At 46.2% G+C, this 121896-nt stretch overlaps 5 protein-coding genes, 1 long non-coding RNA gene, 1 other non-coding gene and 2 pseudogenes across 16 annotated transcripts in view; 4 read left to right on the top strand and 5 right to left on the bottom strand.

The window, feature by feature from the left end:
- Positions 1-1389: 1389 nt before the first annotated feature.
- On the bottom strand, positions 1390-2005 carry LOC144577352 (uncharacterized). The gene is made up of 3 exons (XR_013521037.1): positions 1919-2005; positions 1635-1689; positions 1390-1526 (listed from the first exon to the last, which is right to left on the bottom strand). It is a non-coding gene; the product is annotated as an uncharacterized LOC144577352 (long non-coding RNA).
- Positions 2006-2080: 75 nt separating this feature from the next.
- Positions 2081-46038, top strand: RAD51 (RAD51 recombinase). Of its 8 annotated transcripts, none has more exons than XM_078334347.1 (10): positions 2081-2335; positions 5542-5630; positions 8759-8893; positions 13642-13759; positions 16891-16982; positions 26561-26655; positions 43324-43437; positions 43802-43931; positions 44616-44737; positions 45495-46038. In XM_078334347.1, exons 2-10 carry the CDS (start codon positions 5544-5546, stop codon positions 45616-45618), a joined length of 1017 nt encoding a protein of 338 aa, XP_078190473.1. In that variant the 5' UTR covers positions 2081-2335; positions 5542-5543; the 3' UTR covers positions 45619-46038. The 8 variants fall into 8 exon arrangements, with proteins under 8 accessions (XP_078190473.1, XP_035115702.1, XP_078190476.1 ...); XM_035259811.3 differs by having other exon boundaries at positions 8756-8893; XM_078334350.1 differs by having other exon boundaries at positions 8756-8893; positions 45491-46038.
- LOC118145252 (U6 spliceosomal RNA) lies at positions 6094-6200 on the top strand. Its single transcript, XR_004730380.1, has one exon. It is a non-coding gene; the product is annotated as a U6 spliceosomal RNA (small nuclear RNA).
- LOC118145381 (5S ribosomal RNA) lies at positions 16002-16119 on the bottom strand (annotated as a pseudogene).
- Positions 34946-36039, bottom strand: LOC144577351 (14-3-3 protein zeta/delta pseudogene; annotated as a pseudogene).
- Positions 46039-50468: 4430 nt separating the features above from the next.
- Positions 50469-72194, bottom strand: RMDN3 (regulator of microtubule dynamics 3). Of its 2 annotated transcripts, XM_035259807.3 has the most exons (13): positions 72139-72194; positions 71530-71723; positions 68836-69028; positions 68279-68422; positions 60708-60993; positions 59780-59882; positions 54992-55052; positions 53052-53127; positions 52507-52584; positions 52179-52277; positions 51872-51925; positions 51681-51761; positions 50469-51175 (listed from the first exon to the last, which is right to left on the bottom strand). In XM_035259807.3, the coding sequence occupies exons 2-13, from the start codon at positions 71714-71716 to the stop codon at positions 51122-51124; spliced, it is 1416 nt and encodes a 471-aa protein (XP_035115698.1). In that variant the 5' UTR covers positions 71717-71723; positions 72139-72194; the 3' UTR covers positions 50469-51121. The 2 variants fall into 2 exon arrangements, with proteins under 2 accessions (XP_035115698.1, XP_035115700.1); XM_035259809.3 differs by lacking the exon at positions 71530-71723.
- Positions 72195-86210: 14016 nt separating this feature from the next.
- Positions 86211-94488, top strand: GCHFR (GTP cyclohydrolase I feedback regulator). The gene is made up of 3 exons (XM_002753536.6): positions 86211-86370; positions 87974-88068; positions 89262-94488. The coding sequence occupies exons 1-3, from the start codon at positions 86335-86337 to the stop codon at positions 89383-89385; spliced, it is 255 nt and encodes an 84-aa protein (XP_002753582.1). The 5' UTR covers positions 86211-86334; the 3' UTR covers positions 89386-94488.
- The window catches only part of DNAJC17 (DnaJ heat shock protein family (Hsp40) member C17), a 50200-nt gene continuing 18180 nt past the window's right edge, over positions 89877-121896 (bottom strand). The window contains exons 2-11 of one of the 2 annotated variants that reach the window (XM_002753533.5): positions 104071-104140; positions 103684-103742; positions 103348-103435; positions 98878-98963; positions 98528-98624; positions 97885-97928; positions 97365-97442; positions 96700-96780; positions 96104-96214; positions 89877-90075 (exon numbers count right to left, since the gene is read on the bottom strand). In XM_002753533.5, the coding sequence (XP_002753579.1) occupies positions 89953-90075; positions 96104-96214; positions 96700-96780; positions 97365-97442; positions 97885-97928; positions 98528-98624; positions 98878-98963; positions 103348-103435; positions 103684-103742; positions 104071-104140 (837 nt within the window). In that variant the 3' untranslated portion in view covers positions 89877-89952. Of the gene's footprint in view, positions 90076-92067; positions 92326-96103; positions 96215-96699; positions 96781-97364; positions 97443-97884; positions 97929-98527; positions 98625-98877; positions 98964-103347; positions 103436-103683; positions 103743-104070; positions 104141-121896 lie in introns of those variants that run through there. The other variant, XM_078334346.1, reaches the window with a different exon arrangement.
- Positions 92045-94488, top strand: C8H15orf62 (chromosome 8 C15orf62 homolog). Its single transcript, XM_009005541.5, has one exon. The coding sequence runs from the start codon at positions 92562-92564 to the stop codon at positions 93087-93089; it is 528 nt and encodes a 175-aa protein (XP_009003789.3). The 5' UTR covers positions 92045-92561; the 3' UTR covers positions 93090-94488.

Genomic DNA, 121896 nt, shown 5'->3' with positions numbered 1-121896 from the left:
CAACGCCCAGGCCACACGCCTCTGGCCTGTTAGGAACTGGGCTGCATAGCAGGAGGTGAGCCGCGGGCAAGCAAACATTACTACCTGAGCTCTGCCTCCTGTTAGATCAGGATGGCATTAAATTCTCACAGGAGCTCAAACCCTATTTTGAACTGCACCTGTGAGGAATCTAGATTGCATGCTCCTTATGGAATCTAACTGATGATTTTGCAGTGCAGCAGTTTCATCCCGTTACCATCCTCTGCCCCATAGCCATCCCCCGAACCCTGTGGAAAATTTTCCTTCACAAAACCAGTCCCTGGTGCCAAAAGGTAGAATTGGAATCTAATTCAAATCTCTTGCCTGAAATATTGCAAGAGCTTCCTTTTCGCTGTCTTCACTTTCACTCTTCTGAAATCTATCCTTCGATGCCACAAGGTAATAGTGTGAGGATTAACTAAAAACTTTGTCAACTTTAAAGTGTGACATGGTAAAAGCCCCATAAAACTGCATACCTCAACCATACCTCGGCTTTCTGTTGAAACTGCTCTCTATAACCCAAATGTGAATAAGCAATTAAGGACTGTAATTTCCACCCTACCCAAATAATGTGTAAACAAATGCTAATCTTGACTTTTGTGAACCACTTATGTAACAATCAGAATGTCAAAAAAGTCCCCTGGCGCTCGGCAGTCCAGAGCCCCTCACCCTCATCTTCGCCCAGGAATCCACTGGAATGTCTGGAGCCCCTCACCCACATCTCCGCCCAGGAGGTGATTTACAGAATCCACTGGCCCTCAGAACGTCTGAAGCCCCTCACCCCCACCCCTGCCCCTCACCCTCACTCCCGAGGTGGTTTTACGGGTATAAAAGGTCTTGGCACCCTCCTTTCGGGGCCACGGGTTGGAGAGTGAGTCCTCGGTGGCCGCAGGCAATAAAGACCCTGCAATTTAGCATACTTTTGTCTTAGTGTTGACTTTCTATGCTCAGGCCAGTACAACAAAAGCACTCCACAAATAGGAAGTAGTAATAAGGCCGTTGCAATGGCTCACACCTGTAATCGCAACACTTTGGGAGGCTCAGGTGGGAGGATCACTTGAGGCCAGGAGTTCAAGGTCAATTTGGACAACAGGGAGAGATGCTGCCTCATTAAAAAAAAAAAAAAAAAAAAAAAACAATAAATAAGACCAGGTGAGGTGGCTCCTAAAGTACTGGGATTACTGGCATGAGCCTCCGCGCCCGGCCCTACTTCAGCTTTTAAAACCGGAATCAAGAGTCAAAACTTTTTGGTAAACCACGATACTGTGTAGGTTATCAAATTCATGTCTTCTTCCTCTGAAGTCCTGCAAATCTCCAGTAAAGTACCACAAATTGACGAATATTCCAGCCATTTCTCTCTCCCGTCCGTTAGCTCCATTTCCCAATTATATCCATCTTCTCGAGCTTCTCAGCTCCTTCACCTTCATGAGGCCTGGAAAGCACCCGGCTCCAGAATGTGAGTCGGAGGCTCAGAGCGACCCTAAGTGCCAAAAGCCGACGTTCAGACACTGCCGAAAACCAACCACAAAAGAGGTAAGGCTCCGGGACGAAGGTAGGTAGCCGCGGGCCCGCCGGAGGTGCATGCCGGGAGATGCAGTCCCGAGCCGACGCATTACCTCTTGGGAGTTGTAGTCTTTGATCTGGTAAACATAAAACGGTTTCTGTAGACACCTGAGAGAGGAAAAAAAAAGTGAAAAGATAAAACGGCAACTCGGATAAGTCTTCCTCCCCCACTCCCCCAACCCCCGCCCCACCCGTGAGGGACTGGGGTGGGAGTAGGGGCGTTGCTGTGGCTGGCCTCGAACTCCTAGGCTCACTGTGGTTCTCTCGCCCCCACGTCCCGAGCAGCTGGGACTACAGGAGTGAGCCACAGCGCCCGGCATAAACTTTGAATTAGTACTCGTGCAAAAAGGGACGAGGTCGGTCCGTAACCTCGCAGGCTCATGTTCTCGCGCTCCCACCTTGCCCTGGGGCGCAGGGCGGAAGCGGTGAGAAGGCGGATCCAGGAGGCTGGAAGACGTTACGCCGACGCGGGCGTGACCCCAGGCCTAGAAGCTTTGGCGGGAATTCTGAAAGCTGCCGGCGGAGGGCAGACAGCGGCCAGAGACCGATCCCTAATGAGAGCGCAGCGCTTGCAGAGGCGCGAAGCTGGGAGCTGAAACTCGCCTGGATTGTGCGCACAAGGCTGGGGCAAGCGAACAGAGAAGTGGAGCGCAACCCAGGGGCGTTGGGGTCCGCTCAGGTCGCGCGCGTGCTAGGCCCACGGGCTGAAGTTGGAGCGCGCGGCCCGCTGGAGCGAGCAGCGCTGCGGGACGAGGTGAGTGCGTGAGGCGCAGGCCGTCCACAGCCGCGGCTCGTGCTCGCCTACCTGGGTGCGAGCCGGCTCGTTGCCCAGCGGCGGCTGGTGGGGCCTTCGCGCGCAGTGTGAAACCTGGACGTGGCAGGGCGGGTTGGCGCCCGACCGACCCTCAGCTGCTGGGGCGAAAACACAGTGGACCCCAGGCTTTAGAGCTAGGGGAGAAACAGTAGAACCGTCATTGCCAACACCCATTTTATGGGCTTGATCGAGGAGTCCGAGAGGACTGTTTAATATCACCGCCAGGGCTTCCGGATTCCTGGTCTTTCCATTACAGCAAGGTGTAATGGAAAGTTGGAGGTTGCCTTAGAAAGTACCCAAACTCCAATTGCCAAAAAAAAAAAGAAAGAAAAAATGTCGTCATTTGATGCAGAAAACCATTTACGTGACGTCTAGAGAATGTTCTGAAGTGAGGTTTGGGTTTTTGTTTTGTTTTTGTTTGTGTTTTTTGTTTTTTTTGAGATGGTGTCTCCCTCTGTCGTCCAGGCTGGGAGTGCAGTGGCCCGATCACGGCTCACTGCAACCTCCGCCTCCACGGTTCAAGCGCTTCTTCTGCCTCAGCCTCCCGAGGAGCTGGGATTGCAGGCGTGCGCCACCACGCCCGGCTAATTTTTTGTAGAGACGGGGGTTCTGTTGACCATGTTGGTCAAGTTGGTCTCGAACTGCTGACCTCAACTTACCCTTCCGCCTCAGCCTCCCAAAGTGCTGGGATTACACTGTGAGGCACTGCATACGGGTTTCTAATGCGATTATGTCGCTTGTTTTTGAATTTTATATACAAATATATCAGGAGTGTTACTTCACATGGTTGCCAATACGATATTTTTCAGTCTTATTAAATTTTAACTCTTTTGCTGGGTACACAGTAATGTCTCATGATTTTGATTTTCCTGATTACTGATTAGGTTGGGCATTTCTTCATGTGTTTTTGGCCATTTGGATATCTTCTGTGATGTGCTTGTTAAAATCTCTTGCCTCATTTTCTGTTGAACTGTCTTTTACTGATTTGAAGTTCTTTATATTCTGATTATCAGGCCTCAGTTATGTTAGTGCTAAGTGTTTTCTCTGCTGTAGTTTGACTTATTCTCTTAGTAGTGTCCTTTGATGAATAGAAGTGCTGAATGTAGTTCAGGCCAGGCGCCATGGCTCATGCCTGTAATCCCAGCACTTTTGGAGGCTGAGGGTGATAGATGATCAGGTCAGGAATTCAAGACCAAGAACCTCAGAGGTGGAGGTTGCAGTGAGCCGAGATGGAGCCACTGCACTCCAGCGTGGGCAATAGAGCCAGACTCTGTCTCAAATAAATAAATAAATAAAAAATAAATGTTCAGTTTTCAACATTTCCTCTTTGGCTAGTGAATTATATATCCAACTTCATGAACTCTTTTTCTGTCCCAAGGTTGTGAAAATATTATCTTATATTCTGAAAAGTTTAATTTATCTCTTACATTTAGATTGGGTGGAATCTATTAATAAATTGGAAATTGATTTTTGTTTGTGGTATGAGAGAGGGACAAAGTTCATTTTTCTCTCTAAGGCTATTCAATCAACCCAGCACTGCTTATTGAACAAAACCATCCTTTCCCCATTATTCTGCAGTACTGTATTCATAAATTATGAAGGGAAATATTTAAGTTGCACTGACGTGATTCTTGGCTGGGTGTAGTAGTGGCTCATGCCTGCAATACCAGCACTTTGGGAGGCCGAGGTGAGTGGGTCATCTGAGGTCAGGAGTTCGAGACCAGCCTAGCCAACATAGTGAAACCCCATCTGTATTAAAAGTACAAAAATTAGCCAGGTGTGGTGGCATGCGCCTGTAATCCTAGCTACTTGGGAGGCTGAAGCAGGAGAATAGCTTGAACCCAGGAGGTGGAGGTTGCAGTGAGCCAAGATAGCGCCATTGTACTCCAGCCTGGGTAATAAGTGGGAAATTCAATCTCTAAATAAATAAATGAGTAAGTAGCATTGAAGTGATTCTTTCTTTTTCTTTTCTTTCTTTCTTTTTTTTTTTTTTTTGAGTCAAAGTCTTGCTCTGTTGCCCAGGTTGGAGTGCAGCGGCATGATCTCAGCTTACTGCAGCCTCCACCTCTTGTGCTCAAGCAATTCTCCTGCCTCAGCCTCCCAAGTAGCTGGGACTACAGGTGTGTGCCACCAAGCTCGGCTAATTTTTTAAATTTTTAGTGGAAATCCGCCTACCTCAGCCTCCCAAAATGCTGGGATTATAGGTGTGAGCCACAGCACCAGCCAAGGTGATATTTCAGTACATACGTACATTGTATAATGAATGATCAAATCAATTCAGTTCAAACATTTGTCATTTCTCTTTGTGGTGAGAACATTCAAAATACTCTTTCTGGCTATTTTGAAGTATACATTACATTAGTGTGCATTGTAGTCACCCAACTGTGAAATAGAACACTAGAAATTATTCCTCTTGTCTAACTGAAACTTTGTGCCTGTTGACCAACCTCTCTCCTTCCCACTGCCCCTCTAACAGCTGTGTTCGCCTTAGTCTCTGGTTACCAGTCTTCTATTTGCTCCTTGTATGTGACCAACTTTTTTTTTTTTTTTTTGACACAGTCTTGCTCTGTTGCCAGGCTGGAGTGCAGTGGCACGATCTCAGCTCACTGCAATCTCCGCCTCCCAGGTTCATTCTCCTGCCTCAGCCTCCTGAGTAGCTGGGATTACAGGCTCACACCACCACACCCAGCTAATTTTTGTATTTTTAGTAGAGACAGGGTTTCACCATGTTGACTAGGATGGTCTCGATTTCCTGACCTTGTGATCTGCCCGCCTCGGCCTCCCAAAGTGCTGGGATTACAGGCATGAGCCACCGTGCCCTGCCAAGATCAACTTTTTTAGATTGTGCATATGAGTGAGATTATGCAGTATTTGTCTGCAAACAAATTTATAATGTATAATGGGGAATACAAAAATAAAAAAGACTTGGCCTCCACTCTCTTTTTTTCTTCACTATTTCCAGTAATGGCCATAAGCAAGGCCTCCATTCTCGAGGACTATAAAGCAGGAGAACAGGGAGGCATAATAAGAGAATGGCCTTGGTTCTTCCTGAAGTGTTTCTGATACAACTAGCTAGATAGAAGATGGAGAGATAGATGCACCTTATTTCTCTAGTGTTTATACTGGTAAGCATTTGTATTTTTCAGTAATGGCAATGCAGATGCAGCTTGAAGCAAATGCAGATACTTCAGTGGAAGAAGAAAGCTTTGGCCCACAACCTGTTTCACGGTTAGAGGTATGTGCTTAGTTGCTAATTTTGGAATTATATACTAGATTCTTCTACCTAGAGGAAAGTATTACAATCTTTACATAAACCATAGGTTGACTACCAAGATCAAGACCCAGATTAGACTTTTCAGAAATGTTGTCAAGAATCTTGTGGAAAAGCTGAAGATTGTTGCTAAATATGTCGGAAAAGGCGTCTTCCTTTGTTAACAATTCTCTTCCTGCTTTGTCATTTTTATTTTTGAGAGCCGGACTGTCAGCAACTAAGGCCTGGAATCCCATGGTGGAATCTCTGTGCTGTTTTTTGGTTTGTTTTTAAGAAGTGGGTCTTACTATGTTGGCCAGGTTGGTCTTGAACTCCTGGCCTCAAGCAGTCTGCCTGCTTCAGCCTCCCAAAGTGCTAGGATTACAGGCATGAGCCATCATGCCTGGCCAAAGTGTCCTGTGCTATTTGTACTAAGTATGAAAGTGCTGTGCTCACTTTGGCAGCACATATACTAACATTGGAACCATACAGAGAAGATTAGCATGGTCCCTGCGCAAGGATGACATGCAAATTCATGAAACGTTCAGTATTAAAAAAAAAAAAAAAGAAAAGAAAAGTGCTGTTCTGGGAATTACAGTGGCCTGGACCAATTGTGCATGGAAGAGAGGGGAGCACCTTCTCTCCATTGATCTAGATTGTGCTGTGAGCTGTCATTGGCAGGGAGAAGGGTATGGGGTTGTTGTAGTATAAGAGACAAGCTCCAATTCAGGATTCTGCACAAGAACATTAAGCACCAGAGCTGAGGCCTTACACCGTTTCTGCCCATTGTATAGAGAGTGCCCTGTGAGTGCAGCTGATTCGGGCTGAGATAAGTAGCGGGGAAGGCACAGAAAGACTTGATTCTTCTCTTTATGCATATTTCCCATCGCCAACTAATCTTCAAGACTCTAGAAGTTAGGAGTGCAAAAGGCTTATTTAAAAAAAAATTCAAGAAGTTCCTTAAATGGATTTGTGATAAACATTTGAAAGTTCAGAGTCATAACTTCTGGTGCCATGAACTTATATAACACATGCATATTGCTTATTGCCTAAATATTTGTAGCAGATATGGCTTCTGTTGGCAAACTTTCCTCTTGTAAATTCTCCCAAACCCCAAATACATCCACATTTCCCTACTAACTCATGTTCTCTTAGAAGTCATGCTTTTGGTGACTAATGAAACCAAAGCTGACTTGAATATAGGAAGAAAGAGGTATCTTTGGGTGGTTTGTTTTGAGAAGTGGTATAAAAGTCTCTGACAAAAAGTATTTTCCTCACTCTTAATGTCAGTTGTTAGAGCAGAGCTTTCAGTCATTGTTCAAGAAAAAGGGTATTTATTGATAGGCCAAGATAGTGCTCCTTTCAGTTCTGATTAGCCTTATCTGTTTACCTTACCATAGTGTAAAAATACCGTTTTCTATGTGTGTGTGATGTGGAAAGTGTTGGGCAACAGTGTCTTAAAATGGTCTTTTAGGGCCCAAGGTCTCAGGGTTCATTTAGGGTCACAAAAAATGGTTGGGAGTAACCAGGCATGGTGACTCATGTGTGTAATCCCAGCCTTGGCCAACATGGTGAAACCCCATCTCTACCAAAAAAAAATATATATATATATTTTTTTGAGACGGAGTTTTGCTGTTGTTACCCAGACTTGAGTGCAATGGCACGATCTCGGCTCACTGCAACCTCCGCCTTTTGGGTTCAAGCAGTTCTCCTGCCTCAGCCTCCCAAGTAGCTGGGACTACAGGCGCGCACCACCATGCCCAGCTAATTTTTGTATTTTTAGTAGAGACGGGGTTTCACCAACCGACCAGGATGGTCTCGATCTCTTGACCTCATGATCCACCCGCCTTGGCCTCCCAAAGTGCTGGGATTATAGGCATGAGCCACCATGCCCGGCCTACAAAAAATCTTTTTAAAAAATTAGCCGGATACGGTGGTCATACCCAGCTAATTAACATTTATTTTATGCCAGACAACATGACATAAAATCAACTCAGATTCAGTAGTAACCTAGAAGGTAACAACTCTGGACGTATCGCTGGACACACTGACCAATATGGACACACTGATCATCCCAAACAGTGATTGTCCCCAACAAGCCAACCTGGGATAGAAAGGCTTGCTTTACCCCCAGTACCCTGGGAGCTCCTTATTCACCCTACCCATTTTTTGCACCTGTAATCCAGCTACTCGGGAAGCTGAGGCAGGAAAATTGCTCAAACCCGGGAGGCAGAGGTTACGGTGAGCCAAGATCATGCCACTGCACTTTAGCCTGGGTGATGGAGTGAGAGACTGCCTCAAAAAAAGAAGAAAAAATGTTGGGAGTTACTTTTAAATTCCAGTTGCTAATAATAATTTTTTTTTTTTTTGAGATGGAGTCTTGCTCTGTTGCCAGGCTGGAGTGCAGTAGTACAATCCCTGCTCACTGCAATCTCCGCCTCCTGGGTTCAAGCGATTCTTCTGCCTCAGCCTCACGAGTAGCTGGGACCACAGGCACGTGCCACCACGCCTGGCTAATTTTTGTATTTTTAGTAGAGATGGGGTTTCACCGTATTGGCCAGGGTGGTCTCAAACTCTTGACCTCACGATCCACCCACCTCGGCCTCCCAAAGTGCTGGGATTATAGGCGTGAGCCACTGCACCTGGCCAAGAATTCTTTTTAATATACATGCCATAGTGCTAGTTTAAAATTATTGATTTTGATGATGAAAAGGTTGTTACTTTGTTATTTAGTACCTCATACATAGGGCTCATTTTTCAACTTTTGCATATAATACAGTAGGCTCTCTATATTCCTGGATTCTGCATCAGGAAATTCAACAAACTACATATCAAAAATTCAATCAACTGCATATCAAAAAACATCCAGGAGGATGTCCACAGGTTATATGCAGATAATATGCCATTTTATATAAGGTATTTGAGCATTCTTGGATTTTATTATTTGCTGGGGGTTCTGGAAGCAACTTCCCATCTCCCCACCCCAGGATTTTGGGACAGTTGTATTATAAGACTTCAAGCACCTCTGTGAAGTATGTAGGACACATATCATCTGTGTTAGATTAGAGAACTAAAGCTTAAATTTATTTATGGTTTTCTTCATTTTGCAGCAGTGTGGCATAAATGCCAATGATGTGAAAAAATTGGAAGAAGCTGGATTCCATACTGTGGAGGCTGTTGCCTATGCACCAAAGAAGGAGCTAATAAATATTAAGGGAATTAGTGAAGCCAAAGCTGATAAAATTCTGGTAAGTATTGCTCATTTGACCTAGGGAGGTATTAGTGGGAATAATATAAAAGGGAATGTAGTGAACGACTTCTTCCTTCCATCTCTCATTCTTCTGTTATCTTACAGGGGTGACTGTTACCTCTGTTTCTTTTTTTGTTGTGGAGACATGTTCTCGCTCTGTCATCCCGGTTGGAGTGCAGTGGTGCCATCTCAGCTCACTGCAGCCTTCGCCTCCCAAGCTCAAGAGATCCTTTCACCTCAGCCTCCCAAGTACCTGGGACTACAGGCACATGCCATCATGCTGGGCTAGTCTTGAACTCCCGAGCTCAGGCGATTCACCTGTCTCAGCCTCCCAAAGTGCTGTGATTACAGGTGTGAGCCACTGTGCCTGGCTGATTTATTTTTGTAGCGTCATGTAGTTCTTTAATATCCATAATTCCCCATGGTTACATTTTGTTTTAAGAACTTATTCCTTCAGTATTTATATAGTTATACAGTTTTACTACCTTTGCCCTTGAAGTTTTGTATAATATAAAGCAAATATTTATTTATATAATTGTATTTTTAAATATTGATTACTATTATCATTAGAGAAATTTATTGGATTACTGAAATAAATGAGTATTTGTTGAAGTGGTTGGTTAATTGAAAATAAGAGTTCTGAGTTCCTAACATAGTACTTTTGTTAAACGATTGTGATATTGATGGCTGCGTGTGGTGGCTCATGTCTGTAATCCTAGTACTTTGGAAGGCCGAGGCGGCTGGATCACAAGGTCAGGAGTTCAAGACCAGCCTAGCCAAGATGATGAAACCCCCGTCTCTACTAAAAATACCAGAGGGATAAAAAAAAAAAGATTGTGATATTGATTAGTAGGGGTCCCTAAAGTCTTTCTGTTGTCACTTTTTGGGCATCAGTTTTTGTTAATGAACAAATGCTGACAGGATCTTTACTTTTGCCTTGTGAGATCTTGGGTTCAGACATCAAGTCAGCCTTGTTGAACAAGGCTTCTATGAACACAAAAATACAAACCTAGAATATGTGGTTTGAGATGCCAAATATATAGACATGTGTCTTTACTTTTAGATATTTTATGTTCTTAGTTTCTGGTCAGTAAAGATTATGATTATATTGTTTTTTTTCCTTTTTTAAAAAATTTATTTTTTTGAGACAGAGTTTCACTCTTGTTGCCTAGGCTGGAGTGCAATGATGTGATCTCACCTCACTGCAACCTCCTCTTCCAGGTTCAAGTAATTCTCCTGCCTCAGCCTCCCAAGTAGCTGGGATTACAGGCACGCACCACCACACCCGGCTAATTTTTTTATTTCAGTAGAGATGGGATTTCTCCAGGTTGGTCAGGCTGGTCTCACTCCTGACCTCAGGTAATCTGCCTGCCTCAGCCTCCCAGAGTGCTGGGATTACAGGAGTGAGCCACTGCACCTGGCTTTTTTTTTTGGATGCAGAGTCTCGCTCTGTCACCTAGGCTGGAGTGCAATGGTGCCATCTCTGCTCAGCTCACTGCAACCTCTGACTCCCGGGTTCAGGTGATTGTCCTGCCTCAGTCTCCCAAGTAGCTGGGATTACAGGTGCCCACCACCACACCTGGCTAATTTTTGTACTTTTATTAGAGACAGGGTTTCACCATGTTCCCCATACTGGTCTCAAACTCCCGGCCTCAAGCAGTCCACCCTCCTCAGCCTCCCAAAGTGTTGAGATTACGGGTGCCAACCACTGCGCCCACCTTTAAAAAAAAAAATGTGAGAGAGACAGAGTCTGACCCTTTGCCCAGGCTAGAGTGCAATGGCATGATCATAGCTCATTGCAGCTTCAAACTGTGAAGCTCAAGGAATCCTCCTCAGCCTCTTAAGTAGTTTGGACGACAGACACACACCACTAGCCTGACCATTTCCACCACTTTTGTCTTTGCTGCTACATTGTCCTTCTGTTTTTCGCCAAAAGAAGTAGTCTATATTCCCTGAGCTCCCATGCCTATTTTGTTAATACTTATATTACCTATCACATCTACTTGTACTATAGTTATTTTGTATAGTTTATCTTCCTGATTAAAGTGTCAGCTCTGTGGAGGTAAGAATCAGCTCATCTTTTTTTCCATATCCTTCAGAGTCCCTAGGACTATGATTCATGCACAGTAAGTATCTAGTACATGTTTTTTGCATTGAATTGACAGTGAGTATATGAATCGACCAGGCTGGTCTCAAAACCCTGGCCTCAGGTAGTCCGCCCACCTCGGCCTCCCAAAGTGCTGGAATTACAGGCATTAGTCACTGCACCTGGCACTGCAATGAGTTTTTAAATGAAATATTAAGTATATAGAAAAGTTTAGAGAATAAATTTGCATTGATTTTTCAGCTGTTTGTTGATTTTTTTTCTTCATGGAAAATTTTAAAATCATAAAAGTTTAATCTTTTTTTTTTTTTTGAAACAGAGTATTGCTCTTGTTACCCAGGCTGGAGTGCAATGGCACGATCTCGGCTCACCGCAACCTCCGCCTCCTGGGTTCAAGCAATTCTCCTGCCTCAGCCTCCCGAGTAGCTGGGACTACAGGCGCGCGCCACCATGCCCAGCTAATTTTTGTATTTTTAGTAGAGACGGGGTTTCACCTTGTTGACCAGGATGGTCTCGATCTCTTGACCTTGTGATCCACCCACCTCGGCCTCCCAAAGTGCTGGGATTACAGGTGTGAGCCACCGTGCCCGGCGCCCAGCTAAAAGTTTAATCTTTTTACTTTCTATGAGTCTATTTAGATTTTCTTCTTGAGTGAGTTTTGGTAGTTTTACTTTCTATGAATTTGCTTATTTCATCTAAGTTATCTAACTTGTTGAGATCAAAGGGTTTCCTTGTACTACTTTTTATTTCCATAAGGTAGTAGTAGTGTCCCCTCTTTCATTCTTTATTTTAGTAATTTGAGTCTTCTCTTTTTTCTTGGTTAGTGCAGCTGAAAGCTTGTCAATTTTGTTGATATTTTCAAAGAACCAGCTTTTGGGTTCATTGATTTTTTGTTTGTTTGTTTTGGAGATAGAGTCTTGCTCTTTTGCCAGGCGCCAGGCTGGAGTGCAGTGGTGCAATCTTGGCTCACTGCAACCACCACCTCCCAGGTTCAAGCAATTCTCCTGCCTCAGTCTCTTGAGTAGCTGGGACTACAGGTGCACGCCACCATGCCCAGCTAATTTTTGTATTTTAGCAGAGACAGAGTTTGACCATGTTGGCCAGGATGGTCTCGATCTCTTGACCTCATGATCTGCTGGCCTTGGGCTCCCAGAGTGCTGAGCTTACAAGCGTGAGCCACCATGCCTGTCTGGGTTCATTGATTTTTCTGTATTATTCTCTCCTCTACTCAGTAGTTTCTACCCTAACCTGTATTATTTCTATTCTTCTGCTTGCTTTGTTTTGTTTGTTCTTCTTTGGAAGGTTAGGTTATGATTTATCTTTTTTGTTTTTAGAGACAGAGTTTTGTTCTGTCATCTACTTTGGGGTGCAGTGGTGTGATCATAGCTCACCACAGCCTCCCAACTCCTGGTTCAAACAAACCTTCCACTAGCCTCTCAAGTAGCTAGGACCACAGACACCCAGCACTATGCCCTTCTAATTTTAAAACATTTTTTTAGAGTCAGGGTTCTTCTTTGTTGCTCAGGCTGTCTCAAACTCGTGGCTTCCAGCAATCCAGCCACATTGACCTCCCAAAATGCTGGGATTACAGGCGTGAGCCACCACACCCAGCTTTCTTCTCTAATATAGCTATGAATTTCTCTTAAAGCACTGCTTTTGTTGGATCCCGTAAGTTTCAATATATCTTCATTTTCATTCATTGCAAAAGTATTTTCTGATTTTCCCTGTCATTTCTTAGACTTGTTAGTTATTTAGGAGTGTGTGGCTTTATTTTTGCATATTTGTGAGTGCATTTATTTTTCAACTTTAGAATCAACCTATAGTGCTATTATAGAACATTTATCTATAATTACAAAATAGGAAGTTAATGTTTTCAACCAGACAATATGAAAAAAAGGTACAGCTGATTGACGTGGGGAAGTAGTCATGGAGAGATAAAAGGGCAAATGTCCTCATTTTACAAAGTAGGAAGTTAAGAGATAGAGTCTGTTTGATGGAGCAGGAAATGAATGTGTACTGCATTGTTATTTTTGTTATAAATTGAACTAAACACATATATATGGATCTATAATGGTTTTTTAAACTATATTAATATATTACCTTGAATTGGCAATTAAAAAATTGATCTTCATGGAGTCTGTGAATTAGATTATCCTTTTTTATGACATTCTAACTTTCTTTTTTTTTTGAGACAGAATCTCACTCTGTTGCCCAGGCTGGACTGCAGTGGTGCTATCTTGGCTCACTGCAATCTCTGCCTCTTGTGGGAGGTTCAAGTGATTCTCCTGCCTCAGCCTCCCAAGTAGCTGGGACTATAGGCGTGTGCCACCATGCCCGGCTAATTTTTTGTATTTTAAGTAGAGACAGGGTTTCACCATCTTGGTCAGGCTGGTCTTGAACTCCAGACCTCGTGATTCACCCACCTTAGCCTCCCAAAGAGCTGGGATTACAGGCCTGAGCTACTGCGCCCAGCCATTTTTTATGATTTTCTAAAGAGAACTCGGCCTGGTATTTTTATTAGATGTTTTCTCTTCCCATTGTATACCTTATTCTTGTTTTACTAATATATATACATATTGCCCTTGAGATCACTCTGGTAAGGAATATTGTTTTGTTGATTTAACATTTCTTATTTTTCCCAGGCTGAAGCAGCCAAATTAGTTCCAATGGGTTTCACCACTGCAACTGAATTCCACCAAAGGCGGTCAGAGATCATACAGATTACTACTGGCTCTAAAGAGCTTGACAAACTACTTCAAGGTATAGTAATCCCTTATCCTATGTTGTGAACCCTAGTTAGGAAAGCTTCCAGGTTATAGACAAAAACTGAAATATTTGGGTAGCATTTACTTGTTAGGTATAATAAAGAGATAAAGGAAGGCTGGGCGAGGTGGCTCATGCCTATAATCCCAGCACTTTGGGAAGCTGACATGGGCAGATCACCTGAGGTCAGGAGTTTGAGACCAGCCTGACCAACATGGAGAAACCCGACCTCTACTAAAAAAATGAGCCAGGTGTGGTGGCACATGCCTATTATGTAATCCCAGCTACTTGGGAGGCTAAGGCAGGAGAATCACTTGAACCCGGAAGGTGGAGGTTTTGGTGAACCAAGATCATGTGGTTGCACTCCAGTATGGGCAATAAGAGTAAAAACTCTGTCTCAAAAAAAAAAGATAAAGGAAGTGTCCACATTGAAGAAGCAAGACTGCTGCAAGTTGGGACCTTATTTATGAAGTACTAAAATTATCTGCAAATTAAATAATTTAGTCTCCATTTAATGTTGCATTAAGAGAGTAAGCGCCCTTTGCTTAAGGAAGTGACTATAATTTTAACCTCTACCACAAGGTTGAAAACCTTATCAATGGTTAAAGCATTACATGTTTGAATACTACTCATTGTGTAGTACACACTAATCTTCAGGACTTTAAGGAAAACTATAAAGCTTTTGATCTCATTCTAAAAAAAATTTATTATTTATTTATTCGTTTGTTTGTTTGTTTGTTCATTTATTTATTTATTTTTGAGACAGGGTTTTACTCTGACACCCAGGCTGGAATGCAGTGGCATGGTCTCAGCTCACAGCAACCTCTGCTTCCTGGACTCAAGGGATCCTCTAGCCTCAGTCTCCTCAGGGCTAGGACTGTACTCATTTTCTACCTGGCTAATTTTCTTTTTCTTTTTTTTTTTTTTTTTTTTTTTTTTTTTTTTTTTTTTTTGAGATAGGGCTTTGCTGTGTTGCCCAGGCTGGTCTCAGAATCCTGAGCTCGAGCCATCTCCCTGCCTCAGCCTCCCAAAGTGCTGGGATTACAGGCTTGAGCCACCTCACCCAGCCCAATGTCAGTTTTCTTTTCTTTTTTTTTGTTTTTGAGATGGAGTCTTGCTTGGTCACCAGGCTGAAGTGCAGTGGCGTGATCTTGGCTCACTGCAACATCTGACTCCCTTGTTCAAGCGATTATCCTGCCTCAGCCTCCCAAGTAGCAGGAATTACAAGCGTGCACCACCAAGCCCAGCCAATTTTTGTATTTTTAGTAGAGATGGGGTTTTACCATGTTGGCCAGGATGGTCTTGATCTCCTGACCTTGTGATCTGTCTGCCTCAGCCTCCCAAAGTGCTGGGATTACAGGTGTGAACCACTGTGCTCTTCCTTCCTCCCTCCCTCCCTCCCTTTCTTTTTCTTTTTCTTTCTTCTTCCCTCCCCTTCCCTCCCCTCTCCTCTCCTCCCCTCCCCTCTATTCTCTTCTCTATTCCTCACTGTTACCAAGGCTGGAGTGCAGTGGCATGATCTCAGTACATTGCAACCTCTGCTTCTTGGGTTCAAGTGATTATTCTGCCCCAGTCTCCCAAGTAGCTGGGACTATAGGCGCATGCTACCACGCCTGGCTAATTTTTGTATTTTTAGTAGGGATGAGGTTTTACAATGTTGGCTAGGTTGATCTTGAACTCCCTCCTGACCTCAGATGATCCGCCCGCCTCAGTCTCCCAAAGTGTTGGGATTACAGGCATGAGCCACTGCACCCGGCCCCCAGTGTCAGTTTTCTAATATCAGTACTGTACCGTCATTATGCAAAATGTTAACATTGGCGAAGGCTAGGTGCATAGAACCTCCCTGTGTTACTTTTTTAATTTTTTTAACTTTTATTTTGTTGAGAAGGAGTCTCACTCTGTCACCCAGGCTGGAGTGCAGTGGCACCATCTTGGCTCACTGCAACCCCTACCTCCCAGGTTCAAGCGATTCTCCTGCCTCAGACTCCTGAGTAGTTGAGATTACAGGCGCCTATCACCACACCCAGCTAAGTTTTATATTTTTAGTAGAGACGAGGTTTCACCATGTTGTCCAGCTGGTCTCGAACTCCTAACCTCAGGTGATCTGTCTGCCTTCGCCTCCCAAAGTGCTGCTATTACAGATGTGAACCACTATCCCCGGACTTGTTTGCAACTTTCTGTAAATCTATAATAATAGTAATTATTATTTTTTAAATTTTTTAAAAATTCATTTTAAAAAAGCTTACGGCACCAGGTATTCCCAGGCAGTCTCCCATTTAAGTACTAACCAGGCCTGACCCTGCTTTGCTTCCGAGATCGACGAGATCAGGCATGTTCAGGGTGGTATGGTCGTAGACTATTATTTTTTTTGAGACAGAGTTTTACTCTTGTGTCCCAGGCTGGAGTGCAATGGTGTGATCTCAGCTCACTGCAACCTCCACTTCCTGGGAACTCAATTCTCCTGCCTCAGCCTCCCGAGTAGCTGGGATTACAGGCATGTGCCACCATGCCCAGCTAATTGTGTATTTTTAGTAGAGATGGGATTTCTCCACGTTGGTCAGGTTGGTCTCAAACTCCTGACCTCAGATGATCTGCCCGTCTTGGCCTCCCAAAGTACTGAAATTACAGGCGTGAGCCCCCATGCACAGCCAATCTATAATTATTTTAAAATACTTTTTGTTTGTTTATCTGTTTTTAGACAGCATCTCACTCTGTCACCCAGGCTGGAGTGTAATGGCACGATCTCAGCTCACTGCAGCTTCCACCTCCCAGGCTCAAGTCATCCTCCCACCTTAGCCTCCTAAGTAGCTGGTACTACAGGTACCCACCACCATGCCTGGTGAATTTTTATATTTTTGGTAGAGACAGGGCTTCACCGTGTTGCCCAGGCTTGTTTCAAACTCCTGAATTAAGGCACTCCACCCACTTCAGCTTCCTAAAGTGCTGGGATTACAGGCATGAACCACTATGGCTAGCCTCAAAATACATTTTTGAAAAATTACTGTTTGTTGGAAATTAAATTTTTAATTTATGCAAACATCTTTCTGATGAGCTCCAAGAACATTTCTGTGACTACCATTTCTAAACGTTTGTATTATGCTAAGAGGTATTTCTTATTGCTCTTTTAGGTGGAATTGAGACTGGCTCTATCACAGAAATGTTTGGAGAATTCCGAACTGGGAAGACCCAGATCTGTCATACACTGGCTGTCACCTGCCAGGTGAGCTGTTGGGGCTATAGCTAATCAAATAAGTCATCAATACTTTATTCCTGCTATTTGCAAGCATTACTTAGGATGGCCATAAAAGGTACTTTCTCTGTCCTCAAGAATCTTATAGCTGTTATTAGTTATAAGATAGACTCCTACTGCAAAATTCTTGCATGTCAAAACTCTTCCAGATTATTGATCTTCTTTTAGAGACATTGATTTCAAATACTTTTCTACTACTAGGCCTTTCCTGTCTTACTTGCTACCTTCTTTATTGTTGTTGTTTTGAGGCAGAGTCTGACTCTGTCACCCAGGCTGGAGTGCAGTGGCATGATCTTGGCTCATTCCAACCTGCACCTCCCTGGTTCAAGTGATTTTCCTTCATCAGCCTCCCGAGTAGCTGGGATTACAGGTGCCCACCACCATGCCCGGCTAATTTTTGTATTTTTAGTAGAGATGGAGTTTCATCATGTTAGGTAGTCTGGTTTCAAACTCCTGGCCTCAATTGATCTGCCTGCCTTAGCCTCTCAAAGTGCTGGGATTACAGGCATGAGCCACAGCCTCCATCTTCTTTATTAGTCTAGATTTTATGATTCATCAGTAAAGTAATTCTCTTGCAGATAGCCTCGGTTTACATACCCACTTGAGATCCCAATCTTAGATGAAATTCATCTGTCTTCTTAGTGTCTGTACTCAAACAGCTGATTTTTCTGGAGAAAAATGATACCATAAAGCTGACTGACTTCACTTTAAATTCAAGATGACAGGCTGGGTGTGGTGGCTTATGCCTGTGATCCCAGCACTTTGGTAGGCTGAGGTGGGTGGATTACCTGAGGTCAGGAGTTTGAGACCAGCCTGGCCAACATGGTAAAACCCTGACGGCACTAAAAATAAAAATAATTAGCCAGGTGTGCTGGCACATGTCTGTAATCCCAGCTACTTGGAAGGCTGAGGCAAGAGAAATGCTTAAACCTGGGAGGTGGAGGTTGCAGTGAGCCGAGATAGAGCTATTGCACTCCAGCCTGGGCAAAGAGGCAGCACTCTGTTTAAAAAAAAAAAATTCAAGACGACAAACTTTAGATTAACATTCAAGACTTCTTGACAAGTCTACTTTCTCCATTTAAGTGTAGTTTCCCCACTTAGGTATTTCATACTTTGTCTTCTCTTATCAGAACTTTATGCTCCTCTTCAACTCTCATTCTTAGCTAATAGCCTAACCTCCTCTTGGCATCAAATCTAAATCCACTTACATTTGTGTCCATCTTTTCTTATCTTAGGTTACAATGGAGAAAGTGACCCTTTTCTTCTTAAAGGCTCATTCTATCAATATAATTTGGTTACCATCTGCTGCCACCTTCTCAAGGACTCGACTCTTTCCATTTTCTGTTGTGCCTGTCTATGAAATTATCCTCATCAGTATACAAATATGCCTAGTGTCTCCTCCATTAGGAAAAAACTTTCCCTGGACACCCCTTCAGTTTCATTTTCCTTTATGCTCCCATTCATGGGTGGATTTGGAAACAGACACAGTGGGTTAAATATTTGCCCAATACATTGTATTTAATTAGTAAATAGTGGAATCACACCAGACTTTAGAGATGGTGCTCTTAAAACTTCATAAGAGACCAGGCATGGTAGTTCATGCCTGTAATCCCAGCACTTTGGGAAGCCAAAGTGGGAGGATCGCTTGAGGCCAGGAGTTTGACACCAGCCTGGGCAACATAGTGAGACCCCGTTTCAATATTTTTAAAAATTTGAAAATATTAACCTAGCGTGATGGTGTGCACCTGTGGTCCTAGCTACTCAAGACACTGAGGGGGGAAAATCTCTTGAACCCAGGAGGTCAGGCATCCCAGTGACTGGGGTCATGCCACTGCATGTTTTCTGTTGTATTGCTAGTGCTTAAGACAGTGCTAGGCACTCAGTAAACAATAAAATGCTTGAATGAGTGGAGATAATAGATGTTCGGAAACATGCCTGATATATAAATAAATGGTATAGAGGAAATGGGTTAGCTGTTTAAGGAAGAAAAGGGTAACTTCACCGTAGAGTTACCATGAAATACTTTATGGAGAAAAGATATTGGACCAGACTTCCAAAGAATGCTAAATTTTGGAAGGAAGGAAATTAAAAGCATTTAACTGTACAGAATGGGATGGACAGAGGATGGGAAGGCATAAGTTATAAGGAAAAGACAATAAATAAGCAAGCTCATTTACATGGTTCAGGGTATGTGTAGAAAAGTTTAGGAGATGACCTTTAAAAAGATGCATCAAGCTGGATATGATAGCTCATAACTGTAATCCCAGCACTTTGGGAGGCCAAGGTGGGGGGATTGTTTGAGTTCATGAGTTCAAGACCAGCCTGGGCAACATGGTAAAACTCCTTCTCTACAAATAATATAAAAATTAGCCAGTTGTGGTGGCCTGTGCCTATAGTGCCAGCTACTTGGGAGGTAGAGGTGGGAGGATTGCTTGAGCTCAGGAGGCCAAGGTTGCCGTAAGCCAAGATTGCACCACCATTCTCCAGCCTGGGCAACAGAGCGAGACTCAGTCTCTGTCTCAAAAAAAAAAAAAAATTATCAAGACCCTATTTCAGAAAGTTTTGAGTATGGCAAGAAGTGTAAGCTTGATTTTGTGGAGAGTAAGTATTAACTGGTCAAGACTAAACTAGGATAGTGAAACTAAAGAGATGTAAGGAAAAGATATTGTAAAGGACAGCACTTAATGACTGACAATAAAAAATACAACTCAGCCCAAGAATATGTTACAATAATTTAGTAAACCTAAAAAGTGTTTGGCAGAAGAAAACAGTTTTGTTGGAAACATGAGTTCAGGTTTAGAGACGGCAGGTTTGAGGTGACAAACTCCAAGCAAAAATTTTTAGCAGGATTGAGAAATGTGGAACTAAGTCACACAGAGAAGTAACAATGGAATCTGGAAATGAAAGATACATGAAAAAAGGAGGGAGTAGGGTATAGAAAAGAAAGCTAACAAATTTTCATCTTGTCTGCAACTTCAGAGATAGGGGGAGCCCTTTTTCCTTGTCTAAGTAGGTCCTAATATTTTCTGGCTTTAAGGATGTGCTGCATGAGTCGCCAATTCACAAAGTACCCTGGAACCTGGCCTATGCCTGTGGACCAACTCTTCTGTTATAATCTTTTGAAGCTTTATTATAAATTGAGTTATTTTGAAGAACATGGCATTTTTTTTTTTTATTGCATTTTAGGTTTTGGGGCACATGTGCAGAACATGCAAGAGAGTTGCATCGGTACACATATGGCAGTGTGTTTTGCTTGCTTTCTCCCCTTCACCCACATTTGGCATTTCTCCCCAGGCTATCCTTCCCCACCTCCTCCTCCCACTGGCCCTCCCCTTTTCCCCCCAATAGACCCCAGTGTTTAGTACTCCACTTTCTGTGTCCATGTGTTCTCATTTTTCATCACCCGCCTATGAGTGAGAATATGCGGTGTTTCATTTTCTGTTCTTGTGTCAGTTTGCTGAGAATGATGTTCTCCAGATTCATCCAACATGGCATTATTTTAATCTAAATAGATTAGACCCACTTCTACCATGAACACAACTTACTGTTGGAGTTCAAGAACGGGGAAACAAAAACTGACTTATATTAGTATTATAGAAGAGGCTTCCTAGTGTTTTTCTATCCTCAGGACTTTCTTGAGTATTTTTGTTTGTTTGTTTGTTTTTGAGACGGAATCTCACTCTGTCATCCAGTCTGGAGTGCAATGGTGTGATCTCAGCTCACTGCAACCTCCGCCTCCCAGGTTCAAGCAATTCTTTTGCCTCAGCCTCCCAAATACCTAGGATTATAGGCACCTGCCACCATGCCTAACAAATTTTTGTATTTTTAGTAGACATGGGGTTTTGTCATGTTGACCAGGCTGGTCTCAAACTCCTGACCTCAGGTGATCCACCGGCCCCAGCCTCCCAAAGTCCTGGGATTACAGGCTGAAGCTATCATGCCTGGCCCGAGTACTTATCCTCTCAGAAAAATAGCAGTAGTTTTTGAAACTCAGTTATAGATTTAGAAGTTCAATATAAATTATTTTCTTTTGTGTTTTTTCTTATAAATCAAGTTAAGAACTATCCTTCATAATTTACTCTGAATTTTTTTTCTACTATTTTGATCGAGTTATAATACTCTGAATTTATTTATTTATTGAGATGGAACCTCACTCTGCAACTCCACCTCCTTGGTTCAAGCAATTCTCCTGCCTTAGCCTCCTAAATAGCTGGGATTATAGGCGCCTGCCACCACATAAGGCTAATTTTCTTTGTATTTTTAGTGGAGGCGGGGTTTCACCATGTTTTCCAGGCTGGTTTCCAACTCCTCACCTCAACTGATCTGCCTGCCTTGGCCTCCCAAAGTGCTAGGATTACAGGCGTGAACCACTTTGCCTGGCCAGTTTACTCTGAATTTAAATTATACTTTATTAAAAATGTTTATTATATTGATGTAATGCTGTGTTATAGTTAAAGATGGTGTCATTAAAAACATGGATTTTGAAGGCCATGTATAGTGGCTCAAGTTTATAATCCGAGTACTTTGGGAGGCCAGGGTGGCTCAAGTTTATAATCCGAGTACTTTGGGAGGCCAGGGCGGTCAGATCGCTTGAGCCCAGGAGTTTGAGACCAGCCTGAGCAACACAGCAAACCTAATCTCTATAAATAATTTTTTAAAAATTAGCCAGGTGTGGTGGCTTGAGCCTGGGAGGTTCAGGCTGCAGTGAGCTGATTATGCCATTACACTCCAGCCTAGGCAACAGAGCCAGACCCTATTCTAAAAAAAAAAAGGAAAAAGTTGCAGATTTTATTGGGGCCCTGTGTCCTGCATGGTAAACCATATGCAAGAAATGAGAAAATCAGCCTTATCATATTAGTCTCTGCAGAGACTAATTTTTTTTTTTTTTTTTTAAGTTGGAGTTTCGATTTGTTGTACAGGCTGGAGTGCAGTGGTGTGATCTAGGCTCACTTGCAGCCTCCGCCTCCTGGGTTCAAGCAGTTCTCATGTCTCAGCCTCCTGAGTAGCTGGGACTACAGGTGCACACCACTACACCTAGCTAATTTTTGTATTTTTAGTAGAGAGGGATTTCACCATATTGATCAGGCTGGTCTCAACCTGATGACCTTAGGTCATCCACCCACCTTGGCCTCCCAAAGTGCTAGGATTACAGGAGTCAGTCACTGTGCCTGACTTTTTGATGTCATTTTAATTGTTTCTTTCTTTGATAGCTTCACTAATATTTTCTTCGCAGACCAAAATGTTACCAAATGTTTTATGAGACAGCCAAGTTAGTATTTCAGTATTCAGCAGACCTAATCCATTGTTAACTTTCCTCAGAAATAAATTCTTGTTTTGAGATGAGGTCTCACTATGTTGACCACGCTGTTCTAGAACTCCTGAGCACAGGCAGTCCTCCCACCCAGTTTCTCACTTAGCTGGGATTACAGGCACATGCCTCTGCACCCATCTCCTTATAATAATTAGAAAGAGTTTGTGTGGAGGGATGTGGGAGGGTGCTTAGGAGACCTTTTATGATAATAAGGGAGGGACATTGGGAAGAGGAAGAGGAAGTTATAGAAGCTATAGCTATTGCCTGAGCTCCATTAGAAATTTGATAGCCGGGCGCAGTGGCTCAAGCCTGTAATCCCAGCACTTTGGGAGGCCGAGGTGGGTGGATCACGAGGTCAAGAGATCGAGACCATCCTGGTCAACATGGTGAAACCCTGTCTCTACTAAAAATATTTTTTAAAAATTTGCTGGGCATGGTGGCGTGTGCCTGTAATCCCAGCTACTCGGGGCGGAGCAGGGGTGGGGTGGGGGCTGAGGCAAGAGAATTGCCTGAACTGAGGAGGCAGTGGTTGTGGTGAGCTGAGATCACGCCATTGCACTCCAGCCTGGGTAACAAGAGCGAAACTCCGTCTCAAAAAAAAAAAAAAAAGAAATTTGATAGCTAAAGGGAAATAGAACTGTTTAAAATATCACTCTTACTTAGGTCATTTAACATGATGTGTGACCTTTTTAAATAGAAATATTTTCCCATGTTGTTTCAACAGGGACTCATGTAGAATAAATATTTAAACTGTAGTACACAATATCCATAGTTGCCATGGCAACTCAGCATAGCATGCTGATGCTCCAAAGTTGTACAAATAGAATCCTAGCCTGAGAATGTTTATTAAGTAGTCAGATAACATCTGTCAACAATAAACTAAAGCAAAATTCTCAAGTAAACATAGCTTGTCTGTTAAAATAACATTTGCAGATGGCTAAACAACTGATCGTTAATTTCTTAAAGAAAAATGCTAATTAAGTAATAATAGAAAAGATTGCATTTATCAGCCTAAGAGCTAGAACCAGGGATATAGAGAGGATATTAGACTATCACTTAAATGTTAACATTTTCTACTCTCATTTGTTCAGATTTTCTCAATTTAATAAAGTGAAACCCTGCTATGTGTTAGATCGCTGTATAATGGAAAAGTTATGAAGTTGAGAGCTACAGTTAGGTTACAAAATGAATAACCCATGCTTATTCAAAGTACTACAGTAATTTTAGAATTCTGGGCCAGGCATGGTGGCTCACTCTTGTAAATCCAGAATTTTAGAGGCTGAAGCCGGAGAATTTCTTGAACCCAGGAGTTCCAGATGAGACTGGGCAATATGGCAAAACCCCATCTCAATTTAAAAAAAATAGAAAAAAAATTCTGAGAAGACAATTTAACATAAGTACCAATTTTAAAAACATATGCCCTTTGACAGAAAATTTGTCTCACGGAACATTTCACATAAACGCAAAGATAAATGTACAAAGAATTTATACTAAAGCATCATTAAAATGGAAAGTCAGAAACAAACTGCATCACTATGAAATGGGAAGAAGTGTTAAATTATGGTCCTAAGCAGTTACTATGAACAGCTAACCTGGTAGTATCTCAGTCCAATAACAGAAGATGGCTATGATGGCTCTGAGAGGGCAAGGTGGAAAGGGCCAAATCAACTAGAGAACAGAGCATGCAGTCCATCACCCTGAGCTTACCCTGGGAGCTTGTCCACTATCCTGTTGTCAGTCTACCTACCTATGCCCAATCATCTGTGGCCTTTCTTTTGCCAAGGAAATCTATTCAATTGGAAAAGAATTCCCTGTCATGGTAGCATTTAATATTAGCCAGAGGTGGGAGAAAGAGGAACTTCATTTATCTTATTTCCTGGTGACTTAGCCCCCAGAGTGTTAATATATCCTCCTTCCCAAGAAACTGAGGCAGCTTATGCTCTATGTCTTCTTGGCCACTGGTTCCGATTCTTTCTTTACTTCAAGACCCTCTTTTATTGTATATGTGTCCTTTGCTCCTTCCATGGATTCCTCTGATGTGAAATATTTTACCTGCCAAATAATAACATAATTTTTTTCTTACAAAATTAGCAAAGCCTTCCATAACTGTATACACTAAAGTCAGTGCCCTAAAGGTTGAGGAAATCATGCCTTCAGAGTGTACTGTGCTAAACACTTTACATGAATTATTTCATTTAGGTTTTAAAACAGTCCCATAAGGTCGGTTTGGTCAGTTTTTATTTACATTTTACGGAAAAGGAAACAATATTCTCAGAGTCCCATAGTAAGTAGAAGAACTACTTACATAAAAGAAGTGTATGAAAATGCATAGCAAATAACCTAGGAGATTACTTCTGGGAGCTGGAGAGTGATGAAGAGCTTTCAGGGGTTTTTTGTTTTTTTCAAGAGACGGGGTCTCACTATGTTGCCCAGGCTGGAGTGCAGTGGCTATTCACAGATGCGATCCCACTACTGATCAGCACAGGAGTTTTGACCTGCTCCTATTTCCGACCTGGGCAGGTTCACCCCTCCTTAGGCAACCTGTGGTCCCCTGCTCCCGGGAGGTAACCATATTGATGACAAACTTAGTGCGGACACCGATTGGCATAGTACACTACAGCCCAGAACTCCTGGACTCAAGTGATCCTCCAGCCTCAGCCTCCTAAGTAGCTGGGACTATAGGCACGCACCACCGGGCCCGGCAAGCTTTCAGTTTTTACTCTACTTTTTTTTTTTTTTGAGATAGAGCCTCATCTGTCGCCCAAGCTGGAATGCAGTGGCGAGATCTTGGCTCACTGCAACCTCTGACTTCTGGGTTCAAGCAATTCCCCTGCCTCACCTTCCTGAGTATCTAGGTTTACAGTGCACACCGCCACACTTGTCTAATTTTTGTATTTTTAGTAGAGATGGGGTTTCACCATGTTGGCCAGGCTGGTCTTGAACTCCTGACTTTAAGGGATCCACTTGCCTTGGCCTTCCAACGTGTTGGGATTACAGGTATGAGCCACCACACCTGGCCCTCTACTTTTATATTGTTTGGAGTTTTAATATAAGCACATAGTTATTTTGTAATTTTGAAAAAAAATTCTCAAAAAAGAAATTTGGTTCTCCTAGGCCTTTAATGTAAAATATTCTAAGGGATTTTCCTCAGAATTTAAAGGTGAATTTTGACTCCAAAGTAGATTTCTAGAGTGGAAATTACCCTTTAGCATCAGTCACTTAAAATTTGTAGAAAAATTCAAAGGTGTCTGGTATAGGATGGGTAGCCTAAAGCAGAGGTTTTCCTTGAGAGGCTCATGAGTCAGGTTTCGTGGCATTTGATTTACTTCTTTTTTTTTCCTTTTTAAAATTGTTTGTGCTACTTATTTTTCTGTTTTTCCAATCGTTCACTTTCAATATCTGTATGTATTATTAGAGTAATTGTGTTTTTCTTCTTTCTTGTTCACACTTTAAATTTGCTGTGGATACTCCAAGGGCATTGACAAGCCCCTTTAGTACCCCTGAAGAATGATCTGCTCAATACAGTGAAGTATAAGTTTGACCTAGACATGCTAAAATTAACTGGTCTTTGGATCATGGCCCTTTATTGATTACAGCTAAGGTAAATGGTCTTCCAAATTTTTGTATTCTTGAATTAGCAGTCTTCTTTTGGTATGTAGTTATAGAATTTTATTACTGGCCAGGTGTGGTGGCTTACTCCTGTAATCCCAGCACTTTGGGAGGCCAAGGCAGGTGGATCACCTGGGGGTGAGGAGTTCAAGATCAGCCTAGCCAACTTGGTGAAATCCTGTCTGTACTAAAACTACAAAAATTAGCTGGGAGTGGTGGCACACACCTTTAATCTCAGCTCTTCTGGATGCTGGGCCAGGAGAATTGCTTGAACCTGGGAGGCAGTTGTAGTTAACCATAGTGCCAGTGCACTCCAGTCTGGGCTACAGAGTGAGACTCCATCACAAGAAAAAAGAAAATCATTTTATTACCTAGTTTGGGCTATACTTCTAAGCAGTTCAGTTCCAACAAGACTAACTGTATGTACTGAGACACAATCAGCATTACATTTTTTTTCTAGCTATATTTCTATTAATATCAGAAGAGAATGCCTCCTCCTTACTTACCACTGTCATTTTTTAGTGTTTTTCCCTTTGACTTGGAGTAATGATAATGATGTCATGAGGAATTCGGTCAGCTATAGCAGAAATAAAATGTCCATTTCCTCTGTTGTTTTTGTTTTCTATAGCTTCCCATTGACCGGGGCGGAGGTGAAGGAAAGGCCATGTACATTGACACCGAGGGTACCTTTAGGCCAGAACGGCTGCTAGCAGTGGCTGAGAGGTAGGTTACTGTTCAGATAAGAGAGAATATGGCTACACTTGTTACTGTAGTGATTGCCAGGGTTTGGCTGAAGAATGTCTGTTCTGTAACCCCACATCCCAAAGTTACATATGTGATTCAAAAGAATGAATTCCTTAATAGAAAAAGGCATTGATTTTTTTTTTTTTTGAGACGGAGTCTCCTTTTTGTCACCCAGGCTAGAGTGCAATGGTGTGATCTCAGTTCACTGCAACCTCCACCTCCCGGATTCAAGCAATTCTTCCACCTCAGCCTCCCTAGTAGCTGTGATTACAGGCGCCTGCCACCACACCAGCTTACTTTTTGTATTTTTAGTAGAGACAAGGTTTCGCCATGTTGGCCAGTCTGGCCTTAAACTCCTGATCTCAGGTGATCCAGCTGCCTTGGCCTCCCAAAGTGCTGGGGTTATAGGCATGTGCCACTGTGCCCAGCCAAAACAAGGCATTCTTTAGTTAACAATCTATGAGATGCTCAGACTGGATTAAATAAAAAATCCAACTGTATGTTTTCTTTCGGAGAAACCCTTTAGAAAGTAAAAGAATAGGGACGGGCGCGGTGGCTCAAGCCTGTAATCCCAGCACTTTGGGAGGCCGAGGCTGGTGGATCACGAGGTCAAGAGATCGAGACCATCCTGGTCACCATGGTGAAACCCCATCTCTACTAAAAGTATAAAAAATTAGCTGGGCACGGTGGTGTGTGCCTGTAATCCCAGCTACTCAGGAGGCTGAGGCAGGAGAATTGCCTGAACCCAGGAGGTGGAGGTTGCGGTGAGCCCAGATCGTGCCATTGCACTCCAGCCTGTGTAACAAGAGCGAAACTCAGTCTCAAAAAAAAAAAAAAAAAAAGAAAGAAAGAAAGTAAAAGAATATAAAAAGATACTACATGCAAATAGTAACCATAAGACAGCGTGAGTGGCTATACTAATATAAGACAAAATACACTTTAAGACAAACACATATGCGAAGAAGAACATTTTATAATTAAAAGGTCTCAGTTTGTCAGAATGTTATAATAGTTGTAAACATATACACATGCCTAACAACAAAGCCATAAAATACATGAAACAAAAAGTGAATTAAAGGGGAAAATAGGCAACTCAACAATAATAGTAGGGGACCAGTTTCTCATTTTCACTAATGGATAGAGCCTTAAATATCTCACTCTCAATAATAAATGTAACATCTGTGAAAAACCTACATGTAGCATCATACTTAATGGTGAATACCCCCTTTTTTTTTTGAGGCAAGGTCTTGTTCTGTTGCCCAGGCTGGAGTGCAGTGTCTTGAACTCAGCTCACTTGCAACTTCCACCTCTCGGGTTCAAGTGACGTGACTCTCCTGCCTCAGCCTCCTGAGTAGCTGGGACTACAGGCGTGGGACACCATGCCTGGCTACTTTTTGTATTTTTAATAGAGATGGGGTTTCTCCATGTTGGCCAGGCTGGTCTCAAACTCCTGACCTCAAGTGATCTGCCCACCTTGGCCTCCAAAAGTGCTGGGATTACAGGTGTGAGCCACTGTTCCCGGCCTTAATGGTGAAATTCTGAATGCTTTCCCCCTAAATCACTAACAAGGCAAGGATGCCCACTTTCACTATTTACATTCAACAATGTACTTAAGATCATGGACAGCGTAGTCAGGCAAGAAAATGAAATAAACGCATCCAGATTGCAATGGAGGAAGGAAAACTATTTGCTGATTACATGGTGCTTTATATAGAAAATCCTAAGGAATACACACACAAGAAAAACCAGAACTAAATAAACTAGTTCAGCAAAATTGCAGAATACAGTATCAAAATACAAATATCCATTATATTTCTATATACTAGAAAATAACAATTCAAAAGTAAAACTTAAAAAACTTCATAGTAGCATGAAAAAGAATAAAATACTTAGGAATAAATTTAACAAAAGAAGTGTAAGATTTGTACAGCAAAAACTCTAAAACATTGCTGAGAAAAATTGAAGATTTACATAAAGAGAGACATTCCACATCATGGATTGGAAGACTCAATATTAAAATGACGTTCTTTGTCAGGCGCAGTGGCTCACACCTGTAATCCCAACACTTTGGGAGGCCAAGGTGGGCAGATCACCTGAGGTCAGGAGTTCAAGACCAGCTTGGCCAGCATGATGAAATCTTGTCTCTACTAAAAATACAAAAATTAGCTGGGTCTGGTGGCACACTGCCTGTAGTCCGTGCTACTTGGGAGGGTAAGACAGGAGAATCATTTGAACCTGGAAGGCAGAGGTTATAGTGAGCTGAGATCGCGCCACTGCACTCTAGCCTGGGCAACAGAGTGAGACTGTCTCCAAAAAAGGCAGTTCTCCTCAAATTGATCTATGGATTCAACACAATCCTTATCAAAATTCCAGCAAGCTTTTTTTTTTTTTTTTTCCCCAGAAATTCACAAACTAATTATAACATTTATGGAACATAACATATGGAAATGTAAAGGACCAAGAATAGCCCAGTCTGGAAAAAAAAGAAAATTTGAGGTCTTAGAGTTTTCAGTTAAAAAATTTATTGTGAAGCTATAGTAACCAAGACAATATGGTGATGGCATAAGGATAAACATGGAGAGTTCAGAAATGAAACCTGTATGGTCATTTGATTTTTGACAAAGGTAACAAGGCAATTTTTTTTTTTTAATTTAAAATTTTTTACAAATACAGGTGGTCTCACTGTGTTGCCCAGGCTGGTCTTGAACTCCTGGCCTCAGGTGATCATCCCACCTCAGCCTCCCAAAGTGTTAGGATTACAGATGTAAGCCACCAAGCCTGGCTGACAAGGTAATTTAATGAGGGAAAGAATGGTCTTTTCAATAAATCGTGCTGATGTAGCTGAATTTCCGAATGCAAAACAATGAATTTAGAACTTTACTATACACCATACATAAAAATTAAAGTAGATAACAGGTGTGGTCATTCCTCAAAAAATTAAACACAGAGTGATCATGTGATCCAGCAACTGTTTCCGGCTATATATTCAAAAGAATTGAAAGCAGAGGCCAGGCGTGGTGGCTCACACCTGTAATCCCAGCACTTTGGGAGGCCGAGGCAGGTGGATCACTAGAGGTCAGGAGTTTGAGACCAGCCTGGCCACATGGTGAAACCTTTTAACTACTAAAAATACAAAATATTAGCCGGGCATGGTGGTATATACCTGTAATCCCAGCTACTCCAGAGGCTGAGGCAGGAGAATCATTTGAACCTGAGAGGTGGAGGTTGGAATGCACCGAGATCCTGTGATTGCACTCCAGCCTGGGCAACAAGAGCAAAACTCTGGCACAGGTTAAAAAAAAAAAAACAGGGAGGGGGCAAAAATTTTATGATTCCACTAATATGTGGTATTTCAAAATCAAACAGAAAGTAGAATGGTGGTTTTCTCAGGGTAGGGAGAATGGGGAGTTACTGTTTAACGGTACAGTTTCAGTTTGGTTCCAATGATGAAAAAGCTCTGGAGATGAGTAGTGGTGATGGTTGCACAGCAGCATGAATGTCCTTAATGCGCCTGAACTGTATACTTTAAAATAGTTAAAATGCTCAATTTAATGTTATATGTTTTACTATACTGTTTTTAGAAGGGTGATAGTCAAGGTCAGGCATGGTGGCTCACGCCTGTAATCCCAGAACTTGGGAGGCCAAGATGGGTAGATCATGAGGTCAGGAGATCAAGACCCTCCTGGCTAACACAGTGAAACCCCATCTCTACTAAAACAATACAAAAAAATTAGCCGGGCATGGTGGTGGGCGCCTGTAGTCCCAGCTACTCGGGAGGGTGAGGCAGGAGAATTGCTTGAACCCGGGAGGCAGAGGTTGCAGTGAGCTGAGAACATGCCACTGTACTTCAGCCTGAGACAAAGCAAGACTCCATCTCACAAAAAGAATAGAAAAAGGTGATGGTCCTAATTAAGTGCCTAATAAAGTATAATTTTTCAGAGAGAACATGGGAGAAAATCTCAGTGACCTTGGGTAGGCAAAGTTTTATTAGCTACAACACCAAACGCACAGTCCATGAAAGAATAAATTGATGATAGAGTGAGTTTTCATTTCATCAAAGTTAAAAACTTTTGTGCTTCAAAGGACACTGAAGAAATGAAAAGATAGCCCAAAGAATGTGAGAAAATATTTGCAAATCATGTATCTGATAAGAGTCTAGGATCCAGAATATATAAAGAACTATTATAACCCAACAATGAAAAGATAACCCAGTTTTTTAAACGGGGAAAGGATTTGAATAGACATCTCTCCAAAGGGGATATACAAATGGCTGGTAAGCATATAAAAAGATGCTCAACATCGTTAGTCATTAGGAAAATGTAAATTGAAACCACAGTGAATTACCACTTCACACCCACTATGAAGGCTGTAATAAAAAAGATGATAAATGTTGGGAGGATGTAGAGAAACTGGAAACCTCACATACTGCTGATGACAGTATACAATGATGGTCTCTTTGGAAAATAGGCAGTTTCTTAAAAAGTTAAATATAAATTTACCATATTATGCAGCAGTTTCACTCTAGTTATATATCCCAGCCCAGGAATTTGTTTTCTATCAGGTGTTCCAGGTTATTCTTATCTTTAGGGAAGTACAAGAGACACTATGAAAGAGGATGCTATTTCCAGCCAACCTTTTCCAAGCTGTGGGAATTCCATGTCCTGCTTCTGGAGCCTAAGCACAGAGGTTCTGTAGTCTTTCTTTTGCGAGTGCTGCTGAGAGAAAAGCTAGGATAACTCTTTTTTGTGGTAAACCTTCTCTGTTTTTATAGTAAATAGATAATCTTCTCCCTTCCTTTTTTAATTTTTAAAAATTTTATAGAGACAGGGTTTTTTCATGTTGCCCAGGCTGGTCTTGATCTCCTGAGCACAAGCAATTCTCCTGCCTCAGCCCCTCAGAAGTGCTTGGAATACAAGTGTGAGCCACCATGCCTAGCCTGTTCACTGTTTCTGATAGATTATATCCATGTATTGTTTTTCTTTTTTCTTTTTCTTTTTCTTTTCTTTTCTTTTCTTTTTTTTTTTTTGAGACAGAATCTTGCTCTGTCACCCAGGCTGGAGTGCAGTGGGGTAATCTTGGCTCCCAGGTTGAAGCAATTCTCCTGCCTTAGCCTCCCGAGTAGCTGGGAAGCAGGGATTACAGGTGCGTGCCATCACACTCAGCTACATTTTGTATTTTTTGTAGAGATGGTGTTTCACCATGTTGGTCAGGCTGGTCTCAAATTTTTGACCTCAAGTCATCCGCCCATCTCAGCCTCCGCAGGTGCTCGGATTATAGATGTGATCTACCACATTGGGCCATATCAGTGTTTCTTGAGGCAGAACTAGAAGACTTGTATAGTAAAGTACTTAGGCCTGTTATATCTTGTTTTTTACCATACATTCATGATCTAAACAGAGAAATGTATTATCTCTTCATTCTTGTTTCATTTGGTCAGGACTGTAAGGTGTAACTCTAACCTCATGCCATCTGTTTATCCTTATGATAGAATCATGAACCTAGAGCATAATTATAGAACACTGGGTTTTATTTAAACATTCTCTTTTGGGGGCCGGACACAGTGGCTCAGGCCTGTAATCCCAGCACTTTGGGAGGCTGAGGTGAGTGGATCATGAGGTCAAGACATTGAGACCATCCTGGCCAACATGGTGAAACCCTGTCTCTAAAAAAATTAGCTGGGTGTGGTGTTACAGGCCTGTACTCCCAGCTACTCGGGAGGCCGAGGCAGAAGAATCGCTTGAACTTGGGAGGCAGAGGGTTGCAGTGAACCCAGATTGAGCCACTGTACTCCAGCCTGGGTGACAGAGCGAGACTCCCGTCTAAAAAAAATTCTCTTTTGAACTTTTTTTTTTTTTTTTAAGATGGAGTCTCACTCCATTGCCCAGGTTGGAGTGCAGTGGCGCCATCTCGGCTCACTGCAACCTCCATCTCTCAGGTTAAGCGATTCTCCTGCCTCAGCTTCTTGAGTAGCTGGAATTACAGCCAGGTAACACCATGTCCAGCTAATTTTTTGTATTTTGAGTAGAGACCGGGGTTTCACCATGTTGGCCAGGCTGGTTTTGATTTCCCGACCTCGTGATTCACCTGCCTCGGCCTCCCAAAGTGCTGGAATTATAGGCATGAGCTACTGTGCTTAGCCACATTTTTATCTTTATATTTTTATTTTATTTTATTTCAATTTTTTTCCCTATCATCAATATTTATTGAGCATTTACAGTGAACTAGGCACAATAGAACATACAGAAGACATTGTCCCTGCTCTTGAGGAGCTTACATTCTAAAAGAAAAAATACACCTCTTTTTTTTTTTTTTTTTTTTTTGGAGACGGAGTTTCGCTCTTGTTACACAGGCTGGAGTGCAATAGCGCGATCTCGGCTCACAGCAACCTCCACCTTCTGGGTTCAGGCAATTCTCCTGCCTCAGCCTCCTGAGTAGCTGGGATTACAGGCACACGCTACCATGCCCAGCTAATTTTTTGTATTTTTGGTAGAGACGGGGTTTCACCATGTTGACCAGGATGATCTCGATCTCTTGACCTTGTGATCCACCTGCCTTGGCCTCCCAAAGTGGTGGGATTACAGGCTTGAGCCACCGCGCCCGGCCAAAACACCTCTTTTAAAATGGCATTTTTGTTTGGTGTTTTCTCCAAAGTACTGAGGAAATATTTTTTAAAGTGAGCTTTGGGTGTAACTTAGCCCCATCATTATTTAGAGAATAGAGGAAGAGAAAAATGAAGGATTTTAAAGGCAGACAATGACATTCAGGATAGGTAGGGTTTTAAAGGGAGATAAACACAATCTCATCAACTAAGGAGAGATTTGCTGCAGTAAATAGGATGAAGGGAAATAGTTTGTGGGATGCAAGCAAAGGAAGCAGGGTATCTCAGACATTGAGTGGAGCCAGAAAGATCATGCGGCCTTTTTCCAAGTACACGGCCACCAAGTAGGAATGGTTGGTGTCAAGACAGAAGGCTAAAAAAGGAAGGTAATCTTGTGACAAATAGAAAGAATAAAGGACCAAAGTCGAAGGCAGGCTATAAGATTATCAAGAAATTCCTAAAAACCGAAAAGTGATTTGGAAGCACAAAACTTAGAGCTAATGCTACCCAGTATCATGATAGGCCAAGAACATTGTGGCTTCCTAAGTTAGAAAATGCCATATACCAAAATCTTAAATGGAACATATTACTTTTTTTTTTTTCTCCAATCAATCTCCCCCTCTCCCAGAAAAAAATAGGAACTCATTTTTTTCAGGGTGGGGAGGAAGAGAGGGGATCATGGGACACAGTTGGAAACAGTAGTTATAGTAGTAGCATTTTTGTTGTTGTTATGATAAACTTTGTGTTTAAACTTGGTAAAAGCCCATTAGCTGCCAAAAGGGAATAAGGAATAAATTTCCAAAAATGTACAATTTCCTTTAAAGAAGTTTCAGAACCAAAAGACTAATTTACATGAAAATCTGTAGAGAAAGTAGTTGAAAAGTCCATTCATAAAACTTTTATTCCACTTACATGAATTTAATACACATTTCTTAACAATTATGCTTGGATTGTTCATGAAAATTTCATAAGACATTAAACAAAACTAGCCATCATCTCAAGTTATTTCCCTGTTAACTGTTTTTACAGCACATGCATGTTAGGCAAGTATCAAAAAAAAAAAAATCACAAAAGCAAAAAACCTAAAAAAAAGTTAAACATATGGGTTTTTGTTTTACTACTGTGCTTGATATACACAAAGTAATGAATACCAAGCAATTCATTTTTACTGCATCTTTACTTGTACATTTGTTCTTAGGTTGCCTAAAACATTTAAATACAAATAAAATGAGTGTAGCAAAAATAATGAAAGCTAACAGCAGGTAACTTTACAAATAATGGAATGTGAACCGTTTCTGCCCTTATCTAGAGTAAAATGGTTCACAACTTTGTCTAAAGGAACACTTCTGCAGCTGTAGTCAAAGGTGTGAATATTGAGATTGAGTATTCCACAGATAAACATGGTTTAACATATGGTATCCATGGGATATTTGTTTCTACCATAGCCTTGTAAGTGCTCAAACCTTAAAGTACCCACAGTTAGTACACCTGTTACTGGAACCAATGATCCCTTTTATCCCCCACCAGGACAAACCAATATATATGCAGTTTTCTTTGCTTAGACGTGGAAGCAGTTTTAACACTGGCCGTTGTGAAGCCACAATGTACCAAAAGTACTATGCCAAACATTTATAACTTGTATAAAAATTCCACATCCCCATATTTGCCACCTCAAGATGAGAACAGATTAATTCCCTAAATGTTAACTGGCTCTACTCCCCTAATATTAAACATAAAAACCACATGGGAAATACAGAAATTCAAATAGAAGTAACATAAACCTGTCATAAATCGTAAACAAAAACTATTTGTGGGACAGCATGGATGACAAATGGTCTAAAATTTACTGTGTAAATTTTAGAATGAGGCAGACAAAAGTTGCAAGGCCAGTTAATTTTCCCCTCCTCCTCCTGCTTCAGCTTCTCCGATGTCCACAGTGTTAAGTTGTCTCTCAGTAATTGCATTATTATCGTGCTGTCTTTGTATGACTCTTCACTTAAGGTATCAAGTTCAGCAATGGCTTCATCAAAAGCTGTCTTTGCAAGAGAGCAGGCTTTCTCTGGGGAGTTCAGAATCTCATAATAGAACACAGAGAAGTTACGGGCCAGACCCAGTCTGATAGGATGTGTTGGTTGCATTTCCTTTTTGCTGATTTCAAAAGCTTCTTGGTATGCTTGTTGTGACTGATCCACAATCCCTTTCTGGTCATCACCAGCGGCAACCTCAGCCAAATAATGGTAGTAATCTCCTTTCATTTTCAAATAGAAGACTTTGCTCTCTGCTTGTGAAGCATTGGGGATCAAGAACTTTTCCAAGAGAGACAGTACATCATTGCAGATATCTCTTAGCTCCGTCTCAATTTTCTCTCTGTATTCTCTGAGCCATCTGCTGTTTTTTTCTCAGCACCTTCCATCTTTTGTTCAATACTTGAGACGACCCTCCAAGATGACCTATGGGCTCCTATAACATTTTTATAAGCAACTGAGAGAAGATTCCTCTTCTCATTGGATAATTCAGCTCTTTGCTCAGTTACAGACTTCATGCAGGCTGCCATGTCATCATACTGCTCAGCCTGCTTGGCCAGTTTGGCCTTCTGAACCAGCTCATTTTTATCCATAACTGAATGTTCTGTATCCAGAGTGGGTGATGGTGGTGGACGGACAGGGGCTCAACAGTCTCTGGGCAGCGGCACCAGCAGCAGCGGCAAGGCTGAGACTCTGTCCCTGGATCTCACTGCTCACAGGCTACAGCTGCTCCGCAGACACGGGGTTTCCTCCAGTCACCAGCCCCGGCATCAGGGGTGCCACACGCATGATGACGTCAAATGCTGCTCTAAGCCTGTGGGAAGGCAGCTGTCTCCCTAACCCTGTTTCATATTTTTATTTTTATTTATTTTTTTTTAGCCTAATGTCATTATTTATTTATTTTTCAAAAAAAATTTTTTTTTTAATTGCATTTTAGGTTTTGGGGTACATGTGAAGAACATGCAAGATTGTTGCATAAGTCCACACATGGCAGTGTGATGTGCTGCCTTCCTCCCCATCACCTATATCTGGCATTTCTCCCCATGCTATCTCTCCTCTCTGCCCCCGCTGTCACTCCCCTACTTCCCCCCTACAAACCCCAGACTGTGATGCTCCCCTCCCTGTGTCCATGTGTTCTCATTGTTCAACACCCTCCTATGAGTGAGAACACGCAGTGTTTTATTTTCTGTTCTTGTGTCAGTTTGCTGAGAATGATGGTTTCTAGGTTCATCCATGTCCCTACAAAGGACACGAACTCTTTTTTTTTTTTTTTTTTTTTTTAAAGATGGAATTTCACCACGATGGCCAGACTGGTCTTGAACTCCTGACCTCAGGTGATTCACCTACCTCACCCTCCCAAAGTTCTGGGATTACAGGCGTGAGCCACCATGCCCAGCGAACTCATTATTTTTTATGGCTGCATGGTATTCCATGGTGTATATGTGCCACATTTTCCCTGTCCAGTCTATCATTGATGGGCATTTGGGTTGGTTCCAGGTCTTTCCTATTGTAAACAGTGCTGCAATGAACATTCGTGTGCATGTGTCCTTATAGTAGAACGATCTATAATCCTTTGGATATATACCCAGTAATGGGATTGCTGGGTCAAATGGAATTTCTATTTCTAGATCCTTCAGGAATCACCACACTGTCTCCACAATGGTTAAACTAATTTACACTCCCACCAACAGTGTAAAAATGTTCCTATTTCTCCACATCCCCTCCAGCATCTGTTGTCTCCAGATTTTTTAAGGATCGCCTTTCTAACTGGCGTGAGGTGGTATCTCAATGTAGTTTTGATTTGCATTTCTCTAATGACCAGTGATGATGAGCATTTTTTCATATGTTTGTTGGCCTCGTGTATGTCTTCTTTTGTAAAGTGTCTGTTCATGTCCTTTGCCCACTTTTGAATGGGCTTGATATTTTTCTTGTAAATCTGTTTTAGTTCTTTTTAGATTCTGGATATCAGCCCTTTGTCAGATGTGTAGACTGTAAAAATTTTTTCCCATTCTGTTGGTTGTGATTCACTCTAATGACTGTTTCTTTTGCTGTGCAGAAGTTGTGGAGTTTGATTAGGTCTCATTTGTCTATTTTGGCTTTTGTTGCCAATGCTTTTGGTGTTTTGGTCATGAAGTCCTTGCCTACGCCTATGTCCTGAATGGTTTTACCTAGGTTTTCTTCTAGGGTTTTTATGGTACCAGGTCTTATGTTTAAGTCTTTAATCCATCTGGAGTTAATTTTAGTGTAAGGTGTCAGGAAGGGGTCCAGTTTCTGCTTTCTGCACATGGCTAGCCAGTTTTCCCAACAACATTTATTAAACAGGGACTCCTTTTCCCATTGCTTGTTTTCGTCAGGTTTGTCAAAGATGGGATGGTTGTAGATGTGTGGCATTGCCTCCGAGGCCTCTGTTCTGTTCCATTGGTCTATATCTCTGTTTTAGTACCAGTACTATGCTCTGTACTGATTACTATAGCCCTGTAGTATAGTTTGAAGTCTGGTAGCCTCCTGCTTTGTTGTTGTTGTTGTTTTTTGCTTAGAATTGATTTGGCTATGCAGGCTCTCTTTTGGTTCCATATGAAGTTTAAGGTAGTTTTTTCCAGTTCTGTGAAGAAGGTCATTGGTAGCTCGATGGGGATAGCATTGAATCCGTAAATTACTTTGGGCAGTTTCACGATATTGATTCTTCCTAACCATGAACATGGAATGTTTCTCCATCTGTTTGTGTCCTCTCTTATTTCATTGAGCAGTCGTTTGTAGTTCTCCTTGAAGAGGTCCTTTACATCCTTTGTTAGTTGTATTCTCAGGTATTTTATTCTCTTTGTAGCAATTGTGAATGGCATTTCATTCTTGATGTGGCTGTTTAAGTCTGTTATTGGTGATTTTTGCACATTGATTTTGTATCCGGAGACTTTGCTGAAGTTGCTTATCAGTTTCAGGAGATTTTGGGCTGAGACGATGGGGTCTTCTAGATATACAATCATGTTATCTGCAAATAGAGACAATTTGACTTCCTCCTTTCCTATTTGAATACCCTTTATTTCTTTTTCTTGCCTAATTGCTCTGGCTAGAACTTCCAATAGTATATTGAATAGGAGTGGTGAGAGAGGGCATCCTTGTCTAGTGTCAGATTTCAAAGGGAATGCTTCCAGTTTTTGCCCATTCAGTATGATATCGGCTGTTGGTTTGTTGTAAATAGCTTTTATTATTTTGTGATACGTTCCATCAATATCTAGTTTATTGAGTGTTTTTAGCATATAGGGCTATTGAATTTTGTCAAAGGCCTTCTCTGCATCAATTGAGATGATCATGTGGTTTTTGTCTTTGGTGCTATTTATGTGGTGAATTACGTTTATAGACTTGCATATGTTGAACCAGCCTTGCATCTCCGGGATAAAGCCTACTTGATCATGGTGGATAAGCTTTTTGATGTGTTGTTGCAATTGGTTTGCCTGTATTTTGCTGAAGATTTTTGCATCTATGTTCATCATGGATATTGGCCTGAAGTTTTCTTTTCTTGTTGAGTCTCTGCCGGGTTTTGGTATCAGGATGATGTTGGTCTCATAAAATGATTTGGGAAGGATTCCATCTTTTTGGATTGTTTGGAATAGTTTTAGAAGGAATGGTACCAGCTCCTCTATGTCTGGTAGAATTCGGCTGTGAACCCATCTGGACCTGGGCTTTTTTTGGGTGGTAGGCTCTTAATTGCTGCCTCAACTTCAGACGTTGTTATTGGTCTATTCAGGGTTTCAGCTTCTTCCTGGTTTAGGCTTGGGAGGAGGCAATTGTCCAGGAATTTATCCATTTCTTCCACGTTTACTAGTTTATGTGCATAGAGATGTTTGTAATAATCTCTGATGATGGTTTGTATTTCTGAGGAATCTGTGGTGATATCCCCTTCATCATTTTTTTATTGCATCTATTTGATTATTCTCTCTTCTTTTTTATTAATCTGGCTAGTGGTCTATTTTGTTGATCTTTTCGAAAAACCAGCTCCTGGATTTATTGATTTTTTTTGAAGGGTTTTTTGTGTCTCTGTCTCCTTTAGTTCTGCTCTGATCTTAGTTATTTCTTGTCTTCTGCTAGGTTTTGAGGTTTTTTTTTTGGTCTTGCTCCTCTAGCTCTTTCAATTTTGAGGATAGGGTGTCGATTTTAGATCTTTCCTTGCTTCTCCTGAGGGCATTTATTGCTATATATTTTCCTCTAGACACTGCTTTAAATGTGTCCCAGAGATTCTGGTATGTTGTGTCTTCGTTCTCATTGGTTTCGAAGAACATCTTTATTTCTGCCTTCATTTCATTGTTTATCCAGTCAACATTCAAGAGCCAGTTGTTCAGTTTCCATGAAGCTGTGTGGTTCTGAGTTAGTTTCTGAATTTTGAGTTCTAACTTGATTGCACTGTGGTCTGAGAGACTGTTTGTTATAATTTCCATTCTTTTCCATTTGCTGAGGAGTGATTTACTTCCAATTATGTGGTCAGTTTTAGAGTAGGTGTGATGTGGTGCTGAGAAGAATGTATATTCTGTGGATTTGGGGTGGAGAGTTCTGTAAATGTCTATTAGGTTTGCTTCGTCCGTGTCTGAGTTCAAGTCCTGGATATCCTTGTTAATTTTGTGTCTCATTGATCTGTCTAATATTGACAATGGGGTGTTAAAGTCTCCCACTATTATTGTGTGGGAGTCTGAGTCTCTTTGTAAGTCATTAAGAACTTGCTTTATGTATCTGGGTGCTCCTGTATTGGGTGCATATATATTTAGGATCATTAGCTCTTCTTGTTGCATTGATGCTTTTAACCTTATGTAATTAATGTCCTTCTTTGTCTCTCTTGATCTTTGTTGGTTTAAAAAGTCTATTTTATCTGAGATGAGAATTGCAACTCCTGCTTTCTTTTTTGCTCTTCATTTTCTTGGTAAATCTTCCTCCATCCCTTTATTTTGAGCCTTTATGTATCCTTGCATGTGAGATGGGTTTCCTGGATACAGCACACTGATGGGTTTTGGCTTTTTATCCAATTTGCCAGTCTGTGTCTTTTGATTGGGGCATTTAGCCCATTTACATTTAGGGTTAATATCATTATGTGTGAATTTGATCCTGCCATTTTGATGCTAGCTGGCTGTTTTGCCTGTTAGTTCATGCAGTTTCTTCATTGTGTTGGTGTTCTTTACCATTTGGTATGTTTTTGGAGTGGCTGATACTGGGTGTTCCTTTCTATGTTTAGTGCCTCTCTCAGGAGCTCTTGTAAAGCAGGCCTGGTGGTGATGAAATGTCTGAGTACTTGCTTGTTTGTAAAGGATTTTATTTTTCCTTCACTTATGAAGCTTAATTTGGCCGGATATGAAATTCTGGGTTGAAAATTCTTTTCCTTAAGGATGTTGAATATTGGCCCCTACTCTCTTCTGGCTTGTAGGGTTTCTGCTGAGAGATCTGCTGTGAGTCTGATGGGCTTCCCTTTGTTGGTAACCTGACCTTTCTCTCTGGCTGCCCTTAACCTTTTCTCCTTCATTTCAACCCTGGTGAATCTGATGATCATATCTTTGTGGTGTTCTCTGTATTTCCTGGACTTGAATATTGGCCTGCCTTGCTAGGTTGGGGAAGTTTTCCTGGATAATATCCTGAAGAGTATTTTTCAGGTTGGATTGATTCTCTCCGTCACATTTAGGTACACCTATCAAATGTAGTCTAGGTCTTTTCACATAGTCCCATATTTCTTGGAGACTTTGTTCATTCCGTTTTACCCCTTTTTCTCTAATCTTGCCTTCTCATTTTATTTCATTGAGTTGATCTTCAACCTCTGATATCCTTTCTTCTGCTTGGTCAGTTCGGCTGTTGAAACTTGTGTATGCTTTGCAAAGTTCTCGTGTTGTGTTTTTCAGCTCCATTAATTCACTTATATTCCTCTCTAAGTTGTCTATTTTCGTTAGCATTTCCTCAAATCTTTCTTCAATTCTTAGTTTCTTTGCATTGGGTTAGAACAGGTTCTTTTAGCTCAGAGAAGTTTCTTATTATCCAGCTTCTGAAGCCTGATTCTGTCAATTCATTACACTCATTCTCCATCCAGCCTTGTTCCCTTGCTGGTGAGGAGTTGTGATCCCCTGTAGGAGGAGAGGTGTTCTGATTTCAGGTGTTTTCATCCTTTTTGTGCGGGTTTCTTCCCATCTTTGTGGATTTATCCACCTGTCGTCTTTGTAGTTCTTGACTTTCAGATTGGGTCTCTGAGTGGATGTCCAGTTCGTTGATGATGAAGTTATTTCTTTCTGTTTCTTAGTTTTCCTTCTACCAGTCAGGCCCCTCTGCTGTAGGACTGCCGAGGTTCACTCCAGATCCTGCTTGCCTGGGGATCACCTGCAGCGGCTGCAGAACAGTGAGGGTTGCTGCCAGTTTCTTCTGTTATCTTTGTCCCTGAAGGGTACCTGCCTGATGTCAGTCTGAGCTCTCCTTTATGAGGTGACTCCTTAGATATACGGGGGCCAGGGAGCTGCTTGAGGAGACAGTCTGTCCTTTATAGGAACTCAACTGCTGAGTTGTGAGCTCTGTTGTTCATTCAGAGTTGCTGGGCAGGTATGTTTAAGTCTGCTGCAGCTGAACTCATAAACCCCCCCTTTTTTCCCCCAGGTGCTCTGTCCCAGGGATTTAGGGCTTTATTTATGAGTTTCTGTTGTGTTGCTGGCTTTTTTCAGGGCTGCCCTGCCCAGCGAGGAGGCAGCCTAGTCACCATCTGCCTGCAGAGGCTTTGCTGAGCTACTGTGGGCTCCGCCCAGCTGCCGTGTGAACTTCCCTGCAGTCCTGTTTATACGGGTGTAGTTAGAACTGCCTTGGCAATGGCGGCCCACCTCTGTAATAGTGGACTCTCTCTGTAATGGCGGGCTGCCTCAATAATGGCAGACTACCTCCGTAGTGGCGTGCCTCAGTAATGGTGGACGCCCCTCCCCCACAGAGCTGGACCGTCCTGGGTTCAGCTGTGCTTACTGTGAAACTCAATCCAGAGTGTATCAGATTGCTGTTTTTTTTGTGTGGGTGGAACCAGCTGAGCCTGATCACCTGGCTCCCTGCCTCAGGGCTTTTTTTTTGTCTCCCAGGTGTTCCAGTCGCCTGTTGAAAAGGTGCTGGGATCTGCGTGATTTCCCGCACAGTGACCCACTGCGGCGGCTGAGATTCATGGCACTTTTTTGCCCAGGAATCTCCTGGCCTGGCTCCCTGTTTCAGTCCCCTTTTCTATCAGTTGAATGGGCGACTCTGTCTTCCCCGAGCTCCAATCGCCAGCTAAAACAGTGCCTGGACCTGTGTATTTTGTACGGAGAACAGCTGCGCCAGCCAAAACAGCCATGCTGGTGACCCGTGGGGCTCCTCCGCCTGGGAATCTCCTGGTTTGTGGGCAATAAAAATTTGTCTGGAAATGCAGCATCCACTCACCCTCCATGCTTTTGCTGAGAGCTGCAATCTTGAGCTGCTCCTAATCGGCCATCTTGGATCTGTCCTTATGTTTTTATTTTTATTTTTTGAGACGGAGTCTTGCTCTCTTGTCCAGTCTGGAGTGCAATGGGGTGATCTCGGCTCACCGCAACCACCGCCTCCTGGGTTCAATGATTTTCCTGCCTTAGCTTCCTGAGTAGCTGAGATTACAGGTGCATACCGCCACCACGTCCAGCTAATTTTTATAATTTTAGTAGAGACTGAGTTTTGCTATGTTGTCCAGGCTGGTCTCAAACTCCTGACCTCAGGTGATCCACCTGCCTCGGCCTCCCAAAGTGCTTGGATTATAGGCATGAGCCAAGGCACCTGGCCCTCAAAGAACAGATTTGATTTATCCTGAAGACTTGCCAGATAGAGCTCCAGAGTAATTGGATGCTATCATCTTTCTGCTTTTAGTTTGCCTGAACTTAACAGAAAGGGAATTACATTCTTTAACCCTGAAACTACTGTCAGTACCACTTCTTCCCTCCCTGTTCAGGTAATTTAAGTGTCAGAGATGAATTGTTCATCTGCCTGAGTTCTGTGTGCAGACTGTAAGTGTTTTCTCCTCTCCTATAGGTATGGTCTGTCTGGCAGTGATGTCCTGGATAATGTAGCATATGCTCGAGCATTCAACACAGACCACCAGACCCAGCTCCTTTATCAAGCATCAGCCATGATGGTAGAATCTAGGTATGTGGTCAGTATAAGACACCAAATATGTTCTTAGAGTCCTTACCTGGATCTTGTAATGGCTATTTGGCCAGATAGATAGTAGCTTTAATTATAAATGAGGAGGTTTAAGTTTAATTCCTGTTTTTACACTCTTGCTTTGTAGTTTAGGTCAAGCCACTATTAAAAATGAAACCATAATCTACCTGAATTTTGTGGAAATCTTGTTAAACGGTGTCTCAATTGTTAGTGCTGTGCAAATATTTTAATAAAACATCTATATACAAGAAAAATTATGAATATCATTTTAGGGTGGTAAGGAAGGGGAGAGAATCTGCCTGACACAGGCCAGAAAGAGGCTTCAGAGAATCCTTGTTTCCTGTAGGTATGCACTGCTTATTGTAGACAGTGCCACCGCCCTTTACAGAACAGACTACTCGGGTCGAGGTGAGCTTTCAGCCAGGCAGATGCACTTGGCCAGGTTTCTGCGGATGCTTCTGCGACTTGCTGATGAGGTAAGTTTTGGGATAGGGACGGAGAATGCCTACTTTCAGTGGCTGTGAATTCCAGGAGCCTTGCTAGGAGGCCAAGACATCAGTGCCTGAGATGATCAAGCTCTATTAGAAAAGGAGGGGGCGCGGTGGCTCAAGCCTGTAATCCCAGCACTTTGGGAGGCCGAGGCGGGTGGATCACGAGGTCAAGAGATCGAGACCATCCTGGTCAACATGGTGAAACCCCGTCTCTACTAAAAATACAAAAAATTAGCTGGGCACGGTGGTGCGTGCCTGTAATCCCAGCTACTCAGGAGGCTGAGGCAGGAGAATTGCCTGAACCCAGGAGGCAGAGGTTGCGGTGAGCCGTGATCACGCCATTGCACTCCAGCCTGGGTAACAAGAGCGAAACTCCATCTCAAAAAAAAAAAAAAAAAAAAAAAAGGAGGAAGAGGACCGGCCAGGCGTGGTGGCTCACGCCTGTAATCCAAGCACTTTGGAGGCTAAGACAGGCGGATCACCTGAGGTCAGGAGTTCAAGACCAGCCTGACCAACATGGTGAAACCCTGTCTTTAAAAAAAGAGAAAGAAAGAAAAGGAGGAAGAGAAACATTAGTCATTTGTTGCCTTGTGGGGTTAAGTGGTGGCAGCATTAAGGCTCTTGGAATGTCTGTAGCCACAAAATTGACATTTATCCTTTCTCCATCAGTTTGGTGTAGCAGTGGTAATCACTAATCAGGTGGTAGCCCAGGTGGATGGAGCAGCCATGTTTGCGGCCGATCCCAAAAAACCTATTGGAGGAAACATCATCGCCCATGCATCAACAACCAGGTAAGGTGAGGGACTGATTCTTCTTTTCAGAATGTCATGTTAACTGTGAAGGAGACATGAAGATAAAACATTTTCATTTAAGCCCTGTTAAAGCTTCTGTTGTATAGACACTTGGGAACTCTTGCTAATCTAATGGACATGCTTTGGTTGGTATAGATGTTTGCTCATATAAGAATTAAAAACCCACAAATGTGTAAGAATGAATTTGAATAATTGATATGCCTCTCCCTGGTTATTAAAAAAATGGGCTGGGCACAGTAGCTCACAGTGGTAATCCCAACACTTTGGGAGGCCAAGGTGAGAGGATAGCTTGAGGCCAGAAATTCCAGACTAGTGAGGGCAACATAGTGAGGCCAATAGCTCTACAAAATAAACTAGCAGGTGTGGTGGTGTGTGCCTGTAGTCTTAACTACCCAGGAGAGTGAGGCGGGAGGATCAGTTGAGCGCAGGAATTCAAGGCTGCATTGAGCTATGATCACATCCCACTGCACTCCAGCCTGGGCCAAAGAACGGGATACTGTCTTTAAAAAAATTTTTTCTTTTTTTAATGTTTGTTTCAGTATGGACAGTCCACTTAAGAGGGGCCAGGGCAAAAATGGATTCTGCCAGGTTGGAAATGCATTAAGGAAAATAGTACAGAAACATCCCCAGTGTTCTTCTAGGACAAATATATGTCTAAAAAATTTTCAGCTCTTTTATAGGAATGTAATTCTTTAATTATAATAACTTGATGCTTTGGTCTGTGTCTTTGAGTCAGATTGTATCTGAGGAAAGGAAGAGGGGAAACCAGAATCTGCAAAATCTACGACTCTCCCTGTCTTCCTGAAGCTGAAGCTATGTTTGCCATCAATGCAGATGGAGTGGGAGATGCCAAAGACTGAATCATTCGGGTTTTTTTCTGTTAAAAACCTTAAGTGCTGTAGCCTAATGGGAGTGCACTGCACTGCTCCCTGGTGTTCTCCACAAGCCTCTTCCTGTTTTGACTACCAGGAAAAGGCTTCTGGGAAAACAGCTATTGTATCAGCTTTTCTGATGGTGTAAACAGGAGACAGCTAAGTAGTCACAAACTAATCTAAACCGTGTATTCCTCTGGAGTGTATTAATCTCTGTATTTTCTTTTGTTTTGGAGGAGGGGTACGGAGTATCTTTGACATGGTGCCTTGGGAATGACTTGGGTATTTATAAGCTGTCTACTGGACAATCTTATGTTTCTAAGATAACTAAAGCTGGAGAGACTCGACCCTTCTGTCACTTCTGAATTAATAGTAAAATAAAATGCCTGAGCTATGTAGCAAAGGGAATGGGTCTCTGCACAGATTCTTTTTTTCTATCAGTAAAACTTTCCCCTCAAGCAGGTTTTTAAGTTGTATGTCTGAATGATCTTGTGTAAGGTTTTGGTTATGGAGTCTTGTGCCAAGCGTAGTGGGCCGTTAGCCCTTCACCTTCTACCTGCTTGGTCTTTATTGCTAAGACTAACTCAAGATAATTCTGGAGTTTTAAGCATTTCAGGCCAGGTATGGTGTCTCACGCCTGTAGCCCTAGCTACTTGAGAGCCTGAGGTGGGAGAATCACTTAAGCCTAGAAGGTAGAGGTTGCAGTGAGCTGAGACTATACCACCGTACTCCAGCCTGGGTGACAGAGTGAGACCATGTTATAAAAAAAGCATTTCAGAAGGTAAGTAAACAGATTGTGAGCCTTCTAATAAAGTAGTTAATAGTAGTGAATGTGCCGTTTATAGCAGATTGGGTCTCCATAATCTTTTTGGCACTGCGTAGGAGTGATTAGTTTCTATTCCTTTAAGATTTGAAACCAGAAAGGGAAGTCCCGTTTGCAGATGATTTGGCTTGTTCTTTAACCTAATGGAAAATAAAAGAAAGATATACCATGGCTTGCCTTGTGGCCTTTGTTTTTGTTTTTTGTTGAGGCAAAGTTTTGCTCTTGTTGCCCAGGTTGGAGTGCAATGGTGCGATCTCAACTCATGCACCCTCCACCTCCCAGGTTCCAGTGATTGTCCTGTCTGAGCCTCCTGAGTAGCTGGGATTACAGGCGGCTGCCACTAGGCCCGGCTAATTTTTGTTATTTTTTTTTTTTTTTAGTAGAGACAGGGTTTCATCATGTTGGCCAGGCTGGTCTTAAGCTCCTGACCTCAGGTGATCCCCCTGCCTTGACCTCCCAAAGTGCTGGGATTACAGGTGTGAGCCACCGCACCTGGCTGTGGCCTTTGTTTCTATCCCGTAAGTCTGTGGTTGCGCAGATCTGGTACTTGCCTGGATTATTTTACTTCAGGGTTTGGGGATACTTCTTTTCCTCTCCTTCAGACTTCTATGTGGAATTTTAACTAGCTCTTCTAATTTCAAAGGGACTCTCAGCTAGTATTGAGAGAAGAGGCAGTTGAAATCTCTGCTGCTGCCCGTTGGTCCCACTGCCTGTAGGGACATAGAAAGACTTGACTCAAATTAATGTTGCATTGTTTCTGGGGTTTTTTGTTGTTTTTTGAGACGGAGCTTTGCTCTTGTCACCCAGGGAGTGCAATGGCGTGATCTTGGCTTACTGCAGCCTCCACCTGCTGGATTCATGGAATTCTCCTGCCTTAACCTCTGGAGTAGCTGGAATTACAGGCACCCACCACCATGCCCTGCTAATTTTTGTATTTTTGGTAGAGACAGGGTTTCACCATGTTGGCCAGACTGGTTTCAAACTCCTGATCTCAAGTGATCTGCCTGCCTCAGGCTTCCCAACATGCTAGAATTACAGGTGTGAGCCACCATGCCCAGCCCTACAATGCTTTGTTTTAAAAGCAGTTCTAGCCGGGCACAATGGTCCATGCCTATAATCCCTGCACTTTGGAAAGCCGAGGCGGATAGATTATGAGGTCAGGAGATTGAGACGATCCTGGCCAATATGGTGAAACCCTGTCTCTACTAAAATACAAAAAATTAGCCAGGCATGGGGGTGCACGCGTGTAGTCCCAGCTACTCAGGAGGCTGAGGCAGGGGAGTCGCCTTAACCCGGGAAGTGGAGATTGCTGTGAGCTGAGATGATGCCACTGGACTCCAGCCTGGCGACAGAGCAAGACTCCATGTCAAAAACAAAACAAAACAAAGCAGTTCTGGTCTCTTTTTTTCTTTTTGTCTTGAGATGGAGTTTCCCTCTGTTGCCCAGTGTGGAATGCAGTGGCACAACTCACTGGAACAGCAATTCTCCTGCGTTAGCCTCCTGAATAGCTAGGATTACAGGTGTGTACCATCACGCCCGACTACTTTTTGTATTTTTAGTAGAGACATTTCTCATTGTTCTGACCAGGCTGATCTCAAACTCCTGACCTAAGGTAATTCGCCTACTATGACTTCCCAAAGTTCTGGGATCACAGGTGTAAGCCACCACGCCCAGCCTCTCTCTTTAAAGAGTAAGAAGAATCAGGGACTGGGCTGGGCGTGCTGGCTCACATCTGTAATCCCAACACTTTGGGAAGCCAAAGTGGGTGGATCACTTGAGGCCAGCCTGTGCAACATGGTGAAACCCTGTCTGTACAAAAAAATTTAAAAATCAAAGTTATTTGGGCATGGTGGCACATGCCTATAGTACCCAGCTACTCTGGTGGCTAAGGTGGGAAGGTCATTTCAGCCTGGGAGGTGGTGGTTGTAGTGAGCCCTGATCACACCATGGCACGGCAGCATGGATGACAAAGCAAGACCCTGTCTTAAAAAAAGTCAAAGATTGAAAACTAGCATTGTCAATGTCCCTGAAGCCAGAGGCCAAATGGAGATTATGGGACTCTTTTCCCTTTACCTCATTTCACTAGTTAGGACTTCTAACCCAGATCCTACCCAAAGTGCTCAGTGATCATCCAAAATGTTTTCCTGTTTTTAAAGTAAACGTAGTGTATGTTTAAGATATACAACATGATGTTATGAGATATTAATACATATAAGGAGGCCGTGCATGTGATGGTTCATGCTTGTGACCCCACCATTTTGGGAGGCCAAGGTGGGTAGATCACCTTAAGTCAGGGTAAGTCCAGCCTGGCCAACATGGTAAAACCCTATCTCTACTAAAAATACAAAAATTAGCCAGGTGTTGTGGCAGGCACCTGTAATCCCAGCTCCTTGGGAGGCTGAGGCAGGGGAATCGCTTGAACCCTGGAGACAGAGGTTACAGTGAACTGAGACCATGCCACTATACTCCAGACTCCATCTCAAAATATATGTGTGTGTGTGTGTGTATGTATGTGTATATATATATAAATAAAATAAAAGTCTTAAGTGTCCTATGACACTGATTTCCCTGCCAAGAAGAGTAAGGTCCTCAGCCTGGTCTGGCTCAAGTACCTTTTCCTCTGAATGTGCGTTATTGGTGGCTGGGCCAAACCCTGTTTGTTTTCCGCACAGAACAGACAGGGTTCCTAAAAATAAAAAACATTTAAAACCTCTTAAATGATAGCAGGTCTCACCTGAGCTGACTAGAAATAAAAGCTACAGCCTTGTTGGAAAGCCCTCTCAGTGCCACTGTGTAAGATGTCATCCAGAGCTTCCTAAAGGTACTGAGGTGGATAGGGGGTACGGGTGACAGAAACACCAGAGCAATTTTGCTTTTCCCTAAGGACATTTTTGAGACCCTAATTAGGAGGGGTTTCTGGTAGGGGCAATTTTGTGTTTGCCTGTTCCTTGGGAAAATCACTGGAGAAAGATGGATTCCCAGATCCACCGAATCTAGGTTTTAGACCAAAAAATATTATTAGAATTAAGTATGTCTCAGGTCCTCTTTGATTACTATACCACAAAATAAATCTGAGGTGGTATAATAAAGACAGTGATATTCTGGAGTAAGAGGTTGGTTCTTAAATAAAAGCATCTCGTTGTTGAGACATAGTTTCACTCTTGTTGCCCAGGCTAGAATGCAATGGTGCAATCTCGGTTCACTGCAACCTCTATCTCCCAGGTTCAAGCAATTCTGCCTCAGCCTCCTAAACTGGGATTGCAGGCCTGTGCCACCATACCCAGCTGTGGGTTTTTTTTTTTTTTAAGTAGAGATGGCGTTTCACTATGTTGGCCAGACTGGTCTCAAACTCTTGGCCTCAAGTGCTTCAACTACTTCGGCCTCCCAGAATTCTGGAATTACAAGCATGGGCTAGCTACCACAACCAGCCTAAGCATTTCAGTCTTAAATACCTTATAAAAGTGAATCTGACCTAAAAAGCTGTCTTACTTTTTCTTCTAGGTGGAATTAGGGGTTTGTGCTGGTGGCTGTAAGAATGAACATGAGACGGGCAAGGGAGTACCTGCTTAGTTGCAGTAGGCCTTGTTTAGGCTAAAAAATAAGCTCAATACCAGCTGGACACAGTGGCTCATGCCTGTAATCCCAGCACTTTGGGAGGCCAAGGTGGGCAGGTCCCCTGAGGTCAAGAGTTTGAGAGTAGCCTGACCAACATGGTGAAACCCTGACTACTAAAAATACAAAATTAGCTGGGTGTGGTGGCGCATGCCTGTAATCCCAGCTGCTTGGGAGGCTGAGGCAGAATTGCTTAAACCCAGGAGGTGGAGGTTGCAGTGAGCTGAGATCATGTCATTACACTCCAGCCTGGGCAACAAGAGTGAAACTCCATCTCAAAAAATAAAATAAGCTCAATACCTGCATTTTACATACTATAAAGAGCATTAACCATAACCTGCCTGCAGTAGCCTCTGTAGTCAGAAACAATTATGAAGGTGTCAAGCAAGACTAAAGAGCTGGATAACATCAAATTTGTTTTATTTCAAATTTGTAACAAAATATATTCTGGGCAACTTTTCAGACATCATTTTATAGAATCATCATAAACCCTGTACTGCTAAAACTCTGGAAGTCATCAAGTGGTCCAGCCCTTCAGCCCAGGAATACAGGTAGAATTCACATGATAGGTGATAAGAAAGCAATGTCCCTGGGACACTCTGATCCCTCCTTTTTACCCTGGTAGTTAAGGTATGATCTTAGGACTATATATATTTGTGTGTGTTGAATATTAGTCAGTGAAAAAGTTAAAGTGACAAGTTCTATGCTTTGTTCTCGTGGCTCTTTGAAGTTATCCACCTCACCAGCAGTTGGAAGGTCTCAGGTCTAGCAGCCTCTACCCATGTGTAATCCTGAGGCAGGTGTGCATCTTGATTTTTTTTTCCCCAAGAGATCACTCAAGGGCGAGAACAACAGAAACCCAGGCCACTAGTACTTCCCCAATTTTAGATGAGGTAAGAGGTTAGAATAAATTAACTGATGGGAAATGGTAGTGGGTAGCAGTCAGACCCAGGAGTCAGATTGGAGTAGTTGCCTGATCTCAAGAAGGTTTAAGGAAAAAAAGCTTTGACTTTTTTTTCCCTCTTAAATAGTGGCATGAAGGCCAGTGAAATGTGATTAGTCTCCTAAAATGACTTCTAATTCTTCCAGGTCCTTCTGGAGAGTCAAATCCTAGGGAAACAAAGAACAAATTTAGGACTCAAAATTTAAACCAGCATTTTCCCAAACCAGTGCAATCTGAGAACAGGGGCCCTCCGCTTCCTTCCTGAGCTCTGTTACATTCTTTTTCCTACTTTCTCAGGATAGCTTGGAGCCCATGAAATCTGTCTCGTCCCCTAGAGGTAGACTGTGTTTCCTTCCTTAGGAAAGATTTTTTTCTAAAAAATGTCACATGATGTTTCAGTGAAGATAGGCAGTTTTTCCTTTTTTTTTTTTTTGAGACATTGTTGCCCTGGCTGCTGGAGTACAATCTCGGCTCACTGCAACCTCTGCCTCCCAGATTCAAGCGATTGTCCTGCCTCAGTCTCCGGAGTAGCTGGGATTAAGGCATGCAACACTATACCCATCCACTTTTGTATTTTTAATAGAGACACGGTTTCTTCATGTTGATCAGGCTTGTCTCAAACTCCCAACCTAAGGTGATCCACCCAGACAGGGAGTATTTAAAAAGCATTACCTCCTTAGTGACATCTGGCAGCTCCAGGGCCAACTTCATCCACCATCTAGCTTCAGAGTTTTTCCCTAGTTCTCTGTAGCACTGAAAACAGACAACAGTGAAACCTGAGAGAAATAATATCAGGAGACTAGAAGGGGATGAGTATGTGTGCTTTCAGGAGTTCCCAGAACTATGTAGACAAGTGAGTTTACCTTGGAAATATATACCCTTCCTGCTTTGGAAAATCCCGGCCGTAGTTCTTCAGCCTGGGAAAAGGGACAAAGATATTTCAGTAAGAGGCTCCTATATTCTAATCAGGCTGAATGAAGTTCATTAGAGATTTCCAGTCCCCAACCATGTGGCTGATTCAGTGGGTCTGAAGAAGAAATCTGTATTTTTGATAAAGTGTGCAAGTGATTCTGATTTTCCCACAGAACAAGCAAACACAAAATTGCCACCTCCCAGGAAAAAACAAGGTTACCCTGGTGTTTTTGCCTGCCACCCACCCCTCTCTGATACCTTTAGGAAACTCTGGAGGGCATCTTCCACAGTGGCACTGAGAGGGCTTTCAAGCAAGGCTGTAGCAGTTTTTTTTTCTAGCCAGCTCAGGTGAGAGACCTGCCACCAAAAGATCAAGGTGTGAATATGAGGTTTTAAAGGTTTTCTTAATCTTTAAAAATGTACTGAAGACAGGGTCAAAAGGGGCTGGGTCCAACCACCAGTAATGAGCATTCAGAGGAAAGGGCAGCTGAGCCAGAGCAGACCAAAGATCTTGTTCTTTATGGCAAAGAAATCAGTGCCAGAAGGCATTTAGGACCATTATGTCAAGCCCTGAAATGCAGCTTACCTGATAGCACCACCTGCCAAGAAGAAAATGAGCCATAGGATTTTCTGGCTGGAGAGCAATGGCTTTGTCCACATGCTCCTAAGGGGAAAACGTAAACTAACATCAGACACGAGAGTTGCTAAAAAAGCAGCGAGGGCCGGACACAGTGGCTCATGCCTGTAATCCCTGTACTTCGGGAGGCCAACGCAGGTGGATCACCTGAGGTCAGGAGTTCGAAACCAGTCGTCATAGTCCTAGCCAACCTGGTGAAACCCTGTCTCTACTAAAAATGCAAAAATTAGCTGGGCATGGTGGTACATGCCTATAATCCCAGCTACTTGGGAGGGTGAGGCAAGAGAATTGCTTGAACCCAGGAGGAGGTTGCAGTGAGCCAAGATCACACCATTGCAGTCCAGCCTGGACAAGAGAGTGAGATGCCTCAAAAAAAAAAAAAAAAAAAAAAGAGAAAGGCAAGCCACTGAGGCTGTAGAAAAGCCTTTGGCAGGGAGCCAGAAAGGAGCAGGGAGTCTGGGATAGGCCAGTACAAGGAAGAAACCTGTCCTCACCTTGAAGCTAAAGCCACTCTGGATGCGCCTCTGGATGCTCTCATGCTCAGCCAGCTGACCACAAAGCACTGCATACCTAGGGGGAAGCAGCAAGCTCAGGGACAAGGACTAAGCAGCATCACTGCAAGGAATGATGTCCCACCAACAGCCTAATGGCATTGTCCCCTGTCCCTCTACCCTCAACTAGAGCTGAAAATGCCTAATTTTAATCTGTATGTAATCCCCTCTCTTCACAGACCTCTGGCCCTAATTAGTATTCTTTAGTAGATCATGGTAGGCTTAAAAGTCTCCAAAGTATTCTAGGTATAAAAAAGCTGGGACTACCACAGTAAATATCTTACACTTAAGAATATTTAGGCAAGTTCTCAGTCAAAATTTCCCCTCATAAAGAGTCCTGCCAAAGGCATTTATAAAAATTTAAAAAGCAGCCGGACGCGGTGGCTCAAGCCTGTAATCCCAGCACTTTGGGAGGCCGAGACGGGCGGATCATGAGGCCAAGAGATCGAGACCATCCTGGTCAACATGGTGAAACCCCGTCTCTACTAGAAATACAAAAAATTAGCTGGGCATGGTGGCGCGTGCCTGTAGTCCCAGCCACTCAGGAGGCTGAGGCAGGAGAATTGCCTGAACCCAGGAGGCAGAGGTTGTGGTGAGCCAAGATTGCGCCATTGCACTCCAGCCTGGGTAACAAGAGCGAAACTCCATCTCCCAAAAAAAAAAAAAAAAAAAATTAAAAAGCATCAAATAATAACCAGCATAAAAGTATAAGAGACCTGAGTATATTGCTTATCTTCTGAGCAGACAAAAAAGTGAGTCTCAATAGCCTTTAAGCATACAGATGGGACTTGGAAAGCAATTTCTTAGGACAGTCACATTGGGAGGGGATGTTCTAGAAATTTCTAACGTTAACCTGGGGACCATCAACCAGAGGAAGAAAGACTTATGTTTGCCCTCTTCCCCCACATCCCCCTTCCCAAGGGGAACCAACTAGCCAGCTTCCCATCTTCTGTCCTCAGAAACAAACTCTTACTCCCCCATCCCCCTAGCTATTACAAGCAGCACAGTTGACATTAGATGAGTAAACCAGCCCAAGTTGCTTTTTCATATATGCTAAGTATCTGTGGGATATCGGACACTTCTGGAGGCTCATTTCCATGTTTAATGCAAACATCTGTTCCTCAGGAATAGCTAAGAAAGTGTGGGGCCAGTTTTCATCCTTGGAAGCCCAGAGAAGCAATGACACACAAAAAACAATTCCCTGGCCTCTGAAAAGAATCCCTGCAGAGACAAGTTTCAGCAACAGATAGAGAAAGACAGCCTCTCACTTAGCTCACAATCTGAGGGTGGAGATATAGAAAGCAAGGGTGGCGGTGGGAAAGGAACATTTTCACTACAACTCAGGTGCTGGAACCAGACCCCAGGACCTAAGTTTGCTCTGACCCAGGTAAAATGACCAAACTTTCCGTCACATGAGACCACAAAAAGGGATAATTTTTTTTTAACCTAATAAGCTGACCATTGAACTCCCAAGAGTTGAGCTCACATCTACTTTTCCTCATGCAAATCAAGCAAAGAAGCCAAAGTACCACCAGCCAGGGATCACACACAGGGGCAAGAAGAGTTGTGCGGGATAGAGCAGCTGCAGGTTGTCCCAGCCTCCTGAGAGCCAAGAACTTCAGTTTTTTAGCTAGGATGACTCTTAAAAAGCTGTTCATTTCTCCAAGTTCCATCAGAAAAAGCTTGCACTCCCCGACCCTGCCTCATTCCCAAGTCACCTCCCCCACCAGAAACTTCCCTTGTCTCTGACTAGGGCTAGACTAGGGTATGTAGAAATACAAGCCAGAGCTCCCTCTCCTGGATCCTTTGGAAAATGCCTCTGTGGCCCAGGCTTTGCCATAGCCCTCGCTGGCTCTTCCCAGAACACTGCAGGGTGTTATTACCACATGTGACAGTCAGCACTCTCCTCCCCCTTCTCTAGAGCAGCCTCTGCTTCTTCTTTTCCTGTAGGACAAAATAGATCCAGGGTTGACATGAGCTCTTACGCACATTTTCATACGAAGCCTTGTGGGAAGAATAACTGCTTTAGCTCTCACCAGTCCCTACCCAACTTGGACTTGCTTGGAAATAGTTGTGAACTTAAGCAGAATGAAAGGCTGCAAACAGGCCAGGCATGGTGGCTCATGCGTGTAATCCCAGCACTTTGGGAGGCCGAGGTGGGTGGATCACCTGAGGTCAGGAGTTTGAGACCAGCCTGGCCAACACGGTAAAACCCTGTCTCTACTAAAAATATAAAAATTAGCTGGGCATGGTGATGAGCACCTACAGTCCCAGCTACTCAGGAGGCCAAGGCAGGAGAATCGCTTGAACCTGGGTGGTGGAGGTTGCAGTGAGCTGTGATCACACCACTGCACTCCAGACTGGGTAACAGAAGGAGACTGTCTAAAAATAAAAACAAAAAACCACAAACAGCTTCTAATAGATGACTTCTGCTTCACCTTGTCTTCCCCATCCATCATTAGAAACCCCAGTTACCTTCTTTTTATAACATACACCTCATGTGCTTGAAACAGAGTAAAATTTTATCACAGCTTTGATTAAAATTCTCTAAAGGGGCTGGGTACATTGGCTCACACCTATAATCCTAACACTTTGGGAGGCTGAGGCAGGCAGATCACGAGGTCGAGATGAAGACCATCCTGGCCAAAATGGTAAAACGTTGTTTCTACTAAAAATAGAAAAATGAGGCCAGGCATGGTGACAACGTCTGTAATTCCAACACTTTGGGAGGCCGAGGCGGGTGGATCACCTGAGGTCAGGAGTTCGAGACCAGCCTCGTCAACATAATGAAACCCCCTTCTCTATTAAAAATACAAAAATGAGATGGGCATGGTGTGGGTGTCTGTAATCCCAGCTACTCTGGAGGTTGGGGCAGGACAATCACTTGAACCCCACAGGATGAGGTTGCAGTGAGCCGAGATTGTGGTATTATGCTCCACCCTGGGCAACAAGAGCAAAACTGTCACACACACACACACACACACACACAAAATTGGGTGTGGTGGCGCATACCTGTAGTCCCAGCTCTCGGGAGGCTGAGGCAGGAGAATCGCCTGGACCCAGGAGGCAGAGGTTGCAGTGAGCAAAGATTACGCCACTGCACTCCATCCTGGCAACAGAGCGAGACTCCGTCTCAAAAAAGAAAAGTATAAAAGGATCCAGCCAGGCATGGTGGCTTATGCCTGTAATCCTAGCACTTTGGGAGGCTGAGGCTGGTGGATCACCTGAGGTCAGGAGTTTGAGACCAGCCTGGGCAACATGGTAAAACCCTGTCTCCACTAAAAATACAAAAATTAGCTGGACATGGTGGTGTGTGTCCACCATGATTCTGCTGCCTCAGCTACTCAGGAAGCTGAGGCAGGAGAATCACTTGAACCTGGGAAGTGGCAGTTGACACGAGCCAAGATTCGACCACTGCACTCCAGCCTGGACAACAGAGTGAGACTCCACCTCCCCCCCCAACTCAAGAAAAGGATCCAACACAATCAGAAACTGTCCCCAACACATCTTACTCTGGAGGGACAGTGTCTATGAATCTCAAGTTATATAAAATTTTACTTAATTGGGGAGATGGTTCACAGCTTTGATAAAATTCTCTAAAGGGGATAGGTACATTGGCTCACACCAAGAGCTTTGAGAGGCCAAGGAGAGAGCATAGCTTGAGACCAAAATTTCAACACCAATCTGGGAAACATAGCCAGACTCCTGTCTCTTTAAAAAAAAAAAAAAAAATCCTCAAAAGGATCCATGATCCAAGAATATTAATAAGCTCTAGGCCAAAACTCTTTCATAAGAACCACGTGGATTAAGGTCTGACCAGAGATGACTTTCACTTAGTCTTACCCACGTTTTCTAGGTTAGTGTTCTAACAAAAGAAAGCCGAGACACATGAAGTTATGACAAGCGTCACCAATATCGAGGCTTGAGCCTAGGACCTCCAGATAAGGACCATTATGCCTACGCACTGGAGAAGACACTGCAAAATAGGATTTTTTTCTTTAAAGAGTTAGGGTCTCACTCTGTCACCCAGGATGGAATGCAGTGCTGCAATCATGGCTCACTGCAGTCTTGAACTCCTAGTTCAAGCAATCCTCTGGCCTCAGCTTCCCAAGTAGCTAGGACTATAGATGTGCACCACCACACCCAGTTAATTTTTCTTACAAGGTGAGGTCTATCTTGCCCAGGCTGGCTTTGAACTCCTGGCTTGATGCCATCTTCCCAGCTCAGCCTCCCAAAGTGCTGGGGTTACAGGCATGAGCCACTGTACCTGGCCAAGACTTCTTTGAAGAAAACAGATGGCTTGGAAGGGAACATGGAGAAATGGAACAAATGTAAATTGGCTAATCTGAAATGTCCCCCCCCCCCCCGCTTTTTTTTTTTTGAGGCAGTGTCTTGTTCTGTCACCCAATTTAGAGTGCAATGGCAAAATCTAAGCTCACTGCAATCTCTGCTTCCTGGGCTGAAACAATCCTCCTGCTGGCATGTTCCACCATGCCTGGCAAATTTTTTTTAAGGTTTTTGTTTTTTGTTGTATGTAGAGAAGGTCTCACTGTGTTACCCAGGTTGGTCTCCAACAACTGGGCACAAGCAATCCTCTTGCCTTGGCCTCCCAAAGTGGTGGGATTACAAGCATGAACCACCACGCCTGGCCACAAATCCATTTTTAAGACAACTGGCTGGGCATGGTGGCTCACGCCTGTAATCCCAGCACTTTGGGAGGCCAAGGTGGACAGATTATAAGGTCAGGAGTTCAAGACCAATCTAGCTAACACGGTGAAACCCCATCTCTACTAACAAAACAAAAATTAGCAGGGCATGGTGGTACGCGCCTGTAATCCCAGCTATTCAGGTTGAGGCAGGAGAATTGCTTGAAACCAGGAGGCAGAACTTGCAGTGAGCCGAGATCATGCCACTGCGTCCCCGTCTGGGTGACAGAGTGAGAGTCCATCTCAGAAAAAAGAAAAAAAAAAAAAGACAACTGATGCTGTAAAGGACTCTAAACCCCTTCCCAAATGGAAGGGTCACATGGCCCCACCAATGAGGGATGCTGCCTCTTTGGGATTTCTCTCTGCCCTCTTTAAAGTACTGTCTCACTAGGAAAATAACAGCAAAGAATGTTCCTGCCAAGCTAGACAGACTGTTATAGACATTACCTGAGACCCCACAGAATGACTACCTCCTGGTGGTCTAGCTTCTAGAGATACAATGAAATAAACGTTATACCCATTAAGGATGATTGGTAAAGGCTGTGATCTCAGAGCAGAACCTTCAAAGACATTCCATTGTCATCTGACCAGGAGGTAAAGATTTGCCCATGGGTGCTAAGCTCAGGAGGTCCGACCAACCAAGTGCTGCCCCTCTAACCACTGCCTCCACTTCTGCCTTTGGGGTTCATGCTGGCTACTAGCATTAATAAGAGATGATCAATGATCAAGAGGGAAAGGAAAGGTTGTTGACATGAGGAGTCCAAAAATCAGCCCAAAAGCTGATTGAGAATCCTCACCTGAAATTCAGGAGAGAAAATAGAAACTTGAAGAGAAAGTAATTGTAATTAAGCATCTTTTGTTAAAACTTCCAGGAATTTTTTGAGGAGCTTCAGAGACATCCTACTCAACTGGTCTGTTCTTTCTCCATCGACAGAATTCTACAAATGTTTAGAATGTTAACCTTGAGCTATTGTTAGAGTCTACATTATCGACGATTCAGTATTTGTAAGGCTGTACTTATAATAATAGAAAGGTGGACAAATCTGTTTCAGATAGTTAACTGAACCTGCTGGGTACAGTGGCTTATGCCTATTATCCCAGCACTCTGGGAGGCCTAGGCGGGCCGATCACTTGAGGCCAGGAGTTCAAGACCAGCATGGCGAACATGGTGAAACTGTTTTTACTAAAAATACAAAAATTAGCTGGGCATGGTGGCACACGTTTGTAATCCCAGGTACTGGGTTGGCTGAGGCAGGAGAATTGCTTGAGCCTGGGAGGTGGAGGTTGCAGTTAGCTGAGATCTTAGCACTGAACTCCAGCCTGGGTGACAGAGTAAGACTGCTTTTTAATTAAAAAAAAAAAAAAAAAAAAAGAGGGCCGGGCAAGGTGGCTCAAGCCTGTAATCCCAGCACTTTGGGAGGCCGAGATGGGTGGATCACGAGGTCAACAGATCAAGACCATCCTGGTCAACAAGGTGAAACCCCGGCTCTATTAAAAATACAAAAAAATTAGCTGGGCATGGTGGCGCGTGCCTGTAATCCCAGCTACTCAGGAGGCTGAGAGAGGAGAATTGCCTGAACCCAGGAGGCGGACGTTGTGGTGAGCCAAGATTGCGCCATTGCACTCCAGGCTGGGTAACAAGAGTGAAACTCCGTCTCCAAAAAAAAAAGAAAGAAAGAAAGATTTTGCCCTCTGTGGCTAGACAGTGAGAAAAATAACTGATAGGATACAACTAGTCCTAAAAATATATGCACCTGTGTTACTAATCAGCATGATAGAGAAGCAAGGACTGCTCTCTTCCTCCAGAGGAGAAAGCAAGGGTCTTCGGGAGCCAGAGTTTGTCCCTAATGGGTAACTCAGCCACAACTGCTCTGACAGCATCTTGGTGGTTCCCTAGGGCCCCAGGCCCACCCCTGAATCAGTTAGACACCTTCCCACAGGAAGCTGTCAGTGTGCAGCACTTACCAGCTAAGGCATATGACTTCTTCTCGCTCACCTCCTCAGTGAGCTCACACATGTCACTGTAGGCCCGGGCGAGGCGCCAGAGAAAGTCCTGCTGGCTTCCATACTGCAGACCAGACAGACACAGGTGAGGCCCCTTTCTCCTCAGCTGTGGAGAATGGGGGCCCTGGCCTTCCCCCACATCCTGAATTTGAATTTGCAAGCTAATATGTTACAATCACCAGCACTGGGCCTGCTCCTATGTGCAGTCATCCCCCCCAGTCATCCCTTCCCACGTGCAGTTAATGTATGACACATTCTCTGTCTAGCCAGTGGGTTGCACAATCACAGGGTTAGGGCATTCTGGCCTCCTCAAACTGCCAGGAGGAAAGGTCAATTCTAAGAAGATGTCATAAGGGATGAGAGGCCTTTTGCTGACACATGAAGAAAGTGTGAAAGGAAAAGGGAGACTTTTAACTTCCAGTGGGCGGGCGGGGGTTGGTTATACCTGGGTGGGCATAACTTTTGTCAGTGAACCTGAGAAGAGAATTGTGGTTGAGTGACCTACATAGTGGTCACTTGGGGCTGGCAGCCTGAACTCTGCATCAAGGGAAAAGAGGAGAAAAAAATTCCAATTCTTTCCACATTTCCCCCTAGAGGTAAGAGGTAGAGCTCTTTCTGCAGTAGCTCTACAGGAGGCAGAGGACTGTTCTCCCACCACCCCCTCAGCTCTGGAGCAAACAGTACACTGGCCCTAGGGTCTACAATGGGCCTCATCGGAAGAGGATACGCTACCTGGGCAACAGATACAGAACCAGCTGTCTTACCCTCATTTCTTCCCCCATGTCACCTTGCGGGGGCAGTAACTACATGGGCTTTCATTCCCCAGGGTTCAGGAGCAGAGAGGGATGGAGGGAGGGAAGGAGAATCAGGCAGGCAGCTGGAGCCTCACCGCCAGCTTGTTGTTGAGCAGCAGCTGGAAGCCCTCCCGCTTGCCCTGCTCATCACCCTGGTGCATCTCATCCGCCTGCTGCAGGAGGGGCAGCATATCCTCCAAGCCTGAGGAAGCTCCAGTCTCCAGGGCACTGGGCACCAGACCTGAAGCTGCCTCCACCTCCAGATCCAGAGAATCCTTTCTCCCCATCTTCACAGTCTCACAACTTGCTTCATCTTCCCCATCCTCACTCTCTTTGTCAGAGTCCCGTTCATTGTCAGACTCTGCATTGGCTGTTGTGTAACTGGAACAGAAATGTAAGGGACAATAAGGAAGATGATTATTCAGCTCAGAGCCCCTAGGATCTATCCCTTACCCCCAAAGTAGTACTCTACATGGCATTGTCCAAAGCACCAAATCGTAATCATTCCTACCTCTTTTTTTTTTTCCAGACAGTCTCGTTCTGTTGCCAGGTGCCAGGCTGGAGTGCAGTGGCACAATCTCGGCTCACTGCAACCTCCATCTCCCGGGTTCAAGCAATTCTCCTGCCTCAGCCTCCCGAGTAGCTGGGACTACAGGCGCGTGCCACCATGCCCAGCTAATTTTTATATTTTTAGTAGAGACGGGGTTTCACCATGTTGGCCACAATGGTCTCGATCTCTTGACCTCATGATCTGCCCGCCTTGGCCTCCCAAAGTGCTAGGATTACAGACGTGAGCCACTGCACCTGGACAATCATTCCTACCTCTTTTTTTTTTTTAAGATGGGGTTTCTGCATGATGGCCAGGCTGGTCTTGAACTCCTGACCTCAGGTGATCCACCCACCTCGGCCTCCCAAAGTGCTAGGATTACAGGCATGAGCCACCATGCCCGGCCATTCCTACCTCTTAAAGGAAGAATTTTTTTTTTTTGTGAGGCGGAGTTTCACTTATTACCCAGGCTGTAGTGCAATGGCGTAATCTCGGCTCACCACAACCTCCGCCTCCTGGGTTCAGGCAATTCTCCTGCCTCAGCCTCCTGATTAGCTGGGCTTACAGGCACGCGCCACCATGCCCAGCTAATTTTTTGTATTTTTAGTAGAGACAGGGTTTCACCATGTTGAGCAGGATGGTCTCGATCTCTTGACCTCGTGATCCACCCACCTTGGCCTCCCAAAGTGCTGGGATTACAGGCTTGAGCCACCGCACCTGGCAGGAAGAATTTTTTTAAAAATTTTGAGACAGAGTCTCACTGTCACCCAGGCTGGAGTGCAGTGGCTCTATCTTGGTTCACTGCAACCTCCACCTCCTGGGCTCAAGCAATTCTCCCACGTAACTTTTTGTATTTTTAGTAGAGATGGGGTTTTGCCATGCTGCCCAGACTGGTCTCAAACCCTGGCTTCAAGTGATCCACCAACATGAGCCACTCAAAGTGCTGGAATTACAGGTATAAGCCACCATGGCCAGCAGAAATCATTTGAGAAAAAGCTTCCTATGAGAAGAACTAAGGGCTGGGAAGGTGAACCGGGTAGGAAAGAATAGCCAACCAACTGGGCCCTGTGACAGTCAAGGGAAATGTGAGAAGCCCCTGCTTGTTTTGCCTTATCAGTCAAAGACACTTGCCAGAACCAACGTGTGGGTGCAGCCTCAGGCCATGGGCAGCCACACACATCCACAGTCTCTTTCACAAACGCATAACCTCTGGCCCGAGTCAAAAACCAAACCTAAACCCCAACAGGAGTAGACCTTGGTAACCTCTGGAACTTAAGGTGTGGGGAGAAGTGACAGGAACCACTTTGCAGCTGGAAGCAAGAAGGGGAAAACAGGCCGGGTACAGTGACTTACGCCTGTATGGGAGGCCTAGGTGGGTAGATGATCTAAGGTCAGGAGTTTGAGAACAGCCTGGCCAACATGGTGAAACCCCATCTCTATTAAAAATATAAAAATTAGCCAGGTGTGGTGGCGAGCACCTGTAATCCTAGCTACTAGGGAGGCTGAGGCACGAGAATCGCTTGAACCTGGGAGGAGGAAGTTGTAGTAAGCGGAGATCCAGCCCGGGCAAGAGTGAGACTTTGTTTCAGAAAAAAAAAGGCAAAACTATGCAAGCCACCCCCTGAAAAGGTGTTTGGGGGGCTGCCAAATGCCAGGTGGCTCCCAAGAGCCCCAACCCTGATGTACCGACTAACGAGGAAGCCAAGTTTCTCTTGGATCTCAGCCACCAGCAGCCAATTAGGGTGTTTTCCCTGAGTGCCTAAAATAAATCAGGTAAGGACTGAGCAGGGGAAAATGTAGGACTTCCAGAGGTCAGAAGCAGACTCGAAAAAGCCCTCTAGACTCAGGGAAAAATGCAAGGGCTGTCAGAGCCAGAAGGCCCGGAAGCATAGGGGAGATGGTCTGGTCATCTCATGATAAGCCTTGCTCCATCTGGAAAAAACGTTAAGAGTAGGCTCCCTGAGGGCCGGGCGCGGTGGCTCAAGCCTGTAATTCCAGCACTTTGGGAGGCCAAGGCAGGTGGATCACAAGGTCAAGAGATTGAGACCATCCTGCTCAACATGGTGAAACCCCATCTCTACTAAAAATACAAAAAAAAAAATTAGCTGGGCACGGTGGCGCATGCCTGTAATCCCAGCTACTCAGGAGGCTGACGCAGGAGAATTGCCTGAACCCAGGAGGCAGAGGTTGCAAGCCGAGATTGCGCCATTGCACTCCAGCCTGGGTAACAAGAGCGAAACTCCGTCTCAAAAAAAAAGGAAGAGTAGGCTCCCTGAGGCTGGAGCAAAACAGCTGAAGGAGAAATGAGACACACACCTACAAATAAAATCAACACATGACATGACAGCCTAACATCAGGGCGGAAGTGCTGTCCTCCTTGTCCAGAAAACCAGAAACCACAGAGGCTCTAGAACTGAGCAGCCAGACCGGATGCCAATCTGGTGCGACTGCATCCTTACAGAGGAGCTTTGGCCTCAACTGAAAAGGAGGCCCCAGACACATCTACAAGGACTTGTAAGGTATTAAAAACCTTTCTTAGCTGCACCTTGTTTTTCAAGAGGTTATCCAAGTGTCTTTCCCCGTTAGTTATTTGCAGGAGAAAAAAAAAAAAAAAACAACTTTAGAAATTAAAGGGACAAGGATAAGTGTCATCAAAGTTCATAATCGACCTGGGTACTGATAAGCGAGACCACCCACAGGTAATCAATAGAAACTGAAACTCCCAGTGGCACCTGCCACAAACTGAGAAAAATCAAACCACAATTTCCTCTGCCCAGCCAGGCCCAAAGGCAAAATGGGTAAATGGTTTATCTGGAATGGAAAGCTGGAATCTCGTCTTCTCCCTTTGCTAGAAAGAGGAGGAGACCCTATTTCCTGCTGGATTGAGGGCTGCCTCAACCAATCAGGAGTCCAAACAGGAGTCTCTCTGCCTCCAGTTCTCCCAGGGAGGGACCTAGTCCTGCTAGAGCCCAGGCATCAGCACAGAATCTCCTGGGACCGGAGCTGCAACACTGCTATCCCTCTGGATCCTAAAGGCCCAGCTCACAAAGCCAAGGAGAGGTCACGGGGCCTTGCTGCCACAGAGTGAGAGCCAGCAGAGCCCCATGAGGCAGGGAGGCTCCAGGGAAGCTGGCACACAGAGGGGACTTAAACTGCACCTCAGCCCCACTTTAAGGAGCTCTCCTCATCAATATGAAGGCCAACTGCCTGACATCAGCTTCTGGGGCCTCAGATGAATCACATGCCAACAGCTACTACATTGATGCCATTATCTCTCACCTTCCACCTCAGACTAACCCAGCCAGCCCTTGGAGAAATCCACCAGGGGGGTGACCCTTTTTACATACCCTGAGGCTTCTGAGATCTGCCAGGGATGAGCAGGGACCTTTGAAAAGCCCCTTTAGTCCTGTCCACTCCAGAGGACAGGAGTTCCCACAGTGGGCCAGAGACCCAAGGCTCCCTCTGAGCAAGCAGACTGCCACTCTACTCTTCAGCAGAGGCCACAGTAAGTAATGACGGACTCAGTTACACACATCTCCCCTCCTGGCAATTAAGTTTCTCTTAACTCCACTTAAACCAGGCTGAGTATGAGACCTTCAAAAATGACCAAGCACATGGGCCCTGACCCTGAGATAGGACCCAACTTAATGAGGTCATAAATGCCAAGAAGGAGTCTTCAAGATGAGGCTGTAGGCAATCTCTCTTGGCTGAGATGCCTGGGAAGGCTTGCTGGAGGAGCTGGTGTTTAAAGGCAGTTGAGTTTTAACAGAGGTTGGAACTCAAGCTGTGTTTGGTACAATGCCTGGGGAACAAGCTCACAGAGCTGCACAGTGATTCGACCTCTGCCACCCTCAACCTCCTGAGACCTCAAAGTTTTAATTTTATACAGAAGAAAGAAGGAATACAGCTTTCAGTGAAATTGAGCAGCCCATCAAATTTCAGCCCTTCATCCCCCAAAGCAGCTCTCCTTGCCCCAAGACCCACAAGTTCAAAGCCATTTCAGAGTTTGTAGACTCCTAGAGCTCCCCCTTGACCTACATGACAATGACTGGCACAAAGAATCAATCACCACAGCCACTACCCTAGATAGCAACTGGCTCAACCACAGAGTGTTGCGCCATCACCTGCTCCCATGCCACGGGACTAGGCATGGGACAGAGCCTGATGGAACTATAATTAAGAAAGCTGCCCTTTCCCTTGCCCCATCACAGATGGCTGGCAGCCCTGGCCTGCTCCTTGTGGCCTTGGGAGTCCCAGTGAGCACCCTAAGCAGTGAAGCACCCACAAGTATCCCTCCTTAACTGCTCTGCCTCTCAATGACCCTAGAAGCTTATACAACTTCCTTATTTTCTTCAGAGGCAGTCTTTCTCTGTTGCCTGGACTGGAGTGCAGTGGTGCAATCTCGGCTCACTGCAACCTCTACCTCCCAGGTTCAAGTGATTCTCCTGCCTCAGCTTCCTGAACAACTGGAATTACAAGAGCACACCATCATGTCCAGCTAATTTTTGTATTTTTAGTGAGACACAGTTTCGTCATGTTGGCCAGGCTGGTCTCAAACTCCTGATCTCAAGTAATCCACCTGCCTCGGCCTCCCAAAGTGCTAGGATTATAGGCATGCCACCATGCTTGGCCTCAAGTACAACTTTATTTTTTTTGGAGATATTCCTGCTCTATTGCCCAGGCTGGAGTAGAGTGGCAGCCTCTTGGCTCACTGCAGCCTCCATCTCCTGGGTTTAAGTGATTCTTCTGAATCTGCCTCTCGAGTAGCAGGGATTACAGGTGTCTGCCAACACGCCTGGCTAATTTTTATATTTTTAGTAGAGACGGGGTTTCACCATGTGGACCAGTCTGCTCTTGAACTCCTGACCTCAGGTAATCCATCCTCCTCGGCCTCCCAAAGTGCTGGAATTACAGGCACAAGCCACCATGCCCAGCCTAGTACAACTTATTTAAATCATCACAAAGTGGATCAGTTGCCATGGGTCATGCCTGTAATCTCAGCATTTGGAGGCTGATGTGGGAGAAGTGCTTGAGGCCAGGAGTTCAAGACCAGCCTGGGCAACACAGGGAGACCCCATCTTGACAAAAAAATAAATAAAATTGTCTGGGCATGGTGGTACATGCCTGAAATCCCAGCTATTCAGAAAGAAGGCTGAGGCAGGAGGATCACTTGAGCCTAAGAGGTTGATGGCACCACTGAACTCCAGCCTGGGCAACAGAGTGAAAGCCTGTCTTAAAAAAAGGCTGTGAAAAGCCTCAAGTTTTGTTTGATCTTGGGCAGAGCTGTGACCTCTCCTGTTCTTACCTCCTTACAGAGTTCAAACATCAATTCCCCACCCAAGTAGCCTGCTTCCTTAGGTTCTAGAGACATATTCTTTACGTCTCAGTGGCCACTATCAACTACTTCCTCCATCTCTCTCTTCGATTCAGATCTATCAAATATTAATTTCACTTTGCCCCCTCTTTAACACAACTTCTGGAAGCATCTCTTAGCCCAGAGCCATTCATGTAAATTGAATTTTAAAAAGCCACTTCTGCTTGCCCTTGAGAATACAGGTAACAGGGATCTGACAACCTAGACAACAGCAGTGCCCCATGGAGGAGCAGCGCTCTTTACCACCACTCCACAGGTTTTGGGAGCCCCTGAGCAGTCATTAAATCCAGCGTTGGTGATAACATTTCAGTCAACAGTGGACTGTACATACAACAGTGAGTGCATAAGATGATAATGGAGCTGAAAAATTCCTACCATCTAGTATTTACTTAACATTGTTTTTCTCCTTTTTTTTTTTTGAGGCAGGTTCTCACTCTATCACCCAGGCTGGAGTGCAGTGGCACAATTATGGCTCACTGCAGCCTCAAACTCCCAGCCTCCCAAGTACCTGGGACTATAGGCACATGCTACCATGCCCGGCTAGCTTTTTTGTGTGTTTTTTAGTTGAAGTCTCACTCTGTCTCCCAGGCGGGAGTGCCATGGCTCGATCTTGGCTCACTACAACCTCTGCCTCCTGAGTTCAAGCAATTCTCCTACGTCAGCCTCTTGAGTAGCTGGGATGAAGTGATGCACCACCATGCCTGGTGTAATTTTTTTATTTTTAGTACAGACGGAGTTTCACCATGTTGGCCAGGCTGGTCTTGAACTCCTGACCTCAGGTGATCTGCCTGCCTTCGCCACTGCCAGCTACTTTATGTAGAGACATGGTCTCACTGCCTCGCCCAGGCTGGTCTCAGACTCCTGGACTCAGGCAATCCTCCTGCCTTGGCCTCCCAAAGTGCTGGGATTACCCATGAGCCACCACCACTCTTGGCCTGATTTTAACTTCTAGTTTCCATGTGCCCACTTATAGCTAATTCCTCTGATCCACCATAAAACTTGACTGTTCTTTGCACCAGTCTTTTCCTTGAGAAGAAGAAAGGCTGGATAAGGAGAAATCAGCCTCTAGGCTTCACACAGGCTACCTGAATGACTGGAGCTAGAAGCAGACAAGGGCAGATGCTGCCACTGACAATATCAGACTCTAGCCTTGGGACCAAAGTTTCAAAGTGGTGCTAGTGGTTTAAACTCAAAAAGCCCTTAGCATGACCAGATTTGGAGAAGGCTGTCCACCAGAACCCTGCCAGCTGCCCTGCCTCACAGAAAGGTCTATTGTCATTCCTCCTGGGCCACTGAGATCTCAGAACAGCCACCTGCCACCTGTAAAGATTCAAGGGATCATAGGCAAGGCTCCTCTGTGGGAAGAGGGGGAATCCCAGGAAGAAGGAGCATGCTTTGTGCTTAGAGATCTCTATACACCGGCTTAGCCACCCAAGGAAAGGAACAAAGCCAAACAATGTTATAAAGTCTCCGTGATAACACAGAAAAATGCCCAAATAATGTATCATAACTATGTAATAAACTGACTCAGAAAACAGCAGATGTAAGCAATAAGTGCTATTAACATCTACAGTTGTCTGAATGACATAAATAGGATGGGTTTGTTTCAACTGTTCTGTATTTATTATACACTTATCTGTTCCAAAAGTTATTTACAGCAGCTTGGTTTGGATTTTACATTGATAATAGTTTTATGAAACACAACCTGGCTGTAGCCACAACTGCCTCCAGGAAAGACAACTCACCCCCCTTCACTCTCGGCATCTGTAAACGTAGCTCCCGAGGAAGCCGTGAAATAGACAGAGCTGGAGCCAGTGGAGTCACTCCTCTCCCGGACAAAAGGAAACCTTCGCCGCCGAGCCACTCTCTGGTTCTCTTCCATGTGGGATCTGAAAAGCAAGCCCCCTCCCAGAGGGTACCATTAGGCCCCATCCAGTCTGTCTTTCCACTCACCATGGGGTGCCTCTTACTACCGCTTCTCATTAAAGGGCCAAGAACAGAAAAAACCCTACGTCTCTACCCACAGGAGGGTTAGCAAGGGAGCTCCCTGGCCCCAGCTGACACAGAGTAGGCTAGGCAGAACAGAGCGCTTCGGCTGCAGAGCTGCAGATGAACCATGAGAGTCCAGAAGCAGCAAGGAGCATGTGTAAGGCAGGGTACCAAATGTACAGCTTCTACCAGATTAGGCCAGAAGCTATAAAACTGGTTTCTTCCTTAGAGACAGAGAGCAAAGGCCAGAACACACCCCAGCTGAAAAAGCTACAGGGAGGGATACAGCAGGAAAGGAAGCTGCATTACTCACCGGACCTCCCCAACGATCTCCCCTGCAAGCCCTCTCAGGCTGCTCCTCAATTCCTCCACCTCCTGCCGCAGTGCCACAAGGCTGGTCAGCACAAAGTCCAGGCGGTCCAGCACCTTCTCCTGACCTTCCCGTGGAAGGCTGGGCAGCACCGCGGCATCTCCAGCCCCACCAGGGACAGCCCGCAGCAGCATCACTGAAGGGGGAGAATAGGAAGCAGTGACACCCAGGAATATAGTGAGGAAGAGATCTCACACCTAGCATTCAAGAACACCTGCTTCTCATTGGAAAAGAAGGCCCAGTGAGGCTCAGATAGGACACACATTCACAGCCAAGACATGGTAACAAGTCCCAAGTAACCACCCAGGGATCTCTAAACAAGAGCCCTCTGCTCCAACAACCTTCCATACCAGGGCCCTTCAGGAATGCTGCACACCACGACAGATAATGTAAAATGCTTGCCAGAGTGGAACCTGAAGGAGAACAGTTGTCCTGCTTGAGTAAAAGAAAAACCTTCCCCTCACCATATAGTGCCCAATACCAGGGAATCAATACCAACCACACAGCAAAACTAAAATGGAGCTCCCTCAAATTCTGATCTCTCACTTCACAAAGAATAGCAGGGAAAACCTGGAGCTTCTCCCAGAACTTAGTAACTGCCCCCCACTAAGAGAAAGGGGCCAGTTGCTAAAAGAAAAGGTATACCAGAAAAAGCCCATTCAAACCATCTCATAAAGACACCATTACTAAGCCCCATGGACCCAACCCTAAATCTCACTCTGAGTAAATTCCAGCAGTGAAATGCTACCAAAGTGAGAGCCACCTATGGTAACTGGACTGGAAAACACAAAAACAAGAAAGAAACCAGAGAGGCAGGATCCACATACATCAAGCAAAATCCCTTCTTAAAGGAAATCTGGTAAACTAGGCCAGGCCACAACACACAGCCAATAATGTTCAAGAATGCAGAGCAAGAAAGAATCCTGTGAATGTGGCCACTCTCTTCTCATCTCGGAAGACTATAGCTGGGCAATTGCAAACAAACGACAAGGAAACGGAAGGAAGCACACTTGCAATACTAGATTATCACCAGGTTAGAAAATGCTGCTAATCAATTGCAATCTAAGGTGATAGCTCGTTGAGACTCTTCCAAACTACCTTTTCCAAACAAGCTAACATTGGTAATCAGAGAAAACACTCATTTCCAATTAGCATGGGGGTGAGATAATCTAAACACTCCCCCGGCCAGGCCCGGTGGCCCACACTTGTAATCCCAGCACTTTGGGAGGCCAAGGCCAGTGCATCACTTCAGGTCAGGAGTTTGAGACCAGCCTCGCCAATATGGCGAAATCCATCTTTACTAAAAATACAAAAATCAGCTGGGCATGGTGATGCATGCCTGTGATCCCAGCTACTTGGGAGGCTGAGGCAGGAGAATCGCTTGAACCTGGGAGGTGGAGGTTGTAGTGAGCCAAGATCATGCCACTGCACTCCAGCCTGGGCAACAGAGCGAGAGACTGTCTCAAAAAACAGAAAAAGAAAAAAGAAACACTCCTCTCAAACAAAGACGGTAGTAGTGTGAACCAGCCCTAGATACTTTGCTCAAACAAGGAAAGTTCTGCAAATCTGAAAGAACTACTCATTTCAGCTCTGCAGGCTGCCAGCCACACTCAGCTTCAACTTCATGACGCGTGCTCCTAGCCCTATGCCGTACAAAGTCCACTGGACCAGGTGACCAAGCCCAACCTTTCCACTTAATCTGTGACCGCCTCAGGAAAGTTACACAATCTTTTTGAATCTCGGTTTCCTCATAGGACAGATAAAAAAAAAAAAAACTTGAATGAGATAGTTTCCAAGTTGCCTTCAAATTCTAATATACGATTTAATACATAAGCCTCAAGACTTTTAATTCCTACAAGACTCTTTTTGCCCTCTTTTGGACTCTTCCTCTACTTACTACACACCTCACACAACACTAATCAAGTGCCTTTAATATCCGCATAGCACTATTGTGGCCAGAACTAAAAGTGAAAGCTAAGCAGACTTTTTGAAATATATTTTCTTGGTAATAGAGGGGAAAAAGTACAGAAAACGACGACTGCCTTTTCTTTTTTGAGACTGAGTCCCACTCTATCGCCCAGGCCGGAGTGCAGTGGTGCAATCTGCAGGCTCAATTATCACCAGGTTAGAAAATGCTGACAATCAACTGCAATCTAAGGTGATTGCTCGTTGAGACTTCCAAACTACCGTTTCCAAACAAGAGTCCCACTCTATCGCCCAGGCCGGAGTGCAGTGGTGCAATCTGCTCATCGCAACCTCCGCCTACCGGGTTCGAGCAATTCTCGTGCCTAAGCCTCGCCAGTAGCTAGGATGACAGGCCATGCCACCACGCCCGCTCATTTTCGTATTTTTAGTAAAGACAGGATTTCACCATGTTGAAATCTGGTTGAATGTTAGCCAGGCTGGTCTCGAACTCCTGACCTCAGGTGATCCGCCCGCCTCGACCTCCCAAAGTGATGGGATTACAGCGGTGAGCCACCGCGCCCAGCCTGACGACTGATTTTTCAACAAGCTTCCAGAACAGTGAAACCCTAAGGCACCTCCCTCCGTTGCCCAGTCCCACGGCCTCCACCAAAAGCAGCCCGGACCCCAGGCCCATTAGTCTGCAGTGACTGCGGTCTCGGGATGGGCTCCTACCCTGGCGTCCGGGCTCTAAAGTGTGCGTATAGTCCAGGGAGTTGGGCAGGCTCTGGTTGCGGCCACGGCGCCGGGTCCGTTTCCATCGCTTGCTGTAAAGGACGCACAGGAATCCAAGGCCGGCGGCGGTACCCAGCAACAGTCCCAGCCCGGCACGGACACCGCCCAGGGCCCCCAGTCTAGACATGCTGTACCTGCGGCCCGCAGAAGCCACCGGGAGCAGGCAGGCAGGCAGGCGCCCAGGTGGGCGGGCAGGGGTAGGAAGAGAGAGATTCGTGAGCCTGGCAAAGCCTCCCCCAGGCCGAACCCCAGCAGACATCCCCTTGCCCAAACCCTGAGCTCCCGACTCCCTGCACCCCAGTGTGAACCCTAAAGCTTCCTCCAGCCCCCAGGGCCCCACTGCCGCTCCCCTCACCCAACCTGGACGTAACAGCCGCTTCAGCATACCCCTCGACCCGGCTCAGAGTCCGGCTCCTGGGCCTTCGACCCCCACCTCGGCCTCACGACACTGCAGACCACAAACCCGCCGCCCTAGCTGCAAACTCCTGGTATTCCCCCGCAGCCCCCGAAGGAGCTCTGGCCTGGCAAGAGATCAATTCAGACCCTTACCCGGCAGCCAGCAACCATGGCAGCAGCCGCCGCGGACTCACGCTATCCGTGACTGTGACGTCAGGCAGACGGCGCCAGCATCTAGACGCGCCGCGGGAAGGCGCAGGGAGATGACAATAACGACCCCGCCTCCTTTCCCCTAGGGGCGGGGCGATGAGTGACGCCAGAGGGGCGGAGTCAGCACAGAGCGCGAAAGGGAAGAGGAAAGGGGCAGAAGGCTTGGGAAAAGCGGGAAAGCAGGAGACTTCTTGGTTGGACGCTCACGCAGTCACCATCGGTGTCCGGCAGCCAGAGCTGCAGTTCCCTCCGGTCACACCGGCTTACTTGCTGCTCCCGGAATACGCTCAGCATATTCACACTTTCTACCTGTGCTTCTGCCTGGACCTCCCCTTCTGGAAAACGTCACCCTCTCCCCACATTTTATTTTTATTTTGTAGAGACTGGGTCCTGGTATCCCGGTCTCAAGCGATCCGCCCGCCTTGGCCTCTCAAAGTGCTTGAGCCACCGCACCCGGCCATAAATCTTAAACATAACGTGCCATCTAATAATTCCATTTTACTCTTGTATGCGACTTCTTAGAATGTTGGCAACTAAAAACGCCGATTTTATGAACTGTGATAACAATTTTATTGTGAACATTTCTTCAGTTTAGTGAAAGAAGAAATATCTAGGCCAGTCCTCCCAATACACTTGACTAGATCTTATGTTTATTTACCCTTTAATTGTGAGACACTGTATACATACAAGAATGCAGGAGGCCTGCGGTTGTGGCATGTGATTAGTCCCAGATACTCTAGGGGCTGGGGTGGGAGGATCACTTGAGCCCAGGGGGTAGAGGCTGCAGTGAACCATGAACACCCTCGGCTCTGGGCAACAGAGTGAGACCCCTGTCTCTCTCTCATTTATTTATTTATTTTTTTTGGGACGGAGTCTTGCTTTGTCACCCGGGCTGGAGTGCAGTGTGGCGCAATCTCAGCTCACTGCAACCTCCGCCGGGTCCCGGGTTCAAACGATTCTCCTGCCTTAGCCTCCAAAGTAGCTGGGACTACAGGCGCCCGCCATTATGTCCAGCTAATTTTTTAAATTTATTTTTATTTTTAGTAGAGATGAGGTTTCACCATGTTGGCCAGGCTGGTCTCGAACTCCTGACCTCGTGATTCGCCCATCTCGGCCTCCCAAAGTGCCAGGATTACAGGCGTTAGCCACTGCACCTGGTGAGACCCTGTCTCTTAATTAATTAAAAAAAAATACATTTAAAGTATACATACATTGTTAAGAAGCACTGTAAAATACTGAGGTACCCACGTCACAGTTTAAGGAATAAAACTTCACCGATACCTCCTACTCAATTTTTAAGATTCAGTTCAATTAATGCCTTTTGAGATACGCTAAGGGATTAACAATGATTGTTTTGGTGGAGAGAAACAAATTTTTTTTTAATTATTACTATTATTGGTTATTTTTAATAACTCGGTTCCAATGAAATGAATGTTTTTAATATCCCTTCTCAGTATTCTCATTTTTCTGTAATTGCACGTATCATCTCCGTAATAAAAAATATTTACTTGGCCGCGTGTGGTGGCACACGTCAGTGATCCCAGCATTTTGGAATGCCGAGGTGGGTAGATCACAATGTCAAGAGATGGAGACCAACCTGGCCAACATGATGAAAACCTGTCTCTAGTAAAAATACAAAAATTAGCTGGGCGTGGTAGCCCATGCCTGTAGTCCTAACTACAGGAGACTGAGGCAGGAGAATCACTTGAACCCGGGAGGCAGAGGTTGCAGTGAGCTGAGATTGTGCCACTGCACTCCAACCTGGTGACAAAGGCAGACTCCGTCCCCTCCCTACCAAAAAAAAAATTTACTTAAGGCTGGGTGCGGTGGCTCACCCCTGTAATCCTAGCACTTTGGGAGGCCAAGGTGGGTGGATCACCTGAGGTCAGGAATTCAAGACCAACCTGGCCAACATGGCGAAACACTGTCTCTGCTAAAAATACAAAAATTAGCCTGGCATGGTGGCATGTGCCTGTAATCCCAGTTACTCTGGAGGCCGAGGCAGGAAAATTGCTTGCACCCAGGAGGCAGAGGTTGCAGTGAGCTGACATGGCCCCACTGTACTCCAGCCTGGGCAATGGTAAATATATAACTTTAGAGGTCAGGCACAGCAGCTCATGCCTGTAATCCTAGAATTTTGGGAGGCCGAAGTGGGTAGATCAGTTGAAGTCAGGATTTCAAGGCCACCCTGGCCAACTTGGTAAAACCCATCTCTACTAAAAGTACAAAAATTAGCCGGGCATGGTGGTGTGCCCCTGTAATCCCAGCTACTTGGGAGGCTGAGGCAGGAGAACCCCTTGAACCTGGGAAGCAGAGGTTCCAGTGAGCTGAGATCTCACCACTATACTCCAGCCTGAGCGACAGATATATATATAATTTATATATGTACACATAAAATATATAATTTATATAATACACATATAATTTATACACACACACACACACACAGACTTTATTGTGCAGGAAATAAAAATTCATTTCCTCTGGAAACCTTCCCAGACCACCACATTGGTGGAATTAAGTTTTTCACCCTGCTTTTCTCCTGTGGCTCCATTGCCTCCATTATACTTTTTTTTTCCCCAGAAAGTCTTGCTCTGTCACCCACGCTGGAGTGCACTGGCGCCATCTCAGTTCACTGCAACCTCCAACTCCCAGGTTCAAGCAACTCTTGTGTCTCAGCCTCCCAAATAGCTGGAATTCTGGAATTACAGGCATGCGCCATGACGGCTGGCTACTTTTTTTTTTTTTGAGACGGAGTTTCGCTCTTGTTACCCAGGCTGGAGTGCAATGGTGCGATCTCGGCTCACTGCAACCTCTGCCTCCTGGGTTCAGGCAATTCTCTTGCCTCAGCTTCCTGAGTAGCTGTGATTACAGGCACACGCCACCATGCCCAGCTAATTTTTTGTATTTTTAGTAGAGACGGGGTTTCACCATGTTGACCAGGATGATCTCGATCTCGATCCACCTGCCTCGGCCTCCCAAAGTGCTGGGATTACAGGCGTGAGCCACCACACCCGGTCCTTTTTTTTTTTTGAGTTGGCGTTTCACTCTTATTGCCCAAGCTGGAGTTGCAATGGCTCGATCTTGGCTCACCACAACCTCCACCTCCTGGATTCAAGCAATTCTCTGGCTACTCTCCAAGTAGCTGGGATCACAGGCATGCACCATGCCTAGCTAATTTTGTATTTTTAGTACAGATGGAGTTTCTTCATGTTGGTCAAGCTGGTGTTGAACTCCCAACCTCAGGTGATCCGCCTGCCTCAGCCTCCCAAAGTGCTGGAATTACAGATGTGAGCCACTGTGCCCAGCCTACTTTTTGTATTTTTAGTAGAGATGGGAGTCTCCATGCTGGCCAGACTGGTTTTGAACTTCCAACCTCAAGTAATCCACCCACCTCAGTCTCCCAAAGTGTTGGGATTACAGGTGTGAGCCACCACCCCAGGCCCATTACACTGTATTCTGTGATTATTTGCTTTCTAGTCTGTCTACACCACTGGACTGCCCACTATTCCAGAATGGGGTTCATTCCTGATTCATCCCAGGTTTCATGGGCCCTGGCACAGCTCTAATGCAAAAGCCATCCATAAAAGTGAATGGAGGAAGGAAGAAAAGAAGGCATGACCAGCATCACGCCCTGCCATGTGTGTTCTTAGCAGTGGCAGAAAGCTCAGTGGCAGAAGAATAATTTCTCTTCTCAGTATTGGGGGAGGCAGCTCTGCTAGATAAACTGATTGTGATGAGAGGCTAGGCCAAATGGGCAGACCAAGCGGGGGAATTCATTTCCCTCTGGATATTAAAGATGTTATCCAGCAGGCGGGTGTCTGCCAGAGCAATCAGCAGTGTGGCGGGTGGTTCTGGACAGAGCTCTTTATCTTATGCTGCATCTGCAGACCAGTTTTGCAAATGTAACAGAGGCCTGGCTGCCTAAGATATGCACTGCCCACCTTCCCACCCCCTCCACAGTCCAGCATGAAAAGAGAGCAGAGCAGATTCCAAACACTTGTCCTGCCCTCCGCCCAGAACATCTGCCTCATCTACCCAGCTCTTCCAAAAGAGATGACAACGCCTGTAGTCCCAGCACTTTGGGAGGCCAAGGTGGGTGGATCATGAGGTCAAGAGATCCAGACCATCCTGGTCAACATGATGAAACCCCGTCTCTACTAAAAATGCAAAAAATTAGCTGGGCATGGTGGCACATGCCTGTAGTCCCAGCTACTCAGGAGGCTGACGCAGGAGAATTGCCTGAACCCAGGAGGCGGAGGTTGCAGTGAGCCGAGATCGCACCATTGCACTCCAGCCTGGGTAACAAGAGCGAAACTCCATCTCAAAAAAAAAGAATGCATTTATAAGCTCTTGCACCCAGCACCTAGTGTAACAAAGAGAATATGACATGCCCTGCCTGTACCCCTCCTCATATCTCCTTCCCGCTTCTCTCAGAGGTAACTGATCCCTGAATATTACATTTATATTTATGATTCCCTTACTTTTCTTTATAATTTGACCACATTATTATTCCCACCCAAAATTCTTAATTCTGCATGTCTGTGCGCTCTGTGTAAATAGTATTCTATACATTTTTTCAAGACTTGCGTTTTCACTCAGCATTTTCATTGCCGCAGTTTCCATGTGTGACTCTTCCAGAAACTTTTTTTCTTTCTTTTTTTTTTTTGAGACAGAGTCTGGCTTCTCTCCCAGGCTGGAGTACAGTGACATGATCTCAGCTCACTGCAACCTCCGCCTTCTAGGCTCAAAGGATCCTCCCACCTCAATCTCCTGAGCAGCTGGGACTACAGGCACATTCCGCCATGCTTGCCTAATTTTAAAATGTTTTTGTAAAGAGGGTCTCACTGTATTGCCCAGACTGGTCCTAAACTCCTGGTCTCGGGCAATCCTCCTGCCTCGGCCTCCTGAAACGCTGGAATTACAGGCATGAGCCACTGTGCCAGCCCTTTTAGAAATAAATACTTTTTTTTTTTTTAAACAGGGTCTTGCTCTGTCATCTAGGCTGGAGTGCTGTGGCACAGTCACCACTCACTGTAGCTTCGAACTCCTGGGCTCAAGCTATCTTCCTACCGCAGCCTCCCGAGGAGCTGAGACTACTGGTGTGTGCCACCATGCACCACTAATTTTTTAGTAGACACAAAGTCTCACTACGTTGTCCAAACTGATCTCAAACTCCATTTTTATTATTTTTTTTCTAATCTGTGAAGCACCATCTCATTGCAGATTTAAAATGTAGCTTAGTCTGGGCATGGTGGCTCATGCCTGTAATCCCAGTACTTTGGGAGGTTAAGGTAGGAGGATTGTTTGAGGTTGAGAATTGGAGACCAACCTGGGCAACATAGAGAGACTGTCTCTAAAAAAATTAAAAAAAAAAAAAATGGGGCCGGGCATGGTGGCTTACACCTATAATCCCAGCACTTTGGGAGGCCGAGACGGGTGGATCACGAGGTCAAGGGACCGAGACCATCCTGGTCAACAAGGTGAAACCCTGTCTCTACTAAAAATACAAAAATTAGCTGGGCTTGGTGGTGCGCACCTGTAGTCCCAGCTGCTCGGGAGGCTGAGGCAGGAGAATTGCTTGAACCCAGAAGGCGGAGGTTGCTGTCAGCCGAGATTGTGCCATTGCACTCCAGTCTGGGTAACAACAGCGAAACTCCATCTCAAAAAAAAAAAAAAAAAGAAATCGGGCATGGTGGCATGTGGGAGGCTGAGGTAGGGGATGCCTCAAGTTCAGGAGCTTATGGTTACAGTGAGCTTTGATTACACCACTGCACTCCAGCCTGGGTGACAGAGCAAGACCCTGTCTCTATTAAAAGAAAAAAAAAAAGCCCTGGCGCAGTGGCTCACACCTGTAATCCCAGCACTTTGGGAGGCTGAGGTGGGTGGATCACCTGAGGTCAGGAGTTTGAGACCAGCCTGACCAACATGGTGAAACCCAGTATCCACCAAAAATGCAAAATTAGCGGGGCATGGTGGTGCATGCCTGTAATCCCAGCTACTCGGGAGGCTGAGGCAGGAGAATTGCTTGAACCCAGGAGGCAGAGGTGGCAGTGAGCCAACATCGTGCCATTGTACTTCAGCCTGGACAATAAGAGTGAAACTCTGTCTCAAAAAAAGAAGTAATTTAGTCTTCTCACTCCTGGTATTGCTTATTACTTATTTGATGTGGACCTGGTACTGTTACCACAGCATGACCTCAATTTTTTCTTCTTTTATTTTTTTGTTTTTTAAAGATGGGGTTTCACCATGTTGGTCAGGCTGGTCTTGAACGCCCGACCTCAGGTGATCCACCTGCCTTGGCCTCCAAAGTGCTTGGATTACAGGCGTGAGCCACTACGCCCGGCCTTTTTTTTTTCTTCTTGAGACGCAGTCTCACTCTGTCACCCAGGCTGGAGTGCGTAGTGTGATCTGTCACTGTAACCTCTGCCTCCTGGGTTCAACTGATTCTGTTAGCCTCCCAGGTAGCTAGGACTACAGGCACACATAACCAGGCCTGGCTAATTTTTCTATTTTTATTTTATTTTATTCTTTTCAGATGGAGTTTTGCTTTGTCACCTTGGCTGGAGTGCAGTAGTGAGATCTTGGCTCACCGCAATCTCTGCCTCGCAGGTTCAAGTGATTCTCGTGCCTTAGCCTTTCAAGTAGGGGACATTACAGGTGTCCACCATCACGGGCTAATTTTTTTTTTTTTTTTTTGAGAAGGAGTTCCACTCTTGCACTCCCAGCTGGAGTGCAATGATGCAATCTTGGCTCACCACAACCTCTGCCTCCCAGGTTCAAGTGATTGTCCTCCCTTAGCCTCCCAAGTAGCTACAGGCATACACCACCATGCTCAGATGATTTTTGTATTTTTAGTAGAGACAGAGTTTCTCCATGTTGGTCAGGCTGGTCTGGAACTTCTGACCTCAAGTGATCCACCTGCCTCGGCCTCCCAAAGTGCTGGGATTACAGGCGTGAGCCACTGTGCCCAGTCAAATTTTGTATTTTTAGTAGAGACGGGGCTTCACCATGTTTTCCAGGTGAGCTCTTACCTCTCAACCTCAGGTGATCTGCATGCCTTGGCCTCCCAAAGTGCTGAGATTACAGGTGTGGGCCAATGCTCTGGCCCTCAATTTTTTTTTTTTGAAACAGAGTCTCACTCTGTCACTCAGGCTGCAGTGCAGTGGCGCGATCTCGGCTCACTGCAAGCTCCACCTTCCGGGTTCAAGTGATTCTTCTGCCTCAGCCTCCCAAGTAACTGGGTTTACAGGCATCAGTCACTACGCCTGGCTAATTTTTTTGTATTTTTAGTAGAGAGAGTTTTCCCATGTTGGCCAGGCTGGTCTCAAACTCCTGGACCTCATGATTTACCCGCCTCAGCCTCCCAAAGTGCTGGGATTACAGGTGTGAGCCACTGTGCCCGGCAGCTGGCCCTCAGTTCTTTCAGGAAATCCCAAGACCTGCAAAATTAACCATCCTTCCAGCTGTGCTTGCTTACAGAAACAAAGGCCAGTGAATTGAACTCAGCACTGCTGTCTTGACCTGAATTCTTGTTTCACTGCTATACTAAAATCTCCACCCAGTGGGGAGAAATGTACCTTGCTAATCACAGTGCCATGTGCAAAAAGAATCTACACATTCCAGCTGCTCCTGGAAGAACCCACCTTTTTCCAGGAACCCCTATGCCAGTCTTCACATACCTGCCCAGAAAGCCTTTAAGACCCCCCTTTATCTGATGTCCAGGGAGCAGATGCTTTGAGTAGAAGTTCCCCTTTTCCATTGCTTAACCAATGAACGTTTCTGCTCTGCTTTACTGAACGTGGTTTCATTCTGAAGACAAGAACTGCACTGGGCGGGTCAAGTGAGCCTCCCTTGAGGGTGGTAACAGTACCTCCTTTGGGAAGCAGCAGCTACAGAGACTCTGGTGCTTGCCATGACCAAGGAAGCTCAAGGAAGAAGTTAAGACTGAGAACAATGATCATATTAATTTGAAGGTGGTGTGACAGGATAGTTACGTGGCGCAGTTTAAAAGGCATATGTCACTTAGGAAACTGATGAGAGCCTATTGCAAATAACAGGGTTTGTCAATGGGGCAGATCAGAGTCGGATTTGACAGGCAGCCAATCTATGAAACAGACATACCTGTACAGTTGGTAATGGAGGATGAATACACACTTAACAGGTTCCTGCAGGAGACAAGTGTCTACTAAAAAAGGAACCTGCTACCTTACTCCAGACCTCTGTTCTTACAGACCAAGATTACATCCTCAATTAGAAAACTGCAATTTGGTTCCACAACATCCTGACCAATACAATATAGTTCTATCTCATTTTCACGTTCCCCTTTCCTGTTGTACATACAGTAACTGGCATATGTGTACAAGCATATTGCATTTGTGTTGTTTTTTGTAAAATGGCCAATGGCATGTTCTGATTGACATCAAGTGGAGATGAGATTGGGGAAAATACTAGTTCTGTGAAAATACCCACTTTCTCCATTCGTGGTATGCTCATTCAGCTCTTATCTTTTTTTCATGTATTTATTTGAGATGGAATCTTGCTCTGTTGCCAGGCTGGAGTGCAGTGGTGCAATCTTGGTCCACTGTAGCCTCCACCTGCCAGGTTCAAGTGGGACTACAGCCATGTGCTACCACATCCAGTTATTTATCTATTTATTTTAAACAGTCTTACTCGGTCACCCACACTGGAGTGCAGTGGCACAATCTTGGCTCACTGCAATCTCTGCCTCCCAGGTTCAAGAGATTCTCCTGCCTCAGCCTCTGGAGTAGCTTGGACTACAGGTGCACACCACCATGGGGGCTAATTTTTGCATTTTTAGTAGAGACGGGGTTTCACTAGCCTGTTGGCCAGGCTGGTCTTAAACTCTTAACCTCAAGTGATCTGCCTGCCGTAGTCTCCCAAAGTGCTGGGATTATAGCACTGAGCCGGGCGTGAGCCACCACGCTGTTATCTCTATATTCTAGTAAGTTATATTTTGTTCTGCTTTAACTAAAAAATGACAACATAAAATTCCTTGCATGCTTTGTTCGACTGAAGAATTTTAATGTTTTTCATTTATCATTGTAAAAACCAAGGACAATTGCATAACTTAAAAAAAATCCTTCTAATCAACGGAGTATACCTTTTTTGTACATAGCTTTTACATGGAGGGTAATCTGTCTTTAAGTAAAGATAAATTACTCACAAAGAAACCTAGTGAATCACGGCTCACTGCAGCCTCGACCTTCTGGGCTCAAGTGATCCGCCTGCCTTGGCCTCTTAAAGTGTTGAGATTACAGGTGTGAGCCACTATGTCTAAAAAATCTTGTGGTTTAAGTAAATTTGGTTAAAATGAAAACAAGTGCCTGGAGTGGTGGCTCATGCCTGTAATCCCAGCACTTTGGAGGCTGAGGTGGGCGGATCACAAGGTCAGAAGATTGAGACCATCGTGGCCAACATGGTGAAACCCCGTCTCTACTAAAAACACAAAAATTAGCTGGGCATAGTGGTGCGCTTGTAATCCCAGATAATCAGGAGGCTGAGGCAAGAGAATCGCTTGAACCTGGGAGGCGGAGGTTGCAGTGAGTCAAGATCCTGCCACTATACTCCAGCCTGGTGACAGAGTAAGACTCCGCCTCAAAAAAAAAAAAAAGGAAGAAAAAAAGAAAAGTGAAATTTAGTTTAATTTCCTGGATTTCTAATGATATATTGGGCATCATGTTATATGTATGTTTATTGGTCATTTCTTTTTTCTTTTCTTTTTTTGAGACAGAGTCTGGCTCTGCTGCCAGGTGCCAGGCTGGAGTGCAATGGCGTGATCACGTCTCACTGCAACCTCCACCTCCTAGGTTCAAGCAATTCTCCTGCCTCAACCTCCCCAGTAGCTGGGACTACAGAGGTGGGCCACTACACTCAGCTAATTTTTGTATTTTTGAGTAGAGACGAGGTTTCATCATGTTGGCCAGGATGGTCTCGATCTCTTGACCTTGTGATCCACCTGTCTCAGCCTCCCAACCGCTCCTGGCCTGCTTTTTTTTTTTTTTCTTGACTCAGTTCCAACAAATTATTGGTCATTTCTATTTCCTCTTTTGTGAAGGGCCTATTCAAGTCAGTTACCTCAGTTTTTTCTATTGTTCATTTTTTTTGGGGGGGGGAAGGCAGGAAGGAAGGGAAGGAGGACGGTAGGGAGGAAGGAAGGGATGAAGGAAGGAAGGAAGGGAGGAAGCGGGGAGGGAAGGAGGGAGGGAGGGAGGGAAGGGAAGAAAGGAAATCAAGCAATGAAAGAGACATTGCCGACCTGGATCTAGAGGTTTACAAGTTGATTTCTTTTTTTTTGAGAGAAGGAAAGAAAAAAAAATAATAAGTAAAGGAGAGGAAGAAAGAGGAGAGAAAGAGGGAGAGTAAATGGAAATATTGCTTTATTTTGAAAAAAATTGGGTATTAATAATGGCCAATCAATGTTTCATTTAAACTAATGGGTAGGTGTGATGTGGTATTGACAAGAATGTATATTTTGTGTATTTGAAGTGGAGAGCTCTATCAATATTTATTAAGTTTACTTGTTCCGGATCTGAGTTCAAGTCCTTGATATCCTTATTAATGTTCTGTCTCATTGAATCTAAGTCTCCTATCTGGGTGTTAGGATCGTTAGCTCTTGTTGTTGCATTGATCCTTTTACCACTATACCTTTGTTGCTTTAAAATCTATTTTATCCGATACAAGAATTGCTACTCCTGCTTTTTATTTATTTATTATTTATTTTTGCTCTCCATTTGGTTGGTAAATCTTTCTCCATCCCTTTGTTTTGAGTCTTTGTGTATCCTTGCATGTGAAACAGGTCTGGATGTAACATGCCGTTGGGTTTTGGCTGTGTCTTTTGATTGGGAATTTAGTCAATTTAAATTTAGGGTTACTGCCATTTGATGTTGACTGGCTGTTTTATCCATTTGTTGGTGTAAATTCTTCTTTATGTTGGTGCTCTTTACTTTTTGGTGTATTTTTAGAAAGGCTAATACTGGTTGTTTCTTTCTGTGTGTAATGCTTCTTTCAGAAGCTCTTGTAAAGCAGGCCTGGTGGTAATAAAATCTCTGAGTTCTTGCTTGTTCATAAAAGATTTTATTTTTCCTTCAGTTGTGAAGCTTAGTTTGGCTGGATATGAAATTCTGGGCTGAAGGTTCTGTTCTTTGAGGATGTTGAATATTGGCCCCCACTCTCTTCTGGCCTGTAGAGTTTCTGTCGAGAGATCTGCTGTAAGTCTGATAGGCTTGCCTTTGTGGGTTATCTGACCTTTCTCTCTGGCTGCCCTTAGTATCCTCTCCTTCGTTTCAACCCTGGTGAATCTAACGATTATGTGCCTTGGGGTTGATCTTCTTGAGGAATATCTTTGTGGTGTTCTCTGTATTACCCAGGGTTGAATGTTGACCTGCTTTGCTAGTTTAGGAAAATTTTCCTGAATAATATCCTGAAGGGTATTTTCCAGCTTGGATCCATTCTCTCCGTTGCATTCAGGTACACCTATCAAACGTAAATTTGGTCTTTTCACATAGTCCCACATTTCTTGGAGACTTTGCTCATTCCTTTTTATCCTTTTTTCTCTAATCTTTTCTTCACGTTTTATTTCATTAAGTTGAACTTTGACCTCTGATATCCCTTCTTCTGCTTGAACAATTCGAGTGTTTAAACCTGTGCATACTTCTCGGAGTTCCTGTATTGTATTCTTCAGTTCCATTAATTCACTCATACTCCTCTCTAAGTTGTCTATTCTCAATAGGATTTCATCAAACCTTTTTTCAAAGTTCCTAGTTTCTTTAAGTTGGGCTACAACATGTTCTTTTAACTCACCGGTTTGTTATTATCCATTCCTTGAAGAGTGATTCTGTCATCAGGAGGCGCTCTTCTCCATCAAGCCTTGTTCCATTGTTGATGTGGAACTGTGATCATCTTTAGAGGGAGAGGCGTTCTGACTTTGAGTATTCTCAGCTTTTTTACGCTGGTTTCTTCCCGTCATTGTAAATTTATCCTCCTGTCGTCTTTGAAATTACCAACTTTCAGATTAGGTCTCTTGAGTGGACGTCCACGTTGTTAGTTCCCAGGGCCAGAGTAGCAGCGTTAAAACTGATGGTGCTTTTCTGCCCAAGATTCTCCTGTCGGGCTTCCTTCTTGTTTCCGTAGTAGGCGACTCTGCCTTCCCGGGGCTCCAAACCTCGGTCAGAAGGGGAACCGGTCCCGTTTACTCTGCGCCGAGCGCTGCCGCGCCAAGGTGCCGGCGGAACCTGCCACGAGAGTCGCGCTGGCGACTCGTGTGTTTCCACCACTGGGGGATCTTCTGCTCCGTGAGCGACCAGGTTTTGTCTGAAAGTGTGGCGTCCTCTAGTTCTCCGCGCCTTCCCTGAGATTTGCAATCCCGGGATGTTAGCCATCGGCCATCTTCTCTATTGTTCATTTTTTTTCTCTCACTGAGTTGTAGGTGTTCCTGGACATTAATCTTTTGGCACTTTTTTTTTTTTAACTGAGCACAAATTTTCCTGAATCTTTCGTCAGTTTTAACACATCCTTTTTGTTTTTTTTTGTTGTTGTTGTTTGTTTTTTTTGTGATGGAGTCTTGCTCTTGTTGGCCAGGCTGGAGTGCAATGGCATGATCTCAGCTCACTGAAACCTCCACCTCCTGAGTTCAAGCGATTCTCCTGCCTCAGCCTCCCAAGTTGCTGGGATTACAGGTGCCTGCCACCACACCCAGCTAATTTTGTAATTTTAGTAGAGACGGGTTTTAGCCATGTTCGCCAGGCTGGTTTCCAACTCATGACCTCGTGATCCACCCATCTCAGCCTCCCAAAGTGCTGGGATTACAGGCGTGAGCCACCGGGCCCAGCAACACATCCTTTGTTAAGCATGAATGTGTTTTATCTCTCTGGCTAACCGGTTAGTCCAGTGGGTAAGAGGGCAGGGGTAGGGACTACAGAATAATAAATTAGACTAGTTAAGGGACCTTTAGGGTTACAACTTCCTACTTCCCTTATAGCTCTCTCCACGTCTTCAAAGTGTTCCAAGAGCAGTATCTCCTATAAATACCCCCCTCCCCGTTAAAAAGTGAAGATTTTTATCATCCCACGGGAGGGAAGGCTACAGCTACATACGGGTTGTTTTTGTTTTGCTTTGTTTTCTCGAGAACCAATCACAACAAGGCAGATAAAGAATGATGAGTTGTCAGGTTTTGATACCTGCGAATGAGGACGTGAACGCGCGGTTGGAAACTCGCAGCCTGCTCATTGGTGGCTGGTGCCGGGAAAGTTGTTTCATTTGCTTCAGGTGTTGCCCAGTGACCTCCTGCGCGTGCGCGGCGTCTGTCCCGCTAAGCGGGAAGCTCCGGGGAGGGCGGGCCCGGTTCCATCCATTCCGTCACCCCAGACCTGGCACCCAGCCAAGGACGAAGTTCTTTAATAGATTTTCCTGTCGGTCTACAGAAATGCAAGGACCCGCCGCTGTACTGGAATCAGAGTCTGGGAGGCGGGAATGCGCAGTGCGCCCGGTGGTATTTTAGTTGTAGCCTTCAAGGCGAGCCCCGAGCCTCCTGCCCCGGCCTCCTCAGCGCTTAAGGAATCTCTGCATCGCGTGTCTTGGCGAGGGGAAGTGGGGCCCCGCTGAAGGTGTTGAGGCGTCTCTGGCAGGGGTGGGCTGGGGCCTGGGGAGGCCTCCGCGAGGACGCCGTTTGCTCTGGGCTCTGCCTGGCGGGGACTTTGGAACCTGACCTGCAGTGTTGCAAAAAGGGCGCAGAGGCAACACGCGCGCTTGGCGCAGCCAGTCGACTCTGCTGGGCCACCTCCGCCTCCAGGCCGTGGGACCGTCCCCTCCTCCCCACACCCTACCTTCCCGCGACTGGACAACTCGGCGGAAGCCTCAGGTGGGCCCCGGGGTCCGAGTCCGCTGCGGGGAGGGCGGGGGCGGGTCCCGAACCGCAGACTGCAGGGCGCGTCACGGCAGCCGCTCCTGATTGGCGGCCACGGCAGTCACGGGCCAGGCGCTCGGGGATTGACGCCGCCTTTGGCAAGAGCCAGAGTAACGGGACTCCCAGCAGCGCGTCGCAGTCCCGACGCGAGAAGGGCTGGAGTCGGTGCCCAGCCCAGAGCCACCGGGTGGGAGCCTGGCCGGGACGCGCACACCATGCCTTACCTCCTCATCAGCACCCAGATCCGCATGGTGAGTACTGGCCGCCCGGCGACTTGGAGCCGGGCCCAGGCCCTAGGGGTCTGCGACCGCGCCTTCACGCCTCCCTCCTGGGCTGCGCCCACCGGGGGCTGGACCACGAACCCGCCCAGCCACGCCCCCTCGGCACGGGAGGAGTGGGGAAGCGGGCTCAGCCCGGCTCCCGGGACTCAGCGAACTCTGGCCCGCCTGGAGCCTCTATGGCCGCGAAGGGGACCCGGTACGTGCCTCCCGGCGAGAGGGCGACCTGCGGGCGCTTCTGGCTCCTGTCCTACCTGTCGGCGGGAGGGACCCAGGGAGCTCTGGCCTCACGTGCAGCACCCAGTGCCCTGCATGGAGCTGCTACGTATGAGAAAAAAAGTGGAATAACCTGAGGGAAAGAGGTTTGAAAAAGATAAGGACGTGCCAAGGCGCTAAAACCCCTGTGCCAAGTCCTTGACCCATACACAGCCACTAGCTGCACCCTTAGGCACGGCCAGGAAGGGCTGTCCCTGAAGCTTTAGGGAAGGAAGAAAAGAAAACTCCCTGCTTGGGAAGAAAGGAAGGCAGATAAGAAGGGGTGGTGCAGTTAGAGGTGGGAACACCGTGAGTCAGAGGTCACGTTCCTTTCTGTGGGTGCAGTTTTCTTATCTGTGAAAAGGTTCTGATAGCCCCCCAGGAGTCCTTTTAACTTCAAAAGACATTACTCTGCCCCCCAGATGGGCAGCAAGGTGCTCCTCTGCCCCTGCCCACTGTCCAGTGCCGGGATGAGCCAGCAGAGGGCACACAGCCCCCCTGGTGGGTTCACCAGTGCAGGGAGAGCTCTCGCAGAGCCCTGGCGGTTTGTGAAGCAGCCATCTGTGCAGTTGTCAAAATGTGGATTTCTGGGTCCCTTTTCAGACCTCCCAAAATGCTATGTATGGGGCTTGGGAATCCATACTTGGGAATGTCCCCCCGCAAGTGATTATTTTTTTTAAAGATATGGCTTTATTGACATATAATGGGCATACCATAAATTCATTGATTTAAAGTGTACAGCTCAGCGTTGTTTTTTAGAGTACTCAGAGTTGTGCAACCATCACCATGAGTTTTAGAACATTTCTAATACCCCAAAAGGAAAGCCTGTACCCTGTCACAGACACTCATGATTTTCTCCAAGTCCCTTAGCTCTAGACAACCACTAATCCCCTTTCTGTGGTATTGTGATCTGTGTCTGGCTTCTTTCATTTATATGATGTTTATTTGTTCTGTTTTGTTTTGAAATAGACCCAGGCTGGAGTGCAGTGGCACTATCATGGCTCACTGCAACCTTAACCTCCTGGGCTCAAGCAATCCTCCCACCTCAGCCTCCTGAGTAGCTGGGACTATAGGCTGTAGCCACTTTGCCCAGCTAAAGCTGAGCTTCAAGGGTCTAGGGAGGGCCCTACGTTGCTCCTCCTGATCACCGATCAGGGGCTCCACCCCCTCACAATTTATGCCTGGCCCCTACGAATCCTCACTACTGTCTCCAGCATTTATGTGAGGCTCTCAGGGCTAGCAGGCAGAGGAGGAAGGAGAGGCAAGACCTTCCACCTTCTCCTGGCAGCCAGCCAAGCAACCTTGTGGCTTACCTTTGCAGGAGGTGGGCCCCACTATGGTGGGTGATGAACAGTCGGATCCAGAGCTGATGCAGCATCTGGGGGCTTCAAAGAGAAGTGTCCTAGGAAACAACTTGTAAGTAGCAGCCTCCCTCAGTATCCTCTTCCTGCCAGCCCCTAGACCTGCTCCCTTTATGAAACCTCCAAGCCCAGGGACAGGCGCCAGCATCAGAGCCCCCTGCCTGCATACTGGAGCTGTGTCCTCCGGAAGAGCTGGTCCTATCTGTAGCATCTCCAACACCCCCCTCTCCCCCATAAGGCTTGCTCTGAAAGCTTTCCACATCCTTACTGGAACTGCAGAAACAGTCTGTTCCCTGGGTCTAGGACTCCACTAGTGGACTGTTCCTTGCCCTGCCCTCTCCTCTCTAAGCTGGACCCCATCAAGCACAGACAGGCAGAGAGAGAAAGGATTTTGTCATGAGGATCTGGCTGAGTCACAAAGCTAAGCCCTAGAAACGGGGAGCAGGGAGCCTGGGTCTTGTCTCCAGGGTGGCTGCTGCCTGGGGACTCGGCCACTTCCCTTAGCATCCTTTGTAATGTCTCCATGTCTAAACTGTGACCACTGCTTCCATTTGTCCTCTCACCCCTGGACGTAGGGAGAACCCAGGCTACACGGATTCTCCGGGAAGAGTTGCCAGAGTGAGTCCCAGTTCAAAGTGGGGAAAGAGAAGGCGGGCTTATCCCAGCCCCTGGGTCAACGCTCAGGGGCAGAAGGCAGCCTCCTTCCTTTGCCATGAGGCACCTGCCTCTCCGTGCCCAGCTTAGGGCTTGAGTCCTCTGTCTGCTTCATGGTCCTTCAGCATCAATTAAACCTGAAAGAAGGACTACCAGCATTCTCCACGCTAGGGAGTGGCACAGAGCCAGGAGCAGCTGCGGCTCAGGCTCCTTACTCCAGAACTGTAGGACGTCAGGGAGAGGCCCGGAGGCCTGGGTGGGGAGCAAGCCCAGAAGGGTAGGCAGCACTCTGGACCCGCTGAGTGTGCAGGGCTGTGGTCAAGCTAACACGTGTCTACCATCTGAGACACTGGGGAACCTGCTTAACCCCTCTGTTTTCTCACGTACCAATGGCCACAACAGTGGCACCTTCACTAGCTTGTTGTGAAGTACCTAGCAGCAGAGGAGGCCAGGCTGCACACTTGCCCTGGCATCCAGCAAGCAGCCAGCTAGCGAGTCGCTGCCAGAGTGGCCAGGCCACCTGCAGCTGATACTAGCTTTGTACCAGGAGCTTGCTGTGTGCCCCACTCACCCTGCCCACCTGTCTCTTTGCAGTTATGAATACTATGTCAATGACCCTCCCCGCATAGTCCTGGACAAGCTGGAACACAGGGGCTTCCGTGTGCTGAGCATGACCGGGGTGGGCCAGACACTGGTGTGGTGCCTGCACAAGGAGTGACCTTCTCACGCTGATCTGCAGCCGGGGCGCCCTGTGCAGGAGCTGCTGTGGGCCCTGACCTCCACGCTCCTGTCTTCCCAAATCGTCACTGCCATCTGCCAAGCCTCAAGGGGCGGTGAATGGCCTTCTATGAAACCCTGCCTCAAACAGTGGGAGAGGGCAGGGCCCGATGCCCTGGTGCTCCCAGCTGCTTCGGGCCTGAGTGGAGGGCCCTGGGTAGGCCATGTCCCCGGGCAGCTTCCCCAGCTGGAGCTGGGCAGCCCAGGGCCCTGGAGTGTGGCTCCTACATAGCTAGCCCAAGCCAATAAAGGGCTGTGATGAGTGTTTGTGCCTGTGCTCTGCTTGTACACAGACTCTTGGACTCTTACCATGTGGAGTGTTTCCCTGGGGGGTCTGCCCACTTCCTGGGAGGGTTGCCAGGCCTGCCTGGGTAGAGCCCTCTGTGGCAGAGCCCAGCAGCCTATACCTATGTATGGAATAGAGGTAGAGTCTTTAAAAAAAAAACAAAAAACTTTTATTGGTGACATTGAAAAAAAGGGCTGGGGGGGCAGGTGGCAGGAGCCGGGGCTACGTGGGCGGCCCCTCCTGGTCTTCCCGCTGCATCCGTGCAATCAGCTGTTGCCGCTCAGCCGCCTGGCGCATGCGCATCATGACGAGGCTCTCGTAGTCCCTCTCCGACACCACTGAGCCCTGGCGGACAGAGCAGGGACAGGAGGGGTCAGGGACAGCAGGGCACAGCCCTACATACTCTAGACTCCGAGGATGGTGCCGAGGCAAAGCTGTGGTCTAAGAGTCTCGAGGGAGGAGGGCAGAGGAAGGGAAGGAACCCAGAGCATCCTTCTGGAATCCTGGCTTACCTGTGTCCTCCAGAACAAGCCACCTTTGGCCCCCAGCTGGCTGCTCCCCAGCCAGCTCCCCTCCCTTTCCCTAGGCCTTGTCAGCTCCATCCATCTCCGCTCCGTTCATCTCCAGTCCGTCCTCAGGAATCACCTGCGGACCCTTTAGCCAGGCCTTCATCTCCCCTCAATTCCTCTGAGCCCTTTATCCTTCACCTCTTCCCTCTATCCCATGGCGTCTGCCTCTCTCAGGCTCCCAAGGAGGGGAAACTGTCTGAGATGCAGGAATGCACTTGGCTCTGCTGGGCACTGTTCATGCCTGGTGCCCTGTGGTCTGGCTCCTGCTGAGGATGCAGAAGGGAACCCTGCTAGACACAGCCTGGAATGCCCCACCCTAGAAGGGGAGAGAGGCCAGCATGAGGCCAGGATGCCTCTGGAAATACACACCAGGGCTCCTGGAGGGCAGGGCCCATGGCTCAAAGCTTTTATGAACTTGCCAGCACAGTGCGGAGATTCGGGAATGCTGTATTTAAATAATCAAAAGAATAATAAACAAATGCCTCAATGGGCAAGGCTGTAGGGTGGAGAAGCAGCTCTGCAGTGGGGCCTAAGCTGCCAACCCACGCCCTGACAAGGTCTGTGGTGGGTATTAAACCCCTGCCTCCCTCAGCGCCCTTTAGGCTGTGTGATGATCATGTGGTCCCAACAGTTTCGCAGAGAAGTGTGAAGCCCGCCTGACTTGGCACAGAAGTGAGTCAGGCCAGGGGTTGTAAGATGCGGTGACCTGCCTGTAGCAGAGAGCTGTGGGGCCCTGATCCAAGCTACGTCGCACAGGGGCGCTCTTAGGGAACCAGGCAGGAGGAAAATTTGGTGGTCAGTGACCCGGGGAGTAGGAAGGGAGCGGCTGGGATTGAGATGCCAGGCCCTGGCCAGCAGGTTTGGGGTAAGGGGTGTACAGAAACAGGAAGTATTACTCAGTCTGAGTCCCCTGCTCCTCCCGACAGCTGCACCTCTCCCCTCTCCCTGGCTGCAGCAGTCCCCTCCAGGCTGGATGGCTAAACCTGGCCCAGAGCACAGCTGACAATTCAGAGCAGCCTCTCTGACCCAGCACTGCAAGAGAAGGAAGACCCCAGAGGAGGCCCGGTAGCCAGAGGGGAAGGGCTGGAGCACAGCCAGGTAGGAGACAGCACAGCCTTCAGCTGCTGCTCTCCCTCCAGGAGGCCACTAAGGCAAAACAAGGGAGGACGAGGAAACAGCAGCCAGGCTGATGGCAGGCCAAGCGGTGGCCACGTCTCCCGTCCCCAGGTTAATGTTGCTCTGCCAAGAACACTTGGAGCCACCCTTGGCAGGCCCCCAGCCCAACCCTCCGCGGCAGAGCCCATCATAGGCATGGGCTGCTCCCCATTAACACACCCTCTGCCTCCTTCCCTCATCATGCAGGTTCTGCTCATGAGGGCCTGACAGCGGGGCTGAGTCACCCATACCAGCCACAGGTCTCTTCCTTCCCCACAATCGCTCCACAAGCCTGCTTTTCAATTAACTACACCTCCCTCACCTCCCACCCAGACACTGTGGGCTGGAAGCCAGGCCCACCTGCTGGGGCCCGGGGTGGTGGGGATGTGATGAGAAAGGAAGCTACAAGGTGGCACATAAAGCAGGGCTGCCCCCACAGAGGAATCTTAAGCTCTCCATTGTCCTGGGGTGTTGGTCACAGCTGCCCCATCCCTGCACGCGGATGCTGCAATTACCCAGGAGCACGAAACCCGGCTTCCTACCTGACTGAGTCAGCTGAGAACAAAAACACATCTCCACCACCACACACTGCCACAAATAGCCAAGCCACTCATCAGAGTCCAGGAGCCGCCGGCAGAGAGGGCACGGCCCCACACTGCCCCGGAGAGCAGAGGAGCCAGGCAAACGCCAGGGCAAGTGAGCTCGGGCCATCTGCCGCCTGCCTGTGGAAGGAGCGCTCGCCAGCCTCACCAGCCCAAGAAGGGCCATCTCTTCCTCCGCCGGGGCTGCCCTCACTCAGGCTCCAGTAAGTGCTGCTGCTTCCTCCTGGGTTTTTTTCCACTGCCCTATCCAGACCGGGCCACTCCTGTCCCTGTGGGAAACTTGCTGTCAGGAACTCCCAGCTCTCTGCTCTCCTGAACAAAAACGCTCCTTCCTGAGCCCTCCTCTCACCAACCAAGATGCAACCAAAGGTCCGTGCTGAGCAGAAACCCCGAGGCCTCTGCTCCTAGGGGAGCCTCTCCGACTGCTGGCACTCACTGCCCTGGCAGGGACTGCATGCTATCCTGAGTGCTCCTGAATGCCTGTCTGCTGGCTCCCCTGGGCCCCATGGAGACCTGGCGGAAAGGGTCCTTCCGCAATACCTCCTTCTTCAAGCGGCTGAGCCTGGGGAGGCCACGGCGGCTCCGGCGACAGGGCAGTGTGCTTAGCCAGGCCAGCACAGCGGGTGGGGACCACGAGGAGTATAGCAACCGAGAAGTCATCCGGGAGCTACAAGGGAGGCCAGATGGCCGGCGCCTGCCACTGTGGGGTGATGAGCAGCCCCGGGCCACGCTGCTGGCCCCACCCAAGCCCCCACGCCTCTACAGAGAGAGCTCAAGCTGTCCCAACATCCTGGAGCCCCCACCTGCCTACACAGTGGCCTACTCGGCCACCCTGCCATCAGCACTCTCCCTGGCGAGTGCCCTCCACCAGCACTCAGAGGACAGCCTTGTGGACACTCCCTGCTTCCAGAGGACACCCGTCCCGGACCTCAGTGATCCCTTCCTCTCCTTCAAAGTGGACCTAGGGATTTCACTTCTTGAAGAAGTTCTACAGATGCTGAGGGAGCAGTTTCCCAGTGAGCCCAGTTTCTGAATGGGGCAATCGTGGGCAAGGCTGAGGTGACTGGAAGAGCTGGAGCCTGGGGACCCAATTGTGGATTAAGGAAAGGGCAGGGACAGAACTCCAGGCCCATTGTTGGAGGGTTCAGGCAGGCAGAGCTCCTCCATCCTGGTGCAGGATTCCAGAATAGGAATCCAGGGCTCTGCCTGCCCTCTGGGTCCTGAACAGTCTTCCCAGGCACCCCAGAGTGGAGGAACAGTGGCAATCTGGAAATATTGGGAGGGGCACTTCCTGGCAGGACCCCTGAAGGAAGCTGGCTATGCCAGGAAAGGGAGGCCATGTGCAGCAACCACAAGAACCAGGTAGAGGCCGGCAGAGCCAGAAGGTGGCACGGGGTCAGGTCAGGGAGTAGGACACAGATTAGGCAGAAGAGATGAGTGCCCTGCGTCAGCCTCTTTGGAAGCCACTGTCAACAGAGAGAGGTACAGGACAAGCCTGGGCAAAAGCATCCAACCCAGGCCAAAGAGGAAAGTGGGAAGAGAGGGGAGACAGGCCTGACCTTGTCCGATCTGGTGGCCATGCACTGCATGACATGGAATTGAAATCAAATAAAAATGAACAATTCAGTTCCTCAGTTGCACCAGCCACATTCCAAATGCCCAGTGGCCACACATGACTAATGGCTGCCACATGGGCCAGTGCAGAATAGACATGACCATTGCTGCACAAAGGTCCACTGGACAGCGCTGGCTAGACCATGGCCAGGGGCCACGGGCAAAGGGGAGACACATACAGGGGCTGGCCACATAGGAAGAGATAGAGAGAGAGCATAACTCCGGAAAAAGACCAGGCAAATCCTTAGCAGAAATGAGAACATGGCTGTCTGCCAACCCAGCTACCTGGTGAATCCCTGGTGAAGGAAGGCAGATCCTGAGAATGCCAGCCAAAGGCACGGGCACAGCTTGCAAAGAGGTGCTTTGTGGAAATTCCAGACTTATTAGTGACGGGAGCCCTTGGGAAGTGCAGCAAAACAGCAGATTTCCTTCCTCGAAGAGAACTGGATCCAGGATGGGCACTCGATGGCGGAGCAGCACAGCTGGTCTCCAGAACTGTCTCCCAGGAACAGAGAGTTCTGCCTGCCTGAACCCTCCAACAATGGGCCTGCCTAACAGGCCAAACCCACTGGGTCAAGGCCACAGGCTGTGCTATGGCCCCACCCCGTAGCCTGACCAGACATGTGGAACCAGAGCCCAGCAGCACTTGCTGGGGCACGTGCTGGTGGCCCCCAGGCCTCTCTAAGAGTAGCGAAGGGGAGAGGAAAGCTTCGACACACCGTATCTACTGCCCAAATCGGTGCCCTCCCTCTTTCCTCCTCTCGTGTGTAGTTACCAAGCTGTGGATGCAGGAGAGAATGAATAAAATTCTAACACAATCTGTGGAGTGTTATCTGGGGCTGTGAAATGCTGCGACTTGAAGGTGGGAATGAGGTTTGTAAAGCAGGGTCCTGAGCCAGGCTGAGACTGATTTGTTTCCCTCCATCCAGGGTCTGGGACACGCTTGCAGAAAGCTGCTTTCCTGCTGGACGCAGTGGCGTGTGCCTGTAGTACCAGCTACTCAGGAGGCTGAGGCTGGAGATCGCTCAAGCCCAGGAGTTCTGGGCTGTATTGCGCTATGCCGATCAGGTGTTCACACCAAGTCTGGCATCAATATGGTGAACTCCCAGGAGCGGGGGACCACCAGGTTGCCTAAGGAGGGGTGAACCGGCCCAGGCTGGAAACAGAGCAGGTCAAAACTCCCATGCTGATCAGTAGTGGGATTGCGCCTGTGAATAGCCACTGCACTCCAGACTGGGCAACATAGCGAGACCCTGTCTCTTAAAACAAACAAACAAACAAAAAAAGCTCCTTTCCCGCCACCCTAGTCAAGTGGAGGGGCAGGTCAGGCAGGGCTGGCGTGGGTAAGGCAATGAGAGCAGCCTCCTGCTAGCCTGCTGAGGGGCTGTGGATACACCAGGCCACTGCAGAGAAGGGGAGAACCAGGATGCTACATCTTGCCGCTACAGCAGTCTGTCCCATTAGGTGGGGGCAGGTATGGCCAGGAGGCCCACAGCCCCAGCCTTTGCATCCAGGCCAAAAGACACCAGGGCCATGGTTGTAGGTTGGGGTTATACACAGGGCTTCATGAAACCGTGAGGGCATAGGGCCAGCACTGGTCTACAGCAGCTGGAAGGCCTACGCTTCACCACAGGCAGGCACCCCGACTCTAAGCAGGCAGCACCCTGTGTCAGCAGGGTAGCCAGGGTGACTTTTTTTTTGAGACGGAGTCTTGCTCTGTCACCCAGGCTGGAGTGCAGTGGCTCAATCTTGGCTTACTACAACCTCCATCTCCTGGGTTCAAGCAATTCACCCACCTCAGTCTGCAGAGTAGCTAAGATTACAGGCACACACCACCATGCCCAGCTAATTCTTGTGTTTTTGTAGAGACAGAATTTCACCATGTTGGTCAGGCTGGTCTCGAACTCCTGACCTCAGATTAACTGCCTGCCTTGGCCTCCCAAAGTGCTGGGATTACAGGTATGAGCCACCATGCCTGGCCTGCCAGGGTTACTTCTAAAAGGAGATATTGCCTCTTGACATTTGGTTCCTGGCTGGGGCAGCTGGAGACACATCTGGAAAACCACCGTGCTGGGAAGGAAGTGGCTGCCCTAGTCACCTGCCCCTTCTCTGCAGCACTGCATCATCTAAGCTCCAAACACTTCACACTGCACAACCAAGCAACCTGAGAGCCAAGAAGATCCCTTTGGTGAAAAGGAGAATCCCAGCGAGAGAGAAAGCAGGGTCTAAGAATAGTGCTGATGGCGCCTCTTCGGCCCTCAGACAGGAAAAGGGGTCAACGTGAAATCACAGCTCCTCCTGCCTGGGTTGGTGGACCTGCCAACCTCACTCCAGGCCCCAAGACCTGAATTTGGAAGGAAAGAGCCTTGAGGAGTCCAGGTAGGAAGAGCTCTGAGTTCTGAGCGCCCAGCTGGGGTAGGCCTGGCTCCTCACCTTTGACAGTCCTGGGTGGCTGCGGCCCATGGCGTCCTGGGGCTGTCCCTCCAACCAGGAAATCTTCAGAGGGTTGTCCACCAGGCCAACTTCATTCTGGACAGCCAGCTCCTGCCAAACACAGCACCTAGTCCTGTTCCATCTGTTGAGTCAGCTATAAAGAGGCTCTCTCTACCCCACAGTGAGAACAGAATCAGCCTTCTAGTCCTCTAGGCAGAGATGCCAACCCCAGCAGCCTTCAAGCGATGGGAGTTACCACTTTGGCCCTTCCTGCAGGAGACAGGTGGGGAGCACAGAGGGTGGGAAGGCAGTGCTGGGGCGCACCACCCTGAGGGGTACAGGTGGAGGGTGTGAAACTACCAGCAGGGAGCAGAGTCAGACTGTGCTCTCCTTCCTCCCCAGAGCACCCCCCATCCATCCCTTCATACATGGTCCTCTATTTCTAGGAGTCCAGGGCCCCTGGGAGGAGCCTTGGCTCTGAGCTGGCCTGCAGATTCCCTGGGAATTCCCACCTAACTCAGAGGGCCCATAGAATTGGATCCCTGCCCTAGAGTGACAGGGCCACAAGGGGCCCCCAAGCCTCATGCAGCACTCACCGCAGCCCTGACAGTCGCAAACTCCACCACAGCAGTGCCTGCCTTCTTACTGGAAAGTACCAGGTTGAGAACCTCACCATACTGTGGGGACGAAGAGGTCTTAGTAAGCACGACTTGGCTTCAGGATGGCCCAGGATATGCTAGAGACAAGCCTGGGCTACCTTGAGGTCTGTGGGGCATTTTCAGCTGGGAGATAACTTCTTACCCCACCTACTTATCTCAGTGAAGTGAGATCAGAGATAGGAAAGACAGAATTTTTCTTCTAGGAACACAGAGCAGCAAAGGAGGATGGGCAAAGCCTTGGTGACTTAGACTGGCATATTTCATTGCACAGAGTCCTTGCTGGTTGAAGGTGGTAAAGAGGACGGGGCTCTCATGCCAGATACCCACCCACCTCCTGCCTCCCAACCCACTCAGCCAAGTTCTCTGCTGCCAAGGGTAAGGGCTAGACTGAGGTAGCAAAGGACAGCAGGCTGGAAGGGGGCATATGGCCACACAAGTGAGAGAAGGGCTGTGGCCTGGGTCGTCCCATGGTCTATGAAATAGAAAAAAAAAAAGCAGGTAGATATATTAAGGGAAGTTCAGGCATTGACAATAGAGATGTAGGGTGTGAGCTGAGATGTGGACTGAGATGAAAGGAAAGCATGGACATCAGCAGGGCAAACCTTTTGCAAAAGCTGTAGAAGGACGTCTTTGGAGTAGCCACCTTTTGACTCATCCTCCTTCTTGCACTTCCATTTTAGCTGAAAAGGCAGCCTCATGAAACAGTGACCCCTGGCTGAATAGTACCTGACCTCAGGACTGAGCCTGAGAGTCTGAGCAGACATCCTCCCACCCTCCGAGTCTCTAAGGCTCCTGCAGTCTTGAGAGCGTCACCAGAAACGTTTTCCCCTTGCGAACCTGTGGGCAGGATGGCTTGCTCATCTCAGGAACGCTTCCCGCCCAGGAAGACCCTTCCTGAGAGGGCTACTAGGGAATGCTCTGCCCTGTGATCAGGGCTAAGAGCAGCCTTTCATGGCAAGCTCTGGTCTCCAGGCGGTTGGAGCATGAAGGGAGGTGTAATGGTGCCACCTCCAAGCAGATCCAGCGGCCCCACCAGAAACCCTCGAGCCAGAGGAAGCATCTATTCCTGCTGAGAGCAGGCAGTGTGAGTGTGAGGTGGCCCCAGATCCTGTCCAGGCTCACCTTTAGTTTGGGGGTTCCTTGGCCTTCAGTATTTTCTGTCTTTCCTAGAAATATTAGGAAAAGAAGAAAAATAGAATATGAGGGAGTCAGAGATTCTCCCAAAGGAGATGCAGCCCAGAGCCACGAGAGTCTGCAAAGGGTCACTCCTGACCAAAGGCAACATCTGCCCAGCTCTAGCGAGGGCCTCGTGGGGATAGCAGATGCCCATCCCCAGAGAAGTTGCCACACCAGGGGTCATCTACCCAGTTGCCTCCCAAAGGCCACCTGTTAGCACTCTTTGAATGGAGAGCGAGGAACACATTCTGGGGGCAGGAGGCAGAGAGACAAACCATGAGGGTCTATGGAAACGAAGTGTCCCAGGGCCCCTCCCCGTGGTGATCTGGCCCAACACAGAGCCACCTCTGCTTGGGACTAAGACAGATGTGGCCAGGAGATCTCAGGCAGAGTAAAAAGCAAACAGGCCCCAGAGAACTGGAAGGAAGAAAGGATAAGTGGCAGGTGTCAGAGTAGGGTGCCATGGGGTGACCCTAGGGTTCCAGCAGGTGGAAGCCTCCAGAGCAGCTCCGCCAAGCAGCCAGCATGGCCGCTCTAAGCAATCTGGAGCTTCCTTGGAGGGGAGACGGGTGGGGTGATGGACCTGCACCTCTCAACCTCTGGTCATGGTCCTGGCGTATTTGCTCCCGGATCAGCCTCTGCTGTTCCTCCAGCTGCCGGGAACCCTCTTCTCTCAGGCGTTCGATCTGCAGAGCAGGGGGTGGGGGTGACAATTCTGTGCAAGTCCAATTCCAGGCTGGCTCACCTTGTAAAAAGTCCCTGGGAACTTCCACCTGCAAGCTAGGGCTCGGCAACCTGTAGGTGGGACAAATCACCCAGCTCCCACAGAAGGGGGAAGGAAAGAACACACCCGCCCCAGCCATGGTGAACACCCAGGTCCATCCTCCCCTCCTCCTCCTCCTGCAGGTGGCCCTCTAGTCAGTGTGCCTGGGGGCTCACCTCTTGCTCTAGTGTCCTGGTGCTCCGGCTCTCCTCCTCCTCCTCACTCTCCTGGGCCTGGGCCTGCCGTTCCCGGGCCTCCAGATCTAGGCACAAGGGTTGAATGACCAAATTGCTGATCTGTTAAGTTTCCATGTGGCCTTGGCCCACCCCAGCTCTGGCTTTCTCCCCAAAGTCTCAATCAGGACGAGCCCATACAGTAACTCTGCCCCCTCCCTCCATGGCCACGCCCCTGAGTTAATTTCCATTGAGAAAAATCATAGCACAGAAGTATGAGCTCCAGCAGAGTGGCCAGGGTCTGGAAGAGTTAAAAAGGTTTGCACTGACCAAGCTGGTTCTCTCTAGTGAACAGGGTGTGGGTGGTGCTTATGTCAGCAGCCCAGGGCCATGTGTCAAGGGTGCCGATGGGCGGAGCTGCTGGGCTTGATGCCTGTGGTTTTGGCCCCACAGCTTGACCTCTGGCCTTGCTTTGGTTTTGATATCTTTCATAAACTGAGCTCAAGTTCTCACTGTCTCCTTTACCTCTCACCTCAACTCACATTTCCCAAGCCTCACTGTGGACCTGACTACAGAGGCTCCACGGGATGAGCAGAGGTTTAGGGCATCACCCTGCATCCCAGATTGTATGAGGGCGTTATGTTCCAAGGGGAACCTGCTTGCAGCCATGTGCCAGGCCAGCTGCTGTGAGAAACCCTTCTCTTAGGCCAGGGAAGTTTGTGTGCCCCAGTTACTTAGAATCTCCTTTTCTTTTCTTTTTCTTTCTTTTTTTTTTTGAGATGGAGTCTTCCAGCACTTTCTTTTAATAGAGAAATGGTATTGGGATGTTATAGGCACACATTAAAATATACGGATGTTGAAGAGCAAGAGGAAAAGGAGAAAAATTGAGTAAACAATGCTTGGACTACGCCAGGCGCGGTGGCTGATGCCTGTAATCCCAGCACTTTGGGAAGCCGAGGGGAGTGGATCACTTGAGATCAGGAGTTTGAGACCAGTCTGGACAACACGGTGAAACCTCATATCTACTAAAAATACAAATATTAGCTGGGTGTGGTGGCTCGCACCTATAGTCCCAGCTACTTGGAAGACTGAGATAGGAGAATTGCTTGAACCCAGGAGGCAGAGGTTGAAGTGAGCTGAGATCTCTGCGCTACTGCACTATAGCCTGGGCAACAAGAGCGAGACTCCATCTCAAAAAAAAAGAAGAGTGCTTACACCATGTTGCTATAACCAGTGATTTTTTTTTTTTTTTTTTTTTTAGGGAAAAAGAGAAAAAGAAGGGGAAAAAAAGAAAAAGGGGGAAAAAGGAATATTACTTCATTCCTAAAATGGGTTTCAATAATGGCCGATCAATATTTTGAGTGTTTAAAGTGGTTAATGCATATTTTATGTGTTTAAAATGGAGACCTCTATTGTGTTTATTTGTTCTGGCTCTGAGTTCAAATCCTGGATATCGTTATCAATTTGTTGTCTCGTTGAATCTAAATCTATGTGTCTTATGTATCTGGGTGTTAAGATCTCTTATTGTTACATTAATCCTTTTACCCTTGTATCCTTATAGCTTTGAAATCTATTTTGTCAAATGTGAAAATTGCAACTCCTGCTTTTTATTTATTTATTTTTGCTCTCCATTTGGTTGGTACGTTTTTTTTTTCCAACCCTTTATTTTGAGTCTATGTATATCTTTGTATATACCGTTGGATTTTGTCTGTATCTTTTGATTGGGAGATTTGGTTGATTTAACTTTAGGGTTGCTGCCATTTGATATTAACTGGCTATTTTGTCCTTTTGTTGATAAAAATTCTTCTTTATGTTAACGCTCTTTACTTTTTGGTGTATTTTTAGAAAGGATCATACTGGTTGTTCCTTTCTGTGTATAATGCTTCTTTTAGAAGTTCTTGTAAAGCAGGCCTGGTGGTAATAAAATCTCTGAGTACTTGCTTGTTCCTAAAAGATTTTATTTTTCCTTCAAATGTAAAGCTTAAATTGGCAGGATATGAAATTCTGGGCTGAAAGTTTTGTTCTTTAAGTATATTGAATATTGGCCCCCACTCTCTTCTAGCTTGTAGGGTTTCCGTTGAGAGATCTGCTGTAAGCCTAATAGGCTTACCTTTATGGGTAACTTGATCTTTCTCTCTGGCTGCCCTTAATATTTTCTCCTTCGTTTCGATCTTGGTGAATCTAACGATTATGTGCCTTGGGGTTGGTCTTCTTGAGGAATATCTTTGTGGTGTTCTCTGTATTGCCTGGGGTTGAATAGTGTCCTGCTTTGCTAAATTAGGAAAATTTTCCTGGATAATGTCCTGGAGAGTATTTTCCAGCTTGACTTCATTCTCTCCGTCACATTCAGGTACACCAATCAAGCGTATATTAGGTCTTTTCACATAGTCCCATATTTCTTGGAGACTTTGCTCATTCCTTTTTATCCTTTTTTCTCTATTCTTGTCTTGTCGTTTTGTTTCATTAAGTTGGTCTTCGACCTCTAATACCCTTTCTTCTGCTTGATCCATTCGGCTGTTTAAGCTTGTACATATTTCACTCAGTTCTCGTGTTGTATTTTTCAACTCCATAAGTTCATTTGTATTCCTCTCTATATTGTCTATTCTTTTCAACATTTCATCGAACCTTTTTTCCAAGTTCTTAGTTTCTTTACATTGGGTTAGAACAAGTTCCTTTAACTCCCAGAAGTTTCTTATCATCCACCTTTTAAAGCCTACTTCAGATAATGGAACACAGTCCTTTTCCATCAGGGCTTGTTCCGTTACTGATGAGTCCTTTTCCATCAGGGCTTGTTCGGTTGCTGATGAGTCCTTTTCCATCAGGGCTTGTTCCGTTGCTGATGGGTTCTGATTTTGAGTATACTCAGCCTTCTTAGGCTGTTTTTTTCCCTTCATTTTAGATGAACCGCCTTTCTAATTAGTTTTCTGAGTCGACGTCCGACTTACTGATTCCCAGTGCTGGGATCCGAGCCACCCACTGTGGCAGCCTAAATAGCAGCGATAAGACTGATGGTGCTCTTCTGCCCGGGAATCTCTGGTCTGGCTTCCCTCTTGAGTCCGCAACAAGCGGCTCTGACTTCCCGGAGCTCCAAACTCTGGTCAGTAGGGGAAGCGGTCCCGTTGGCTCTGCGTGAAGAGCTGCTGCGCCGAGACGCCGGCAAAACCGCTGCAGCGGCCACAAGAGTCGCGCTGGCGACCCGTGGGGCTCCTCCACTGGGAGTCGGCTAATCGGTGAGTGACGAAAATTCGTCTAATGATGTGGCGTCGTCTCGTTCTCTGAGCTTTCACTGGGAGCTACAATCCTGAGCTGTTAGTGGTCGGCCATCTTGGATCGATTTTTTTTTTTAATGAGAAAAAAAAAAATGCTTGGACCAATCTTACTGGGTTGATGAAAATGTTCTAAATTTGATTTACAGTCAGAGTTGCATTATTTGGTAAATTTACTAAAAATCATTGAAGTGTAGAGTCGAAATGGGTTGATGTTATGATATACAAAGAATACCTCAATAAAGCTATTAGAGAAGAGAAAGCTTAGACCTCTTTGAATCCTTCTGAGGGAGCTTCTCAAAGTGAAACTCTGGGTAGGAATTGGGGTTAGTAAAAATGAAAAGACCCAGCCAGGCACAGTGGCTCGCACCTGTAGTCCCAGCTACTCAGGAGGCTGAGGCAGGAGGACTGCTTGAGCCCAGGAGTTTGAGGCAGCAGTGAGCTATGATGGTACCACCCTCGTCTGGGTACATACAGTACAGAACCTCATCTCTCTTAAAAAAAAAAAAAAAGATTCAGCTGGGCATGGTGAACACAAGCACCAATTTTACTCACACTGGGTCAGTTTAAATCCCAGCTCCAGCAAGCTCTTAAACTTTTGGTGCCTTAGCTCCTTTGCCTATAAAAAATGGCTTGAGGCCAGGTGCGGTGGCTCACGCCTGTAATACCAGCACTTTGGGAGGCTGAGGTGGATAATTTGAGGCCAGGAATTTAAGACCAGCCTGGCCAACATGGTGAAACTCCATCTCTACAAAAACTGAACAACATTAGCTGGGCATGGTGATACATACATGCCTGTAGTCCCACTACTCGGGAGGCTGAGGCACGAGAATCGCTTGAATCCAGGGGTGGAGGTTGCAATAAGCCACGATAGAGCCACTGCACTCCAGCCTAGGCGACAAGGTGAGACCCTATCTCAAAAAAAAAAAAGATTTTAAAAAAGGTTTAGTACCCACACTTCCTTGTACAGTTATGACAATTAAAGGATGGATAAGCATTTGTCACAATGCTTAGCTAATATTAAACCTTATTACCGTTATTATTCCTAAGAGTGTCTTTAGGAACCAACCTCTAAGAACATCATTTTGCCCAGATCCTGAGCCAGAAGGCTTTGAGGTGAGCTGCTGGGAATAAAGCTCCAGGTGAGGGAGATGAGTGAAAATGCCCACAGGAAACCACAGGCCATCCAGCACTACGTGTTACCTACCAAGCTTCACTTTCTTCCTTTTCTCATCAAGTTTCTGGGTCCTCTCTGCTGCCTGCTTCTTGGCTTTCCTGACCTTGTCATAGGCAGCCTGGCAGGACAAAGGGGCACAGGGCAGAGGGTCAGCCAGAGAATAAAGACAGGAGCCCCAGCAATCTACGTGGCCCCTAGCCCAAGAACCATCAGAGTGGCAGCCTGGTGACTGAGTCTTCTGGGCTTAGACAGCAAGGACTTAGAGCAAGAACTGTGCCACATGGCAAAGGGCAGAGGACTGAGGCTGAGGGGCAGCAGTGGTCTCTAAGCATGGGGGACGATTCAGATAAAGGAGGCTGTGCTTACCCTGGCAGCAGCGTCGGTCAGCACCTCCAAGGCCTGAGAAAGCTGGTGGAAGAGTTCAGCTAAACGTAAGGATCAAAAAGAGAGAGAGAAGAAAAAAAAAGTTAACACTTTGTGATGGTGTGCTCCCTCAAAAAAAAAAAAAAAACACTTCAAAGAAGCCACAGGATGGCAGAAAAGTTGCGATCAGCAGATGACAGACCAACAAGGAGGGGTGAGCACATCAGCAACTGACCAGACACCCCTGACATGAATGGAAGCCGTGGGTTCCACTTTCTGGAGCCAGGCTGTGTGTGCCTACCCCCCCAAAGCACTCACATGCAGAGCTCTAGCACAAAACGCAATGCGCGGGTGAGTGGGCCTCTCCCCACACCCTTAGAAGAGTCTCACCTGCTCTGGGATTATCTGGATTTTTGTCTGGGTGGCAGGAGAGGGCCTTCTGCCTAAATGCCTTCTTCACCTGGAAGAGTCAGACAGAAGACATGGTCATTCACTCTCATCCCACAAACAGGAAAACCTTGCTAAAAGGGTAAGGGAAATCACGTGCACACCTAAAAGAAAAGCTGCTGGCACCCACTCCATTGCTGCCAGGGAGACCTGCAATGGAGGAGGCCAAGGCCGTGGGGGGAGCAAGCCACTATCGCCCAGCACAGGAGCTGGGCCCACTTCCTTCTAAGCACTCAGTCTCACCACTGCATATATTCAGCGGCTCCCAGAACGGGCAGGAGCACAGTACCCTGCTTTCTCTTTTTTTTTTTTTTTTTTGAGACAGAGTCTCACTTTGTCACCAGGTGCCAGGCTGGAGTGCAATGGCACAATCTCGACTCACTACAACCTCCACCTCCCAAGTTCAAGCAATTCTCCTGCCTCAGCCTCCTGAGTAGCTGGGACTACAGGCGCACGCCACCACGGCCAGCTAATTTTTGTGTTTTTAGTAGAGACAGGGTTTCACTATGTTGGCCAGGATGGTCTCGATCTCTTGACCTCGTGATCCACCCGCCTCAGCCTTCCAAAGTGCTGGGATTACAGGCTTGAGCCACCGTGCCCGGCCAGTACCCTGCTTTCTCTATAGCCATGCGCAGACAGGTACTCTACACATTTTCAGTGGGCCTATAAACTAGGGTGACCTATCTGGAGGAAGATTCAGCCATCAAAATTTAAAATGTTATTTCCCTTTGACCCAGTCCTAGGCATCTGGACTTGTAGAAGTACGGCAAAATAAATATATAAGGATGCTCAGTATGGCACTGTTTATACCAGCTTAACAAGATCCCCGTCAGCAGGGAGACTCATTTAAAGGATTATCATTAGCCAAGTTCAGTGGCTCATGCTTGTAATCTCAGCACTTTGGGAGGCTGAGGCGGGAGGATCACCTGAGGTCAGGAGTTTGAGAACAGCCTGATTAACATGGTGAAAGCCTGTCGCTAATAAAAATACAAAATTTAGCCAGGCATAGTGGCAGGTGCCTGTAATCCCAGAAACTTGGAGGCTGAGACAGGAGAATCACTTGAACCTGGGAGGTGGAGGTTGCAGTGAGCTGAGATCACGCCACTGCACTCTGGCCTGGGCAGCAGAGTGAAACTGTGTCTCAAACAAAATAAAATAAAAGATTATGATTGAGGCCAGGCGTGGTGGCTCACACCTGTAATCACAGCACTTTGGGAGGCTGAGGCAGGCTGATCACTTGAGGTCAGGAGTTGAGACCATCTTGGCCAATAGGGCAAAACCCCATCTCTACTAAAAATATGAAAATTAGCTGGGTGTGGTGGTGCATTTGCCTGTAATCCCAGCTACTTGTGAGGCTGAGGCAGAAGAATTGCTTGAACCCAGAGGCAGAGGTGCAACGTCTCTACTAAAAATACAAAAATTCGCTGGGTGTGGTGGCGTGCACCTATAGTGCCAGCTACTCGGGAGGCTGAGGCAGGAGAATCACCTGAGCCCTAGAGGCAGAGGTTGTAGTGAGCCGAGATTGTGCCAATGCACTCCAGCCTAAGTGACAAAGGGAGACCCTGGCTCAAAAATAGAATAAAAAATAAAATTTTTAAAAAAGTTTGTTCTTTAGGTTTTAGTTCTGACTAAAAAAAAAAAAAAAAAAGAAAGAAAAAAGAAAAGAAATTTTAAAAGTTTGTTCTGGAATTTGCTATGCCTATTTTTAAAAATTAAAAAACAAGGCCGGGCACGGTGGCTCAAGCCTGTAATCCCAGCACTTTGGGAGGCCGAGGCGGGTGGATCACGAGGTCAAGAGATCGAGACCATCCTGGTCAACATGGTGAAACCCTGTCTCCACTGAAAATACAAAAAATTAGCTGGGCACGGTGGTGCGTGCCTGTAATCCCAGCTGCTCAGGAGGCGGAGGCAGGAGAATTGCCTGAACCCAGGAGGCGGAGGTTGCAATGAGCCGAGATCGCGCCATTGCACTCCAGCCTGGGTAACAAGAGCGAAACTCCGTCTCAAAAAAAAAAAAAAAATTAAAAAACAAAAGATTATAATAGAGGTATCCATGTTCTGACACAGATCTTACTATAAACTTTTGAGTTTAAAACAAACAAACAGCTTGGGTGCAGTGTGGCTCACACCTGTAAACCCAGCACTTTGGGAAGCTGAGGTGGGAGGACTGCTTAAACTCAGAAGTGTAAGACCAGTCTGAGCAATACAGTAAGTCTTCATTATTGCCAAAAAATAAAAAAATTAGCTTGGTGTGGTGGCTCCCGCCTGTAATCCCAGCATTTTGGGAGGCTGAGGCGGGCCGATCATGAGGTCAGGAGATTGAGACCATCCTGGCTAACAATGGTGAAACCCCATCTCTACTAACAATACAAAAAATTAGCCAGGTGTGGTGGCACATGCCTGTAATCCTAGCTACTTGGGAGGCTGAGGCAAGAGAATCACTTGAACCTGGGAGGTGGAGGTTGCAGTGAGCCAAGATCATGCCACTGCACTCCAGCCTGTGTGACAGAGCAAGATTCCATCTCAAAAAAAAAAAGAATTAAAAAAAAATGGCTGGGCGTGGTGGCTTACTGCTGTAGTCCCAGCACTTTGGGAGGCTGAGGCGGTCAGATCACGAGATCAGAAGATCGAGACCATCCTGGCTAACATGGTGAAACCCCGTCTCTACTAAAAATATAAAAAATCAGCCAGGCGTCGTGGCACGTGCCTGTAATGCCAGCTACTTGGGAGGCTGAGGCAGGAGAACTGCTTGATCCTGGAAGGCGGAGGTTGTAGTGAACTGAGATTGTGCCACTGCACTCCAGCCTGGGTGACACGGTGAGACTCTGTCTCAAAAAAAAAAAAAAAATATATATATATATATATATATATATATATATATATATATATATATATAAGGAGCTGAACATTCTGTATTTCAAAGTCGTTTAGGAAACAACTGCCAGTCTCATATACTGGCTAGATATTAGCAGGGAGAGAAGTGAGGTCCATACAGAGCTCTCCAAGAGCCCCTCGGTGCAGCATGCACTGACCCGCCTTGCGTTCACTGATAGGGATCTAGGATATGCAGGTGCTGATGGGAGACTGGGAACACAGGGACAAACAGGCATGTTCTCTGGCTCTGAAGAAGAATACTGTTTAGCAAAGAGGATTCCAGGGAAAACTATCAGTTCCAATTACATGTGTGAGATGCCTAAGAGTGGTCCATTAAAATGGGAACACAGAGAAGGCAGCGACTAATTTAGCTCTGAAGGCTTCCTGGAGGAGGCACTATCTGAGCTGGGTCTAAGGTGAGCAGTTCTCCAGGCAGAGAGCCTGAAATGGCCTTTAAAACAGGGGGGTTTAAAAAAAGGACCTTTGCTATTTCTCCTCTAAGTTGATCTGGAGAAGTCTAGACTCAAGAGGTAAGCAGCCGGCATCTGCCAGGTGAGCACTTTCGGGGCAGCTCCTGCCTGCATGAGACAGCACCGGGCCCAGGACCTCAGGGGTGTGCTGCCACCTGCTGGGCCACAGCCAGCACCACCCTTGACCTGCCAAGGCAACTGTGGGCAAGCTGTGAACCGCCAGGGCAAGCTGTTTGGTTCAACTACTTGAGAGAGTGAAGTCTAGACTCTTCTCCAGATCAACTTAGAGGAGAAATAGAAAAGTTCTGCTTTAATCAGTAAAAGGTACTAAGAACAAAAAGGAACATGAAAACAGACATGTTTGCTATAAGCTTTTTCTGTCAAAGAACATTTGATTAATTAAAAAATTTTGGCCGGGCGCGGTGGCTCACACCTGTAATTCTAGCACTTTGGGAGGCCAAGGTGGGTGAATCACAAGGTCAGGAGTTCAAGACCAGCCTGGCCAAGACGGTGAAACCCTGTCTCTACTAAAAATACAAAAAAATTAGCTGGTGTGGTGGCAGGCACCTGTAGTCCCAGCTACTCTGGAGGCTGAGGCAGGAGAACTGCTTGAACCCGGGAGGTGGAAGTTGCAGGAGCTGAGATCACACCACTGCACTCCAGCCTGGGCGACAGAGGAAGGAAGACTCCATCCAAAAAAAAAAAAACTTCAACCAAAAAATGTCATAGGTGCAGTGGCACACTCCTGTAGTCCAGCAGTTTGGGAGGCCAAGGTGGGAGAACTGCTTGAGCCCAGAAGTTGAAGGCCAACCTGGGCAACATAGTAAGATCCCATCTCTAAAAACATTTTTTTAATTAGCTCTGTTTAGTGGCATGCAACTCAAGAAGCTGAAGTGGGAGGATCACTTGAGCCCAGGATTTTGAAACTGCAGTGAGCCATGATCTTACCAGTGCACTCTAGTGGGAGACAGAACAGAACCTGTCTTAAAAAATAAAAATAGGCCAGGCACGGTGGCTCATGCCTATAATCCCAGCACTTTGGGAGGCTGAGGTGGGTAGATCACGAGGTCAAGAGATTGAGACCATCCTGGCCAACATGGTGAAACCCCGTCTCTACTGAAAATACAAAAATTAGCTGGGCATGGTGGTGCACGCCTGTAATCCCAGCTACTCAGGAGGCTGAGGCAGGAGAATTGCTTGAACCCAGAAGGCGGAGGTTGCACTGAGCCAAGATCGCACCACTGTATTCCAGCCTGGGTAACAAGAGCGAAACTCCGTCTCAAAAACATAAAAAATAAAATAAAGTAATAGAAAACTGTAGGGAAAGAACAATCTCATATAAACAGATTTTGATGCACAGACCTGGGATGAAGAAATGCTCAGGAATGAGAGTCGTACACACACAGGCAAAGAAATGCAGGCTGGGCCCAGAAAGAGGAGAAAGCAAAGATTTTAAAATGATAAAGTGAACTTGGGTATGATACTGAAAATATACAGAAGTTTACATGTGATTCAAAAATGGAATGGAACAATTGGAAGGGAAAGCTCCAGGGTGCTCATTCTGAGCAGGCCAGATGGGGAGAGCTTTCTGAGTTCAATCGTAATAAACCAGGATGGATGAATAAGGAGGCTTATGGGGGGCCTCCAAGCCCAAAGAACTTGTACCTCAATGCTTTCTGACTGCTATAAAAACATATCACAGGCCACGTATGGTGGCTCACACCTGTAATCCTAGTACTTTGGGAAGCCGAGGTGGGAGGATTACTTGAGTCTAGGAGTTTGTGACCAGCCTAGGCAACACAGGCAGACCTCGTCTCTAAAAACAATTTAAAAATTCACCAGGTATGGTAGTGCACACCTGTAGTCTCAACTACTTGAGAGGGTGAAGTCAGAGGATTGCTAGAGCCCAGGTGGAATTGAGGCTGCAGTGAGCCATGTTTCAGCAACTGTACTCTAGCCTGGGAGACACAGCAAGACTCTGTTCCCCACCAAAAAAGATAGAATGTATCATAAAGCACAAAAGCAGCAAGCAAGATAAACGGAGCACAGGGAAGGCCAAAAAACAAAGTGTAGTAAGCATTTAAGTATGCAGCAAAAGATACCATTAAAATATATTACACTAAGTGAAAAAAATTATATCCTCATCTTAAATCACATACCAAAATAATTTCCAGGCTGGGTACATTGGTTCACACCTATAATCCCAGCACCTTGGAAAGCTGAGATGGGAGGATCACTTGAGCCCAGAAGTTTAAGATCAGCCTGGGCAAAATAGTGAGATGTCTCTCTACAAAAATATTTTTTTAATGAGCTGGACATGGTGGTGCACATCTGTCATCCCAGCTGCTCAGGAGGCTGAGGCAAAGGATCTCTTGAACCCAGGAGTTCAAGGCTGCAGCGAGCTATGATTATACCATTGTATTCCAGCCTGAGCAGCAGAGTGATACCCTGTCTCAAAAAAATGATAATAATAATTCCAGATAGAGCAAAATATTAATTTTCTTTCTTTTTTTTTTTTTTTTTGGAGATGGAGTCTTGCTCTGTCAGCCAGGCTGGAGTGCAGTGGCGTGATCTCGGCTCACTGTAACCTCTGCCTCCCTGGTTCAAGCAGTTCCCCTGCCTCAGCCTCTGGAGTAACTGGGATTACCGGCACATGCCACCATGCCCAGTTATTTTTTTGTTTTTTCATGTTTAATAGAGACAGGGTTTCACTATGTTGGTCAGGCTGGTCTCGAACTCCTGACCTAGTGATCCGCCTGCCTCAGCCTCCCAAAGTGCTGGGATTACAGGCATGAGCCACTTCGCCCAGCCAAAATACTAATTAAAAAAAAAAACCTTAGAAAATGAAAAGAAAAGAAAGTAACAGGGCTATTGAACTGCTTTCAAACTTTCCCAGAAGAAATTCCTGAACATAAAAGGGAAGAAATCACACACATGCGCACATGTGTGAGCACACACCCACACACCATGAGTGGATTTAACAATGAAAACTTTTCAAATTTCTCAAAGCCAAAAATCACAGACAGGCCTGGCTCGATGGCTCACACCTGTAATCCCAGCCCGAGGCGGGCAGATCCCCTGAGGTCAGGAGTTCGAGAGCAGCCTGCCCAACACGGTGAAACCCTGTCTCTACTAAAAACACAAAAATTAGCTGGGCATGGTGGCGTATGCCTGTAGTTCCAGCTACTTGGAAGGATCAGGCAGGAGAACGGCTTGAACCCGGGAGGCAGAGGTTGCATTGAGCCGAGATCGAGCTATTGCACTCCAGCCTGGGTGACAGAGCAAGATTCTGTCTCAAAAAATAATAATAATTAAATAAAATCATAGAAAAAATTAACAGACAAGGTACATGAAACCTGAGGGAAGTATCTGCACGAAATACAACAGACAACACAGTCTTAACTAATAACTCATATAGAGTCCTAAGAAAAAAACAAACAAAATGAGAAAATAGAGAAGGAACATGGAAAGAGAAGTCACAAATGAATATCAATGGTTAATAACATGAAAAATGTTCAGCCTTAAACACAAAAATTAAAAGCCATATTTCACCTGCCAGACAACAACTAAAAAGCTGGCACGTTAAGGCCGAATGCGGTGGCTCACGCCTGTAATCCCAGCTCTTTGGGAGGCTGAGGCAGGCGGATCACCTGAGGTCGGGAGTTCCAGAGCAACCTAGAGAACCTAACCAACATGGAGAAACCTCGTCTCTACTAAAAATGCAAAATTAGGGGGCTAGGTGCGGTGGCTCACACCTGTAATCCCAGCACTTTGGGAGGCTGATGCGAGCAGATCACGAAGTCAGGAGTTCGAGACCAGTCTGGCCAACATGGTGAAGCCCTATCTTTACCTAAAATACAAAAATTAGCCAGGCGTGGTAGAGGGTGCTTGTAGTCCAAGCTACTCAGGAGGCTGAGGCAGAAGAATTGCTTAAACCCAGGAGGTGGAGCTTGCGGTGAGCGGAGATCACACCACTGCATTCCAGTACTGGTGAAAAGCAAGACTCCAACTAAAAAAAAAAAAATTAGCTGGGCATGGTGGCATATGCCTGTACTCCCAGCTACTAGGGAGGCTGAAGCAGGAGAATCATTTAAAACCTGGGAGGCGGAGATTGTGGTGACCCAAGATCGAGCCAAAATTGCACTCCAGCCTGGGCAACAAAAGTGAAACTCTATCTCTAAAATAAAATAAAATGGCATGCTAGTGGTGCTGGTGAATATGCAGACTGACATGAGGATTCTGGAACACAGTGGTGGTGTGTATCAGGAAGCTTTGAAAAGCTGACCCTTTGACAGCAAGGCCCTTTAAGAGTTTATTCTAAAGAAATACTTAGAAATTCATACAATATTTATAAACACTGCTGTTCATTTATATCATTAGTCATAATGGAGAAAAGTCAGGAATGATTTAAATCCTAAAACAACAACAAAAACAGCAGCTAGTACTTATACACTGCTTACCATATGGCAAGCTCTGAAGTGCTTTACATATATTAACTTCACTCTTAAAACCCCTATGAGGGCCGGGCGCAGTGGCTCACGCCTATGATCCCAGCACTTTGGGAGGCCGAGGCAGGCAGATCACGAGGTCAAGAGATCAAGACCATCCTGGTCAACAAGGTGAAACCCCGTCTCTACTAAAAATACAAAAATTAGCTGGGCATGGTGGTGCATGCCTGTAATCCCAGCTACTCAGGAGGCTGAGGCAGGAGACTCTCTTGAACCCGGGAGGCGGAGGTTGTAATGAGTCAAGATCCTGTGACTGGACCCCAGCCTGGGAAACAATAGTGAAACTCTGTCTCAAAAAAAAAAAAAAAAAAACTCTTAAAGGAATATCCTTGAAAAAATTTCTGGTCTCAGTATTGTTTATTATTAAATAATCCTATCTTATAAACAGCTGAAAGAAAGGGTTATAGCTGATATTTACTTTCTATAATAATCTTGTATTACTTTTCAAGTGACACAAGAAAAAACTGGTAAGAAACAAACACAAAATTGTTTAACTTCTTTCCATAGTTCTAAGCTAGGAGGCAGCATGGTTCACCAAAAGGGGGCAAGTTCCAGAGTCTGACAGATTTATTTTCAAATCCGGAATATGCTACATACTATTAGCATAATCTTAGGCAAATTACTGAAGCTCATGAAGCCTTAGATGCTTCAACATCAAAGTGAGAATAACCCCTACCCACAGGGCTGCTGCGGGGATTACAGAAAGTGATCCACGTAAGCACCTGACAAAAACTAGGTACTTCACACAAGTTCCCAAACCTTTCTCTCCTCTACTTCTGGAAGAGGGTAAACTGTGACACCAGGCCAGCAGGATGCCAATGGGCAGGAATTCAGGAATGGACCCTGGTCCACAGTGGAGTAGGTCAACTCCATTTGAATTTTCTAGGTGGACTGGGCTGGTTTTGAGTCCGCTGGAGGGCAGACCTAAAATTAAACCCTTGGTTAACTCCCAGGGTCTCTCAGTGACACTCATTCAAGGAGTAGAAGGGATGGGTAGGTAGCCTGAGATCTTCCAGAGTGGCCCTGAATCAAAATCCAGCTGGCCTAAGAATGTTGGTCAAGTACGTCCGTCTTGATTAACTAGTTATTACTATGTTTAGCTGCTAAACCTGCCCTGGGCAGGGCCCATCCCTTGGTTTTAGCCTGGAAGACCAGTTCTGACTTTGAACCGGTTGGCTTAGAATTCGGTGCTCTGTGCTACAAACGAGATTCCCAGCTTTGTCCAGCCCTCCTGGAGTTGACTGCTTCCTGAAGAATTTCTCACCATGTGTAAACAACTCTCCTAAAGCAGGCCTTTGAAAAAGCTTTCAGTCTCAGTATTATTTATTATTAAATAATCCTACCTTATGAATAGCTCAAAAGGCTAGATTCAGTGTAAAAATGTGCAACCATATTTTTTTTTAACTATCATAAAGTTAGGAAGGAGAGGAACTTTCAGAAGAACAAGAAATAGAGGGGCCATCCTCTAAAATCTTACTCCTCATGATGTAGGATAAACACGACTACTGAAACCCAGGAATCCCAGGTAGAAGCTCCTCCAGAAACTAAGTCTGGGCCAGGCCTGGTGGCTCACACCTGTAATCTCACCATTTGGAGAGACTGAGGCGGGATGATTGCTTGAGCCCAGGAGTTTGAGACCACCCTGGGCAACACAGTAAGACCCTATCTCTAAAAAAAGAAACTGTGTCTGCAGGTGCTGGGATCACTTAGGCAGAGCTGAAGCAGCCACAGCAAGGTGCGGAAGGCTCCTGGATTACCAGCAACACTGGCAGCTTTCCTTCTTTACCTATAGGGTTCCCCAAAATCCCCTGGGCTCCCTAGCACTTAGAAACACTTGCATTTCTGAGACTTCGCAAAGGATCCAGGTGCCAGTTTAAATGTTTCCAACCCAAAGTTCCCTATCCAGATCCTGGCTTTTCAGACAAGCTCTTTCCCAGGCCCAGCCCCAGAATGATGAAGATCTCACATAAACGTTAAGTTCCATGAGTACCTCAAACTCCAATTTGCAGAGACTCAGTCTTTCCCCAATGTCTTTCTAAAAACTTCACTGTCTACCACCCTTCTTTCATCCTAGGATACTGGTCTTTGATGTCTCAGAATCATCATCCAGAATATAAACTACTGAACAGTACAACGTATTCTATGGAGAGCAGTGTCAGGCTTTTCATTTGCTTCCCTAGGTGATGAGAATTTTAAATTCTACTCTTTTAATAGTTTTTCTATTACTTCCTTAGTTGGCCTCTACTAGACTGGCAGATGCCAGCATTTTTCCAGAAGTGCTGCTCATCTGCTGGAGAAACAGATAAGCTGGTTATGAGCGTCCCTTAAAAGAGTAAGGGTATAGGAAGGTATGGGGGTTCCCCTTACAAATAAAGTGGATATACTTCGTGGGGTGGGAGTTCTGCTTCTCCCCAGGGTCCAAAACAATGAATAGCACCCGGCACTCAGCAGGCACACAATAAATATCTGTTGCATGAATCGGCATTCATTCGTTTTCAACCAAAACACAATCAGAAACCTCAACTATGTCAATTACTTCAGGCCCACTGACGAGCAGAAGGAAGTAGGTGCCGCCTAGATCCTAGGAGATTTGACCACTATTTCACAATTTCTCCTCCTCCCTGCTGACAGCTCCTCTTAAAAAACCAAGTCTGGGAAAGGGACGGGATTACTAACGCAGACTGCCAGGATAACCATGGTGGGAACTAAATGTTATCCCCCAACAGCCCACATCAGACAATGAATAATAAATTGGCAGCCACCCAGCCCTTTCCCGGAAGCTCCATAACCGGTTCTACCACTTTCAGCAACCTGAACCCACAGCAGGGGAGGGGGGTTGGTCTCTGGCCACCTCCACTGGGCTTTGCCGCAGGCACGCAGCAGGGCCTCTGACATCCACATGCCTCCAGTTTCACCTTGTAAGGGGGTAAGGAACTCCTGACTCACCCAAAAAAGCAAAGTGCTAAGGGATCCAATAAATAGAAAATAACCATCATTAACTTAAAAGAAAGGTGCCCTACAAAGAAGGATCATTATTTTTTAAAAGGCTGTTGTCCTTTCTTATAATAAAACTTGGAGCCAGGTTAAGTAAATGGTACAAGTAATGAGGGCCAGGCTGATGGGTTAGACTTAGATAAGGACACAGAGGGAGGCAGCTCCATGTGACCACAGGCACTGAATGGACAAACCATCCCAGGTGAATCAACTGGAAGCCCACTGCCAGGCCCAGTTCCAATCAGAGGGACAGTGAGTGGTAACAGCTGGGGCTGCCATGTCTCCCTCAAGCCCGGAGAAGCAGATCCCTCCTCACCACCTCACTAGCAGGAACTCCAGAGGCATGAGACTGCCTGATGTCACACGCAGGAAGCAAATCACAGAGCTCTGGGCACCTGTCTAAAAGCCCCCCTGGCTAGGCATGGTACCTGATGCTACATTTTGAGAAGCCAAAGCAAGGGGATCGATTGAAGCCAGGAGTTCAAGACCAGCACAGGCAACAAAGCGAACCCCACCTCTACAAAAAACTTAAAAATGAGCCGGGCGCAGGGGCATGCACCTGTAGTCCCAGCTACTTGGGGGGCTGGGAAGGATTATTTGAGTCCAGGAGTTCGAAGCTGCAGTGAGCTGTCATCATGCCACTGCATGCCAGCCTGGGCAACAGAGGGAGAGCCATCTCTCTAAATAAATAAAAATACCTATATTATATTGTCACTGTGTGAGAGTAAGTAAAAAAATTTTTTTTAATAAAAATAAAAGAGAGGTCCCCTCTGCCTGAAAAATTAATCCTTTCATTCCTTATAGCCTGTGGCCCCTATTGGGACAGCACTACAGAGAAATCCCCAAATGCTTGGGCACTAAGAACCTATGGGCTGCTCCCAAGGCTTGGCACAAGCAGAGAGCCGGCCAACCCCAGACAGTTCCGTCAGCTCAATGCTCCCAAAACATGGGCCTGCTGGTGGTACCAAGATAATAACAGAGAGCCCAGGCCTCACACTGACATCCCTCTCAGGCTGACAACCACGGCTTATGGTTCAGTTTCAGCACAGGGACCTATGCCACCTGGAATACCTGGGGCCACGAGCCTGGCCTCCTTCTCCCCAGATGATGGCCCTTGTGCCCCCTTTGGGCTCTGGTTCCTCAGTCCATCCTGAGGTCACTCTTTAGCTCCTCCCATCCCCCTGGCTCTCATCTCCGGGTCCCCCTTCTTTCATTTCCCCACAGTACTCCCTCCTGTCCTGCCCTCTTCTATCCACTTCCCCAAACCAGCCGACCTGAAGCCCAGTCTACAGCCCTTTCTTTCCTCCTCAGATGCCGCCCTGCTCTCCAGCCCCACCTCCTCCCTCTTACCCTTATTCTAAGCACCCCTATATTAGGCTCAGACCCCAAAAGCCTTTCCTATCTTCTCTGAGCTTGTAGATTCCCACTGCCCAGATATGCAAGATACCTCTCCCTACCACCTGCTGTCACTCTTCACCCCTGGAGGCCTGGGTCTCTAGCCCCAGTGCCACTTTCTCTGCCCAGTCTCTGCCCTTTCCCAGGGGGCAGAACTCCTTCCCTCTGGGCCCTGGTACTTCCTACATCTCATTTGTTTCTTTCTTCCCTTAATGCATTGTTGCCTTTATATACAAATTTGCACTAGTAAAATTAAAAAGTTGATTTAGTAAAAATAACTAAATAACAATACTCAGGAACAGCAAAAATAGGGAAAGCACTATGCAAATGGAAAAGATTTTGAATGCCACTAACAACTGAAATGGAAACTATGCTATGGTAGTTTTAACACAAATTCCTCAAGTTGCTCAGAACAGCTTACTACCTGCTGGGTTTACCTAAGTCCCAGGCAGGCAAAATCTCTTCCGGTGTCACAGATGGGGTTGCGAGGCTCTCTGGGGCCCACATACCCTCTGCTGTTGCTCTAATTGCTCCTGAAGTGTGGGTCATGGAAAAAGCTCTAAAATAGGAGTAGAAAATTCAGGTGTGGGCCGGGCGCGGTGGCTCACGCCTGTAATACCAGCACTTTGGAAGGTTGAGGTGGGTGGATCATTTGAGGTCAGGAGTTTGAGATCAGTCTGGCCAATATGGTGACACCCTGCCTCTACTAAAAATACAAAAATCAGCCAGGCGTGGTGGCACATGCCTGTCATCTTAGCTACTTGGGAGGCTGAGGCACGAGAATCACTTGAACTCAAGAGGCAGAGATGCAGTGAGCCGAGATTGTGCTGCTGCACTCCCCTCCAGCCTGGGCAAGGTGAGACTCTCTTTCCAAAAAAAAAAAAAGAAAATTCAGGTGTGGGTAGGGGCTCTGCAGTTACCAGCCAGCTTATGCTGGGTGAACCACTTAAAGTCTTGGAGTCTTTGTTTCCACATCTATAAATTGGTGCTAATAGTCCTTGCCTATCTCACAGACTTGTTTTGAAAATCACATCAAATGAGATAATTTATGTGAAAGCACTCTGGTGTCATATAAATGTGAGGTATTATCTTGAATGCTAATGAATAGCTTACAGCTTACAAACACAAATGAATCATTCCTTTTGACTTAACAGGCAGCTAAGTAACTTCAAAAATCCAGAGCTTCAGCCAGACAGCTTTGGTGAAAGGTGATACTGAGGAGACTTGGAGATACCGAGAGGACTTCGAGGCCTGCTGCTAGATACACCCAGAGTTGATCAGGCCTCTGGTGAGGAACAACTATCAAGTGAAACTGGGCTTGGAAAATAGAACTTAAAATAAATAGGCCAGGCGCAGTGACTCACACCTATAATTCCAGCACTTTTGGAGGCTGAGGTGGGAGGACCCTTGAGCCAAGGAGTTAGAGACCAGCCTGGACAATATAGGGAGAACCTGCCTTTAAAAAACCATAACAAATAAATAAATAAAAATGTGGTACTATATACAAAACATTTTTTTTTTTGAGATGTAGTTTCGCTCTTGTTACCCAGGCTGGAGTGCAATGGCGCGATCTCGGCTCACCGCAACTTCCGCCCCCTGAGTTCAGACAATTCTCCTGCCTCAGCCTCCTGAGTAGCTGGGATTACAGGCACGCGCCACTATGCCCAGCTAATTTTTTGTATTTTTAGTAGAGACAGGGTTTCACCATGTTGACCAGGATGGTCTCGATCTCTTGACCTCGTGATCCACCCACCTCGGCTTCCCAAAGTGCTGGGATTACAGGCTTGAGCCACCACGCCTGGCCTACAAAACATTTTTTAAAAGACCAGGCACTGTGACTCACAACTGTAATCCCAGCACTTTGGGATGCTGAGGCAGGCGGATCACCTGAATTCAGGAGTTTGAGACCACCCAGGCCAACATGGTAAAACACCATCTCTGCTAAAAAAGTACAAATATTAGCTAGGGTATGGTGGTGTGCACCTGTAGACCCAGCTACTTGGGAGGCTGAGGCAGGAGAATCGCTTGAATGCGGGTAGTGGAGATGGCAGTGAGCAGAGATTACACCATTGCACTCCAGCCAGGGCGACAGAGCAAGACTCCATCTCAAAAAATTTAAAAAAAAAACAAAACAAAACAGGCTTAGTACCCTTCAGGGCTTCAGCGTCTGGCCTAAAGATAAGCGGCTCTGGGAAAGGGCCCCTTTGGAGACAGTGGACTGCATCAGGCACACTTCAGACCCAGAAAGGGGCCCCAGATGCCCACAGAATCAGGTCTAACCAGCCTAGGGCCTAGCAGCCCAAACACATTTCTCAGATTCATCTCCTGTGACATCTCAGCAAACCCTAGGCCATGCTCAGTCCGTTATGCTATGCACTCCACATCTGCATAGCCCTGTTGCTCCTTCAAGCCCTTGTCTGTCCTCTGTCCTCGAAACCAAGTCTTCTTAAATTTGTAAGCAACAATATTGATGCACCACATTCTAGTGTATAATAGAAATATATAGCTGGTGGTACCAAAATAATAGCCAGTTTACAGATAAAATAGCTTATTCCTTACAGTAATTTATATGCTATAATATAAACTCCCTCCCTGAAAATGTCAACATTAAGGTAGTTTTCCTGATAAATAGGCTTAAACTTTGAGTCTTGAAAAAGAATCAAAATGCATTTTCAAGCACCTGGCTTCCCCAAGTAACACCTGCCAAGATGAATGAGCTACACATCCTTCAAAGGGCTTCAGATGAAAGGTAAGGCTGCTACAGACAGAAGAGAAAGACAGGCTGTAATCCCAGCACTTTGGGAGGCCGAGGCAGGAGGATTGCTTGAGCCCAGGAGTTCAAGACCAGCCTGGGAAACAATGGGAGACCCCATATCTACAAAATATTTTTCTAAAAATTAGCCAGACATGGTGGTTCACTCCTGTGGTCTCAGCCTGGAGGATCGAGTGAGAGCCCCAGAAAGATACACATGGGCAGCACAGGAGTGGAAAGGATATTGACTGGGGGTCAAGTCTCAGGCTGATACGCACTCACGGATGGTCGTGGACAAATTTCATAACTTCTCTGAACCTCCATTTTCCAGTCTATAAACTAAGACAGTAAATGACCAAGAAGATCCTTTCCAACTGCTGCAGTGTTGAGGAGGGAGACCTAGGCATTTAGGATTCCCTCCCTCTCTGTCATCCACTGTGCATCTCCATAAAAGAGAAAGCAGGCCAGCTGGCGCCTCGAATCTCCTTCCTGAAAACAACAAGCTAGGCCTTGGGGAAACTCTCCAGAGGGCACTATTTTTACTTAAAACAAGATCAAACCAGAAACCTTTTCACATGTGAGTCTTAAAACTGTAAACTGGAACCCTTTCATATGTGATTCCTGAAACTGTAAACTAAAACCTTTTCACATGTGAGTCCTAAAACTATGAACCTACGATTCTTCCACGTGTAACATCTAAAGTATAAGCCTATATAAAGGCTAAACCTCCCTTTGTTAAACGAGCTTAGCTGTTAGACACCTATGCCACCTTGCTCCCAGCTGAAATAGATTCCTTCCTCCTGTATTCGGTGTCTGAGAGATCCTTTCCCCAGGCCGCTCCTGCTACATTTTGGTGCTTGGTGCGTTGGCCGGGAAGCGAGTCTCGGATAGCAGACGGTGGGAAAAAGTCTCTTAGGTAGTTTGCCTAGCCCTGTGGAGGAACAACCCTGCAGGGGGACTCCTGCTCGCTGGGGTGACGCATCCTGAGAGCACTCCCCGGCAGGTATTTGCCTGGTGGAAAAGCCTCACCAGAGCGGAGCAAGGAAGCCCTGCTGTGTCGATCCACCCAGTGGCTGAACACCGAGGAGGAATGAATATTTGGGGAAGTCTGGACACTGAATTTAGTAAGATTGAACCCGGGAAAGTAGCCCATCCTATTTTGGGTGGAAGCGTGGCCTGATCACCCACAGTGCCAGATTGGCACGTTAGAAGGTAGCTCTCTCTGTAACCTTGGAAGCTTTTGCTTATGGTTTTGAATTGGAGGGAGAGCAGTTGAATGTGTATCTGTGTGTGTAGATGTGTCCGACCGGATTCATCAGTGGTAAAAAGTATCAGGCCCATTAGGAAGGGCCTCATGCGTCGAGCAATTTGTAAGAATTAGAGAGACACAGAAGGCCTGAGTGAAGAAGCCTCTGGGCGACTGTAAAAGGAACCCTCTCCTGACTGTAAGAATTGTTTCTTTGAAGTGTTAATATGGGTCATTTCCATAGCCATTCCACCCCTTTAGAAACCATGCTGAAAAATTTCAAGAAGGGATTTAGTGGGAATTATGAAGTAACTATGACACCAGAAAAATTAAGGATTTTATGTAGGGAAAATTGGCCAGCATTTGGGGTCGGTTGACCCCCAGAGGGGACCCTAGATAGGTCGCTTGTCTCCAAACTAAGGCATGAGGTTATATATGGCCGAGCTAGAACACCTTGATCAATTTCCATACATAGACTCGTGGTTGCAGTTAGTGTTAAACTCTCCGAAGTGGCTAAGAGAGCAGGTAGCAACTGTTTTAGTAGCCAAGGGACAGACTGCTAGAAACCACCATCCCCCTCGCTGCCACGAAATGCAGAATCTCAAGGTCCTGGCAGAGACAACTCCCAAGGTTTTGGTCGACCCATTGGCAGAAGAGTTTTTGTCAATAATGCCTCCTCCTCCTCCTCCTCCTCAAGGACTCCCTGCCCGTGGGCCGGAGGCCTCGGCATTCCCACCAGAGCTGCACACCCCTAAATTCCCCAGAGTAGACAAAAGAGAATATGGAAAAACTCCGCCCATTGCCACCCGCTTCCCAGAGGGAACTCCCCCTCTGGCAGCTCGTCTGCGACCCAAGGCTGGGGTGCAGATGCCTTTAAGAGAGCAGAGGTACACGGGAGTGGATGAGGATGGCCACATGGTAGAAAAGCGTGTTTTCAGTTACCTGCCGTTCACCTCGACTGATCTTATCAATTAGAAAAATAACCCGTCTCATACCGAGAAACCCCAAGCTCTCATTGATCTACTGCAAACTATTATTCAGACTCATAAGCCCATTTGGGCTGATTACCATCAGCTGCTTATGCATCTTTTTAACACAGACAAAAGGCGGTGAATACTCGAAGCCGCTTCTAATTGGCTGGAGGAGCATGTTCCTGCAGATTACCAGAACCCCCAAGAGTATGGAAAAAGGGGGGGGTTCCTGAAAACCCCCACAGTCTGCCCGCCCGGGCCTGCAATGTGATCACTGTGCATTCTGTTGAGAAATAAGACTCTGGAAGAAAAAAATGTCTACAGGTAACTGAAGAACAGGATAATCCTAAGCAGGAGGATCCAAATGAGCGTGAAGGGGCTCTGTTCAATCTAATGGAAGGGCCACTGGACTAAAAGAGAGGGGGGCTGGACTCATATGCCCCCAAAGAGCCCATGGTCTGGATGACAGCTCTGTAACCCCCCATCAAAAGGGACAAGGCCAGTGTTGTTAAATCTATTAAGGTGTTAAGAGAACAGACTTTATTGTACTTAATGGACT

Source organism: Callithrix jacchus, chromosome 8 (assembly GCF_049354715.1).
Source record: "Callithrix jacchus isolate 240 chromosome 8, calJac240_pri, whole genome shotgun sequence".
In the NCBI taxonomy this organism is placed as follows: domain Eukaryota; kingdom Metazoa; phylum Chordata; class Mammalia; order Primates; family Cebidae; genus Callithrix; species Callithrix jacchus.
This window is presented reverse-complemented; position numbering and strand designations above follow the sequence as displayed.

Coding starts and splice junctions, on each gene's coding strand:
- RAD51 (XM_035259811.3), top strand. CDS start 5,544: ATGGCAATGCAGATGCAGCTTGAAGCAAATGCAGATACTTCAGTGGAA. Junction 5,631..8,755: donor AACCTGTTTCACGGTTAGAG/GTATGTGCTTAG, acceptor TTCATTTTGCAG/CAGTGTGGCATAAATGCCAA. Junction 44,738..45,494: donor GCCCATGCATCAACAACCAG/GTAAGGTGAGGG, acceptor TCTTTGAGTCAG/ATTGTATCTGAGGAAAGGAA.
- RMDN3 (XM_035259807.3), bottom strand. CDS start 71,716: ATGTCTAGACTGGGGGCCCTGGGCGGTGTCCGTGCCGGGCTGGGACTG. Junction 60,994..68,278: donor GATGCCGAGAGTGAAGGGGG/GTGAGTTGTCTT, acceptor TTTCTGTTCCAG/TTACACAACAGCCAATGCAG. Junction 51,176..51,680: donor TGCCAGATGTCACTAAGGAG/GTAATGCTTTTT, acceptor TTGTTTCCCTAG/GATTTGACTCTCCAGAAGGA.
- GCHFR (XM_002753536.6), top strand. CDS start 86,335: ATGCCTTACCTCCTCATCAGCACCCAGATCCGCATG. Junction 86,371..87,973: donor TCAGCACCCAGATCCGCATG/GTGAGTACTGGC, acceptor TTACCTTTGCAG/GAGGTGGGCCCCACTATGGT. Junction 88,069..89,261: donor AGTGTCCTAGGAAACAACTT/GTAAGTAGCAGC, acceptor GTCTCTTTGCAG/TTATGAATACTATGTCAATG.
- C8H15orf62 (XM_009005541.5), top strand. CDS start 92,562: ATGGAGACCTGGCGGAAAGGGTCCTTCCGCAATACCTCCTTCTTCAAG.